Here is a 144179-nt window from a genome sequence, read left to right on the forward strand (position 1 = left end):
GTTTACTCCTGTAGAAATTCTTTACACCAAATCACAGGTCCAGTCTCCTTATCACTTAGTTATAACCATTATTATCTCTCCTAAGAAAAATTAAGTGTGTCTGACTGTCAAATTAAAGGAGTCAAGCATGGGAGTCATTGTATTGGCGATCAAGATGGGCTCTTAGCATTTATTCAACCAAGTGCCCTTGAAGAGTTTGGCCTTTGTTTCCTTGATTAAATTAGGTGTCTTTGATGACCTCCTTGCCTCAAGGGAAAGCCTAGTTTACATGGGTTTGAGTGACATGTTTGTGACATCAGAGGCTTTTAGACCACATGGGTTTAAGTCGCATTTTTGTGACGATTTTAGGTCACGTAGGTGAGTCACATGTGTGACCCACCTTTGACCCTGAACAAGATATATAAACCCAGGAGCTGGCTTTCTTTTTTCGGAGCTCTGAGCCACAGCAGGGGTGGTGCGTGACTCTAGGCCAGCCGTTGTTATTAGCTCCCTGGCTTTGATGTTGATGCTTCTCTGCTAACTGTATATTGAGATTTGAATCAGACAAGGTCTGTCTGTTGATGTTTGTAATTTGTTTGTATTTGCTCTGAAGTTCAGGGTGCTGGCTTTTTCCCCTGAACTAAGTGGATGATATTTGTATGCTGGATTAAAGTAAGATTGTTAACCCCTTAACATTGCTTTCCTTAGTAAAGCAGATCAAAAGAACCTGGGCTTGCAGCATTCTGTGTGCTGGTTATTGTTGGTTTTATATAGCCACAGTAGCTGCTAGCTGAATTGTTTGATGCTTCAATTCTTACCCATTTTATAGGCTTTCTGAGAGGGAACAGCTATTTAGAGGAAGAAACCCTCCAGTATAGAGGATCCTTCCATTGTGAGTGTTCCCTCTCAGAAAGCCTATAAAATGGGTAAGAATTGAAAGTGGAACCAGAAGGTCCTCACAGTGAAATGTCCACATGAATTCAACCAATGATATTTTGACAAAGAAGCATCAAACAAATTTAAGTCATGACAATTTATTGACAGAAACAGAAAGACTTATGATGGCTACTTAGGCTAGCTCATCACCACCAGAAATTTCAGATGTGTATCCATAAAGATCCCAGGCTTTCTAATCAGTGCATATTGTGCAAGGAAACAGTTGTAGTTACAACAGCCCTGAAGAATGTAATAATGTAGCCCCTGCTAAACCTAGTAACATAGTACCTGGTTGCTATAATTATACATCAGAAACTCAGTTTTTAAAATAAAATAACAGAAGACAAATCTCTGTAATGCAAATATAAACTTCAAATTATCCTTGAGGATTCATCAGATAAACTGTACTTGAACTGGACCATAATCATTACATTAATCCACAAGAATGTAAGGGGGGAAGAGCACAAAGATTTATTAAGTACCTGCTATGTTTCAGACGCTGTGCTTAAAGGTTTAGTGACTTGCCCATGGTCATACAATTAGTTTGTAACTGAAGTCACATTTGAACTTAGGTCTTCCTGAATTCAGGCCCAGCCCTCTATTTATTGTGTTACCTAGCTGCCTTTGAACAATAATTTTAATAGATGCCACCATACCAAATATTCACAAATCTCCAAGAGATATGGAACAAAAAACTTTTCAAATAAATATACAGAAGAAGAAATCAAAATGATGTGGAAACAGCACAAAGTACACGTGTTGTCCCTCCTATCTGCTATCAGAATTGACTCAAAGATACTTCCAGTGAGCCTACAGAAGATGAGCTTATATCCCAATACTTTTGTTTAATTATAAAAATCATCTTTTTATCTATTTCCTCAATAGTCCACAGAACATTAAATATAAAAGGATAAGAGCAGGATAATGACTTGTCCCACAATCATTTGTATCTGAACTCCATTAAAAAAAGATGAGAAGAATGAGACGAACAACAATAATAAATTCAACAGCAGAAACATTGCCAGACAGAGCTGGAACAGAAATGAAGGGCCAAGCAAATCAGAGTGAAGCAAATTAAAATTTAGAGTCTGGATTGGCTCTTCATACACTTAACACATTAAAGATTAAGAAGATATATTTCTAAAAGTTTGTTCTCTAACCAGGGACTTTAAGTCTCAACAATAGAAGACTTTATTAGCTTTTGTATTGTCACAATTAACTAAGAACTAAAAATAAAACAGGATCATAGGGATAGAAAGGGATCTTAGATGTTATCTAGTCCAACTCCCTAATTTTACATATGAGGAAACTGAGGCCCAGAGGGAGCAGTAATTTGCCCAAAGTCACATAGAAACTAAACAATAGAGCTAGGGATTCAAACCCACATCCTCTGTCTCCCAATGGAGTACTATTTCCATTTCACTGCTGCTGCATTACCATCATCATTTCCTACTAAATTATAAGCTCCTAGAGGGCACAGATTATGTCTTCTTTTTTTCTTTATTTTGATAGCCCCGGGATGCAGCTCAATACTTTGCACATGATGAAAGGTTAATAAATATTTGCTGAATTGAATTAAATCATGCAGTTAGCTCTCAACTGCTCTGTGGATTATTTATAGACAATTCATGATGTAAGGCAGTGTTCCCTCACTGTTGGGAATGATTTTACACTGTCAAAATAACAAATCCATACAAAATTAAAATAATTTTCATGTCAGCCTATACTAAATATAAATAATTAAAGTAAAGCTATAGAAAAAGATGTGCCCATAATGCACTGGAACAGAACTTTTAATTACCAAAAGCACTTTCACAGCAGTCCACAGAATACTAAATATAACAGAATACTAGCAGCATAGTAACTTGTGCCTGAACCATTTTTATCTGAATTCCATCAAACAAAATAAGAAGAATTATCTTTTCAGATCATATATCTTGTTCCTTAACTCAAATATGTACATAATTAGTATTCATACTAATTATTATTACAAATAGTATTTTTCACATTCAAAATATTTCTTCCAGAGATCTTATTGGCATGGTTACCTCTCCTACCAATATAGATCAAAAGCCACCCTTGCTTTCTTAACCTGTGTGATTCTTTTCCATGTTCTCAAATAATTCCTTCATGGAGGATCTACCCATCACCCTGGAAGCTTTATTTTATTCACCTTATTATTATATGGATGCTAGTGCAATCTATGGGTCATTTATCCATTTTATTTCACTCTTGCTACATGACTAGGTCATCTCCTTTTATGGTAATTTGTATGTTTGATCTATCAGTCAGTCAGTTAGTTAATAAACATGTGTTAAGTACTGGACATACAAAGAAATGTAAAAGATAGTCAAGGAGCTCACAGTTTAATGGGGGAGAAAATAATGTACAATATAAAAAAATGTACAAACAAGCCATATACAGGATAAATAGGAAATAATTAATGCAGAGGAGGCCCTAGAATTAAGAGGGATTTAGGAAGGTTTCTGTAGAAAGTGGGATTTTAGTTGGAACTTAAAAGAAGTTAGGGAAGCCAGGGGGTGGAGATGAGAAGAGAGAGAGAGAGAGAGAGAGAGAGAGAGAGAGAGAGAGAGTGAGAGTGATAGCCAGAGAAAATGCCTAAAGTGAAGGGATGGAGCATGGAACAGCAGGAGGCCAGTGTCACTGGATTAAAGAGTGCATGTTGGGTAGTAAGGTGAAAGAAAACTGGAAAGATAGAAGAGGAATAAATTATGAAGGGCTTTGAGTGACAGAGAATTTTGCATTTAATTATGGAGGTAACAGGGTGCCACTGAATTTTATTGGGTAAGGGAATGACTTTGTTATACCTTCATTTTAGGAAAATCACTTTGGTATCTGATTGGAGTATGGCCTGGAGTAGGGAGGCAGATCCACCAGCGGGATCATACACTTAGAACTGGACAGGGCCCCGGAGACCAGTTGGTCCAACACCCTCATTTCATGGATGAGGAAAGTGAAGCCCAGAAAGATTCATTGATTTGCCTAGGGTCATAGAAGTGGAAAATTGCAGAGCTAGGATTTGAACCCAGGACCTCTGAGTCCAAACCCAGGGTTATTTCTACTGTGACATGTTACTTCTATTCTACCACTTCTGGCACAAAAATAATTATTGCTGAACTGGTCTAGTTATGCCTTACACGTCTTTCCATTGCCATTTAGATCACCTAAAATCTTGATTCTTTGGAGGCTGGGATATCACAAGAGAGATTTGGATCTGTAGCAGTAGAGGGATCAGTCCCACAGATGAAGTCATAGATTCATGAACTATTGAGATGAAAATCCTACAGGTAATAAAGGGTATTCCTAAAATGCTTGACTTGGTACTCAGATACTCCAGTAAGTCTGCAGTCTCACTGAGGTGGGTGTCCCCTTCAGTCATGCAGAATCCATCCTATTCATCTACTTATACTTTATACCCATAGCAGGATACCCAACGTACTAGGGCCTTCCTCAGTTTTTCCAGACCTTATGAGGATAGAGAACATGAGCTATCTACCAATTAGCCTTTGCCCTCACTACATGACCAGCTCATCTTGTTTTTCAATTATACGTTTCCCTGATGGCATCCTTGACTCTGGTTCTTCTCCCAAGTTCCTGATTTGTTATATGACACAGCTTGTTCACACCAACCAGTCCACCTCTCTGACATATTCTGAATGATACTAATTCTTAATTCCTTTGAGGCTTTAGTATTCTAGGACTTGCAGCCACAAAATAATATCACTAGAATAGTGTTATTACGAACATAGACCTTTATTTCTGGAAGACATTTGGGGTCATTAAAAGAGTGTTGCAATTTCCTGAAGGAAATCTAGCCAATTCCCTTTCTGTTTATTCTGGATCCAAATTATTATCCATTTATATTCTCTGTCCAAGATGAATACAAACTGGTGAATGAGCTACATAAATTGTTCTTAAACTAGTGTCAGTGACAGCTTGCCTGTTCACTACTAATACCCTCATTGAGGGTGCCCTTGATATACATACTGCGTGATAGGACTACTATCTACCAAAAGTTTCCCCTCTCCTCACCACATGGGTCAGGCTAGTTTTTTCTTAAAATGCAGCAAAGCTATCCCTTGGATTTGATTGGTGAAGGATGCTAAGACTCAAGCTGTAGTCTCTTAACACAGCTTCTTGGTGGCCTCAGTCATTATGGATATGGTTTTCTGGTTAACTAAAGGCATAAAGAGACCCACCTACACAAGTTGGGGCCCTTCAAATTTGATGGATGTTCCAGGACCGCATTAGTCACAAAACCCTATTTTGTTGACAAGATGTTTCATATGGAGTTGAAAGGGGTGATATCTACTCAAACTAAATGCTATAGTAACCTTGTGAAATACCCTTTCAGGCTAAGTAAAACTGTTGTTATCACTGTTGAATGACCTATAAATGTCTCATTTTGTTCCAACACCAAACCTAAATTAATAGGGTACTGGCCTGAGTGAGGTGCCCTCATTACATATGTAGGTAAGTCTCATAGAGATTTTATGTGGATGGGAAAGTAGGAATATAGGTTGGCCGTTGTTGGAGGCTCAGCTGTCTTTTTTCGGTGTTAATGAGGCCCAAGATTTTTTTCAATACCTTTCACATATTGCCATCCTTCAGATAATCTGTGAATCAATATTTCAAAATTTGCGCAACTTTGTCACCTCCATCATGGATCTCCTCCATGTATATCTATCTGGCCTAATCCAGCTGTTTTTCCTATCTTTATTCTCTTTAGTGCCATTTTTACTTGCTCTATGACAATATCCCATAAAGTGCCATTAGGATCCATGTGTGGTGGTACCTCTGGCCTATAACAAACAGTTTATTATAAAAATCTTTGCAGATATTTTCTATTTTTCTTCTCATAGCTAACCTCTTTCCATTTTCAGTCTTTAATGCCCTTGGGATGAGGTTGCTTACTTGAGACCCTTCCTGAGCTTTCTTTGAACTGGTTTTGTCCTCTGTTGCTTGTCTGTTTTGAGGCAGTATTGCTCATAATCTTCCATCATCTACCTCCATAAGATTTTACAAATGAGTTTATACTCTAAACTGATGTTGCCTTTGGTTGCCATATTCTTCTTGGCAAGGAAGTTGAGTGTTTTCTGGCTAAGATACTTTTAAGTCTTTTTTAGTTTCCTACTTGTGCCAGTTGATTTACATTGGTTAAACTTCCATATGCCATTACTATAATTTTCATCTATATGCTTTCTTCCATCAGTATCTCATTTTTCATCATCGGTAACTTGTTTAGATAGGTCAGGATGGAGGCATTTTAATTGCATGCTGTACACTTCTGAGTTTTATTTTTATTCTTTAACCTTGTACTAATTTTGATCTTTACTCTAACAAGTTGCTGGTCTGACTATACACAGACAGCTGTTCCAGGAATGATTCCCACATCAATAATGAATCATCATCTGTTTGTTAAAAATAAAAACAACTTCATTATTTTGGTAATGTTTTTGAGTGCTTGCCACGTCCAGTTCCTGTTCCCCACTAATCTCTTAGGATACTGTTGCAGAGGATGAAGAGGTAGAAAAATTCTGCAAAGAACCTGGCAAGAACCTCCAGTTAAATCAGAGTATACTTTGATACTTGGTGACTTTCTTGCAAAGGTAGGAATAGATAAAGATTGTAGAAAATATGTTGGAAAATGTGGATCAGGAATAAGGAATGAGAGAGGCCAAAGACTTGCCAGAAGTGTTAAACATGCCACCACATTGCACCCAGCAACACTCCAGAGTGTGGCAAGTGTCGCAAATTAAAATGTAACTGGGAAATATTTAACAAAATAAGTAAAAATAGAGTAGAACTTAGATATCATTAATATGTAGTTTTCTTACTCAATATGTAACCCACAGGGATCCTTACATATGTTTTAGTGGTTTCATTTCTAATTTTTTTTTGCTTTAAATAGTATACTTTTTACAAATCAAGAAAATTTTTAGCATCGAAATTTTACAAGATTTTCCAAATTAGTGGCTTCATTACATCATTCTTGTAGACTACACAGTAGCCTATGTCTATACATCATGAATGCTTTTGATGGGAAAAATACACATGTGGTATGTACATATATATGTATGTATAGGTATATACATGTATGTATGCATATGTATACACACAAATATATACATACACATACACATTTATGCATATACACACACATACATATTTCCAGCAGAATACTCAAAGCTCCCTAGTTGTCCTCATTCCTGCTGAGTCTCTCTATGACCTCGGTTCAAACAGGCTCTCACCTATCAGCATGTAGTAACTTGTTGGCAATCTTCAAAAGAAAGTGCCCTGCTCACCTCAGGAACTCACTCCAGACTCAGGTGACTCCAAGGCTTACCCCTTCCTTCTAACAAGAGACAAAAGCCCAATGGGATGGCTTCACTTAGTCACCAGTGCAAGGAGGTATGTAAAAGCACAAAATGTTACTCCATAGGTTTCTGAAAGTCTAGTCACCAACCTCTGGATCAGAGCATTATTACCAGCATTTTCTCTTGGTTGAACAGTGTAATCGGAGTTCTACTGAACATAGAAGGCCTAGTCCCTGCCCAGGAAATTTAGCATTCCAAGTGGATTAGGACTTGGCAATTCCTGCTATCTCAGGCTATACTCCAGTCAGCTGCTGGTGCTTAGTATGCTGTGACATAGTCACCCTCAAAGGGAAAGGCTAACAGCAAAACTTTGCTGTCAGCAATGCATGGTTGATTTCTGCTCTAATAGTCTGTTGTCCCAGTGTGCCCTTACGTCAGTGGGAGTTCTAGGCACTCAAGAAGAATAGGATGTTTGAATCAAGCTCCATATTGCAATTTGGAAGGGAGAATTTTGCCTGAAGCCGTTCAATTTCTTACCTGTTTTTCAGCTTTGGAGTATAATTCTGGGGGAAATTTGCGCCTTTATATGTCCTCGTCCTCATGTAATCGAATCTTCATCTGCTATTTCATTTTTATTCCCTCCTTTTGTATTATTCATGAATTATGAATTAAAGATGTGAACATGGGGGAGAGAGACCAGTCATTACTGTTTTGCCAAACTTTCTTTCAAATTTTAATTCCACCGTTAAGGCAGAATGCCAAAGTTTGTGATTTTGGAGCCACATTGGAATCATTGAATTTAATGTGTCCTCTGCTTATTTTCTTTTTTAATTGTAACTGACTGAATTTTATAGTTGGAAGGAACTTCAGGAGTTATCTAGTCCAACATCTTCCTGATGCCTGAAACACTCATATGATATCCTGAACAAAGGGTTATTCAGTCTTGTTACAAACACATACATTTACAAAGAAGCCACTATCTAATGGGATAACTTATTCCAATCTGGGATGGCTCTAGTTGTTGGCAAGTTCTTCTTTATACTGAAATGAAATATACCTCCTTTTAATTTTCATCCATTGGTCCTAATTTTCCCCTGTAGAGCCATACAAGATAAATCTAAATATTGGCTTTGAAGTCTTTTGAGTAGAGTTAAGGTCCTGGATCTGACACACGGTGACTTTAGAAGTCTCTTCACCTTAGAGAGGCTTAGTCTTATCACTTAGAAAACCAGAATGATAATCTTTGTATCATCTATCAGCAAGGATTGCTTTGAGAAAATCACTTTGTACACTAGTAAAAATACAAATTTGGTGTTGTTGTTCAAGTGTATGTCTTCATATATTTGAAGACAGTCACTGGGTCCTCCCTGAGTTTTCTCTTCTTCAGGTTAAACATCTTTTTTCTCTTCAAATGATTTTCACTTGGCATGGTTTCATTTCCCCTCTTCATTCTCATTGCTGCCCTCTAGACATATCCTAATTGTCGACATCACTCTTAAATTGTGCTGGCCAAGAAATGAGCACAATATTCTAAATATAGTCTATTGAAGGGAGGGCACAGTAGATCTGGTCACGTCACTGCTCTTCAGAACCTGTCCTTGGCCATTCCCTACCAATTTGTGTTTGAACTCTAACTTGGCATCAATGACCTATGATCTAGTGCCAATCTAGCTTTCGAATCTTATCTCACATTATTCTTTTCTCTATAGCTTCTTCTTATACTCTGTCAGAGACTCCTGCCTTGGAAATTTCGCTTGTATTAAAAGTTCTGTGGATCTCTGGTTTCATGGAAGTCTGTCTGCTGGTTAGTGACATCCTTCTTTTTTCCCCTTTCAGTTTGGATGAGGATGACTCCTTAGTTCTAGGTCCCCTGTCCCTAAACACCAGGTGATGTCCCTCCTGCCTGTGTCAATACCTCCCAGAGGTCTAGTGGTTCAGCAGAGCCTTCTGATTCAATTTGGCTCAATTCAATTGAACAATTAGTCAATCATTTATTAAACACCCCAAATGTACCAGGTACTGTGCTAGTGGCTAGGAGTACAATGAGCAAAAGAAAATAGTTCCTTCCCTCAAGAACCTTACATTTTACCCCACCCCACCCCCAGATGTCCCTTCAGGACCTGTGAGTACTTTGGGGGCCAAACGAGCACAGTTATTTAAATTGATTAAGGTTGATTCCCAAGTTAAAGGGGTAGGTTGGATGGGTGGGTGGGGATAAGGTGATGTCATACTGGTGTTATACTGTAAGGTCTATCTTGAATCTACCCCAAAATCTAAAACTGTGCTCTTCAGCAGGACTTTAATAAATGTTTGTGGAATGAATTGAAGTGGATTGGATTGCATTTGAGAGTGTTGAAGATTTAGATCTTTATCATATGAGCTTAGTTAAGTATGAAATGCTCATGGCACATCTAAGTGGAAATGACTTGTATGCACCTAGGAATTCAGAACAGGAGAAAAGGTGAGAGGCCAGCTCTGGAGACAGACTTGAGAGCTCTCTGCATACAGTTGGTAATTGAAATCATCTGAGTGGAACTTAGGCTAATGAAGTAATCTCCATACAGAAGGAGTTCTGAATTAGTTCTAGGGACACAGAGGCAAAAGACCCAGGTCTCATAATTGTTCATGGGGAGGATATAGCATAGTGAAGGGGTTTGCTTTCCTCCCTATTCACTGCCAAAAAACAGTGTAAATGGACAATTTGGCATTCTAAATCATCTGTCCAGCCAGAAGGCAGAAGGAACAGGGTTTCTCCATAGCAACCCAGTGATGGGTGGGCTTCAGACAAGATCCAGAGCAACCACTCACTTAGGAAAAGCCCTTCCAAAAAAGCTCAGTCAAGGTTTCACAGTTCTTTGTTGGGATTGGAAATTGAGAGCTAGAAGAGACCTTATTTCATAGACAGAAAAACTGAGGCCCAGAAAAGTGAAGTGATTTGTCTGTGGTGACCCAGGTAGCAAAGGCATAACTTGAACCCATGTCCTTAGACTCCAATTACTATACTCATCTTGCTGTGCCAGCAGACACTTCCTGTACTGGGAATGAAGCACCTATTTGTTGGCAATGGGAATAAGGCCATCAAGTTATTATTTCAGAGCAACTGCCAAATCACAAAAATTTTCACTCATGTCATTATTAACCTCCAACTGCCTATTAGACATCTTGGATTGGATGTCTTATAGACATCAGAAACTCAACACGTCCAAAACTGAACTCATTATCTTTCTTCCTGAAGACTCTGCCTCTTCTAAATGCCTCTATTACTGTTAAGGGTACCACTGTCCTCCTAATCTCCCAGGTTCACTACTGAGGTGTCACCCTTGACTCCTCACTATCTCTCACCCCTTATATCCAATTAATTGCCAAGGCCTGTTGATTTTACCGTGGCAACATCCCTTGAATAGACTCACTTTTCTCCTCTGATACTGCCACCACTCGCCTCATCTCCTCATATCTGGATTATTGCAATAGCCTGATGGTTGGTCTGCTTGCCACAAGTCTCTCCCCACTTGGTCTATCCTCCACTCAGCTGCCAAAGTGATTTACCTAAAGCTTAGATCCAGCCGTATCATCTGACCTACTCAGTAAACTCCAGTGGCTCCCACCAACCTCCAGGATAAAATCCTGTGTCTCTCAAAGCTTTTCATAACTTAACTTCCCCTCCTCTCCTAATCTTTTCAGTTTTCTTTTCAGTCACCTTATGTGTCTTCTCCTCCCTCCAATGTGCTCTGTGTTCCAGTGACACTGGTCTCCTTGCTGTTTCACAAAAAACACACTCCATCTTTGGACTCCAGATATTCTCATGGGCTATCTCTCATATATAGAATAATTTTTCTTTGTCCTCTCCCATCCTGGCTTCCTTCAGGTCCCAGCTAAAATCCTACCTTCTACAGGAAGCCTCTTCTAGTACCCTTTAATTTGAGTGACTTCCCTCCGTTGATTAGTTCTAATTTAACCTATATCTATATCTACATAGCTTGTTTATGTTTATACATAGTTGTTTACATATTGTCTCCCCCATTAGACTGTGAGCTCCTTGAAAGCAGGGACCGTCTTTTACCTCTCTTTGTAAGCCTGGCACTTAGCACAGTGCCTGGCACATGGTAGTTGCTTAATAAATGTTTGTTGACAGACTACTGTTACCACTACCACCACCACTACTACCACTACTCAATCCAATTCCAACATTAAATAGAATGTAAACTGAGGGAGGGAGCTATTTTGTTTTTGTCTTTATATACTCAGTGACTAGTATAGTAGGAGCTTAATAAATGAATATTTAATGGTTTACAGAACATTTATTAGCAGTGCAGCCATAGAGAAGTGACTTCAGTCTCTTCATTTGTAAAACGAGAATTATTGTACTTTCATTGGCTGCCTCTCAGGGTTACTGTAAACCTCCTAAGAGCACTATGTAAACGTGAATTATTATTATTACGTAAGGTTAAAAGGGGAAACTACTCTCATTTTAGCTGGCTTTTTGAGCTGTCTTTTATGTTATCTGTGAAAGGGACATTAATGGTTACTGAACATAAAAGTAAAAGTCAGTGTAAAACTTGAAATTACTGTGTTTTAGGGAGAGATAGGTGTTGTTTTTCACATTTTTTTATGTAGCGTGAGTGGCATGATATGGAGTAATGTGGAAAAAAAAATTGTAAATAAGCCTGAAGAGTGCTTATTTTAAGACACGGCATGAAGCCAGCTTATGCGCTATCTTTACAATATTTGCAAAAATGTGTGACATTTGTCACTGTTTAAAGAAGAGACATTTTCTCACAATATTTATCTGTCAAAATGAGATAGTGCAACAGAGCCATAGTTGTGTTTCTTAAGACCTAGTGTATGATCCTTTGCTTTCTAAATGAGATTGACTCTGCTCACCGTGGATGAGGAGGGAGGGGGAGGGAAGGGGACTGGCCCCAGGACAAAATGTTGACACTATCTGCCTTTCCCTTTCCTACTATTTCCTTATAAATAGCTTGTTTGCCCTTCTACTCTGTTACTTAGCGCCTGTGTCATTAAAACTTCTTTTTTCTTTTCAGCCTATTCTTAGCTCCCTATGGGGGCAGCTAGGTGGCACAGTGGATAGTGCAGAAAGCCTTGAGTCAGGAAGACTCATTTTCCAGAGTTCAAATCTAGCCTCAGACACTTACTAGCTGTGTGACCCTGGTCAAGTCATTTTACCCTGTTTGCCTCAGTTTCTTCATCTATAAAATGAGCTGGAGAAGAAAATGGCAAACCACTCTGGTATCTCCGCCAAGAAAACTCCAAATGGGGTCATAAAGAGTTGGACAAGACTGAAAATGACTCAAGAACAACAAAGCTTCCTGAGGGTCTCTCCACCTAATTTAATAAATGTATCCATTCAAATGGGAAATCAAGAGGAGAAGATTGGTCCTCCTATCCTATCTTCTTGTACTCCCAGGTAACATATGGGTATTTTACCAGTGGTAGAAGGAGATTATGTTTTAGGTCACAGGATTACAGGATTTAGAGCTGAGGGGTTTAGTCATCTAGACCAACATGAGGAAACTGAGACCCAGCGAGAAGAGTTTGCTCAAGGTGACACAGCTATAAAGTGGGAGAGTCGAGATTTGAATAAAGATCTGACTTCGTGTCTGGCGCTCTTGAGTTTCTAGGCTGATGCGCTTGCTCTATAGATGAGAGAACTAGAGAAGAGGCGGCTTGTCCAAAGTTTCACAGTTAAGTTGCAGGGTCTGTATTCAAATCCTGGTTCTCTGACTTCAAATCTAGCACTTGTTCCCTTGCATAGAACCCCCTTCATTAGACTGTCAACTTCCCATGAGCCAGGGCTGTGTTGGGTCTCTGTATTTCCAGTGTTGCCTCAAGGCCCAGGCTGCATCTTAATGCTTACATAATGTCCCTCTAAGGGAAGAATGTTTGATTAAGGGGAACCTTTCACTTCCACATCCCACCCATTTCATTGGGCCTCATTACACCCCAATATACCTACAAAATTTTAGCTTGAGCAATGAGTGGACACAGCACAAAATTATCCCAATTCATTCTTACAACAATCTTACGAGGTGGGAGCTGAGGCCTAGAATGATTAAAGTACTTGTTCAAAGTCACATGTCTAATAGGTGACATGCTCAGGATTAAAATTCCAAGTTCAGTGCTTTTTCCTCTAAAATATACCTACATGAAAACTTAAACAATAATGAGGCAACATATGACATAAGCACAATACCTCACACGCGTTGTTGCTTAGTCATTTTTCAGTCGTGTCTGCCTCTCCATCACTCCATCTGGGGTTTTCTTGGCAAAGATACTAGAGTGGTTTCCCATTTCCTTCTCCAGCTCATTTTACAGATGAGGAAACTGAGGCAGACAGGGTTAAGTGACTTGCCCAGGATCACACAGCTAGTAAGTGTCTGAGGCTGGATTTGAACTCAAGAAGAGGTCCAGTGCTTTATCCACTGCATCACCTAGCTGCTTACCTTGCACATAGTAGGTATTTAATAAACATTTGTTGGCCAATCCTTCTACTTTTGTTAATCTGGAGGCAACTGCAGGAAAAGCATTGACTGAGAATTAGGAAACCAAAGTTCTAATCCTGAGTCTGGCCTTTACCTTGGCTAAAGGATTAGAATAGAATTTAAACACTCAAGGGCAGGCCTAGTTTTGTTTTTGTTCCTGTATCTCCTGTGCTTAGTGCAAAACTTTGTGCAGAGTAGGAGATAGAAAAACGTTTGCTGATTTGGGTTGAATTAGATAAGTCACTTCATCTTTCTGGGCCAGAGTTCTGTCATCTGTAAAATGTGGGAGTTTAGAAAAGCCAAAATCCCTTCCTGCTATATAGTTCTATGATGGGAATTTTAGATGAAGTAGCATGGCAAGTTGGCAGGGGAATGGTTTAAGGCAGGGGTGGGGATTTGTTCTGTAAAATTTGGATTCAGTCAAAAGGCTGCACTTAAGGACCTAGAAGTCCACCTGTGCCCTTAAGGCCTCAGATTCCCCACCCCTGGTTTAGGGACAAGTGAGATTTCTTGGTTTCATCGTACTGAGGAGGCAGCTGCTCTCCACCTAATAGGGAATTACATATTTGTATAGGTAAGACAGAGCCAGTCAAAGTTTTTGCAGAGAAGGGAAGTCCAAACCTCTCCTGTCTCCCCAGCCCCTAAAGATGCGTGTAAGCAATAAACACTCCTACACTTGATGGTGGTTATTCTAACCTTTGTCTTGGGGATACTAAATTGCCTGGAAACTCTGATGAGATAACTCTTCTGCCCTTGGCTTAAGAGAAAGAGAGGTGTAGGAGCAGAGAAAAGCCAGGTGATTAGCAGAAAGTGAGGATTCTATGATATCTGCCCTGTAACTTAGTGATCCTCTTCATCTTGCCAGTAAGCAGTCAATGGTGTTGTGTAGGTGATTTGTGTTGTAGATCATTTCCTGAAAGCTCCCCAGAGTCATCAGGCAACAGCAACTGTCAATCACCGAAGCAGCGGTGGAATGTGTGGATTCTGGAAGTGGGAAGCTCTACCACCTCTGATCAATCATTGGCACTCCCCGTTCTTCACTTAGAATGAAATTTAGTAGACATATTAAAATGCAGCCAAGCACAATAAAGTGCAGTTTGAAGTCTAAAATACAGCTTGTCAGCGGAGTATTTAGTAGTGTGCTTTAATATGCATAAGTGCAAACAAAAATTTAGTGTGTAGGCTAAAATACACATTAGCAATTTCATAAGTGATCTGAAATTGAAGAATACAAGAGGAACTTTTTGGAAGGTTTAAACAAGAGGGGTCCAAAAAATGCTGTAAATCTTCAGGACATCCTTCCTTCTATTCCCAAATAGAAAACATTAGGTTTTCAGGCTACCAGTGGTGTTGTCTTTATTTTATTTCATACACCTGGATGGATCTCTTGACACCTGCATGCTCTGCTGGGGCACAGGAGATGCCTGCTGCTCTGGAAGAATTCTAATGCTGCAGTGCGGGAGATGGAAGGCCAGGTTGTTCAAAGTCATTGGGCAAACAGGAGGAAAGTTACCAGATGGAAACTCAGCTTTGCAGCAGACTTTAGAAGGGATTTGGTTCGGCATCATCACGCAAAGTAGAGAAGGATGCTTGCCTTGGTGATTGAGCTCTACTGAGTTACTTTGGATATACTGAGAGTCAAAGATAGCAGACAAAATAGAGGTCTTACTACACATACAGCTAAAACATTGCATATGAGGGCAGAGCACACTGCAAGGAGCATATGTAGACCTGAACTAAGCTCCCTCTGGTCATTTCAAGGATGCATTTGCTCAACACTGAGGTTCTCTGGGGTGATGCAGCAATCTCTTGATCCCGATGATGGTATTAAGGGTTTTGGTCTCTTGCTAAAGAACATGCTCAACTCCATTTGGCTCCTCCTGTCCCATGATAGGGCACTTCATAAAACAGGATTGACCACTGACCTGGGAGGAGTGGCTCACTGTAACAATGATGCTGCTAGCAGCTGCTGTGGAGGTGTAAGACCAGTAACACCAGCACACAGGAGGGCTGCTAGCACAGGTTCTCTGATCTGCTTTTCTAAGGAAAACAACTTTAAGGGTTTACAATCTCACTTTAATTAAAAACACATACATCATTCACTTAGTTCAGGGGGAAAAGTCAGCACCCTGAACTTCAGAGAAAACACAAATTAGAAGCAGAAATTATATAAACAGAGCAAATAACACAAATCAGCAGACAGGGTTTCTAACTGTCTGTCCATAGCAATACATACATAATCACCAGAGAGAGAAGCACCAACATCTGGGTTTTCAAAGCCAGGGGGCTCCTTAATGGCTACCCAGAGGCTTGTCTGGTCAAATCACACTAACACTCTTCCAGTGAGTGAGCCCCAGACAAAATGCTAACCTCAGACCATATGTACACTTCTTCAGGGTCAGAGGGCATCACAACCATGCAACTCAAACCCAGTCCATTCTCAAAGAGGACCCAAATGACATCATTATGTTGGAGTCAAGGTACAGTATGTCCAACTGTGACTGATCAGATCAATATGAACTTGGAAGGCTCTACCACAGATTGGGCACAAATAGTCCATATGAACATATGGAATGGAGATGTCTCTAAATTTGTTCATTTCGTGTTTCTTTTGGGCTACTGCAATTCTCCTTTGCTTATAGAGCACAGTGCCTTCTTTGATGGGGCATGCCATGCTGGGTAGTCCTTTTTCAGTGTCTCCCACATCACATAATCACTTCCAGAGTTCTTCAGAAAGACCTTGAGAGTGTCCTTGTAGTGCTTCTTCTGACTACCATGTGAGTGCTTGCCTTGCGTGTGTTCTCCATCAAATAGTCTTTGGGGCATTTTGGGCACTTGAACAACACAGCCTGAGTTGTGCTCTGAAGTAGAATCTAAATGCTTGGCAATTCAGCTAGAAAAAGAATCTTGGTACCCTATCTTGCCAGGTGATCTTCAGAAACCTCCTAGGACAATTCAAATGGAAGTGATTCAGATTCTTGGCACGGCACCAGTACACTGTCCAGGTTTCCCAGGCATAAAACAATGAGGTCAGCTCAGTGGCTCTGTAGACCTTCAGTTTGGTGGGCAGCCTAAAACCTCTTCTCTCCCACACTTTTCTTCAGAGCCCCCTGAACATTGAGCTAGGTCTGGCAATGAGTGCATCCACCTCATCATCTATGTAGACATCCCTCGAAAGTATACTGCCAAGGAACCACACCATTCAAAATTCCTCCATTTGCTGTGACTGATGGTTCCACGTACGGATGGTGTGGTGCTGGCTGGTGAAGTGCCTGTGTTTCTTGGTGTCGTTAGGCCAAAATGAGCACAAGCAGCAGAGAATCGATATATGCTTTGTTGCATCACAGCTTCAGAGGTTGCGTTAAGTGCGCAATCATCTGCAAACAAAAAGTCACTCACCAATTCTCTCTCCACTCTAGTCTTGGCTTGTAGCCTTTTCAAGTTAAATAATTTACCATCAGTAACGTAGCTGACCTTGATGCCGTTTTCATCCTTGTTGAACAGTGGGCAGCCTAAGTGAAGGTGAAATGACTGTTCCGCTGTCCCACTAAAGGTTTCAAGTTTTAACCTTTTTTGTATCAACTTCCTGTGGGGGGGGGTGATAATATAATAGGAATTATGGGTTATTGTTTCATCTTTTTATTCTTTGTCAGTGCCTACTTATTAGTCTTTTGTTTGTTTCAATATTTTTTAAATGGAGGAAATAAATAGCTTAAACCTGATCTATATTGTTTATTGAGTAACTTTCTCATTAATTTTGGGGGAGATTTGAGGCTTGAGTTAGGGACGTCCTCTGAGGCCCTGGGAAGGGGTCATAAAAACCTAGAGTATAAGCAAAATAACTTCACCCCTATCTCTAGCGGTCAAGAACCCCCCAGTGCTGAACACAATAATTTCATGAGTCCTGAACTGGCCTCGCTTAGTGGAAGAGGGAATCCTTAGTCATCCTGGACCCAGGGCCTTATTACAGCATTATAACATTTCCTACCCTACCCCCACCTCCTCAGATTTGCGATTTAATTGTTGTAGCAAACTGACATTGAAGAAGCTGTATTGCCTCTCATAATAAGAGCTTAGTTTAATAGTTGGTCAGAATCTGTGCTTTATTCTTACATCGATGATGTTTGGCTGTGAATCATGAGAAGAATTAAAGCAGAGAGTGACCAGAATGGTAACTGAGAGGCATGTGATGGGTATGAATAGACTACACAATATCACCAACCAAGGACTGAGCAACAGAAACAGTACGAAGGAAGCTGTCAGGAAGATTTATGATGGGGAAAGATAGTCATGTGGTTGAGAGCAAGGGATAATTGATGGACAGCTTGAATGCCCCACTGGCACGTTCATAGAGCATCAAGAGAACTAGAGGAAGCCCTTCAGTGTGTTAGGTGCACCCTTGTGGAGGACATGGACAAGAGTGACTCTGGACGAGAGAGCTTGAGTGACTCTGAAGGGATTATTGACATCTATGAGTTCACTGATCCATTGAAATATGGATGTATCTGTCAGACCTGAGGATTCACTGAAGTTTCTGCACTCAGCTAAACTATGGTTCTGAAAGTCATAGACTTAATGTAATATCACTGAAAATCTCCATTAACCCCCACCCAACATAGAATATTTCAAAATTCATTAAAAAAAATCAAAGTTATGCCTGGAGCAGCTGGGTAGCGCAGGGGATAGAGAGTACTGGGCCTGGAATCAGAAAGGTCTGAGTTCTAATCCAGCCTCAGACATTTGCTAGCTGTGTGACCCCGGGCAAGTCATTTAACCTCTGTTTGCCTTAACCCACTGGAGAAGGAAATGGCAAACCACTCCAGTATCTTTGCTGAGAAAACACAGACAATATTGGCGTGCGATGGTCTACAGAGTCACGAAAGAATTGGACACAACTGAGTGACTGAACAAAAGCAACAACAAACTAAATCTGCCTTGACCATTAACCATATTCCTTCGATTAACTGTGGGTATTCCCCAAACCTCCATCTGATGTCCTCTTCCCTTCCTTGTCTACACTCCACCAATTCTCCTAAGTTTATCTTGATGCCGATGATTATCACATCTATACGGGAACCCTAGTTTCTTTTCTGAGTTCTGTTCCCAAATCACCAGTGGCCTTGTCAACATTTCCAATCACATGCCTAGTAGACAATTCAAACTCAATTGTAAAAATGGGATCCATTAACTTTGTACCCCAAATTCTTACCTCCCATCTTTTCTACTTCTGTTTCAGGCACCTCTATCCTTACAGTTATTTATCTTCTCCCTTTTCACCCCCTCTTTAACCCAACTCTCTTCCAAACTTCCTTATTTCTGTAAAGGGTCCATTGTTCAGTAATTTTTCAGTTATGTCTAAATTTGGGATTTTCTTGGCAAAGATACTTGAGTGGTTTGCCTTTTCCTCTGGCTCATTTTTACAGATGAAGAAACCAAGGCAAACAAGATTAAGTGACTTGCCCAGGGTCACACAGCTAGTAAGTGTCTAAGGCCAGATTTGAACTTAGGAAGATGAGTCTTTCTGACTCCAGGCCCAGCACTCTATTCATTGTGCCACCTAGCTGCCCCTTTCTCCCTCTACCCCCAATTGTCTTGGATCGTTGTATTGATCACACTAGCCAAGTCTTTCACAGTTGATCATCATTTCAACATTGCTGTTACTGTTTGCAATGATCTCCCAGTTCTTCTCACCTCGCTTTGCATCAGTTCACATAGATCTTGCCATGTTTTTCTGAAACCATTATCTATGATACCTTTTATGCTAACGTAGTTTCCTTGATTCGCTCTTTTAATCAGGTCTATTTTTGCTTTTGCTTTGTCTAAGATCATGATTGCTACCTACCCCCCTCCCCCCACCTTTTTTACTTCAGCTGAAGCATATTAGATTCTGCTCCCGCCCTTTATTTTAACTGTGTGTGTCTTGGTTTCATGTGTGTCTCTTGTGGCCTGTCTTGTAACTGTGGAGCTCCTGAAGCTGTGGTGCTGCTTCCAAATGTGTGGGTTCCGGACAGGTCTCCGTCCTAGTGTCAGCGATTTCTCCTGCTGACCTCTTAACTTTCCTTAAGCCAGAAAAAATGTCTCACCCTGACTTTTTGTTGGCTCTGCTGCTCTAAAATTTTATTTGAGATGTTATTTCAGAGTTGTTTGGAGGGGAATGTTGGGAGAGATCAACCGGGTGGTTGCCCCTAATTCACCATCTTGGCTCTGCCAGCCTTTGGCCTTTTAAAATGTATTATGATCTAGTCTCCTAGTACCAGCTGGATGCTAGCAACGTTGTGATGAAATTTAATTAAACACATCTCAGTTCAGCTCAACTCAATTCAATAAGACTTTGGGCCGTCTCTATGGAAAAATAGGGGCTGGGGTCAAAAGGGATTCTTTTTTCTTACTTTCTTGTTTGTACTAGCAATTTTATACTAAGAGGGACAAAAAAATCATATCCCTTTTACCTGGGAAAGAAAAGGGATTCTCTTTTTTGCTTTCCTTTTCCTCTAGCAATTTTATATGAAGAGGGACAAAAAGTCAGAAGTGCTGTTGCTGTTGTACTGTAACTGTTGGTAAGTAGATCTTAGAATTATCTAACTAATTTAGATTTGGGAACTTCAGATTTTTAATTTTATAGATGAGGCAACTGAGGACGTGTGATTTGTCCAAGGTCCATCTGGGCTAGGTATTGTATATGCCATTGAATGCATACAAAAACTCTAAAAATACATTTTAATAATGATGAAGTCCAGGCAGAGGCAAGGACAGTCAGCAACCGATGGTGTCTAGTCAGAGACAAAGACAAGTTGAGAAGAAATACCTTTTGATTATAAAAATGTATTCAACCAAATGAGGCAGTTGGTACATGAGCCACTGATTAGGTACCCCAGGGTTATCGGTAGGAGAGGTAAGGTAATTAGAAGATCTACACTTCCAGATTGAAATCCTAAAATGTAGGAGACTATTTACATTCTGAGGAATCAAAGTACATTCATTCTCCCTGTTCTAATACAGAGGAACGTCCTGCCTTTAATAGGGGCCCTGGGGAATTATGATTTTAGTGTGGTCTTGCTTTTCAGTAGAAAAACAAAATGTTGAAAGAAGTTAGACTGGATCAAAGAAAGGAGAGTTTGTGAAGCTCGTATTTCTCCTGAAATAGAAACTTAACATTGCCTATGTTAAAAAAAATGTTAAAAAATTAAATTGGAAAGAAAACATTGGTATTCTTGACAAGGATTAGTGTTTGAGTTGGTGGGAAAGATCATCCTTCAATGAGAGCCTAAATTTTGGAAAACTGGAAGCAGTGAGCATGAGAAGTCTGTTGATCTTCTGATTAATACTCTAGAGTCTTTTCTTAAATTAAGGCAGTGATATTGTCTGTCACATCCAGGTTTGCATATATTTATGTCATTGCTGTTGTCAACAGACTAATTATTATATGTCTCACATCCCATGTTTAGCTTTATACATACATACATACATACATACATACATATATGTGTTTATGTGTATATTACCACCACTGAGGAAAGAAAGCATTTTTAAAATTACAATGCTTTATATTTATGCAGCACATTTTCCCAAGAAATTTAAATCATAGTGGAATAGGCAGGCAAATTTCTAGTGGATATAAAGATGTACAAGACAATGTTATACTGCTTCTCAAACCCAATGAGCCAGATTCTCCTCTCTAAGCTCAGAGGGTGAGCAAAATATTCTCAGTCCCAAGCCCAGACCCTCTGCTATTTTTTCCACATTTCTAACTTATCACTAAATCGGGAAGGATTTGTTTCCTAGGACCAGGGGCACTCTACAACCATTAATTAATCCAGTCCCTTTTATGACCAACAGGCAGAGAATTGACTAGGTTTAGTGTGTAGTGGGTGGGAAGCTAACTGGTCCACACAGAGAGTGGATGAATAACCTTGATCTCATCAGCATCATTCCCTGAAAAACTGAGATACTGAGGTAGACAGGATAAGCAAAAGAGGAAAAGAAAGGCTTTGCATACATGAGGAAAAATCCAGTGTGAACAAAAGAATACAATATTTTATATATTTTTTTAAATGTGTGCATTGCTATTAGTTCTCAGTTTATTGATCCAGTGCTTAGCACAGTGTCTGGCACATAGTAAGCACTTAATAAATGTTTATTTATTGATTAGCTGATGTGCTTTTATTTTTTAAACATCATTATCACCACCCATGACACCTTTTCTTCCTAACAGAAACCTCTTTTGTAACAAATATGTGCAGACAGGCAAAACAAATCAACACATTGGCCATGTTGAATGGCTCATTTACACTTGATATCTCTTTATCCATAGACAGGAATCATACTTTACCAGTACTGAGATTCTGAAATCTCAATTGGTCATTGCATGTTCTTTTATTTTGTTAAATGATATTTTATTTTTCCCAATTACATGTACAGACAATTTTTAACATTCATTAAATTTTTTTTGAAGTTCCAAATTTTCTTCCTTCCTCTCTTACCTCCCCCCTCGCTGAAATGGTAAGCAATTTGATACAGATTATACATGTGTAATCACACAAAACATATTCAATATTAGTTATGTTGTGAAAGAAGACACAGACCCAAAGGCAAAAAAACCAGACAAAAAATAAAATGAAAAATAATATGCTTTGACCCGCATTCAGACTCCATCAGTACTTTCTCTGGAGGTGGATAGCATTTTTTCATCATGAGTTCTTTAGAACTGTCTTGGATCATTGTATCGCTGAGAATAGCTGTCATTCACAGTTGATCATTGTACAATATTGCTGTTACTGTGCACGATGTTCTCTTGGTTCTGTTCACTTCACTTTGCATCAGTTCGTATAGGCCTTTCCAGGTTTTTCTGAAATCAGTCTACTTGTCATTTCTTATAGCACAATACTATCCCACTAGAATTATATACCACAACTTTTTCGGCCATTATCCAATGGATAGGCATCCCCTCAATTTCGAATTCTTTGCCAGTACAAAAAGAGGTGCTATAAATATTTTTGTACATGTAGGTCCTTTCCCCCCTTTTAAAAAAAATTGATCAGAGTTTTAAAGTATTTCAATGTCAGCATTCCTTTCTCTCACCTTTGACCTCCTTGGAGTATATGATTAATAGTGGTATGACTTGGTCAAAGGCTGTGTACCTTTGCTTAGTGCCTTTTAAAAATTTAACTTCAAACTGTTTTCCAGAATGGTTAGACCAAATCACAGTTCCACCAATAGGATATCAGAATGCCTGCCTTCCCACAGCCCCTCCAACATTTGTCATTTTTGTCTTTTGTCATTTTTATCAATCTGAGAGGTCTAAGTTGAAACCTCAGAGCTCATTTAATTTATTTGTTGTTGTTCAGTTGTTTCAATCATGTCCGACTGTGACCTTATTTGGGGTTTTCTTGGCAAAGATATTGGAGTGATTTGTCATTGCCTTCTCTAGCTCATTTTACACATGAGTAAACTGAGGCAAATAGGGTTAAGTGACATGCCTAGGATCACACAGCTAGTAAGTGTCTAAGGCTGGATTTGGACTCAGGTGTTCCTGATTCCAGGCCTGGTGCTCTATCCACTGCACCACCGACTTGCCCTGTTTAATTTACACTTCTCCAATTTTCATTGATTTGGACGATTCTTTCATATGGTTTTGATAGTTTGCATTTCTTCTTTTGACAACTACTTGTTCCTATCTTTTGACCACTGATATATGAGAAATGGCTCTTGTTTTTATGTTTGTAACAATTCCCTAGATACATGGAATTCAATATATTCAACAATTTCACCAGGCAACTTACATCAGTGAATGTGGTGCCAAACTCCAAAATGAATGAACAAATGATTTGGCAGACACATTTAAATACCCAGTATTTCAAATCAGATGTCCTGTAGGCATCTCAAACTCAACATATTCAGAACATGGCTCCATTATCTTTCTTTTCTAACCTTTTCCCTCTCTCCAGTATTCTTATTGTTGTCAGTGGGCACCGCAGTCACCGAGACTTACAACCTAGCATTTGCCTTCAGAGGCCACAAGGTGCTGCCATAGATAGGTCAGTTACTGCTAAGCTCAAATCTGACCTCAAACACAAACTAAGTTGTGTGACTCTGGGCAAGTCGCTTAACCTCTCTTTGCCTTAGTTTTGTCATCTGTAAAATGGGAATGCTAGTAGCACCTACCCGTTAAGGGTGTTGTGAGAATCAAATAAGATGATATTTGTAAAGTGCTCTGCAAACCTTAAAGTAATGGCAATCTATCAATCAATTAACAAACATTAATTAAGTATATGCTTTCTGCACAGGATTATGCTAGGTATTGGGGATACAAGCGTAAAACAAACTTCTGTTATGGAGGAAGAAGAGATAGAGACAATATATGAAGAATGTGATAAGATTCTCTAAACCAAATCAACATATATAGATGCTTGGTGGCTATCAATGTAGAGGTGGTCACATGGGGCATGGTAAATAATTTCTTGGCAAATATAGTTCCTCATTAAGAAATGAAATAAGCCAAGAGTCGTAGATTAGATTGATAAAGCATTTGTAAGCTCTTTTTATGCACCAGACATATTATGCACCAGGCACCTCTGCTGGTATACAAATCCAAGCAAGCAAAGACAGTATCCATCCTCAAAGAGCCTGAATCCTAATAGAGGAAGACAACACACAAAACTCAGAAACCTTCTACATGTATCTAATGTATATGAAACTATACATACTTTTTTTTTTAAAGGTGGCTCTGGAAATGATAGTCACTAAACAGCAGCAAACACACATCCAAATGAAAATGACTATATTTTGATAGACAGGAAACACCTATTTCTTACAGTCTTCCTTTCCATCCCAAACAATGCCCATATACTAGAAGACTTTGAGAAATATGTCAATATCCTCTCAAAGACCCTAGCCTCCCACTTCATCAGTTTGCTCAACTTCCATAACTCTCACCCCACCTTTACTTCAGCTGCATTCAGGGATGGTCACACCCTTGATCTTTCCCATACCCGCTTCCATGATCAAATTCCTCTAATCGATCATAACTCATAGGATCTAGATTGAGAGCTGGAAGAGACGTTAGAGTCCCTTCTAGCTTTCCATTTCTTCCTGTGACTTACTTTTCTTATGTCTTTGTCCTTACCATATCTTCCAGTCCCTTCATTCCTCAGAGGTCTCCAAGACTATCACCCCTGACTTGGCTTCACTCTTCTACCTTTCCAAACATTATTCTATTGCTAACCAGGATAACTTTGCACTGTCAAATTCCTTATCCCCTTGTCCTATCATTCATTGCTCATGCCTTGTCAAACTCCTTCTTTGCATTACCTCTGCCATCTACCTCCTGTGCTCTAATTTACATGCTACTGAATAGAGATACAGGAACTCCTGCAAATATGCTGACTGAATCCACCACAAATTTATGTTATCTAATATTTACTGGGCCCTTACTGCCTCAAGGTAGTCCTCATTATTCTTCCTTAATTGGCTTCTACCACATTCTCCACTGAAGTTAATTCAAATCTCTCTTCTCTTGAAGCCTCACCCATCCTATTTACTCCCTCATCCTTAGTAGAGGTTATTGACTCATATTTTGGGAAAAAAAAAGGAAGTCATTTTGGATAGTGCTATCTTCTCTTTCCTACTCGATAATCCTTGACACTATCCTCCAATCTCTCCTTTACTCTGGTCTCTGAAGAAGGGGTTGCCAATTCCTTTGTTTACACCCTTGATTCCAATCCTTTCCTGTCTCCTCTGGAAGACTGCTCCCCAAATCTTTCTCCCCCTTTCTATAATTTTCAACTTTCCCCTATTTACTGGCTCCTTTTCTACTGTCTACAAACATACTTGGGTTTTCTCCATCATTAAAAAAACAAAAACAAAAAAATAAACCTTCACTTCACCAGATTATTTCCTCAAACTCTTGTTTTCTATCTTTCTTTCCTTTCACAGCCAAACTCCCAGGGGAAAAAAAGTTGTCTATATTCCTTACCTCCATTTCCTCTTCTCCTTCTCATTTTTCAACCTTTGTAATCTGGATTTTGACTCTTAAGACCCTAGTGAAACTGCTTTCTCTAAAAGTTATCAGCAATCTCTGAATTGTCAAGCTCAATGGCATTTTTCCAATCTTCATCCTTCTTGACGCTTCTGAGACATCTGACACTATACTTACCATCTTCTTTTCTTAAATATTCTTTCCTCTCTATTTTCATGAACTCTCTTGTTTTCTTCCAGTCTACACCTGTTTGCCTGCTCCTTCCCAGTCTCTTTCACTGGATCATCATCTATGTCCCACCTCCTAACTAGGAATGTCACCCTATTCTCACTCCTAGGCTCCTTCCTAGGCTGCCTTTCTGCGTGCTCTTTCACTAATATCATCAGCTCCCTTGGGTTCACTTATCTCCAGCCAGATGATTTCCAAATCAATAGATCTGGTCCTAATGTCTGATCCAGACTCTAATCCGACATCGCCAACTGTCAATTGGACATTTCCAACTCTCCCGTAGGTGTCTCAAACCCAAAATACCCTTAGCAGAACCTGTCTTTCCCCCTAAACCCACTCCTCTTATTTTTCCTATTTCTGTTAAGGCTGCCATCATCCTCCCAATAACCCAGATTTGTAACCTCGGAGTCAGCCTTCCTTGACTTTTCCTCTCTTGTTGTCACTTCCCCACCCCCATCCAATCTGTTGCCAATTCTTGTCACCGCCAAAGTACTCTATCCCCCAAACCTCTGCCCTCTCTAATCTATCCTTCTCACAGCTTCCAAAGTGATATTCATTAAGCATTCCGGGGCTCAAAAAGCTCCAGAGGCTTCCTGTTGCTCCCGGATCAAATACAAAATCCTGTGGCCTTTAAAATTCTTCACACTTTGGTTCCCTCCTACCTTCCCAGGCTTATTATACATACTACTATTTACACTCTCTTTGGGGACTTAGCACAGTGCCTCTTACTTACACAGGAGGCACTTAATAAATGCTAGTGGACTAAGTGACCCTTCTCAACACCACTCCCTGACTTCCCTAACTTCCTTCAAATCCCGTTGAACTTCTACCACGAGCAGCTAGGTGGCGCAGTAAATAGAGAGCTGGGCCTGGAAGTCAGGAAGACCGGAGTTCAAATCCTGTCTCAGATACTTGGTCATTTAAACCTGTATGCCTCAGTTTCCTCATAGGAAAATGAGCTGGAGAAGAAAATAGCAAATTATTCCAGTATCTTTGCCAAGCAAACCCTAAATGGGGTCAGGAAGAGTTGACTGAACAACAAAAAGAGTGCTTCCTTCTGAAAGAAGTCTTTCCCAGTTCTCTTTAATCTTAGTGCCTTTCTTCTGAGACTAATTTATTCTCTCTCTCTCTATATATATCTTGTTTATACATAATTGTTTGCATGCTGTCTTCCTCATTAGACTGTGAGCTCCTTGAGGGCAGGAATTGTTTTTTGCTTTCTTTGTATCGCCTTAGCACAGTGTCTGGCACATAGTAGCCCTCTAAAATGCTAGTTGACTGACTTCTTGTGATCGCTCTTACATAATCCACCTCCTGCCTCAGGCTTCTGCATGAGCCATCCCTCGTGCCTGGAATTCACTCCTTTCTCACCCCAGCCTTGGGAATCCCTGGCCTCCTTCAAAGCTCAGCTCAAGAGCCTGCTTTTACAGGGAGCCTATGCCCATCCCCACCCCCATTACTTTCTTAGTTTGTATACATTTTAAGATTAATGTTCTACAAATATGTTATTTCCCCTATGAATGGAATGTTAAGTCCCTCGTCTCGTTTTTGTCTCTACCGCCTGCGTCACACGTAGTAGGTGCTCATTAAATCAATGAATGAACGGCCCTTGGTACTGATGGTTTTCTAATCTGGATTTCTAGCATGACATTTGATTTTTTTAAGAGATTGCTGGATGTCGCTGCTGGGGGGAGGGGGACAGACGGACGGACGGAAAAGAAGAAGGTGGACCCTGTTGTAAGGGTGCGGGAGGAATGAGCCGGGGAGGAGGACGCGGAGCAGGGAGGAGGGGCAGGGAGGAGGGCGCGGGAGGAGCGCCGGGAGCCCAGCGGCTGGGAGCCGGGTTAGGGTTAGGGGGCGGAGGATCCCGCTTCCCGGCGGCAGAGGGCGCCTCTCGTTCCCGTGTCCAGCCTGCTGGGGCTGGGGAGAGGAGAGGGAGCGAAAGCACCGGCGGCTCCTGCCACGTATTCCTCCCGGCCGCGGCGGTGAGGCAGGAAGCCGAGGTGAGAGTGGGGCCGGCGGCCGCGCCGGGGGAACCGACCGGAGCCGCGGGCTGGCCAGGGGACTGGCCCGGGACCTCCGCCTCCCCGTCCCCGCTCCGCTCCCCGAGCCCGGGCTTGCTACCCCCGGGCAGTTCCCAACCCGCCCGCGGGACTGCCTAGCGGGCTCAACTCCGAGCCCCGGGAAGGGAGGAAGGAAGGGGCCGAGAGAGGACGCGTCCCCGCCCGTCCCAGCTCAGGAAGTGCGGCCGGGGCCGCCCCGAGAGCGAGCGGGAAGCGGGCAGGGCAGCCGGAGCCGGCGCGTGGCGTGGGGAGGGCGGGGGAAAGTTGGGGCGGAGTGGGAGCTCGGAGCGGCCCGGGGCTGCGGGGAAGGAGGCTCGGCTTGGGCAGGGACGAGGTGGAACAGGAGGCGGGGTGCTGGGTCGGGGGTCAGGGCTGCGCACCGCCGGAGTTTGGGGAGGGGGTCACCGTTGGGCCGGGGAGGGGCGCTAGTGGAGGTCAGGAGCCCGGAGCCTCTGGGAGCGTTCTCTGGCTCCGGGCAGCGAAGGAGGCGAGTCGCGCTGCGAGTTTGGGTCACGGGGACGTGTGGGAGGGTCGGCTCCTCGTGGCCCACGCCGGGTCTTGCCGACTCCAGGAAGTGACCTGTGGTCGGATTGGGGGCCGAGGGGCGGCCGGGGACCACGGAGTTTAGCCTCCGCTTTGTCCCTCCCACGAAGCCTGTCTGCCCCTGCCATGTGGAAGTTCTGCCCCCGTCTCTGAGTGGAGGTCAGTGCTGGGGTCCAGGATGTCTGCTGATCCCTGAAACCTTGACCAGCAGGGTCAGCATGCTTGTAAAGGGAGGAAGCCGCGCTAGTGGAGGACAGCCGCCTCTAACTAAGAATGGGTAACAGTCGGCGGCCGCCTCGGTTAGCCCTCGCTGCCAAGCCTCCCGCGGTGCCTAATCCTTCTGGCCTCGCTGCTTGATCCTGGGGGAAGTTTGAACCAGTTTGAATGGGTAAGACTTTCAGTAAGGCTCGGAGTTTAATAGGATTAGATCGCCTAGAAATCCACTCCTCTCTCACTTTTTCCACCTCCTCCCTTCACCCTCCTGTCTTTTCCACGCTGCGGGTAACCTGCACATCCAGGGTTAAAATACCATTTTAATGCCTCACACATCAGCAGCTTCGAGAGCCCCAGAGTTCCACTCTAGCTGGAGGGTCTCCTTTGGAGTCAGTCGCAGCTCTGTTCTTTTATCTGATTATCTTTTATCGGGTTATTTCAGCAACAAGTGGTTCTGAGGATTTGGATTCTATAAACCCACTGCTCCATGCCTGAGGGCGGTAGAGGTGAAGGGTGCTGTCTTTTCCCGAGTGCCAGGGAGAGTAATGGAGACCTAGATTCACAGTGGGTTCTGCCACTCTCTGCACTGAGTGGTCTCCCCGTTAGATCATGAGCTCCGTGAGTGAAAGGACCTTTTTTGCCGCTTTTTGTATCCCCGGCACTTAGCACGGTGCCTGGTATGCTAGAGCCGAATGGCGCTTCATAAATGATTATTAACTTATTATTTAGTTTCCTCGTCTGTAAAATGATAGAAAGCGTCTAGGGTCTCTTCCATCCTTGAAATCATGCCGTCCTGCCCGGGGCTGGAATGGGCTTCTAAGAGAGGCTGTGCAATCGCCTTCCTTGGAGGACTTTTAAAAATGAGACCAGATCCATCGTGCAAATTAAAATCCCGGCCCCACTACGGCAAAGAAATGTGGATAGGCTTAAAAGGAAAGTCTGGAGGCGAGAAAGGCTAGAGAGAGCAGGAGTGGAGAAGTCAGCCCAGAGGAGCTCCAGCCCACGGGGTTTCAAGAGCTTAAGCGACTGGCCCGCTGTTAGCGAGTTGGTGGTAGGGCCACAACTGGAGCTTAGGGCTTGCATTCTCAAGTATGGTGGTCCCTGGGACCTCATACTGTGTGTTTTCTTACCTAGCTCATTTGATTTTACGACAGTAGCATGGGGCGTGGGAAGAAGACGCGTTGGGGCCCAGGAGGCTAGATTCGAGGCCTGCAGGGGCTATTTATAAATACTGACAGTGGCACATCCATCAAATGTTATCGCCTTAGTAGGCCTCAGTTTCCCCCTTTGTAAAATGTGACCCGGTTCGATTTGATGACCCCTCGGGTCCTTTTCCGCGGTATGATTTTTTAAGTCCTATGACACAGGCGGAGCAAATATTCTTATTTCCATGTTGCCAATGCCTTTTAAGCGTCCTAGAAGTTGTGACTTGCCCAGAGTTACACAACCAGTGGCTCTGGGATTTGAGCCTAGATCTTCTAACTCCTACTCTAGTTTCTCTTTATACTTTTAGCATTTACTTCCCAGGGCTGTTACAGCCATAAAATGAGAAAATATATGTAAAGTGCTCTGTAAACCTCAAAGATATGCGTGTGTGTATAGCTATACATATGTATGCATGTGTGTGTATGTGTATACACACACAGAGATATATCCTTATTTGTGTGCATATATACATAACGGTATGTGTGTGTGTATATATATGTGTGTATATACTTATGTATCTATATATGTGTGTATATTGTATGTACATATTATATATATGTGTATTATGTGTGTATGTGTGTGTATATATATCTTCATTGGATTATAAGCTCCTTGAAGGCAGGAATTTCTTTTGCATCGTTTTTCATCCCCACTGCTTAACACAGTGCCTGGCACATAATACGTGCTTAATAAATGCTTATTGCTTGATTTGTTGGCATATTTGTGTATTTATAAAGGTTAGCTATTGTCAGAGTGGCTAAACATTTATTAAGAATGGAAAGGACAGCCTAACCCGTAGATACACACAGTTGGAACATGTATATGGTATGTGTTCTGGCAGCCTAAAAACTGGGTGGGAAGGAGGAAACATTCAAGGCTGGACTAAATGACCAGTTAGGTTGACCTTGGTATTGTCATCTTCCCTGAAGTAGGGTTCTTTTTGAGTTGAGTAATTCTGTGATCCCAGTGAGAGATAGGCACCATGTACATTTTTTCACCCTCATACCCATTTTTCACCCTCACTTGGACGGTTATTGGTGGGCTCCTGGTCCATCTGACGGCTTTCAACTTCAAATCATCCTTTTCTGGTAGGTATACACTGGTGGAAAACCAGTGTAGTGAAAAGCAAGTAAACATCATAAAAAAGAGCATGAGGCAGCAGCATTCTCCCTTCTGAGTGGAAGGAAGAGCTGAGGTTCAGGTTAGTTTCCCCTAACCAAGTGTTTTTTTGGTGGTGGTTGTTAAGTTGCTTTTAAAATAAATACTCTGTTTAACCAAATCCGTTTCAGCAATCTGTTTTTGCTGGCTCTTGAAAATTGCAATTAGTCATGCTTTAGTCTGTGTTTTCAAAGGTAGTGGTAGAATTATAGCCTCTACCCACTTGTTTTAGTAAATATTTGACTTATTAGCCTAAGTTTTAAAATGTTTAATTTATAAAATTTACTTTGATTCTTAGGGCTAGAAAATTGATCAATCAAATAGAAGTGAATGAACGTACGTGTGTGTGTGTGTGTGTGTCCAGTTCAAATTTAAGGGGTAGCTAAGATGTAGAAGTTGGGGTTGAACTTGATAGGGACCAGTAAGACTTGAGTTCAAATACGACTTCTGACCTCCCCATGTGACCATCAAAAATCCTTTCTCTGGTCTTGATTCCTTATCTCTAAAATGCAGAGATTGGGTTAGGTGACCTCAAGGTCTTTCTTTTTGGGCTCTAAGATTCGCAGAATAGCGGTGTGTTATAATAGTCATTAGGGCGGTATTATTTTACTGTTTCCAGAAGGGGCTGTAATGGGACTTTGGGACGTATGGTAGCAAATTCTGTTGCCCTGGTAAATGAACCCAATTATTGCCTTAAGCACAGAAACGTAAATTTTCGACTTTGTCAATATCTATTTATTCAGCTTTTTAAATCGCATCTTTTACAGGAGTGCTCCAGGGCACAAGTACAGAAAGCTGATACATTAATTATAATAAGTAAAACATTACAGAACAACAACTAACCATTTCATCTAATAACATAGAAAAGAATTGGTAGTCTTGGTACTACTGTTTGTGGGAAGACCACACAGAATAAATAGGAGCTCTTAGGTAGAAGCAATACGTTTTACTCTGTGAACCCCATGTGTCCCCCTTCTACACCCCCAGCCCTGACAAACCTCTACCCCTCCTTATGGGAATGAGCAAAGATTGTGGTTCAATCCTTCTGCCTTTGGGCTTAGTTTTTACAGTTTGAGGTCCAATCAGTCGACTGTCGTTTTTAATAGCTCCTACTCTGTGTGAGGCACCCTGCTGGATGCTAAGAATACAAAGTCAAAGGTAGTATTAATTCCCATGCTGTGCCCCTCACCCCAGTTCCCTTACGGTAGTGCCTCACTGATGAGTGCTTTTGGAAGTACTTCCAGAGAGGTAATTTCAGTTTTCCTTCTGACTCATCACTGCAACCCATGTCCCTGGAACATCTGCTGGGGGTAGGGAGAGGAGGGTGGAGGGTGGAGAGGAAGGGTTAAATTTGACCCAGCAAATTCAGGGGGCATCAAGCTGATGCTGAGTAGACACATAGTTGAAGAGAGGCCTCCATCTTCAGGATACATATAAATATAAATATTCGGACACAGTGTGCAAGGCGTAGAAAAAACACTTTGTCAGGGTCTTGGTAGGGGGATTGGGAAAAGAAGGTGAAATGGATTTCTGCCATGCATAAACTGTTCTGTATCTCTTCCTCTCATTGAAAAATTGAATATTTCCTAAACTTCCTTTTTGGTCTCTTCATTTTCTGGCTTTTCTATTCTGAAACTCTCCCTGTTCTCCTGGGATGAAGAGGTTAGGGAGAAGCTTCGAAGGGGAGGGGGAAACGTTCCAATCAATCCACAAGCATTTATTAAATGCCTACTGTGTGTTTCTCCTGTGCTGGGCACTGGGGATACAAAAACAAAAGGTAATAGTCCCCAAGGAGCTTAAATTCTTTTGGGGGTAGGGGAGAGAAGAAGAATATAAGTATATGAGAAAAAGTACATTTATAAGGACAGTTTTTGCTTTCTTTGTATCCCTGGTTCTTAGCACAGCACATGGAACATTGTAAGTGTATAATAAATGCTTGCTGACGATCCACATACAGATGTACATATTTATGTCAGAACATATAAAAATTAATTTTTATCTATACATGTGTATATATACATATACACCTGTGTATATGTGTATATATGTATATATAGCAAGTTAAATTTTTTTTTTTTTTAGTAGAAGGAAGCCCTAACAATGGGGGAGGAGGGTGGATGTTGGATCAAGAAAGACCTTCTTTGTTGGTAGTGGCTCTTGAGCCCTGCTTGAAAGGAAGGCAAAGATTCTACAAAATGGAGGTGGAAAAGGTGTACGTTCCATATGTAGGGAACAGCCTGTACAAATACACCGATCTGGGCACATAAAGTGAGAAGGGTGTGTTGACTGGAGTGTGTGAAGGGGAGTAATATTGGGAGGGGAAGGGAATAAGCATTTGTTAAACTCCTGCCGTGTGCCAGGCACTGTGCTGAACACTTTACAAACGTTGTCTCGTCTGATATATAATAAGGATGGGAAGTTAGGTTGGCACAAAGTTGCAGAGGGTTTTAAATCCCAAACAAGGCTATCTGTTTGTATTTACTGCTCTCAGACCTTACTGTGAAGCCTCATTATGTCATGGGGATGACCTCTGGGGTTCTTATTATGTATGCCAATAGAGCATAAACTCTGGCGAGTCTGTATTGCAAAGGCTTCATGACAAACCGTGTTTGTTATCCAAGGACTAACAGTCTATGAAGTTATACAGGGGTTAAGGAGCTATATAGGTGGAGGCAGAGCCCCTATTAACAAAAGCACATCCTGGAAGTATGGAAGAACTGGGAAAAACTTTATAATAGTGCTTTGTCTTGTTGGCATGGTGGATAGGGTCCTAGCCTTGAAACCAGAAAGACTTGGCTTCAGATCCCATCTTAGATTCTTAAAAGCTGCGTGATGCTAGGCATCTTAATGCCAGTCACTTAATCTTTCTGTGTTGGTTTCCTTACCTGTAAAATGAGTGACTAGGTGACCCCTAGGGTCCTGTCCAGCTCCATATCTGTGATAATATGATCCTAAGCTATATAGTCCGACACACATCTGAACAACTATCTGTGGTTTTCAAAGTGCTGAAGCAGACACATTTTATTTGAGGCTTATAACATTCCCATTAGGGGAAGAAGACAGGGCAGCTGTTTTCTCTATGCTAGAGGAGAGGGAAGGCAGTTGGACAGGTAGGAAAAGTAGGGTGGGATATTAGCACTGTCTTCTAATAACTTTACAATGCCTTCCACTTTTAAATCTTTGGTAGCTAGGGTAAGAAACATTTAATAAGATTCATTAGTCCCCTGGTGGAGAAATTGGGACCTTTAGAAAGCTGTGCGGTAGTATTTCCTCATTTGTAAAATGAGGGGGATGGTCTATTCCGGGGTTCTTAACCTTTTTTTTTAATCATTGATCCCTTTGGCAGGTAGGTGGCACAGTGGATAGAGTGCTGGGCCTGGAGTCAGGAACACTTGAGTTCAAATCTGGCTTTAGATGCTCACTTGGTGTGTGACCCTGGGCAAGTCACTTAGCCCTGTTTGCCTCAGCTTCCTCATCTGTAAAACAAGCTGGAGAAGGAAATGGCCAACCGCTGTGATATCTTTGCCAAGAAAACCCCACATGGGGTCACAAAGTCTAACACAACTGGACAACAACCACCACCCTTTGGCAGTCTGGTAAAGCCTGCAGACCTCTTCTCAGAATCATATTTTTAAATAATTGAAGGAAATGCTAAATTTCAGTTAGAGATTAGTGAAAATAAAGATACTTTTTCCCCCATCCAAGTTCAGGATATTGGTTAAGAACCCTTCAACTAAAGAGTCTCTGACATCACTTCTGGCTTGAAGTCCTGTGATCCAGGGCCCAGGATAGGAGGTTACAGGGTCAAGAGGAGTGGGGAGGAGGGAAGGAGGAAGAGTTGAATGGGCAGTCAGCGCAAGATGGAAGAATATTCCATGGCTGGCATGCATATTAAAGGATTTTGTTAAATATTGGTATAATTTCCATTCGGCACTGTAGGGTTTCTCACCGGGCTTTGAAGTTCTCATATTAGAGGCAGATTTTGACTACTCGTGGTAGCATCATAAATGAGTTTCCACAATAAGTACGTATGCTGAGAAGGAAATTAAATTCCACTAGAGTGTTTGTTGTGACTGATGCCAGAATTTTGCTGAGAATTTTATTAGGATTCACTTAGTCTGTGAAAAGTACTTAGTTCTTTGGATACTAATTAGGAAATAGTTAAAAATAAGAAATGTCTCTGTTTTGAAATGCAGGTTTCTTAATTTAATCTTCTTGAACATTCACAACTGGATGTAATTCAGATATGATTTACATTTATGCAGTTAGTTTATAGAATCAGACAAATAATTTAGCCCAATCCCTTCATTTTACCAGGGAAGAAACTGAGGTTTCCTCCTAAAGAGATTAAACAACTTGACTAATGAATTGGGTCTCTCCGGTTCATCTTCTACATCGATGGTTGCCAACAGGATTTTCCTTAGAAGCCAATCTGACTTTATCACTCCTACTCAGTAAACTTCTGTGGCTGCCTTTTGCTGCTAAAATCACGGGCTAATTGTTCGGTTTAGCTCTGAAAGGCCTTTGTTTGCTGGCCCCAGACTCTCTTTCCAGGTTCCTCATGACGGATTACTCCCTCTCTCACACAGTCCAGCCCAACTGGCTTTTTCTCTGTTGCTCACGCACTACAACTGACCTGGTGTATCTTTGCCTTATCCGAGTGGCGTGCCCACAGTGCCCCTCATCCTCACTTCTGTCTCACAGACTCCCTCCCTTTCTAACTTCAGGAGAGTTTAGGCACCGTCTTCTGCAGGAATCCTTTCCAAGGCCTCTCAGCTACCAGTGTCCTCCTTTCCAAAGGATTCAGGCCTAACTACTTTGTATTTATACTCTTTATATTCTATATTTATTTGTTATCTCCTCCATCTCTCCTTGAGAGGAGGGTTTGTTTCTTTCTTTTTATTTGTACCTTAAGTGTCAAGCCCAGGGCCTGGAACATGTTGTTCAGTCACGTCTTTATGACCACATGGACCAAATTGTCTGTGGGGTTTTCCTGGCAAAGATACTGAAGTGGCTTGCCATTTCCTTCTCTAGTGAATTAAGGCAAACAGAGGTTAAGTGACTTGCCCAGGGTCACACAGCTAGTGCTTGAGGTCCGAATTGAACTCAAGTTTTCCTGACTCCAGGCCCAGTGCATTATCCACTGAGCCATCTAGCTGCCTTGCCTGGCACATAGTAGGTGCTTAATTTAAAAAAAAAAAAAGCTTCCTTGCCTGTTACCTAGTAGGTAATTAATAAAAAAAGCTTGTTGATTGTTTGACTGCCCAGGATAACACAGTGGGTAAGTGGCAGAGCCCTAGGATGTGAACCCTGGTCATCTGACTCCACTTTTCCTTAAATTTTTCCTTCTTCCCTCTCCCCCACCATTTTTAATGACTTTATTTTAAATTCTCTCCAATTTTATTTTTCTGTTTGCATATCTCTTTCTTTGATTTAATCTCCTTTCCTTGAAACTGGATCACCTTTTACTTGTCGTTTCTGCCTTGACCTGGTCCTTGGTGGGACCCTTTGCATAGATTTCTTGGGAGACAAGGGGTGATCTTGAATTTGAACATCCCCCAACTCAGTTCTCCGTTTGTATCCCAGGCTTTAATTTTTGGTTTCCTTTTGAGCAGGTGGAGAACACTTTATCATTGCCTTACTTGAGCTTTTCAGAGATTTGTGAAGTGAAAGCTGGGGAATGTTTGTGTTTTTTTTTTTCTCTGTGTAATAAAAGTTGAGCAGTTTATGTCTTTAATAGATACAGTCCCTGACTTCCAAGGGATCAGGGAGAATCTTTTTGCCCATAGATGATAGCCGAGTTTCCTTCTTCTTCATAGATTTGTTCCTAGATGAAGGCCAGTTGGTTACTTTTATGCTTTTCATTGTGTATATATTTTCTTATCACTAGGGCAGAGTATAGAGGTTTATCACGTTTTAAAAACTTGTTTATTACCAAGCCACTATTTGTTCTTGTCTATAAATATATACATGTAAACCTAGAGGAGCACTTATCTATTTTTTTTCAAGAGATCATAGGTCTACAGGTGAAAGTGAGAGTTACTTCTCTTGAATCAGGACCAAAGTTTTTCCCCTTTTCTATTTCCTCATGCAGAAATCAACCAGTATGGGAAATTTTTCTCCAAGACAGCCCAGCCAGCATGGCTAAGATGTAATCAAAGACAGTGAAAGAAATCCTGAGTCTAGGCAAATGGGTGGATCCTTGCTCTTTGTGTTTACTCTGACAGGTCTGGGAAAATGTGGATTCTCTCTCTTGATAGACAGGTGATATGGAAATTGATAAGTCTTTGTGACCAAGATTTGGGTGCTGCTCAGTGTCATGAACTTTGAGACCCTCATTGTAATATAGCCTCCCTCTCATAATATTCATTCTCTCATTAATTATTAACCAATAAGAGTCAATTGCCACCCTCAGGAACACCCATCCTTCCAAGGGCATATAAGCATTTCATGGGTTCTATGAGGGGTCTTTGGCGTTCAAGAGTGCCACTGACTTCTTTTATTAATAACATGCTATCATTATTAATAAAATGATTTGATTACCTAGAAACTATGTCTCTCAAATTTTTGAAATGTCCCAGAAGGGACTTCAGAGGGGCCATCTTACTCGCTGTCCCTCCTCCCCTCACCCATTTTACAGTTAGAGGGGATTGAAACCCATGGGGTTTAAGTAAGACCTTCCCCAGGTTACACAGGTAGTAAGCATCCAATACAAAATATAAACCCAGGACTGTTGATTCCTCTTATTCTATCACATTGCTTCCTTTCTCCATCGGTACTCCTTAGGTAGAAAATCTATTTCAAGATCTTGGTTAAATTTGGATTCACTTTTCTGCGTGTGAAAAGATTCTGGGCTGCTGGCCCAGGTTGAGGTTCTTTGAGAAGTTAGCTTCAGGGCTGTCAGGCTTCCCTTGAACCTGCTCAGGTTCCTTCCCCTGCCTCCTCCCCCCACTTTATTATCATGTGGAAGAGGTCTTTTGAAAAATTTAAAATTTTTCTGACCTTTTCCTCTCTTTGTGGGGGTGGGAGCTAACCAATCCAATCAAAGGTAAAAATTGCCTGGACAATAGAAATTTACTTTCCATTGTTTACATGTAAACAGGATCAATACCTTTCCTGTCCCCCATACCCACCTCGCCTCCCCTTGGGGTTACCACTCTCTTTCTTCAAGTAATATTTAAATTTATTTTGTATTTGCTTACTCTATTAAGATTGAATCTCTTCCCTTCATCCTGGGAGATGCCCGCCCCACTCCCCTCATGATCTCCTTTAGGGCAGCTGGTCTTTGTTTCCCTAGCACCTACCCAAGTGCCTAGTAAGTAGCAGATGTTTAGAGAATATTTGTTGAATTTAATAATCATAAGAACAACCACAATAATAACTAGCATTTACATAGTGCCCACTGTGTGGCAGGCACTGTGTTAAGCGCATTAAACAATGTTATTTCATTTGATCTTCACAGCAACCCTGGAGGGTAGGTGCTGTTATTATCTGAATTTTACAGATAAGGAAACCGAGGCAAACCAGTTAGGTGACTTGCTCAGTCATACAGCTAGTAAGTGTCCAGGCTTCTGATTCCAGGGCTTAGTGCTCTATCCACTGCACCACCTAGATGAAGAAACAAAGGTCAACAGATGTCCCATCAAGCATTTGTTAAGCACCCCCTCACTATGTGACAGGCACTGTGCTAAATTCTGGCAGATAAAAAGAAAGGCCAAAAAGATCCCTGCCCTCAAGGGGATTACCATCTAATGAGGGAAGACAGCAGTCAAACAGCCATGTTCAGGGAAGGTGCATGCACAATAGATTGAAGACCATCTCAGAGGGGAAGGCTTTAGAAGCTTCTTGTTGACTTGAGCCTGTAGAGAAGTTGATCAGATTGCTCAGGGTCACACAATTACTAAGTGTTTGAGTTTGTACTAGATGGCCTCTCTGGTATTTGAATCTATAATTCTATGAAGTGACTCATGAATCGAGTCTTGAAGGAAGCCAGGGGATTCCAGGAAGTGGAGGCAATATGGTCTAATTATGTAGGACAGCTTTTGCTAAGGCAAGGAGTAAGTTATGAATATCAAGGTCTTCCTGACTCCAGGCCCAGTGCTGTTGGTGGGAGGCTTTGAACAAGTGGAGATAATGGACAAAGCAAAAGCTTAAGCTTAGAGGGGTCAGAATAAGAAAGACGGTGGCGAGTAGTTTAGTTCACCTGGACCTAGTTGTCATTACCCCTGGTTTTTCCCTTTAAGGTGAAACAGAACAGATCTAATCCCTCCTTTGTTGGAGAGAGGAGAGACTTTAAGCCAAGATCCCAATTGGAGGAGTGTATTGCCATAGACCAGGTTCAAGATGGTGATGGTGGAGGTGTGACTACCTATTCCACAAAGGTGGTGGCTATATAATGGAGAGAAGGGGGCAAGATACATTCAGGAATATGGAGGCTAGGAGGCAAGATAGAGTCAGGAATATGGAGGCTAGGAGGGAAGAAGGCCTAGCTGGTGAGTACAAGAAGGGGAGGATTTAGGATCTTTGGCATCTCTTGTTGAGTCCCTTGGCTTCTTCTAGGGCATCGATTCTGAAACTTTTTGGTCTCAGGACTCCTTTATGTGCCTAAAAAATTATCTTGGACTCCAAAGAGCTTTTGTTTATGTAGATTTTACTTGTTAATGTCTACTGTGTTAAAAATTAAAATGTTAGTTTTGTCATGAAAATAGTTTTACCCTTTCCAAGATCCTAAAAGGGTCTTGGGAATCTATAGGGGTCCCCAGCCCACACTTTGAGAACCAGTTCTTTAGTTCATTCCTAGCTGAATAGTTCATAAATCTGATTTGTCTTTGAAGGGGGAAGAGGGGAGGAATAGGCTCTTGGAAAATGTTCTTCCCCAGAGTTGTGCTTATGAAGGAAATTCAGCCATGAAAAGCATGAAGAAACCTGCCCAGAGGGATATATATCAATTTTATGTCAGAATTGAAAATAGAAGGAACCTAGCACTATGAACTTTTAGATCTGGAAAGAGGCCTTAGAAATCATTCTAGATCAATCCCCTCTCCTTTCCCCCCCATTTCAAAGGTGAGGGAGCTGAGTCTTATAGAGATTGTGACTTGTCTGAAGTCAAATAGGATCAAGGTGCCCTGAATCCTAGGAGATAAGAGCATTATTTTGGGGGTAACTGGCTTGCTATAGTGTTTATGAAAACTTGGAACTGAAGTCACCCAAGTGGCACATTCAGACCAATCTGTCTTTCTATTGATGCTAATGTGTGTATTTTAGTCTATGGGATGTAAACTGTGAAAACGTTTTCATACACGTGTTTATAATACATAATATGTTATTCACAGACACTTCTCACTAAGTGAGCTTCTCTTAATGTGCTGAAAATATTTCTCAGCCATGTGATAGTTATTTTCCCTTCTGGCCAGGTTTGGTTGCATATTAGGCCATTTCCCTTTAAGGGGATGGTGACTTCCACAATGCCTTTTTCCTAATAGGCACTTAATTAAATAGTAATAATAGCTAGCATTTATATGCCTCTTTATGTTATATGTTATATATGATCCTCACCACCATTTTGAAAGGTAGGTGCTATTAATGTGCCCTGTTTCCGGATAAGGAAAGGAGGCTAGGAGAGGTCACACAGCTAGCTAGTTAGTGTCTGAGACAAGATTTAAACTCAAGTCTTCCAGGCTCCAAATCAAGTCATCTGTCTGCCACCACTGTACCTCCGACCTTCCTAATTAATTGAATGTACGCATCACTTTGAGGGTCCGTGTTGTAGTTTTCACAGTTTAGTTTGTGGTTAGGAGAATCAAGGATCCTACCACGTGAGTTCCAAGTAAGAGAACCAGGAGCTGCTTTAGAAAGTTCTGTCAAGTTTTGATACATTTCCCAGCAGCTATGGTGTTGAAGTTCACAGTGAAGTCATGAGAAAGTGTGATGTGGTAGCTTCAAAGTGAGGCTCCCCCTTCTAGGCCTTACATGCCTGGGAAAAGCCCCCTTCCCAACAACGCTGCACCAGATGACCATCAGGGAGAGCCTTTTATTTTCTGGAAACTGAGTCCACTCACCTAAGTATGTCTTGTGACATAATAATAGTGGTGGTAATAAAAACAAGATGACAACAGGAATAAATGAGCCTTTCTAAACTGAATGGTAACAAAGCCCCACACCACACATATAAGGCCCCTAACAGATCTTTGTGAATTCAGCACATAAGCTGAACTAGACCCTGAGAACTGTTAGAGAAAAAACACAACTCCCCAGACAGGACATTGATCTGTTAAAAAAAAAAAACCCAAAAACATAAAAGTAAAAACAACTTTTAGTAGATTTTGCAGTTGCCAGGTATTCACAACCTCCCGAGCTTCCACATACAGACCCTAGGAAGAACTTTAAACCATGTGGGACTGGATGAGGCTCCCAAACCTTGCCAGAGGTTGCTCCATACACGTCATCTCCAAGGTCCTTTCTGCTTTAGAATTGTCCTGACGATGCCTTCAGGGAGCTTACTGAATATGAGCTCACACATGACAATACGCTCATTCATTATGGAAAGAAGACGCTTTATCCCGTGTGCAATAGTCCATCATTAAATAGACAGTGATGATAGATGTAAGTAGTGCCTTGCCCTTGATGATAACAGTACTAGTAACAGTGATTAAGGTTGTTGAATGATCATTTCAGTCCTCCAAGGAACTGTGATTTCATCAAAGGTGCTTTTTCCCACCTTTTAAAGAAATTAATTCAGGCTTTTCACTGGAAGGTCAAATCCTGAAACTGAAGCTTAAATAGATTGGCCGTATAAGGAGAAAGCGAGGCTCACTGGAAAAGACCCTGATTGAAGGCAAAAGGAAAGGGGACAGCAGAGGACCAGCGGAGGACGAGATGGATAGAGAGTGTCATGGAAACAGCGAACGTGAACTTGGACAGATTTCGAGAGATAGTGAAGGATAGGAGGGCCTGGTGCCATGGCCCACGGAGTCACAAAGAGTGGACCAGGACAGAAAGACTGAACAGCAACAAGTGTTCCAGCTATGCAGGCTGTATTCCATATACATTCTATTAAGTGACTATCTTTATGGCTTACTGTAGCTGAAAAGATTCATCTCCAAGATGGCCAGCCCTCTGGTAATAAACCAACCTGAGCTTATCAGCGCTGGTCCTTGGATGACAAACATACAGTCCATCACTGGGATCATATTGGAAGCTCACCAGCTTTCTTAGCCACCTTTGAGGCTGGGAATTTGAACAGAGGCGTGGATAATTTATGCTGTCTACCTTCAGGCACTTTTTTTTTTTAAGTTAAAATGTTGCTATACAGAAACTTAACTGTTCCTTGAATTATTTTTTGCCTTCTCACCCACCCACTGTTATTGAAACATAACTATACCACAAGTCTATAGCAGAGAGAAAGTAAACAGGACCAGGCTCTAGGGGAATGGGGAAAGCCATGAGAAAACTCTCAAGCTGCTGATCATTTGCTGTGGCTCCAACTCGGAGTCATTGTACAAAGTTGGTACTCTCAGTTTCTCTGATCCTCCCCCTCCAGAAAGTTGTGGTGCCATGAAAAGTTGAGGTTAGCTTCCTTGGATGGTAGGCAATATTTGTTCTAAAATATGCGGGGCAGGAAGTCATGTGCAACTGTGTCCTTTGAAAGGGTGAGATATAGAATAGTGCAGCCTGATAAGGTTAAAAATTGACACATAGATAGATAGATAGATAGATAGCTCTCCTAACTGATTGGCAAAATTCAGCTAAATGCCTCTGACATTTATTAGTCTCCACTGTATGCATAGAGAGCACTGTGCTAAGTGCCAAGTGTAGCTGACAGTCCTTGCCCTTCTAGAGCTAATATTCTACTAGGTCCGTCAGACACATGTACCTGTAATTACCTATGGTACTTTGTAGTAAATGATAATCGCATTGGAGAGATACTGTGCAAATTGGTAGGATAGAAGACTTTTTATGTTTCCCCCATTCTTAATAATGTTAACAACAAATATGATTTAAAATTTACGAAGCATGTCATGTCCATTATACCCTTTGAGCCTCACAATTCTGAGATGGTAGGTACTATGGGTGTTATCCCATTTTACAGATGAAACTAAGGCTCACTGAGGTTGACTCTAGGCTGTGGTTACCTAGCTAGGATTTATAGCCCACTCTTCCTGGCAGTGCTGCCTCATTTGTATTTGGGACAGAGATGACAACCAATAATGTAAGCAACCAGAAGTTTAAAAATAGAGTCTGAAAGTCTTCTGCCCTCGGAATGTCCAGCCAATTTTCTTTGAGGCCTTTGTTGTAAGTAATGGCTGCAGAAACGTTAATTTTGCATTTTTTCTGTGCTTCCCAAGGAAAAATCTCTTTCTCAAGCTGACATTTAATTTCTTCTTCAGGGCTTAAAGGGAAGAAGTTGAATTTGTATATTTAGCATGAACTGCCTGTTGATGGGTCAGATTTCAGGCTATCTCTAAATCTCCCTTTAAAAATAAAGCAGGGCCAGAATTCAGGTCCATTTAACAAGTGTTTATTAAGCATCTACTTTGTGCTATGTATTTTTCTGGGAGGGGAGGAAGGTGGGAGAGGGGCAGGTGGGGGTGGGATTAGTATAAAGTTTGGGTAAGACATTGGTGCAGTTTGGGGTTGCTGGGAACCCTGAAATGTCAGGGTACAGGGCGGCTTCTGCCTGGAATGGATTCGTGCACTCAAACCTTTTTCCAGGCAAGGAGCAGTTTATTATAACGCCAATAGGAGCTGGCAAGATTCCTAGTGCGTCTGCAGCTTGATGAGGATGGGACTGATACTTATATAACAAAAAAAAAAAAAAAAAAGGAAAAACGTTCAGTGAAAAGATCTTGATGGGATTAAGGAGTACCAAGTAAGCTAATGAAGTAATCAGGGTGGGCTTGGGTGGGCCAGATGCGGTGGTTGGAGGGCCAGCAATGTGGGCTACTGAATTGTATGGGAAAATTTAGGGACTGGGTTGCTTTCAAAGACATGGTCTTTTCCTTTTAGGGGTCCAGGTCCCATCACCCCATCAGTATAAGTAAGTAAAGTTCTAAGTGAGGTTAAAGGGTGTGTGTGTGCGCGTGTTCGTGTGTGCCCACATGAGTTCATTAACTACTGGAGGAATCTGACTTTCTGGAAGAGATTGTTTTTAAACTGGGATGGATGTAAAAGGTAGGTGGGAATTAAATGGGAGGGAAGGAGAAGAGGAAAGGATATTTTAGGCCTGGAGAGTAATAGCATGAGCAAAGGCCCAAAAGTATGTGCAGGCTGTCCAGAGTATAGTCTGGCTGGGAGGTGGAGTGTGTGAGAGGCGTTTGAAAAGGTAGTTTGGCCGCAGTTATGGGAGGGTTTGAATGCCAGGCAAAGAAGTTTCAGTTTACCCGGTAATTAATGGGGAGCAGGCATGATCTAGCTAGATTCAATTCAGTTCAGTTAGCATTTACTCATTCTGCTATGTGTAAGGCACTGTGCCAGGCACTGGACATACAAAGACAAAAACTCAAGGAACTTAGGTTTTACTGAAACCCATGTATAAAGCTTGTCCCACAGCTTGTTGAAGGATTGGTTTAGAGGAGTGATAAAGAGCATAGGTAGGAAGATCTATCATGAGGCTATAGCAGTAGGCCTGGTAGATGGTGATAAGGGGGCCCTGACCTTGTTTCATGGCAGTGGAAATAGAAAAGAGGACGGTTGTGAGAGATGGCGGAGGTAGACTGGATAAGACTTTTCATTCATTTATTCAATAAACATTTATGAAGCCCCTGTACTAAGTGCTAGGGATACAAAAAGAGGCAGAAAGCTGTCCCTGACCTCAAGAAGTTTACAATCTAATGGGAGAGACACCGTGCAAACAAATATGTACAAAGTGAGCTATTGACAGGATAAATAGGAAATAATTAGCAGAAGGAATTAAGAGGGGTTAATGAAGGCTTCCTGTAGACATGGGATTTTAGTTGGGACTTAAAGGAAGCCAGAGAGGTCAGTAGTCCGAGCAGAGGAAAGAAAGTATTCCAGGCATGAGGGACTTCTTAACTGATAGGATTTGAGGCATGAGGGGAGAGGATGGAGTTAAAAATAATTGAATATGGGAGACTAGTAGAATGGTGGTACAGACAAAAAAAATAGTCCTTAGAAAGGGGAGCAGGTTTGGGAAGAAAGATAATAAGCTTGGTTTTAAATATATGGATTTGAGGTTGTCAGTGGGATGCCTAGGAGATGTCTTTACAGATGCAAGTCTGGAGCTCCAGGGAGAGGTTGACTGAAGATAGAGATGTGAGAGGGCCTTCAGAGAACAGGGTGTACGTGGTTATTTGAGGAGGAAGAATAACAGTCAACTAGGGGGATCAGGAACGGCTTGGCTTCCTCAAGGAAGCTCAACCTTCAAAGAAGCTAAGAATTCTAAGAGGTGGAAGTAAGGAAGAAGTTACTGTCTGGGTCTGGAGACGAAACGATCTGTCTCCAAGGTCCCTTTGCTGATATAAAGCTATGTGCTTATAATGATGTACTTTTTAAAGAATAGAATGGAAAGAGGGACCAGATACCAGTTATGTGGCAGTAGAAAGGAGAAATATAATGATTGTGTGGTAAATTACAGTGCTTGGTGAATAGAAATTTCAAGAGGCTCGATGGCTCCTGTAGAAGGTGGGATTTTAGTTGAGACTTAAAGGAAGCCAGAGAGGTTAGTAGTCCGAGCAGAGGAAGGAGAGTATTCCAGGCATGGGCTTTAGTGGTCAGTGAAAGTTTAGAAAGGAGTGAAAAGTAGAAATCTCCCCAAAACTGGCTCAAAGAGAAGCCAGTGGCCTCAGAAAGCCCGAGTTTGGATCCTGCCTCAGACACTTAATAGCTGTATGATCCTGAACAAATCGTTGAAATTGTCTCATTTTCTTCATCCTGGAAGATGGAGGTAATAATGCCAGGCTCCTAAAGTTGTGGTGAGAATCAGATGAGGAGTTATATGTGAAGTACTTGGCAGTGCCAAGACCCTGAGGTGGCAGAGAGACAGATGAGTGAGGGGGACAGTTTGTAGGGACTGCGCTTAGAGAGCTTTGTGAAGTGGGGCTGGAAAGGCAGGAAAGAGCCATAGTTTAAGGGGCTGGGGATCAGCTAAGAATTACAGATGTATTTTCTTTAAAATGGCAAAGAGCTGGTGGTACTGGAAAATTTTGAATAGGGAAATTGAGGGGGAACCTCTTTCATGATCCTCATTCTTCCCAATAGAGTAGGAGACACAGTCATAATTGGATGAATAAAGAGAATAAAAGGTTTGTAATAATCACTGCGTTGAGGTGGCTCAGTGGATAGTGTCCGGCCTGGAGTCAGGAAGACTCATTTTCCTGAGTTCAGATCTGGCCTCAGACGCTTACTAGCTGTGTGACCCCAGATGAGTCATTTAACCCTGTTTACCTCAGTTTCTCCTCAATAAAATGAGCTGGAGAAGGAAATGGCAAACTGGTCCAGTATCTTTGCCAAGAAAATCCTAAATGGAGTCATGGAGCTTCGGACATAACTGAAATGAAACAGCAGTAATCCCTGCGGGATATGAGATAGGGAGTAAGAGTTTGTGGTCGAAGGATCATACACCAGCAGTGTAGGCTCATCTGAGGTTGCAAGGTTATGCCACTGTTAGTACAGTCTTTTTTGGGGGGTTGGGGTGGGGAATCAGTTGCATCTTTGAGGGCCAGTGACTGCATTTCATAGACTCGCGGAAGTATCCTATCAGTCCTGACGCTGTGGGATTTTGTATGCTCCATATAGTGACTTCTCTAGGGAGCACAGATTTAGAAGAGAGTTATGAATAAGTGAATATGAAAATAGAAAGTCCCTTTGTTGGAAGCTGCCATTTTTTCTTTTGCTGTTCTGTGGAATTGAAACGGTTCTGCTCCTAGGGGCCTACTCACTTACATCTTCCTCCCTTAGGACAGCACACCTGGGGAGTTGTGGGGAATATTCTTGGATGAAAAATGAGTGTGCGTTACAAATATGTTTTGCTAGATACCTAATCCATTTTCTGAGTTATTTATGGCGAGCTTTCTGTCTCCATATAGTGGTTTAAGGAGAGCTGCCTTTTAAATAATAGAATGGCAATTCATAGCTTCAGAGGAGTTCAAAAGCTTTGCTGACGTGATCTGATCCCTGGCACATCCCCCAGCGTTGGTGGGGGCTAGCCTCTTCTTCAGTTTATAGACGACAGAGCAGGTATGGAGCTGCAGCTGGTGCAGAGGACCTGGGTTCACATGGATCCTCAGATCTGCCACCTTTGTGAACTCAGGTATAACACCTAACCTCTCTGGGCCTCAGCTTCATTATCTATAAAGTAAGGGGGACCTCTGAGGGGGCCTTTCAGTTGGAGATCTCTGATAATGTGACCTAAATTTCCTAAACCTACAGGAACCCACATTGCTGGCATTGGATTCTCCTATCGCTAAGAGATGGGTCTTGTCCTTGTGTGGACCCGTTCTATTCCACCCCTCTTCCTTACCTGGCACACCTCCTACTGCTCAATTTTCCTCACAGGGTTAACATTTTTCTTAGTAAACACTAGTGACCTGAGAAGGAAGGTCCTTGTGGTGATAATTTGCATGTCAAGGTTTTAAAATCTTCTTTCCGGGTCTGGCTAGTGGCAGGTGTCCAGTCGGTGAAGATCACATAGGTCTTTCCTCCTTACGTTGCATATAACCTTTCATGCTTGCTTTGAACCAAGTCTCTGTTTCTTGAGGTTTTGAGAAAGGGTGACTTTTTAAGCCTTGTGTGGTATTTTTGTGTTACAGGTTAGTCAGTCAGAGAAGAACTCTGGTCTGCCTGGAATCTCCTGGGTCTTCTGGCTGGTGAGTATTGGGTCTATATCTCTTCAGCTCCTCCTGTACAGTACACTGGATTGTTGTCAGACGAATAGCCAGCTAGGATAGGGTTTTGAGAAAGTTTAAAGTCATCCCATTTTAAATTTGTATAAAGAGATTGCTAGACAGTCCTGAGGGACTAGAGCAGGAGTTCTTACTCTTTTTCATGTGGGATGGGCCCCCTCTGAATGAATGAATGTATGTATTAAGCATGTATTAAGTGCTTCCTGTATGCTATGATTTTGTATAAAGTGTGAGGAAATAAATTAGAAAAGTAAAATAGTTTCTGCCTTTAAGGTGCTTACCTTCTAGTGGAGGGAGACAACATACATTGAAGGATTCAGCTTTCAAGTCCAGTGGAGGAGTTTTGTGATCCTCAGACTGCAGCAACTAATCACATGTTAATGCCTCTTTTTTAATGTCATTTCCACTGATAAAATGACACTATTTCCTGACATTGAACCATTGGACAATGCCAAGGGCTCTGGTGGCACGAACTTCCTTTTCTGGGTTGTCAGTAGTAGACCTTTTTTCAGAGGTTAATGTTTTTAAATGCATACAGTGAAATACAGTTTTCAATTATCTTGAAATACAGTTTTCAAAATATTTAAAAAGTTCATGGACCCCAGGTTGAGAATCCCTTGTTTAGAGTTTTTCCTCTGGGCTCAGGTAAGTCCCCCTTGTTAGTGGGTTGTAGTGTTTCTCCATTAATATTTTTGTGGAATATTTTAGAGGAAGACAGATACATCTTTCGGTTTTCTGATTTGGATTTTCAAATGTGTTACTGAGAATGAGAAAAATAATAGCTGACATTATATAGCGCTTTGTGTTCTGCAGAGCACTTACATGTAATACCTCATTTGGGTCTCACAACAGTCTTAGGAGATTTGTGCTGTCATCCATTTTCTAGGATGAAGAAAGTGAGACAGAGAAGTTCATTGACTTACCTAGGGTCAGACAGCTATTAAGTGTCTAAGGCAAGATTCAAACTCAGGCCATCCTGTCCCCGACACCACCTGTCTCAGCTGTTCTATGTCCTTCAGCAACTGGCTTACCTACAAGGGCTGGGCCATAAATGAGGAAATAAAGGATTAAGAAAAAATGCATCCTAGTTTAATAATTGGTTATTAGTATGATAGAAAATAATCTCCTATCTTCCTATTTAATCCCCTTCAAATTGTCCAAATCTTTTTTTTCTCCTCAATGAAAAAAAAACCAAGAAAGTAGAAACTAGTTACAATGCTCTTATCTCCCCTCCTACGAAACATACTACCATTATGAAAGTACACAAAGATGAGCCCTATCTATCATGTCTACCTTGGAATCTTTTGTGTTGACACAGGAGAGACTTTGGACTTTTGGGAAAGAGTAGAATAGACATGAAGTAGGCTTGTTTTGTCAAACATTGTGTGGCATGTATTGCAATGTCTACATACTAATGGTGGAACTATTTTTTTAAAATCTTATTTATTTTACTTTATGAAATGAAACAAGCATTTCCATAACAGTAGAAAAAAAGATGATTGTTCATGAAACTACAAATCTATTATGTTTAACTTGCTATTCCTTTTAAATATGATTATCTAAATTTCTTATTTCCTTTTTTTCTCTTCCCCCTGATGACTATCATCACACACACACACACACACACACACACGTATGTGTGTAGAATCATTCTGTACATACTTCTGTTTATCGGTTCTTTCTCTGGCTGCAGATAGCATCTTCCCTCATATATCCTTTGTAGTTAATTTGAATATTTGTAATAGTCAAAATGGCTTAGTTACTCAAAGTTGTTCTTAAAACAAGATTGCTGTTACTGTGTACTAACAAGTTCCCTACCATTCTCCCTCAGCCCCAGTGGCAGCACCCAAGGGTTGGGGCGGGGTGGTGGTGGGGTCTTCCCCAGCCTGCCTCATCTAATACTACCTTTTGAAGCATTCCTCTCCTGGTTTCCTGGGGTCTTCCTTCTGCTGCAACTGATTTTGTGTCAGTTAGTAGTATTATTTTCACGTCATGAAGTAGAGATTTGGTTTGAGGACTGTTCCTGATCTTTCCAATGTGACCAGCATTGCTAGTTATGTTTGGTATTTGTCAGTAGGATGTCATGGGTTGAGCCTTGGTTGGCACATTCCATCTAGCCTGGAGTTCCTGAACAGATTCCCCATTTCTTTTATTCACCAGGATCCATGTCACTGGTAAAACAGATTGTACATGCTGTGAGCACAAACTAGCTATGTGGGATGTTTAAAGTACCTCCTTTGCTTTTCCTGTACTCATTAGCTAGAACCTCTGGCAAGCTAGCCCTTGGTTTGACTCTGATTTGGTTGTTGGAATAGGAGGCTGGGGATAGTTAAGTAGGTAATGAACCGCTTTTCACAGATGAACTGGACCCTGCCATTTTTAGTTCCTCATCAGTAGAGGTTGCATGACCTATTCTCTAGGATGCTAGAGGATGGATTTCCACTGAGGTAGACGAACAGACTAGGTGACCTCTGAAGGCCCTTCCAACTCTGATGTTCTTTGGCTGTGACTCATAACTAGTGACTAAGTAATAAACACATCTTTTGGTGGGTTGGCACAGTTTGGTGGTACATGGTAGGTGCCTCCTTGATAATTTTTTTCCCGTTAGTGCCTTTTGAATTACCATTTCAAGTTATCTGTATGCCTGTTTATTTTCAAGAATGGTTTATGCTGAGGGATTACTGTTGGTCCTTATCTGGAAAATGAACATTTGGGTATTGTTTCCTTTTGATATGCAGTGCCACACATGGGTTTTATGTTTGAGAGTGGGACCATTGGCTAGGTAGGTGAGCTTGTCTTTCTGTCTTGGCATTTCTTGGAAATGAAGGAACTGTGCTCACAGACTAACTAGGTCATTGATAATCTATTTTGAAGGGAATATGGCCACAGCTACATGAATCTTTAATTTCCAGATCAAATCCTGTTGGACTGGTTTACTAGGGAAGCAGGCAGCAAGCACTCCCAGGTTGGTCGTATGAGTATTTATAAAGTGTTAAGAGTCTGAGGGTAATGAAGCACTTGAGTTCTCTTTTCTAGGTAGCAGTGTAGAGGTTTTTAAAAACCCTCAGGACAAGGACTGCATCTTTTTTTCCTTCTAACCTGTTCTGTGGCGTATTCTGAAAATCATTGGCCCTTAATGACTGCTCCAATTTTAAATTTTGGGTGAATCTGCTTTTTTTCTTTCTTTTACACCGTCATCTCATATTTTAGCTATGCAAATGAAGATCTTTCTAAAGAATTGATGAGCCCTACAAATCGAAGTCACTCTAGAGCTCTGAGGCCCAGATGTACCGCAGTGTTCAAGTATTAAGACATCAGTATATAGTGGAACTTGTATTAAACTGCTTCAGGAACTTCTGAGCATGTGCAGGATCGCATTGGATTCGTGCTTGGCATAATCTGACAGGACCCAGGATTTGCACTAGTTCAGTGGGTTTGCTCCAGTTTCCTGACTGCTCACTTCTCTGGCTTCCTTTAAATCCCAACTAAAATCCGACCTCCTACAGGAAGCTTTCTCCAACTCCTCTTAATTCCAAGGCCTTCCCCTCTGTTAATCCTATATATAGCTTTGTATATGTTTATTTTCATGTTCTTCCCTCTGCACCTGTTAGACTGGGAGCTCCTTGAGGGCAGGGCCTGTCTTTTGCCCCTAATAGTAGGTGTTTAATAAATGTTTACTGGATTGAATTAGACTTTTGAAACTTTTTTGCTATTTTTTCACTCAAGTGCATCTCTGGTCGAGTACTTAAGAAACTCTTTCCCCACATAAAGATATTAAAACTAAGTCTGAAAAATTTGCACTTGACAAGTTGCCATATTTACATGAAGAATCTACCCTTTTCCCTCCCCCCCCCACCCAAGGAGAAACAGGGTACTTTTTTCTTTTTATAACCTGCCCCCGCCCCCTAGCTCTTCCAGGGTCCCCTTCCTGTTGCTATGGCCCTCAGCTACAGCAATCCTGAACCTCTGAAGGCTTGGGAAGAGCAACCAAAGAGGTGTTTAATTAAAATCTGTTTTCTGAAAGTAAAAGGAAGACTGTGAAACCACTCTTCACTGTTTTTCAACTGCTCTTATTAAACTTTCAATCATTGTGTTCCAAAAGGGAATCCAGCCAGAGCAGCAAGAGGGGAGGAATTACCTTTTTTCCTGGCTATAGTCATCACAAAAAACCAGCTCACTGCCTGAGTGTAACTCATATTCCCTCCTCCTGTCCTCCCCACATCCTCCAGTTAATCGTTAACACGTTTTCTTCAAAGTTTAGGGAAATTATGAAAGTAAGTAGGCATGTTTTATATCATAAAGGACACATAAAGCTTTGGACTCGGCACAATTATTTATGTCCATTTAGTGTTTCTAGGGTAAGATAGTGCTGAACTCAGAGACCTCTAGAGTCTGGGACTCGATATTTTTGCATTTTTGATCACTGAATTGAAAATACCCTCATGACTTTCTTTGTGCTTTGTATAGCTGAATAAACTGCCAGTTGGAAGAGACCTAAAAAAGCCATCTAGGCCAACCTTCTCATTTGACAGATGAGAAATTGGGCCCAGAGAGACTAGATGACTTGTCCAAAGTCACGCAGTTACTAAATGTGAAAGGTGGGATTTGAACCAAGGTCCTCTGACTCCAAAAGCCAGTGAGCTTTCCGCTGTATCATGCTGTGTTTTTGGAGACAACTACAGATGAAAGGTGATATTTTGGGACTTTATGAGTTCTGATTTTGTGAAAATCACTACTTTCTGAACTTCTCAGAGTTAGTGAAGCCTCTAGTTGATGGAGTCAGAAGAAAACAGGAACTGGTGGGCTAATGTCAGTGAGGAAAAGTGATAGGAAGACAGTCAGATATTGGAAAAAGAACAGTTGATGTGCAGTGGGGGCAGGGAACTGAGTCTTCTGCTTCTTCCACTTAATAGCTGTGTGGACTGTTCTATGCCCCCCTAAAGATATGGTACATTTTCCCACCTCTGTACCTTTGCTCAGGCTGTGCTCCATGTATGACCTGTCCTTCCCGGTCTCTTACCATTGTAGTTCTGACCCATCTCTTAAAGACCAGTTCAGATTCTGCCTTCTCCATGAAGCCATCTCTGATTTCTTCTCTCTGCTTCGTAATTATCCCAGCTAGCATTTATATAGCCCTCGGAGGTTTGCAAAACCTTTTTACATATATAGGGTGTCCCAAAACTTTTGGTGCAGTTTTAAGCTCATTTAGACGAGAGGTTCAGGCTTAGATTTTTCTAACTCCAAGTCCGTTGCTGTATCTGCAACACCACCTAGTTGCCCTTCTCCCCTACTTGGTCATGATCCTTTCTGTGTTTGACCTCTACAGTACTTTTTAGAGTGTCCTCTTAATTCATGTAATACTGTGCATTATAGTTACCTAGGTTTTTACTGCTTTGTCCTGCTAGGCTGTTGGCTCCACAGGGCAGGTACTGTGTCTTGGCCAGAGTTTGAATTACCCTTAGAACCTAGCACAGTGCTCTTTACCCTCCAAATAAATATTTGTCAACTGAGAACAGAGGGTGGGATAGTAGATAAGAGTATTGGCTTCAGAGCCAGGAAGACCCGGATCCAATTCAAGTCTTGTCCTGACAGTTATGGGCTATGTGACTAGTCAACTCCCTAACACTAAGAAATTACAGAAAAGGTACCGACCTGCAACAGTAAAGGGAATTCTTTATCTAAGAATTTCCTACATCAGTGAAATCACCAGTCCAGGCTTTATCCTTGCCTGGAGCAGATGTGAGTGGGTAGGATGGTGCGTAAGGCCCTGCTTCATTCACGGGGAATGAGAAAAGGGTGGAGATTGTTTCTGGTGTTTCTATTCTGGATTGGGGTGGGAAACATAGCTTTCATTGGGAAGGATCTAATTAATTAGGTTCTTGGAAACAGTGCTATTAGTAATGGGATCTGCAAGAAAAAAATGGTGTCTCGGAAGAAAACAAAGGACTTTCTAGAATCAAAAGGTGATATTTCCCTCCTGAAACTGAAATAGCAGCATCAACTATTGAAACAGAGGCTATGCCATCTAGTCTCATTATGGGATTTTGGAGGGAGCCTAATGAAAAGACAACCCTGCCATCAGTAGATCTGATAAATACGGCACACTGAAGTTATTGACTGTTAAAGTCCCCTGTTTGACCTACGCTCAGAGCTGACTACGTGGAAATAAACATTTGAAATGTGAATGGCCCAAGAGAATGGATAGTGTTCCCGAGGTGCCTGGTTTTACTCAGCCTTTGGTTCTTCAAGTGCGTGTCTTTTGTCTGCCTAGGCTGGAGTGGTGTTTCGCTTTGACAAGTTCAGGTCCTCTGTTCTGTGAATCCTGAGATGTTTTTTTCTGTTCAGTAAGACTCTTGGGAGAAAAGGACCATGCGATCATATCCTCAGAGCGGGGAGGGGCCGTCTAGTCCGACTCCCTCATTTTACAGATGAAGAAACCAAGGCAAGTTGTATGTAATAGATTTGCAGTTTCATGTGCAGTCATCCTTTTTATTATACTATGTTATAGAAATGCTTGTTTTATACCATAAATTAAAAAAAAATGCAAGTCCAGTGCTCTTGCTACTCCTCCTCCTCCCCGCCCCCCCCCCCCAAAAAAAAAACAACAAAAGACACCAAGGCCCAGAGAAAGATGAGTTGTTCAGGGATACCCAGATCATAAGTAGTTAAGGTAGGATTCGGACCAGTCCTTGGACTCATACCGTACCTAAAGGGGCAGGTACGTGAAAAGGAATATCTTTCTAAGATGGCTGATTATTTTTCATAGATTTCATTCTTTTATCCCACTTCCAACCCTCATGTAGTCAGGCCAGCGTAGAGAGTAAAAACTTGGAGCTAGCAGGTCTGGGGTTTTGTTCTTGCTCTGCCTCCGGCTACTTAGATGACTTTGGACAAGTCAGCTTTTCTAGACCTCAGTTTTTATATTTGTAAAACGAGTTTAGATTTGATCTGTAAGGCAGCTAGGCGGTATGGCGGCTGGAGCACTAGGCCTGGAGTCAGGAAGATTCGCATTCAGATGCCACTTCTGACACCTACTGGCTCTGTGACCTTGGGCGAGACCTTTGTCTTCCTCAGCTTCCTCAGTAATAGTGCCCACCTCCTAAGGCTGTTGTGAGGACTGAATGAGATGATTCTTGTAAAGCCCTTAACATGGGACCTGTCACACAGGCCCTGTATAATTGCCAGCTGTCACCATCATCATTATCCTAACTGAGGACCCTTCCAGTTTTGTCCTGTTGTGACGTTCTCCTAGCTCAGGGATTCTTAACTTGGGGACCCTGAATTTGTTTTTAAAGAATGTTTTGATAAATGTATTTCAGTATACTTGGTCTCCTTTGTAATTCTGTGTCTTTAATTTTAATGAATTTAAAAGCATTATTCTGAGAAGGGATCCATAGGCTTCACCAGATTGCCAAAGGGGTTCCCTGACACAAAAAGTGGCTAAGAACCCCCTGTCTGGGGATAATCTGGTTGTAGGATATCTTATATCTTTTCTGGGGGCCTGAACAACAGCTTTTAGGCAGTTCAGATCATATCGCATTTTCTGGAAAGGGACATCTGTGATATCATTGGCCAGCTGTTTTTCTTTCTTTCTTTTTTTTTTTCCTTTTTCCTATTGTTCCTAAATTGTCCTCTGCCTTTGTGTGTCAGGGATCTGTGATTTTGTTAATGTGAAGACTCCCTCCTCTGATCTGAAACCCATTCATATAGTCTCTTAGAGAGTTATTTCAAGCTCAGAGAAATTGTGTTATCACAGGGTCATACAGTTAATAAATGTCATAGGAGGGAATTGAACCCAGGTAGATATTTTAAGCACTATACCACACTTTCTCTCGTGCCCACCAAATCTCATTAAAATACTGCACAGAATAGTATGTCATGGCAGGGAGGCAGCTAGGTGGCACAGTGGATAGAGTGCTGGTCCTGGAGTCAGGAAGACTGATTTTTCAGAGTTCAAATCTCAGACGCCTACTAGTTGTGTGACCCTGGGCAAGTCACTTAACCCCATTTGCCTCAGTTTCCTCATCCATGAGCTGAAGAAGGAAATGGCAAACCACTCCAGCATCTTTGGTAAGAAAACTCCAAATGGGGTCACAAAGAGTCATGTGACTGAGCAACCAAAACAACAACCAAGCTGGTGGGCTGGCATGGAGTTGAAGTCAAGGTCTGGTTGAACACAGTGCTCTAACATCGAATGCTATCATAGCCAACCAGGGATCAAGGCCACTGTGTTTTTGGTGGGCTGGAGAGGACCAACCAGTGAGACTTTTGGATAAAAATTAGTTCTTGATAAGTAACAAGCTTCCTTCACACTCTGACCTTTCTGCTTTGGTATAGACTTGGCAGCTCTTATTTTGTGTGGGCCTCCAGGAAGAGTTGCTCAGTGGGAGGAAGGGTATGGAGTGGCCCACGTCACCTTTGAGACTGTAGATTCCCTTTGTTTGTGTCCTCGCTATGCTTTGCATCTGTCTTCAGTCAACCTTATCTTGGCTTTTGGTTTCTTCCAGAGAATGGAATTAATTGAGTTGTCTGCAGCCCACTTTCCACCTAATTAAACACTGGCCTGACAAACCCTGCCAACCCACCTGGTTTTTGTATTTTTTTTATTACCCGATGTGAAGGTTGGCTTTGTCATTGTGTCATGTTTGTGTCTTACTTTTAACCGGATAGTTGAATTTGTTGTTTGTCTTGGATTTGTGTTGTTGAGCCAGTCACTTAAAAAATATCACAGTATTGCTGTCTCTCACTTTTAACCTTTGAATTTCCTTTTCACTTCTTCAGTGGAAAAGTTTTAGAAACTTTATCGGTGATTGATTGATTGGTCCCCTTAAAAAAATTGCATCATTTCAAGTCATGTAACATTTACTCAGTGCCTCATGTGCCCAGGACACTGTGCTAAGCTCCAGGGGAGAGGGATCCTTGGGTAAAAATAGGCTGCCTGCATGGAGCTTAAGTTTAATGGGGAACAAATGACGTATACTTGTAATTATAATACAAATAATACCTCATAAATACACTATAGAAGGGTAAACAGTGCTCTAGGGATTCTGAGGGGGAAAGGTCATCCTGACTTTGGGAAGTTTCATGGAAGAGGTGGTATTTGAGTTCACAGGATATTAGCTATAGAACCTTTTACAGTCCAGAAAGATTGGGCTTTAAAGCATAGATAGTGTTGAGTGTTCAGGGGAGTGTTGCTGTGGCACAGAATATAAATACAATTAAGTGAGAAATAAGAGTATCCTTGAATTTGGCCCAAATATGAAGTGAATTTCTAGTGAATTTCATGAGTTCTTTATATTTGTTTTAATATTTTTTTCCAATTACATGTAAAGACAGATTTTAACATTCATTTAAAATCCCTCAATCCCTCAATTTCTCTCCTCCCTAAGATGGTACACAATTTGATGTAGGTTATATATGTCCCATCATGTAAAACATATTTCCGTGTTATTCATGTTGTACAAGAAGAAACAGACCAAAAGGGAAAAAAAAACCATGAAAAAAAACAAAGTGAAATGAGTATGCTGTGATCTGCATTGAGACTCCATAGTTCTTTCTCTGGGTATGGATAGCATTTTCCATCATGAGTCTTTCGGAATTGTTTTAGATCATTACCTTGTTGAGAGGAGCTAAGTCTATCAAAGCTGGTCATTGCAATGTTGCTGTTAATGTGTTCTACAGTGTTCTCCTGGTTCTCTTTCATTCAGCATCAGTTCATGTAAATCTTTCCAGGTTTTTCTGAAGTCTGCCTGCTCATCATTTCTTATGGAACAATAGTATTCCATTATATTCATATACCACAGCTTGGGCAGCCATTCCCCAATTGACGGGCAGCCCCTCAATTTCCAGTTCTTTGCCACCACAAAAAGAGCTGCTGTATTTTTGTACAGGTAGATACTTTTCCCTTTTCATGAACTCTTTAGAAGTTAAGATTAGGGCAAGCTAAATTTCTACTCCCCATTGCCTGTGTCTCTTATTTTCTAGTTGCATGCAAAAAACTTTTTTGAAGTGGGGTGACAGAAGGGAGGGCTGACTGGGGAACAGGGCAACCAGAATACATGCCATCTTGGAGTGGGTGGGGGGAGGGTAGAAATGGGGAGAAAATTTGTAATTCAAACTCTTGTGAAAACCAATGCTGAAAACTAAATATGTTAAATAAATAAATTAAATTAAAAAAAAGAAGAAGTTAAGATTAGGCAAATTGATTCCTTCAGAAGAGCGAGAGATCACTGGTAGGAAACTCATTCTATGTCTTTGCTATCCCTGGACCTTTTATCTATTACCTGCCATGTGAGTGAACTGAAGGCCTGGATGTGAATAGAACATAGCCCCTTTTGTTAGACAGTTTATAACCTTTTTTGGTCCAGACCTGTGATTTCATTGGTTAACTCTCAGTGTGGTTGAGCAGCTATTCTACAATTTAGAGTCTTAGAAGGTTGGCCTGGTCACTGGGAGGAAAAGTTTGGTGACTTGTCTATGGTTATACAGCCAGCAAGTGTCAGAGACTGGACTCCCTCCTAGGTCTTCTGGAAGCTAAAGCTAGCTATAGCAGTTACATAAGGTAAGATATGTCTGAAAAACCAGAGTTTACCTGTTCAGACTAAGCATTAAAAATACTGCACAAAATCTGGTGGGTCTTCCTGAGCCCTGCCACAAAGGTGTTTTAATATTGACAGCAGTGCTAGCCCCGTAGATTAGGAGAATGCTATAGTTATATTTACCCAGGTTTCAGATAAAGCCTTTCATGCCCATCTCCTTCCTCAACACAAGACCCTCCGACTCCAGATGGTGGGCATTTTCCCTGGCTGTCCCCTTGGCTGGAATTTTCTCCATCCTCATCTCTACCTCTTGGCTTCCCTGGCTTGATTCAATTTAACAAACATTTATTAATGCACTAGGCTAAGTGTCGGGGAAATAAATGATGGAAATGGTGAAGTCTGTTCTCAGTGTGTTTACGATGAAGTTAATAAGGTTCAGACAATTTCATCAAGTACAGACCAATAAAGAGGTGTGGTCTTATTTAGGAACTAGCCTGCCCAGTTGTGGCCCAATAGACGTATTTTTTAATCCAAACATTATTTGGATACAAAAAATATACTTTTAGCCTTCTTTTGTGCTTTATGTTGCCCCATTAGGTTGTAAGCTCCTTAAAGGCAGGGTCTTTTTTTTCATTTGTATCCCTAGCACTTAGCACAGTGTCTGACACATAGTAGGTATTTAATAAATGCTTATTGAGTGACTGACTTTAATGTCTTCCTTTTATAGCTTCCCTAGCACCAGTGTCTAGTGCATCATAAGTGCTTAATTCTTGTTGACTAGAACTCATTATCTATACTAAACAGCTCATCACTTTACTCCTTCACTAAGTAATGCCAGTTGTTTCTTAGTCCTTGGCCTCCTTGACCTGTCTGCAGCCTACTCTCCTGTATCCCAGGCCCAGGAATAAGATGTCTGAGACAAAAGGAACAATCAAAGACTCAGCTTCACCAAGGACTTGGGAGATCCTATAAGCAAGACTGACCCTAAAGTATCCATAATAGATAGGTTTATCCATCTTGAAGGTCTCCGGAAATGGAAATTCTGAGATCTCCCTAAGAGTCTTGGAAGTATTGGTTTATACACCATGCTGGTCGGGGAGTCCATTCATTTATACAACGAGAATTCATCGAGCACCTACTATGTGCTGGAGACATAAAGAAAAAGACAAAATAGTCTCTGCCCTAAAGAGTTTGTATTCTGTTGGAGAGGAGGGGGCGGAGGGAAGAATATATACTCAGAAGAACGAGAAAAGTAAGTCCATCTTCAGCTCTAACCCAGATTTCTCTTACTGAAATAAGTGGCTTTTTATTCTTTTTCTCATTCCTCTCTAAAGATAGATGAATGAATAAATGAATAGCCTTTATTACGCACTTACTATGCGCTCCATTCTTGGGGCTCCTAGTATGAAACCAAGATAGTCTTATCCTCAGTGAGCTTACGTTCTAGTAAAACGATACATATAAAGGGACAGTGACCAGTAAAGGGTGATCTATTTAGTAAACCAACATCTTTTTTAGATGGGGGCAGCTAGGTGGTACAATGGATAGAGCACAGGCATTGGAGTCAGGAAGACTCATCTTCATGAGTTCAAATCCTGCCACAGACACTCACTAGCTGTGTGACCCTGGACAAGTCACTTCACCCTGATTTCCTCAGTTCCCTCATCTGTAAAATGAGCTGGAGAAGGAAATGGCAAACCACTCCTGTATCTTTGCCAAGAAAACCCCAAAAGTGAGGTCACAAAGAGTTGGACACGACTGAACGACAATTCTCTACCCCTTTAACTGGCTTCACTGCTAATGCTTTCTCCTCCTCTTCTATTTTTTAGCTCATTGTCAAAGTAATCTTCCTAACGTACAGACCTGGATATATCACTCCTCTACTCAAAAGCTATAGTCTCTTCCTGTTACCTAGAGGACAAAACACAAATGACTTCCTTTGGCATTCAAGGCCATCCGGCTTTAATTCATACTGAACCAGAAAGAATGGTTCCAGGTGAATTTGGCATCCTCTTTTTTTATTCTGACCTCTCAAAGCTTCATACTTTGCTTTGTTCATGTCTCCTTGTTCAAGGCCACACCTTCAAGGCTTAACTCAGATTCTATCTCATCCATAATTCTAGTTGGTATTGTACTTATTTCTATGCCTGAAGTATCTCTAAATTGAAGAGAGAGGCTTGTCATTTTTCATCATTGTCTCTGCAGTGCCTAACAGTGCTTTGCACATGGTAGGTACTTCATAAATGTTTAAATTGGATTGGAGTGCTTTGATTGTTTCACATTATTTCGAAGTGAACCTGTAAGCTGGGGTGGGGTGGGGGGGGTGGTTGGTGGGGATGGATTGTATTTCCTTTCTGCTTTTTGTATAACCTGTAGTGCCAATGAGTAGGTGGCCCCCAGTGCTGCACTTGTGACGTCAGTAGAAAGTGAGTCAGATAGTGTGAGAAAAGGTACCAGTGTAGGACTGTCTAGGCAGGGATATACTCAAGGGGAGTTATTAAAGGCTTTTGAGTCTTTTTGAGTCAGTGAAGTGCCACCACGATATTTATTATGTAGGGGAGTTTTTAAACTGACAGAGAGCTATCATCAAAGCAGTGGGTGATCAGATTGTTGGGGATTGTTATACGGATTAAAGTTTGGTAAGACCGGTGGCAGGAAATCCACCTTTTAGGAGGCTTTTGCGGTAGTTCGGACTCTCTTTGTGATCCTTTTTAGGGTTTTCTTGGCAAAGATATTGGTGTGGTTTGCCATTTCCTTCTCCATCTCATTTTATAGATGAAGAAATTGAGGAAAACCAAATTAAGTGACTTTGCCCAGGGTTACCCAGCTCATAAGTGTCTGAGGCCAAATATGAACTCAGGTCCTCTTGACTCCATTTTATCCACTTCCCCACCTAGCTCACATATAAGGTGATAATAATCTGAACTCTAGGGTAGTGGTAGTGGTAGTGGTAATGGATAGATACAGGAGAGAGGTAGGGAGAAGACTCATCAGGACTTGTGACTGTAAGAGAAATCAAGGTTGCCTGAGGCTTTGAACCTGCATGATGTGACAATGAATGTATGAGTGACAAAGATAGTCAAGTGAGGAGCAGGAGCTATTTCAGGAGGAGGGTTTGGGGTGATGGTAGAATGTTCCTAGTGGAGATGTCCAGTAGGCAGTTGGAAATGTGAGAAAAGAGTTTACAAGGGAAAAACAAGAGATGTAAATTTGGAAGTCATCAACAAAAAATAGATGTGATTTCCATAAAGTATATATAGAAAGGCAGTGAGTTGAGCATTGAAGTGGAGATAACCTCCACATTTAGGCTAGTCTGCAAAGGAGGCAGATTGATTATGTAACTGGAAGGACTTTATCAGGTTAGGATTGGGTCCAGGCCATGTCTGAAAAGAATCCCGCCCCCCCCTTTTAAGGATCCCTGACAAGTAGTCCTTTACAGTGTGCTGGAAGATCTCCAGCGATGGAGAACTCATTACCTAAAATGGAGGACCAGGCCATCTGTAAAACAGGGCACACGAAAGGGAGTTCTTTATCTACTTGGTCACTCCAGCCTCTCAACCCAGCAACTGAAAGATCAAACCAAGGGGTTTGACATTGACCTGTCAGGGAGTCCTAGCTGATGAGTTGGAGCCTGTCAATCAGCAAGCATTTGTGAAGTGTATGCTATGTGCCAGGCATTGTGTTGAGTGCTGGGGATCTAACCAAAAAAGTGAGACAGTCCCTGCCCCCAAGGTACTTAGATTCTACAGATAGGTTCTTTAAACCTCCTACACAGCTGGTTTATGCTCACAGAATAGGCAGTCTGTTTTCTTGTGACATGAATTCCAGGAAGAATGGGTCAAAGGAGTTTAGCCATGAAATTTGGGCTGGCCAACCCTACCCCCTCCTCTTTCCTGTACCCATTTCTTTGTGACAGAACCCTGGTTTGCTTTCCTGACCACTTTGCTGAGGTGAATAACCAGAAAACAAAACCAACCAGATAAAAAATGTTTGCCCATCACATATGCTGTAGGTTAGATTTTTGCTTACAGACTAATTATTTTCAGTTTATTTTCACTGAATTCTTGCCGTCTGTTCACCTAGTCACTTAAGAGACCAGAATCATCTTGGAAAACTCTTGCCCTTTCCCCTTTTGTTTTTTATTCTGCCTTTGTATTGTTGCCTGCATTTGGAAATTGCATTTTCGGTATTATCATCCTGCTAATTATAATTAGTGTGTCAACTGCCTATCTACTTCTTGGAGTAGTTGCTGTAGATAGGGGCAGCTGGTTGGTGCAGTGGATAGCCCACTGGACTTGGCATCTGGAAGACTCATCTTTACAAGTTCAAATCCAGCTTCAGACATTTACCGGCTGTGAGACCCTGGGCAGGTGTCTTAACCTCATCTGTAAAGTGATCTGGAGGAGGAAATGGCAAACCATTCCAGTATCTTTGCCAAGAAAACCCCCAAAATGGGCTCATGAAGAGTCGGACATGAGTGAAGAACAAAAATCTCTGTAGATGAAGCTGACTGTTTTTTTGCTTGCTTTAATCCCATTGACATCCTTCTGTTGTTCACATTCTGAGGTGATTCTATAAGCCCCGCCATTCAGTGGGAATTGGAGACAACAGAGACACAAAGATACTGGTATCGAGGGGGACTGGGAGGATCTTCTTGTAGAAGGTGTGACTTTAGCTCGAATTTGAAGGAAGCCATTGAGGTACTAGAAGAAGGAACTCTCAAGTGCTTATTCTAGTTTTCTGTTCTAAACAATGGAGGGAACATAGCCACAGACTAAAAGCCGGTGAACTGACATGGTCTAATCATCTATTATTTTTTTTTCTTTCTCAGGTTTTGATTTTTGAGTTCTTTCCAGACTTTGCTAACTTTAGCAAATCAAGCCCTAACTCTCGTTCTCACTGTTCCCGCCTAAAATCCAGCCCTCATTTTTATTTATTTTTTTTTGCAGGCAATTAGAGTTAAGTAACTTGCCCACGGTCACACAGCTAGTAAGTGTCTGAGGCTGGATTTGAACTCAGGTCCTCCTGACTCCAGGGCCAATGTTCTGTCCACTGTGCCACCTAGCTGCCCTTGCCAGCCCTTATTTTAAACACCATTCCTCCTTGACTCACAACCTCATTTAATAGTTTTCCAGCTTCTTGTTTGTTTCCTACAGAATCAAAGACTCAAAGAACTAGCTCTGCAGGAGACCTCAGAGGCCATCTAGATCAACCTTGTCATTTAAAATGGGCAGATCAGAGACGTTAGAGGACAAGGTCACACCCCCACAGAGCGGGATTTGAACCTATATCCTCTTGACTCCAAAGCCACTTTGCTAAAGTTCCTTGAGCCAGGAATTTGATCTTTTCTCTATAGTCTAGAGCTTATTGTCGGTTATGTTTAATTAACCTATAAAACAGGAAGGCGGATTGAGGGTGAGAGTCCGGAAAACCTGGTTTCATGTCTTGCATCTGACACATCTTAGCTGTATGGCAGAGCACCAGGCACTTAACTTCTCAGTACCCTGGGCAGCTGTGGCCGTAGACAGATGACTTTGCGTGGGATGGAATCACAGGGATTCCCATCTTCCCAACTCCCAACCCCACCCTGAAACAACCTGCTCTAAAAGTGTCATCTGAAAGGTTCAGGATCACAAGGAGCATAGGTTAATAATAAATGTTGAGAACAACAACAAAGAGTGGTGTTTAGAACTGTGAGTTGCCAGAGGAAGATCAAGAAAGGGATAGGACTGCTTAGAATAGAAGATGAATGAGGTTAGAGAGAAGCCTATTTATTCTCGCATTGCCACATGTGTATTAGGGACATCAGCCGTACATTCTCTTAAGCCTATTGTGTTGTCTTGCACTTGGAATTTTTTCCATTGCTTCTCTCCTTTCAGGCTCACACTCTATCCCTATGCATGGTCCGTATTGAGTAAATGTTAGTTTTTTAGCAAACGTCAGGGAGGTATTACAGTGAGAATTGGACCCGGAGTCAGGAAGACCCCAGTTCAAATGTGGCTTCCAAACACTTATTAATCATCGGATGCCGGGTAAGTCATTTAACTTCTGTTTGCCTTAATTTCCTTTAAATACAGTAATAGCACCTGCCTTCCAGGGTTACTGTGAGGATCCAGTGAGATAATATGTAAAATGCCTACCACATTGTCTGGACCATGTTGTTAGTAAGTGGTTACCCTTCATGACCCCATTTGGTTTTTTTTGAGGAACTGAGGCGAACAGGATTAAGTGACTTGCCCAGGGTCACACAGCTAGTAAGAGGCTGGATTTGAACTCAGGAAAATGAGTCTTCTTAACTCCAGGCCTGGCACTTTATCCAGTTTGTCCCAGAAGTAGGCGCTATATAAATGTTTCCTTCCTTATTATTTTTTTCCTTAAATCATTTCTTTGTAGTACTTTCTGATTTTTAAGAATTATTTGTATTTCATTCTTCTGCTTTACTACATTGGTTTGTCTTTTTCTTGATAGCTTATTTTGTCTTTCTCTGAAAGACTAGGGAATGAATTTTGGTTTTTAGCCTCTTTGGTTGTTTAAAACCTTTTACTTCATCACCATTTATTTTTCTTAGATTCTAGCTGGCCAGAACTCTTTTGAAATCTCCTTTTTATCTAAAGCCCTACTATTTTTCTCTTCTAAGTTCTACAGAGATCCATCAATATTTTAGAACCTCTGCTGTGGTGATGGAATCCTTGGTGCCCTATAACTTGACTTTTCATCAGACCGATTCAGTTGTCAGGGACTTTTTTGTTCCTGGCTTGGTTGGTTTCAGAGACTTCTCCCAAATACTTGGTGTCTCTTCTCCCTTCCCCGCCCCCCCCACTCTCCCCATCCCCAGCTCCCCCCCCCCCCACTATTCCCTTGTGTTTTAGGTGATCAGACATATAGTAGGTAAAGGTGATGGATATTTTTGTTCACCTCCAAAGTTTGAGAATTTAGATCCTGGGAGGAATGTTTTAATGCACACCTAAGCTTTAAGAAAGTAGATACTCTTCACTGAATCCAGAGTCAGAATAGGTTCAGGATCTCAACATACTGAAATTTGAAAAGCAAAGTTGGCTTAGAAGAGGATGGGAAAATAAAATTCTGATGTTGTGATCGCATGTGATTCAGTATGAAGGTGGGGAAAAGTGCAGGGGGGAGGGTCAGTAAAGTCTAAAGAAATGAATGTGGCTACATAAGGAACTCGTTGATGAGCTTCAGTTTTTACAAAGATAATGTACAATAGAGGAGCTCAGTATGGGTTACTGAGGACAGGTAACCAAAGAGCCATCTAATCCTTGAAGAATAGCACCTGGCTGAAGACCAAAAGGAGTTTAAGCTTGAAATAGACGCTAAGAACAAGAACAAAGGGCTTTTGAAAAGCCTGTTAGTGGCCGGAGGAAGATAAAGGAAGGGATTGAACTGTTCAGGGCAGATGGAAAAATGGTAATACTTATTGGAAATAGAGCAGAACCATTCCATTTAACTCCTCTTTTGCCTCCCCCCCCCCCCCATAAGGAGAATGAATTCCATGCAGGAGGGAGTGTAACAAGAAAAAATAAAGGGAAATGCAGATTGGAAAGTACGGACCCAGTAAAAAAACAAAACAAAACACCTGGCTTCCCTCATTGTTTCACATTGCCTGGCCCCAATGAACTACATAAAGAACTTGGCGATGTGATTGTTCAAAGTCTCTGTCAAGCTCAAGATTCAATGAATTTTAAGGAATGGAAGGATTGGAAATAGGCAGATGTTGTGATTTTCATGAGGAGGGAAGAGGACTTTTGTCTTGTCCTATAGGCTGGTGAGCTTGATGTTGTCAATTCTTGGAAAAGATCCAGAACAGATTATTTTGAAGGGATGTTTTGTTGAGTCCTTAGAAAAGGAGGTAATAATTGTAATAATGGGTTCCTTAAAAACAAGTCATGTACTAACTTTTTCTAAGCCATTTCTCCTTCTCCCTGAACCCTCCACACTGACCCTACTGAACTAACTCCTCTGGTCCCTGAAGAATTCGAGCTCGCGTGTGTGTTTGTGTGTGTGTGTGTGTGTGTGTGTGTGTGTGTGTGTGTGTGTGTGTTGTTATTCAGTGTTCACCATGCCCAGAACCTCTAGACTTTCTTCTTGAAGAAGTTACTCATGATATACCAACTTTTGACCTAGATTGCCTATCAGTGCCCCTTCCAAGTATGAGATTCTGTGAATTTACGAGATGGCTGACTGGCAGTTGGGGGTCCCAAAATGAACTAGCCCACGTGGGCATTTATCCCATAATTGGCTCTAATGTCCTCTAACCAACTGAGGTATTTTAGCCATAGACTACAGTCACTTAATCTGCTTTTTCACATTTATCTATTGCAAGTTCTTTCCTCCTTCCTCCACCCCATTTTGGGAGGAAATTGATATTTTGATGCAGTGTTTTTAGCAGCAGCTATTTGTGGTGGTTAGCTTGCTCTCTCAAACCAAAAAAACCTCCTAACCCAGTTACTAATTTGACTTAGAATTGCTTACATGTTAGTGGAAATGCTAATGCAGTATTTATGTGTATTTAATATTTAATCAAAAGCCTTGATGTTGATACAGTAAAATTGGGTTGCCTTCAGAAGAAATGGCATATTTGAGGAGGGAGCATATATATGTCTATACATGTGTGCCTGTGCTGGTTGAATGCAGTGGGTAAATGAAACTAGAAAGGTTTGCAGCCAGATGGCTGGGGAGTCAAGACATTAGCAGAAAGATTAGCCTGGTGTTTAATTTGATGTTTCATTTTGTGAAATCACCTACAGAGAAATAAAACATTTACATGTTTATTAATCAGCATTTGCTGGTTTCTGGCATAGAGCCACACGTCTCTGGGCCAAACAAGCATACTGAATGAGTAATAATCTCCCATTGTCTGTCCTAATTTATGGATGGATAGACAGAAAAATGTTTGCCATTTCAAGTTGTCCTATTACCTCAAAGCCTCAAAATTCTTCAGTGCTTTTGTCCCTGCCAGGATCTGAGACCTAATAGATTTTAGAGAAAAATGATTGAATGGGGGAAAAGATGCCTTTTGTGGATTGCTGATTTTGCAGGTATTATGATGAGATTGAATTAAGAAAAATCCTTATAGGGAGACTTGATTTCTTTGATTTTGAATTCATGTTGTTTTTCTGCCAGTTTTAGGAGAATATTCTTAGTAGAATGGAAGCTCCTTGAAGGTAGTGCCCTTTTTTTTGGCCTTTTATCCCTAGTAGCAAGAGAGGCAGAATGGTTTGGTGTGTTGGATAGAGCTGACCTCATAGCCAGGGTTCAAATCCTGCCTTGAGACCCGAGGCAGGTCACTTAACCATCTCATGGCTTTAGGAAACTAAGAGAAGGTACTGACCTATATTGGTAGAGGGAGTTTCTTTATTGGGGATTTTCCTGTACTATGAAGTCCCCATCCTGGCATGGTGCCTGGCACACACACAGTAGTAATTTAGTGAATGCTTATGGAATTGAATTGAAAAGTTGAAATAGGCCATGAAAAATGTCATCACCTTTGGCCTTAAACTTCCAGTCTTGAAACATTAGAGCTAGAAAAGGACCGTAAAGGTTGCTCAGTCTGACTCCCCCATTTTACAGACAAGGAGACAAAGGATGGGAGGTGAAGTGAGTTGGCTGTGGTCATACAGTCAGTCAGTGGCAGAGCACTTGCGACTTCCCACCATACTTCCCTACCTCCATCACTAAGTGCCTTGAGAGGTTCTGACACCTTGGTGGAGCCAGAAAACTTGTTTTGGAAAGGTAATCATCATGTTGTCAGGTCTTGAGAACTCTTTTTGCTGCTCTGGATGAAAAAAAGCTGGCTTAACTGCTAGGGGCTTTTTTTGGATTGGTGGTATTAAAGAATTGGAGGAGTCACTATTTTGGTATAGCAGAAACACAGCGCTGACCTCACAGGGTTTTCACAGAAGGATTATTTAGACTTTCTTTTAAACTTGAATGAAAAACAGCTGAGGCAGAGAATGAGCTGACAACAGCTACAGAATTGAGGAGACCACAAATTAAAAGATAATTCAGTCAAATTAAAGCCAAAATCTTCTTGTGTGGGGTGGAGAAAAGAGGGGTGGGAGGTTGGGGGTGTGTTGTAGCTCAGTCATTGCTAAGAGTTCTGTGGAGCCTGGCCCCAGGAAAGGGATTGAGGTTAGTATCTGGCAACCCCTTTCTTGCTGCCACCCTCTCTCCCCCCATTCCCAATCTTTCCCCTGCCCCCGGGGCCTGTAAGCTGAGCCCTACCTTTTGTGCTGGAAGCAGTGGGAGCTGGAAGGGTTGGTGCCCTCTGAGCTGATAAGCTTGGTTGGGGGCTCGTGGCAGGGATTTCAAACAGCAGAAATCCTCCAGCAGTTCACCCATCATGAAGCTGGAGCCTGCTCTGAGACTGTGTGGGAGGTAGGGCATAGTCTTAAACTCAGGTTTGTTGGCTGAGATGAGGCAGGTTATACATTGGACAAATCACATGTCTTGGGGCCTTGGTTTCCATCTTTTTATAAGGGGAGGCTAGGATAAGCACAGTGGATAGATTACTGGGCCTGGAGTCAGGAAGACTCATCTTCCTGAGTTCAAATCTGGCCTTAGACATTTACTAGCTGTGTAACCCTGTGCAAGTTACTTAATTCTATTTGCCTCAGTTCCTTATCTATAAAAAATAAGCCGGAGAAAGAAATGGCAAACCACTAGAGTGCCTCTGTCAAGAAAACCCCAGATGGGGTCATGAAGAGTTGTACAGCCTGTAAAACAATTCAGAAACAAAATCCTATCTTTTGTAAAATGACACGGTTGTATTTGATGATCCAGTACTCAATTGTATACTCCCAAGTAACGATTTGTTTCTTTGTTTTGGTTTTTGTTTGGACCTGTGATGTCCTCATAGTAATGAATTCCTTGATGTAGAAACTCCTTTCACCAAGCAGACAGAGCAGTTATAACATAACTCACCTAGCCTTAGAGAGTGCTTTGAGCATGAGTACACAGCTGCTAGGGGGCAAAGCCAAGGCCTTCTGGATTCCAAGGCTAGTCTTCTAAGCACCTCGCCATAGTGCCTCCCAAATAACAAGAAGCAAATTGAAGTTCCATGGATCTGACTCTAAACTTTTCCCCTTCGCTAGGGCCTGGTGAGCCCTGCATAACTCCAATCTTAGAGCCAGTCTAAAATGTCTAGTAACCAGTAGAAACCCAACAGCAGTCCTGAAACCAGACATCTGTGCCAGAAACTACTGAAAAAATATCATACGATAGTTAACCTTTAAAAGTGGAGGGCCTTGTATTGATTGCTCTTAACTTGCTTCCTGACTGAATACTTAATTTTTGGCATGTGTTTCACATTTCCTCTGCTATGGGATTTCAGCCTTCCTTGTTTTCTGTATGGTAGTGTTACTAAAGGAGTTATCTGTTTATAGCTACATGTTTCAAGTTATCTTTAGTTTTTGAATTATACCCTACCTTACCCACATGGCTTCCTTTGATTCTGTTGGACCCTTTGTGGCCGATGGCACCAGCCTCTAGATGAAGGCCGCCCAAGAATTCATTTCACCAAACGCTTGTTAAACTATATTATGTGCAGCTAGGCGGCTCGGTGGATAGAGCGCTGGGCCTGGAGCCAGGAGGACCTGAGTTCAGATCTGGCCTCAGATACTTACTAATAGTGTGGCCCTGGGCAAGTCACTTAACCTTTATTTGCTTTAATCCACTGGAGAAGGAAATGGCAAACCACTCCAGTATCCTTACCAAGAAAACCCGATAATGGGTCATGAAGAGTAGGACATGCCTGAATGACTGGACAATAATATGTTATGTGCAAGGCATCAGATAGGTGCTAATAATAATACTAATAATAGCTGCCATTTATATAGCACTTCAAGGTTTTCAAAGAGCTTTACAAATATCTTATTTTCTCACGACAACTCTGGGAGGTAGGAGCTTTTATTATCATCTCCAATTTACAGATGAGAAAGCTGAGGTGGATAGAGATGAAGTGTTATGCAGCTAGTAATTGTCTGAAGTTGGATTTGAACTCAGTTCTTCCTGACTCCAGGTCCAGCACTGTATCTACTGTGCCACCTAGCTGCCTCCAGAGGTTTCTTTGTGTTAGAGTTACAAAGACAAAAATGAAACCACCTTGCCTTCGAGGTGCTACACTGATTTGAAAGAAATATAGTCAAGGAATCAAACATTTAGTAAACACCTACTATGTGCCAGGGACTACGCTAGACACTGAGGTTACAAAGGGTAAAAATATCCCTTGCCCTCAAGGAGCTTTCATTCTATTGGGGGGAGGGGGTGGTCATACATATATGGTATATACAAACTAAATACAAAGTTATTTTATGGGAGAGGACACTATTAACTGCTGGTGGGGAGGGGTGTGTCAGGAAAGGATATATATGTTGGAGGTGGCTCAGGGGCTGAGATTGAAGGCAACTAGAAATTTTAAGAGACAGAACTGAGAAGGAGAGCCTTCCCAGATTAGGAAATGGTGCAAAAATACAGAGACAGAAAAGGGAATATTGTGTGTAAAGAAGGCTGGTTTGACTGGATTGTAGAATGTAGGAAGGGGAGTAATGTTTAATAAGGCTGGAAACAAGTACACAACTAAAAGCAGTTTCAAGAGGGTGAGAATGCTAATACATGGGAAGAGTAGGGAAAGTCTGATGTAGGATGAAGCACCTGAGCTATCCTTTGGAAGGAAGCTGGGGAGTGAGTGAGGTTGAGATAAGGAGAAAGTAAATTCTAGATATGGAACACAGTTGAATGTCAGATGGATATTGTGTTGGAGGTGGGGAGGTTAACAGGTTAATTTGACTAGAAAGGAGTGTGTGAAGAGAAGATCCAGAAATAAGACTGGAAAGGTACATGAAAACCAGATTATGGAAGGCTTTAAATACCAGGCTAAGGATTTTATATTTTATTCTAAAGGCAGCAGAAAACCTTTGAGGATATTTGAGTTGGGGGAAGGGAAGAAGAGTATGACATGGTCACATCTGTTTTAGGGAGTATCAGTTTTAACAGCTGTGTGGAGGATGGATTGAAGAAAAGAATAAATTGGAGGCAGAGACCAGTTAGAAAGCCATTCCAATAGCCTAAGGGTTCTTAGTCTTTTTTGGTCATAGAATGGATCCCATTTGGCCGTCTGGTAAAGTCTTTTGACCCCTTAGTATAATATTTTTAAGTGTGTAAAATAAAAAACAACATAGCATTTCAGAGGAAACCAAATGTATTGAAATGGTTAACAGTTTTGTTTTTTACTAAAGTTCATGGACCCTAAGATAAAAACTCCTGCAGTAGTCCCATGTAGGAAGTGATATAGGCTCAAAGGAGGATAGAAGTTGTGTGAGTGGAGGAAAGGGAGTGGATGAAGGTGAGGTTGTGGAGTGGTAAGATCAAGTGAACTTGTCAGATGATTGTATTTAGGGCTTAAGGGAGAGAGAAGAGTGGAGGATGATTTCACAGTTGCAAACCTGGGCGATTGGAAGGACAGTGGTGCCATCCATAGAAATGGAAAAGCTTGCAGAAAATCAGAGAGTTCCATTTTAGACATGTGTGGGAGATGTCTAAATGTCATGCAGGTAAAGATATGCAGTAGATAGTGGCCTTTCTTTATCCTTCCCCCAATTGTTAGCACTCCCCCCCACATTACTTTGTATAAATTTTGTATTTATTTATCTGTGTATATATTGTTTCCCCCCAGCAGAACCTAAACCTGAGGGTAGAGACTGTCTTAATTTTTGGCTTTGCATTCCCAGTGCTTCTCAGAGTTCTGGGAAAAAGTGAGCTGTTGTTCAATCATTCAGTCCTGTATGACTCTTTGTGACCATGGACCATGGCACGCCAGGCCCTTCTGCCTTCTGTTATCTCTCCAAGTCTGTTCAAGTTCATGTTCATTGTTCAGTATCTGTCTCATCCTCTGTCATCCCCTTTTCCTTTTGCCTTTAATCTTTCCCAATATCAGGGTCTTTTCCAGTGAGTCCTGTCTTCTCATTATGTAGGCAAAGTATTTAAGCTTCACTTTTAGTATTTGACCTTTATGTGGTATATACTAACTAGATCATTGATTAATTAAGTCAAATCGAATTGAATTAATATAGGACTGAAAGTCAGGGGAGAGATTAGGTCTATATAAATAGATGGTTTTTTTAATGAAGGATTTTTTTTATACTAAATTTAAAAGTGTCCCCTAAAACAAACATTTTCATATATACAATAGAACAGAAACATGATTATACATAAAACTGGGAATCTTCATTATATATTACTTGATTTTCCTTTTAAATATATAATAAATTCAAAATGTATCTTTCAAAGCTGTCCTGTTTGTGATTCCTTCTGGTCTTCCTTTAATTCTCTTCTGTATATTTCAAAAGTGGTTCAGTTTCCCTCCTTTCTTTTTTAAATTTTTTTGTTTGTTCTTTTGGCAAGGCAGTTGGGGTTAAGTGACTTGCCCAAGGTCACACAGCTAGTACTACATGTGTCAAGTGTCTGAGGCCGGATTTGAACTCAGGTCCTCCTGACTCCAGGGCTGGTGCTCTACTTGCTGGACCACCTAGCTGCCCCCCCCCCCCCTGCTTTCTTTTTGACAACTGATCCATCTTCCCACCTTTCCCTCCTGCAAGAGTCAAGCAAAAAAAAAATTCCCACACTGGCTGTTGTCTCGAGAATCTCACTCTGGACTTTGAGTCCATTACCTCTTTTCAGTAGATTAATAATATGCTTCCTCATCAGTGTTCTAGAATCACAATTGGTCATTGCATCAGAGATCTTAAGTCTTTGTTTGTGTTTATAGTGTTGTTATTGTATAAATCATTCTCCTGGTTCTGATCACTTCACTCTGCATCCATTCCTGCAAATCTTTCTGAGTTTCTTTGAAACCATCCCCTTCATCATTTTTTTACATCACATAGTATTTCATTCCATTAATATGTTATACCATAATTTGTTGAGCCATTCCCTGGTTGGATACCTCCTCAATTTCCAGTTCTTTGTCACCATGAAAAGAGCCTCCATAAGTAGTTTTGTGCTAATGCATCCTTCTGCTCTTTCTCTGATCTCTGGGAGTATGCACCTAGTAGTGGTATCTGTCTGCATAGATTTGAGAGTCCTTTGCATAGAGAGCTCTTCTGACTGAGAGATGCTCTAATTCTGTGAGATGGTCTTTGAATCCATGGGAGCTGTGAGGGTCTTTTAGGGATTCACATCTAGTGTCCCATTCTTGGCTTCTGGGGAATAGATAACAAGGAGGAATCTCTCAGGGAATTTTGTGCTCATTTCGCCTTAGATTCCCAAACCACTATCTGAGAGTATACAGACTCAGAGAAGGAGCTGTTCTTGAATGGCAGTCCCCTTTTACGACATCCTCAGTAGCCTTTGCTTGAAGATCTCTCTTCAGTGAGAGGGGAGTCCCCTACTTTCCAAGCCACCCCATTCCATTTGTGGATAGCTGTTAGGAGATGTTTTCTTAGAAATCTGAAATCTGCCTTGCTACAACTCCATCCATTGGTTTCTTGTTCTGCTCTTTGCAGTCACATAGGACAGCAACTGCCATGTTTTGTTTTTAGTTTCTTTTCTTTTTTTTTGTTTTTGGCAGAGCAATTGGGGTTAAGTGACTTGCCCAAGGTCACACAGCTAGTACGTGTGTCAAGTGTCTGAGGCCACATTTGAACTCAGGTACGCCTGACTCCAGGGCAGGTACTCCACCCACTGCGCCACCTAGCAGCCCCTTGTTTTTGGTTTCTAATTGGAGGTAGCTCATTATGATGGTATCATGCATCTAGCTGGAGTCAAGTCAACAGGCACTACTACTGTGTTCTAGTAGACCCTGTTGTATGAGCTGGTAGTACAAAGAATGGCAGATAACGACTCCTGCTCGTAAGGATCTCACAGTCTAATAAGAGAGACACCATTTCCATTGGATAATAAGTGGGTTACAGTAACAGTTTTACCATGGGACTTTTGTCCTTGCCTTACCAATTGCATGCCTTGCCCTTCCCCCTAAGGTCAGCATGATTTCAACTTTTGTTATAAATCTGGTCTCGTTCCATCTGGATTCTTTTATATTTCCTTCCAACCTGTACAATTAAAAATTCATCCGGTCCTTACCCATTACTTGGCCCACCTTCTCCAGTAGACCCCCTCCACAGGGATGTGGAGCTCACAATTCGATGATGAATAGGTGCTGTGCCCCTGCTTCAGAATTTTCAGTTCTGAGTGCCTCCCAGTGGTCACCGTTCTTCTGTGATCATTTTTTTGCTGCAGGTATTCTGGGTGTGTTCTGTATTTAGAGCAAAAGTAGGTGCAAAAAATGAAGTATTGTGCATCCAGCTGTGTTTTCTTTTATATAATTCATGCCCCGATGCATAGGAAGGTAGGGAATCTGAATATTGGGGTGGTTTTCTTCCTCTCCCTTCTCCTAGAGCAGGGGTTCCTAAACTTTTTTTGTCATGGCTCCCTTTGAATGGTGGTGTGGTAAAGCCTATGACCCCTTCTCAGAATAGTATTGTGGGTTTTTTTTTTAAAAATAATTGTAGGGAATGCTAAATATCAGAGGATAATGAAAAATAAAGGAATTATTTTTTCCCCTATCCAAATTTTCAGACCCCTGAAATCTATCCATAGATCCCCTCAGGAGTTTGTGGACCTCAGGTGGAGGATTTACTGTCCTAGAAGATCAGAGGTACTTTGGGATTGGGGGGTGGGGGTAGTGTATAAAGGAGAAGCATTCTCTTAGACATGGACAACTTCCTCTTTTTCCTAATGGTAATGCTTCTCCTTATTTTACTCAAACTCCGAGTCGAGTCTTTTCAAAGCAGGAGACCCGCTTCTTTGCCTGGAAGCCTTGTTTTAAATGACAGTTACTGTCTTTCTGGGTTTTGTTTGTTTGTTTGTTTATACTTTTTAAAGACTAGGTCTCTATCTTGCCTTGGATGGAAATACAGGGGCTGCTCACAGGCCCAGTCTCACTATTCATCAGCATAAAAGCTTTGACCTGCTTAGTTTATAATCTGTGTTGGTTCTCTTTTCCTTAGCCAGCCTAGTGGCTTCCCACTTATGGGGGCTCATCATGTTGAGGCTAGACTTAGCCTACATACCTAATTAGCTTAGCCCCCTGCTGCTATGAACTCCAGAGCTCAAGAGATCCTCCACCCTCAGCCTTCTTGGTAGCCAAGATTATGGGTATGTCTCCCTTGTCTTTTTGCCCTGTTGTCTTATTGTTCTAAGCTGTTTTCCCTGCACCAGCTCATTTGCACACGCAAGTGTCCTGCCTGTCTTACTACCATTATTTATTTCCCACCTACTCCGAAGAGAGACTCACAAGTCAGGGGCACAGCCCCTCCATTACTGGCTGAGACATTTGTCTTAAGACACTGCAGTTTTCATAAAAGGGACAGTTAGGTGGAAAGAGTGCCAGGAAGACTCATCTTTCTGAGTTCAAATCTGGCCTTGTACACTTACTAGCTGTGTGACCCTGGGCAAGTCACTTAACCCAGTTTGCCTCAGTTCCTCATCTGTAAAATGAGCTTGAGAAGGAAATGGCAAACCACTCCAGTATTTTTGCCAAGAAAACCCCAAATGGGATCATGAAGAGTCAGACATGACTGAAAAACAACTGAACAAGCATTACTAAAAGCACCCTTTCCCTATAGCTATGTCCAATAGTCTTTTTTTTTTTCCTTTAAATTGTCCTGCCCACTTCTAGGTCACTTTTTCTTCTCAAAGTCAGCTAGCATCTGTGCAGGAAATGAAAATTCATTTTAGTGTCAGCTCAAGGAAAACATAGATGATAAATGTGATCATGGTCCATTCCAAAGTTAACATAGGGACTCATTTAGTGTAATGGAAAAAGTACTAGCCTGGGAGTGCGAGGCCAGATTTTAGGTGGTGGAAAAGAGTGCTAGATCTGGAGTTACAGGAGCTGGGTTAAAATCCTTCCAGTATTTATAAGCAAGTCACTTAACCTTCCTAAAGCTCAACTGCCTCATCTCTCAAATGAGTGGTTTCAGTTAACGACCTGAATTCGTTCTAACTCTAAATCTATGATCCTAAGCCTGTTTATAACTTGGTCATTTGACCATGTTGGACGTCAGTATTCATTTGTTAAATAATGAGACACTTCAGATTCTCTCTTGTGTCCCTTCAAGATCTAATTTTCCTATGATTATATGACTTTTAAATTATTTGTATGTGGGATCATAGATTTAGAGCTGGAAAGGACCTCAGAGGTCATTGAGGTCAATGGGTTCAATCCCCTCATTTTACAGATAATGTAACAAGAGGCAGGTAGAGGCAAAATGACTTCCCAAAGGTCACATAGCTAGTTAGTAAGTAATTGAAGGTGGAATTTGGACCCATGTCTTCCAAACTCCGAGTTTAGTATCCTACTGCGCTATATATAGCTCTCCATAGGTACTTGTTTATGCTTTCTGTATTTTCTCCTCCAAAACACTTTTCTTTTTTTTTAGGGAATCCAACTTTTCCCTGAGTTTCCAACTGCTTTTGTCCTCCCTTCCTACCAAAAGGATCGAAACATAGTCATTTCCAGATTTTTTTTCCTGATTTGTCTAGGTGAGATAACTAGTGTAGGCAAAAGGAGAAATTCTGGGAATTGACCTGCCTTCATCCTAAAGTCGTGAGGCCAGGAACCTTGTTTTTATCTATACCTTGTATCTCTCCCCAGTGCCTAGCACAGGAATCTTCAGAGCTAGTAAACACTTTTAATGAGTGTTTTTTTAATCGAATTGAATTTTTAGGAGGACAGATTTCTTTCTTTGCCACTATGGGGTCTGCTACTAGGAACATTATTCATTCCACAAGAATGCTCAGACTTTGGGCTCTGTATAATTACAGAGGTGTCCCATATCCACCTTGTCCCTCAGGATGATTTGTCATCCCTCTCAGAAAGCACAGGTGTGACTTAAGGGTTTGTGGGCTGACCCTGCCCTCAATTTGCTTTCCTGAAAAAGCAAGTATCTTCTTCACTCCAGCTTTTCTCCTAATCTTTATCTTTGTTAGGGCTAAATTTAAATGCAAGGCAGTTTAATTAGTTTACATTTATGTCATGCTGCCTTATTTTACTATAAACTAAAAGACACCAACAGGAATTTGATCAGCCTAATCTAGCTCTGTCTAAAATTCCCCGCACCGCCCCCCCCCAATAATTGCAAATGGGTTGTATCAATCAAGGCAGGAGATACTAGTGCTTTATTGCTATTCAGAATTCTTTAGTAAAATTTAGTAATAAAAAGAGGCACAGCTTTTAATTAGAAAACAGATGTTGAATCACATTTTGATTTGTCCACTGCTGGGAAATAAGAAAATGCTAAGGAGCCATAATTCCCCTTAAGTCTTTGGGGGAGGGGCACTGACTTAGGGCATGAGGACACAATTTCAAAATAAAAGCAGCTCTCCCCCCTCCGCCCCTGGCAATTTCTACTCTTCCTGATTCTGTCCTAGAGCAGCAGGGTGTAATATGATATTCCTCATACTTTTTTTTTTTTTTGCTCCCAGAACAGTATTATTCTTAGCCATAAGGAATCTTGGGACAGGATGAAAGACTTGGTGCACTCTGCCCATGCCATTCCATATATAGGTTCCATATCAGCCTATGACATACCTATTTGAAACTTGTCATGGCTCATCCTTGGAGAACCAGTGGTAGAGAGGAATGGGTATAGGATTGGGGGTCAGAAGACCTAGGCTTCACCCTAGGCAAATTTCTGAGCCTCAGTTTCCTTATCTGCCAAATGAGGGGGTTGGATCAAATGAATTCTAACAGTCTACACAACTCTTTAAGACTCTCTCCATCCTCTTGGCCTCCAAGCAGTGTAACCTGCCAGAAATAGAAAGGGTTAGGCTGCAGAGGTCCAAAAAAATAAAGAATTTCCGCTGGGAATCTTAGAAAATGTCAGCATTCAGAAGGTAATAAGCCTGCAGATGGTACTTTTGATTTGAGTAGATCCCTTTGCACACTTTATTTCTGCCGTCTTGATATAGTGCAAACACCAGTTCATTGGCAAAGTTATTGTTTTTTTTTTTAACCCAAAGCCAGTATCTGCACTACTGAAGATTACCATAGAAACAGTCCTTAACGTTGTATTGCACCTGCTGGGTGTCAGGCATTCCCTTAGAAGGGGTTCATCATTCCAGCACTTAGGATGCCTGTCCTTCAGTGTCATCTGGGAAAGTATTGCCAGGGAGGGTTGTGATGGCCTTCCTTCTGGCTCCTATCAACATCCTGGGACCATGGTGAAACAGTGGGTGCCTGAACTTAGATTATTACTAAGGTGGTTTCAAAAAACCACATAGACCTAGGGCCAAGAGAGAAGTAAGGTGGTTCAAGGCCCTTAAGAGGATTCCTAGTCTTTGATGGAGGGTTCAGAGAAGCTCAGTTTTCCTCTTTGCTACTTCTTCCTGCTCCACCCTTCTTTCCTTATGCCTCTCTCTCTCCCACCCTCACCCCCTGGCATCGACATTTCAGAGCTTGGGGTGAGGTGGGGCGGGGGAGCTCAGATTACCATATCTTCCTGAGGGTACTTAGGGCCTTTATGGACCAGCCCTAGGTCAAAGTGTAGTGTTTCCAAGGGAAATGATAGTCAGGAAGCAGCCCAAGGAAGGGAAAAGGGCACCCTGGGCTTGGGAATTGGGACTGGGTTCAAACCCCAGCTGTGTCTCTTATTACAGCTGTGTAATCTTGGGCAAATCAGTTCACCTCTCATTTATCTGTAAGATGAGAATGTCTGCCACTTTTATGGGGTTGTCAGGAGGATCAGAGGAGACCGTATATATGTGGGAAAATACTTTGTAGTGATTAATACAGGGAGGGAATTACTATGTGCACTCACTCTGTCTTTAATGTCATTTAGTGCATGTTCAATAGACAGTTTCATTTTTGGACATTAATTACAGTTTGTGGCTGGACCAAGGCATTGGATGATTCAGTATGTGATCTTAAAACATCTCCTGTCAGGCTCTGTGTTGCTTAAGTAATCTTGTTTTCAGTGGCTAAGTAAACTTTCTTTTGTGTCCCCCCACTCCCACACTCCAACTCTGCGTTCTCTAGGCTCTACTTTGATCTGAGCCTTTTATCTTGTTTTTCTCTGTTTGGGCCTTTCTGGTGCACTTTTGATTTGTATATTGTTTCATTTCTCCCCATTAATTTATAAACTCCTTAAGGGCAGGAACTATGCACATTATATTTGTTTAATTGAATCTGGAAGCCATGAATCTCCTGTGTCTGCCTTGTGACATCCTTAGGGATTCCTAAAGCAGACCCAGGCTCCTGAGGTATAGGCGTATAGGCTGGGATGCCCGTTGTCTTAATACCTAACAGATCTGGAACTAACCAAGCTTGACCATACTACCCTTAAGTTCTGCCACCTAGGTTGTATATGCCCTTCCCTGCCCTTTCCTGTCTTGTCCTCTCTCTTTCTTCATCTTCTTCCCTCCCTCCCTCATCCCCACCCTGTTCCAGATCTGACTATTCAATCTGCAGATGTTTTCATAGATCTTGTAATGTAAGTCCCGCTCATAATTTAGGGGTCAGTGGGTCAAATTCCACCTCCTCTGAATTATTCTTTTCCTGGCTGCTGTGATCTTCACCTTTACTGAACTTCTGTAGTGCCTTTTGTCTTCTCCATTCATTTGCTATTTACTGCCTACAGTGCAGTTTTGCAGAGTTCCCCAGCTAGATGGTAGGTTAACCTTTGAGGGCAGTGCCTGTGCCTAATATAACCCTTCACTTCTCCATCCATGCCTCTCCTTCTTGCTCTTTGCGATGTATTCCCTCCTTTCTATGTCTGTCCTCCTTCCTCCTGTATACATTTCTCCTGTATACAATTCAAACTCACCTTGAATTTCAGCTGCCTCCTCATTATTAAAAGGGGATCACTAAGCTCTGTCCCAGTCTTTAAAGGTCATCCCCAAGTTGTGCTTCTGGCCTGACCTTCCCCTCGGTAGAGGGCTTGGAAAGGGTAAGGGAGGGGTCTAGTACAAGTTTTATGACTGGGGATAGGATGAGAAATCAGGAGAGACTCTGGCGGTGCCCTTGTTCTCCTTCCCCTTTGCAGAACTCGCTACATGTTGATTAAGCACATGCCAGGTTTATGTGTTGTACTAAGTGCTGGGTATGTAAAAACAGAAATGAAAAGTGGTCCCAGCCTTCAAGGAGCTTCCTGGGAGCCAGCTTCCTGGAGATAGCACTGACACAGATAAGTAAAAATAAGGGAATTGGAGGAGGGAGAGAACACTGACAGCTGGGGCATGAGGTGGAAGGGAGGGGAAGGAGTACTTGAGCTGAGCCTTGAAGAAAGCAGAGGATTCTAGGAGGCTTAAGTGAGGAGGGAATGTGTTCCAGGCATGGATTTTCTGAAGGCACAGAAATGGGAGATGGACTGTCAGGTTCAAGGAACAAGAAGTGGGCTGGTTTGGCTGGAACATAAAATATGAGGTGATTTCATAAGTCTGGAAACAAAGTTGAAGCAAGATTATGGCAAGCTTTCAACACCAGGCTATGTAAGTATTATTAGGGTGGTATTGTGAAGGGCCCTGGATTTGGAGTTGGAAGGTCTGCATCTTATTACCTATGGGCAGTCACTTTACCTCTAGGTTTAATTGTCTCTGTGTATAAATAAGGGACTTGGATTGCATGGTCTTTAAGGTCCCTTCCAACTCCCAAACCCTTTCCTTGCTTTTCATTAGATACATCTTCACATATTTATTTACATTATTTCTTTTGTCACGCTTATGGCACAGTAAGGACTGTGTGCTATAGTGGATAGAGGGCCTGGTAAAAGAGTATGAGAGGAGGCTGAAAATCTAGGTGAAGACCTGCCCCTGGTCCTGGGCAAGACATTTAATCTTTCCATGGCCCAGGCAGCTGTATGTAATAAGTTGGAACTAAGTTGCTGATCATCAGAGGAAGTATCTACAATGCTGAAATCACAGGTTTAGACACCACCACCCACCCACCCACCCCACCCCACTACCCCCAAAGAAAGAAAGAAAAAAGTTACAGTAAATGTTATGGCTTCCACTGAAGGCCTGCTTCAGTCTTTCATTGTGGTATAGTGGTGAATGTGGGTTCTTGAAGGTCATGCCCTTGGGACACAAGCTTTGGCAGGTACATCCAGGTTTGGGCAAGCTTGAAAGAAAGCCTTTCAATTTGCGACTTTTGTTGTTTGAGGACCACTCTAGCTAAGTTGGGAAAGGCTTTTACCACATTAGCTGCAGTGATGACTTTTTGGGGGCACAGCAGTTCTTCTAAGACCCTTTACTAAGTTCATAGGGTCAAAGAAGTAGAAGTGACCTTAGAGGTCATTGAGTCCAACCCCCCTCATTTTACAGATGGGGAAATTGGGCTTAGAGTGTACCAAGGAGGTTAAGTGACTTGCTCAGTCACATACCTAGTGGCTAAGAGAGGATTAGAACTCAAGCCTTCAAAACTCTTAAGTGTTCTTCTGTCTATTAATTTACCCTGCCAACTTCAGAAGGGTTGTTGTCTGTATTTGCTAGGAGACGTCTTATACTTACAAAGTTAAAAATCCTTAGAGTCATATTCCATCCCACATAGTTCAAAGATCTGTAATCCTCCTCGACTCCTCTGTGTCTTAGACTGCCTTCAAGAGACGCTGTCTTCAGAGGTGATGTCGCCAAAAATGTCCATCACCCTTTGGCATGTCTGGTGATGAATCTCTCCAAAATTAGCAAAGCTAGTCCTTTAACAGTAGACATGTGTTCCTTAACTGGGCCCCCCAACAAAGGCTTTCTACCTTGGTAAGATTGCCCCACTCCCATAGCCTTTGGGAGTCCACAAAGTGGGACCTCTGCAGTGGAGGCACATCAATAGACCAGCATCAATATGCCACAATTTATTCAACTATTCCCCAGTTATTAAACACAGAGGTTTTCCCCTCCCTGCCCTTTTTTTCCACCATCACAAATGTAGCAGCTATGCCTATTTTTGTGCAGAGAGGGCAGAGGGAAGCTAATTTTGAAAGCATGAGGCATCATTGTGGTTCTGTTCTGGCCTCTTTCGTTTACATGTGAATTCTGACAGGTTTGACTCCTTACCAGTGTCTTGGGGGTGGGAGTGGGGGACCGTTGAGTGGGAGGAAGAGAGGAAGAGGTGATGCTATGGAGCCATCACTCCTTTGTGCTACAAGGTAGTTGTGTAGAACTGCTCGTGTACATCCAGTTTCTATCAACAAGACAAATCTTTTCAGGGCCAGCTTGTCAGCGGCAGTTTAAGTGAAGGGCAGTTTAAGACAGAACAGCTGAGCACACAGAATCATAGGGGAAACACTTTCATCTCTTCCTGAATATGCCTCCGCTTTATTTCCTTCCTTCCTCTTCCCTTGCCCCCTTTCTTTCAGCCTGCCTATTTCAGAGGTGTTTTCAGACTACCTGATTTGGTGCTTCCATCATCTCATCCATGTGGATCACATGGAATTACCTACCTGTCCATCGGCATAGATTGTAATTCATCCGTGTAATCCTTTGTGATTCTTATCCATTCTTTTGCGTAGATCATCCACAGAGGTCACACACATTCCGTGGTTACCAACGTAATTCTCCAGTTGAACCTCTGTTCTACTAAATGACTGGTAAACCTCCTTTGCTGAGCACACATTTATTCATTAATAGTCTTTATTCCACATCTTGAGTACAGGACCATCACTGGAAATGATGAAACATTACGCTTCTGCCCACCTTGCTTTTCTTTGTTGCTGTTTGAAGGACCTACAGCTTTGATTTTCTGGAGATTGAAGCATCCAAGGTTTGCATTATGGTTAAGATGATGAAATGACGGGTAAAGTTTAGTTATTTTGGTTGAACACTAAGGGCCATGAGTTATTTTTCCTTTCTTTAAGTGGATCCCAATTTCATTAATAGAATTGTAATTTTTTCAAAGTTATTGATATTTTGCTTTTGTTACCACTTTAACTTCCTGATATATCCATTCCTACTTGCCCTCTCAGAGAGGCATCTTTTATAACACAAAAGAGAAAAGAGAAAACAGTTCAGAACTAACACACTGGCCACGTCTGACATTACACGCTCTGTTCCACACCCATAGTCCTCTAAATCTATAAAGAAGGTGATTCTTGATCTCTTCTTTGGGACCTTACCTGATCATTATATTCTCAGGGTACTCAGTGTCAATTATTTTGTTGTTTTCACAGACATTTATTATGCAATATAGGATATTCTGCTAAGGACAATGGGAGATGCGACTAGGACTTATCAGTCAGCAAGCATTTCATTAAATATGCTAGCCATTTTGCAAGGTTCTTGTGATGCAAATATAAGGAATGGAATAATAACTCCCATCAAGGAGCTTATGTTTTCATGAGGAGACAATAACTGCGTATATTAATATATACAGAATAAATGTAAAGAGAATAAATACAAATATAAATAAATAAAAGATAGGGGAGGAGAACATTTAGCAGTTGAGGGGATCAGGAAGGACTTCATGTAGAAGATGGGGGTCCTTAAGCCATGTCTTAAGGGAAGAGAACGATATCTTAAGAGATCGAGGTGAGAAAAGGAGTTCATTCTAGGCTTGGAGGATGGCCAGCACAAAGTATAGAGATGAGAAGTGGAGTACCACGTATGAGAAACAGAAAAGGCTGGTTTGGCTGGGTTACTCAGAGTAATGTACAATATGGTTAATAGGTAAGTTGAGGCCAGGTTGTAAAAGTCTTTAAAATCTAAACAGAGACATTTATGTAAGGAGCCGTGGAGTTTATTGAGTGGGAGAATGGCATGGTCAGATCTGCACCTAAGAAAAATCACTAGTAGCTGTATAGATAGGATTTTTATCTTTGTCACCAAGAACATGGTTTATAGAGGAACTAAGGTATAAAAATAGCTACAATACGAGAGTAACAAATAAGTGCCAAATTAGTTTTATTTATAGTTGTACATTTATGTTTAATTTAATACTATATGTTTACATTTGATATCAGTTAACATTATATATACATTTAACATCATTTAGTATTATATATAAATAAAGCCCAGAATTGGTAGGTGCAACTTATAAATAAGATATGGAAACACTGGGTACTCACTTCTCAAGTTTTTCTCATCCTCTATCTCAGGCATCCTTCTGGAAATCCTTCTGATTCCCCTTCTGTGGTGTGGGGGTGATCTTGTCTGACAGATTGATTATACCATGATAGGATCAGCGTAGTTGAATTCAAAGGCTCATCACCAGCAGCTAAGTAAGGAATATTGTGGCCAGATGAAAATGCAAAGTGAGCCTCCGTCTTGTGCAGCTTCCATAGTATTGGTGACACATGGATGAAAAAGGTAGTCAAGAGTGCCAAGAAAATCACATAGTTCTTAGAAACTGCAAACATTAATCGTTGGCCTTCTTCATGTGCTGTCTTTGTCTTGCAACATGGCACACTAATGGAGGAATGAAACCATATCCCTAGTAATGTATTTGGCACTAATGAAAGCAGAAGGCATAAGAAGTCATAGCCAAAAGGAAAGAGAGCTCACAGGTTCCCCTTGAAGAGGGAAACACACATACTGGGGGTAGTTTTAGCATGCTTCCAGGGGCAAGAAAAAAATGGAAGGCAGGCTGGGTTAGTTCTGCTTCTTGTACAGATGGCTAGTGTAAGCCAGTACACCAGCAGGGAAATAACTGAAACTTTGTCATTACATCGACTGCAGAGGATAAGGAAATAGAAAAGGGCAGCTAGGTGGCACAGTGGTTAGAGCACTGGACTTGGCCTCAGGAAGACTCCTCTTCATAAGTGCAAATCCAGCCTCAGACACTAACTATGTGACCTTGGGCAAGTCACTTAACCCTATTTCCTCAGTTCCTTGTCTGTAAAATGAGCTGAAGAAGAAAATGGCGAACCATTCCAATCCATCTTTGCCAGGAAAATCCCAAATGAAGAGTTGGACATGACTGAACAACAATAAAAAAAAGAGAAATAGAAAATTGCTTATGAGGAATTTGATGATAAGATCCTCCAAAGTCCGTGTACATTGTTACCTGGGGAATCGAATGAGAAGGTGAGTGCATGGGAAGATGGTGAAACTGATGTTGAAAAATGCAGTTCAGTACCAAGAAAGGAAAAGAGGCTAAAATCTTGCAGAGTTCTCAGAAGACCCAAGCCTTGTATATCATAGATACTTTCTTGCAGAAGAGAGTCAGGAAGAGTGCTGGATTTAGAGTCATAAGACTTGACTTAGAACCCTTGTCATGTAGCCTTGGACAGATCATTTAAGGTCACTGGGCCTCGGTTTCCTCATCTGCAGAATGAGAGAGTTAGACTATATGAATCTTTGGTCTGTGCTCCAGTGATCCTTATTCTAGGATCCTCTGGGTCAGTTTACAGAAAGATGGGCACAAGAATTATGAAGAATGAAAAGACCTGGAGGAATTATGGCTACAGCAGTTGTGAATGAAAGCAGCGCTGGATAGATGAGATCATGAGTGTCAGCAGTCGTGGAAGTCCGTTTATCACGAAATACTATCCGGGTTCTGGAGGTTCTCCAGGAAAGGGTAGGCAGTAACAGTTTTGAAACATTTGTCTTCCTTACTCCCACTCCCTGGTGTCCTAGCAGACACTGTTCTCAGTTTGTACTCTAAGATAGGGAGCCTCTGGAGGAAATTTAAACTAAAATTTTCTTACCGGAGTGTCTGTACACAAAAGTATTTGTACATAGTAGATCTCCCAGGGTATCATTAGGCTACAGTGGTTCCTTAATCTATTGTCTCCCCCCAGGGGAGTCCCTGGAATGTTTTAGGGGCTCATCCCAAGAAGCATCCTCTAGCTGTGCTGACTTTAGAATGAATATTTATTGAGCGCTTACAGTGTGCGGGTTACTGGGCTAAGTACTGGGGATGCAAAGAAAGAAAAAAAGTTTGTCCTCTAGCAGCTCCCATTCTGGGGGCAGGGGCAGAGATAAGATGCAAACAGCTATGTATATATAAGATAGAGAGAGTAAATGGGAGGTAATCTCCAAGGGGAGGTACAAGTTGAGTCAACAAACATAACCATGGGCAGTATGATACAGGTTCTTCACCCTCAGGTCACACAGAGCCTAGTCAGAGGGAGCACACCTGAGGAAGGCTGTTTGAGGTACACTGTGTTGATCCTGATACGTGCCTTATATCAAAGATGAGATCTCTTTGAGAGGAAGCCCTCCCACAAGTTTATCCTGAACAATAATTACACAAAATTACTATATATCAAAAGATGTTTACTGTGAAAGGGCTTTTTTAAAATTTTACATTTCTTTCAAAGATGCTTTAGTCATTTTTATCATCCCTGTTCCCCTCGTATTTGTCACAAAGAGAGTAATTATAATAAAAAATGAGTAAAACTAGGAGCACGGTAAGAGGCAATACTGAGATTTTATAAAAGGCAGAAAAGGGGGGTGGGGTAGTATAACCTATATTTGGACCAAGTGTGTCTCACAAAGTGCCACTTGGCATAGTACTAATTATGTAAGTACCAGGAAGGTGAAGAATAGCAGTCATATGAATCAGGCAAAGCTTCTTGAAATAATACAGAGGCACAGTATCTATACCACATTAGTACCCCCTGTCCCCACCGCAAGCCCCCATTAAATTAGAGTTCCTTGAGTCATACTTCCCTTGTATTCCCAAGCTTGTACACAGCGTGAGCTTGTTGGATTGAACTGGACTGAGCTGATTGCTGATGAAGAAACTAGATTCCAGACTGCCTGAAGATAAGGAATATGTCTTAACCAAGAACTGAACTATAATGCTTTCCAAGGGCTCTGTGCACAGTAGGTGCTAAATAAATGTTTGTTGAATTTGCCTGTGAAGAAAAAGAGCTTTTAGATGAGGGTCAGCAGAGGAATTATGCTTGAAAAAATCACAGAAGCAGAAAATGAAGGGTAGAGTTCAGGTGTAGGTGGTATGGTGTATTCTCCCTGCACTGTTGTGTCCAAATAGGAAAATAGTTCCTCCTTTTCACTTTTGCTCATGAAGCTATCCAGTAAATCTGCCTCACATAGTTGTTTAAAATCACCTTAGGTGGAGGGTTTTCTTCTCTCTTTTTAGAGGATTTACATTTTCTAAATGTGGACTATCAGAGGTCACATAGCTATAAAACATGGGGGAGAAGGTTGGGGTGGTTGGGGGAGGGGGAGGAGAGAGACAAACAGAGATAACTATCATTTTTGCTTTGGGCACATGATTTTGGGGAAAAGCAAAAAGTCAGTATACTGTGATTTCATGTGCTACCCTGATAAATTGATGAACACCATGTACTCAGCTAAAAGCTTTTACACAGGGTAGGGTTTATGGGACCCAATGATAATGTTTTAATAAAGGCATTTGTCAAGAGAATTTGAGTTAAATTGAGTTGCTGATTCACTGAATGCTAACACACAGTCAGGATACAGTCAGGACACAGAAAAATGGACAGGCTAGAACATTGGGCCAAATCTAATAAGATGAAATTTAATAGAAATAAATGTAAAGTCTTGTGCTTGAGTTTAGAGAGATCGGCTTTGCAAGTACAGAATCAGGGAGGCATGGTTAGGCAGCAGCTTGTCTAACTAAAACAGACCTTGGGTTTTAGTAGGCTGTATCCTCCATATGAGTCAGCAGTGTGATTAGATAGCCAGTGAAGCTATATTGTCCTGGGCTCAATTTGGAGAGGGCTGACTTCTGGAAGTAAGTAGCTGCACAGTCCTCCACCCTGGTCAGAGCACATCTGGATTGTTTTGTTCTCTTCTGAGTGCCATATTTTGGAAAGAGCATTGGTAAAGTGAATATTGTCCAAAAGAGGGCATATATAAGAGTGATGTAGAAAATTAAATTCATACAATGTGAAGAAGGGTTAAAGGGCTAGGGAGAAGTTAAGACTGAAATAGAGACTACCTGGGGTGGGGGGATATACTAGCCATCTTCTAAGTGGTTGAGGGAGGTGTTGTGTAAGAGGACTTGCACTTATTCTCTTTGGTCCCAGAGGATAGAACTAGAAACAGTGGTTCAAAGTTGCCAAGAGATAGTTTAGGTTTGATGTCAGGGAAGGACTTTCCAATAATTAGCCCTGTTCAAAAGTAGAATGGACTGCCTGGGGTGAGGGTGGATCCTCTTGAATTGGAGTTCTTAAAGCAGGATCAAGGTGGAGATTCTTTTGGGTGCTATGGGTTTGTGATGTTTAAAAAGTTCAAGAGACATAGTTTCTGGGTAATTTAATAATTTTATTAATTAGGCTAGCATGTTATTCATAAAAAAGGTCAGTGGCACTCCCAAATGCCAAAGACACCTCATTGTGGTGGGCTCACAGTTTATATGCCCTGGGAAGAGCAGATTATTCCTGAGGGTTGCAGTCAGTTCTGATTGGTTAATAATTAATGAGAAAATGAATATTACAATGAAAGGTGAACTATATAACAATGAGGGTCTTGAGGGTACCTTAGATCCCCCAAGTCTTGGTCAGATATCACCTTTCTGACAAAAGGGAGAATCCACATTTTGCCAGACCTGTCTGAGTAAACACAATGAGTAGGAATCTACCCATTAGTTTAAAACTAGAATTTCTTTCACTGTCTTTGATCAGATCTTTAGCTTGGATAAGTCTTTAAGAAAGATTTCCCACACTTGTTGATTTCTGGATGAATAAGTAGAAAAGGGGGAAAACCTTAGTCCTGATTCAAAAATGAGTAATACAAGAGAGAAATAATCATGTTTCTCTGGTTGGAGGAGATGAATTGCTGACGAGGTTCCTGATCCAGTTCTTAAATGTTATGATTCTATGAAATGGCTGTATGTAGGACACAGGGGTAGAGACAAAGTTTAGCTCTTTCCGGGAAATTAGATCCTAGTAGAGGGAATGGAAAATATATATAAATAACCATAATAAAGTAGTACAAAAATTTTATGTATTAAGTGCATGAAAGGGCCATGGGAGGACCTTGAGGAAAAGATCATAATCAACCAAGGAAGATGAGAGAAGATTTCATGTTGTAGCATTTGAGCTGAACTTTAAAAGCTGGGTAGGATTTCATAGGCATAAAAAGGAGTCGGAGAAAATTTTTCAGGGATAGAGAGTGGGGTAATGAAAGGTACAGAATTGAAAAAGTAAATGTGTGGGTATGCAAATGTAAGCAGAACCAAGAGAATAATGCACCCAATGCCCACAAAAATGGAAATGAAAGAAATGATAAAATGAAATTGAACTCTTAGAAATTTGAATGACCAACCTTGGTCCTAGACCACATATGAAATTCATTTCTCTCCTTATGGCAGAAAATTGGGACACTCTTGGGGCAGAGTGCTGTATACTCTGCCAGAAATTTGTATTTGCTGAGTTCTTTTTCTGTATCACAAGGGCAATTTCATTAGGGGGTGGAGGAGATAACTAGATCTGGAAATGACTCATACATAGAAAAGGCATAAATAAAATTTTAAAATGTACAAATAAGTTTGTCACTGTAGTTTTCCAGGGGCAAGGGTACTCAGATTAGAGATGTCCAGCATAGATTCTTTACATAGAAATATCCTTAAAGTAGAAAAGAACATTGCATCCATATACCCTAATTTAATAGAAATATCTCTGAAGGATATCTAAGGTCCCTTTAGCTCCAATTATATGATCCTGTGATAACCAACTCTTCTCCCTGCAGGGCCCCCACTCCCCACCCCGGTTCTGTAGAATTACCTTTGATTACATAATTTACTCCTTTTAGTGGATTTCCCTACCAATTCCAGTTCTAAGTCTGTCCTGTCTTTATAAATTAATAAAAAGAAAATCTCTGTATAGACCAAAATATTGATAGGTGGACTTTTTTGTAGTAGTAAAGAACCGGAAATAAAGTAGATGCCCATTGTTTGAGGATTAGACTAACAGACTGTGGTACATAAATGTAATGGAATATTATTGTTCTGTAAGAAACCATGAATATGATGAATACAGAGAAGACATGAACTGATGCGAAAGTGAGGACAGCAGAGACAGGAAAACCATATATATGTATAATATATAATATTTATGTATACATATCTATTTGTTTATATACATATGTGTATATGAATACATGTATGTGTGTATGTATATATATACATGTGAATGAATATAATAACATTGTTAATGGACAGAATGACTGAACAAAGACCATTAGAAATGACAGTGACCATGTTTGGCCCCCAAAGAAGAGACATGAGAATGCACCTCCCTGTGCTCCTTTGCAAAGATGAGGGCTTATGGCATGTGTAACATTATAAAACTGTATATAATCCCAGATTTTTTTGTAATGCACTGGCTGATTTTGTTGAACTTTTTCTCTCTTCTTTTTGTCCTTTATTATAAAGGATGGCTCTGAGGGAGAGGATTTTATTGGGAAATAAATGTAATGTAATAAATAATAAAATTATTTATTTATTTAATTTATTAATAATAGAATAATTAAAGGCAATGTAAAAACAGAAAATATTAACCAAAAAAAGTTTTTAAAAGAAAATAACTCCAGAGAAGATCTTTCAGACTTGTTGCCTTCCTACCTCTGGAAAGCAACTAGTTTGGAGTTTGGTGGGCATCTTAACCAGTGTAATTGACAAGCCAATGAAGTAGAACTGATTAGATTAATTTATTTCAGTATGTGCCTTCATGTGGGAGAGGGTTCTAGTTAGATTCCTTCATACCTTGGGTTCCCTAGATCACGACTCAGAAATCCATGAGATTGACCTCAATCAGATTTCTGTAATTCACTGACAGCAGCACAACTAAAAAAAAATTGGTGAATTCCAGAATCTCTTCAGCCTTAACCCTTTCTGTTCCTAGGCATGGCTTTCTGACATTTGATACTTTTCTCCCTGGGTGTTTCTTATGGGGAGGCATATTCTTTCTTCACTCCTCCTCAATACCTTTTCTTCTAAGGTGGGAGGTGTGCTGAGACTATCTCCTCAGGCTTATTCCCCTTTGGAATCCTGTTATAATTCCAGAACACCCACTAGCTGATCCCTGTCCTGCTTGAATAACTATTACAGCTTGACCCATAGCATTAAACAGGTTTTTGGAAGGGACGACTCATCAGTTGGGCATTTCATGCAGTGTCAAATGGCAGGGGTAACCTTTATCTGAAAATGGTGCTAGTTGTCCTTTGTTCTCAAAGAGGACTATGACATCAGGGAGGTGACGCCATGACATGTGAGTATCATCCGAAAACGAGGGAGGGAGGAAGGGGAAGGTAAAGAACTGTGGGAGCTGGGCTGTATTACAAACAGAACAGGAATAGAACGAGGTGGACAAGAAAGCTCTGAGTCCATGATTCGCTGGCTTCCCCATTGTTGTGTCACTCAGCTTTGGCGTGATTTCCCCAAAGACATCCCACAGGTGCCATGAAGTTTGGGAAACACTGCACTTGGTGTCTGAGGCTCACTAGGGTGCTGAGATCTGCCTTCAAATTCTCTAGAATCTCCGGGCAACTCATTTAACTCTGCACAGCCTCAGTCTCTTTCTCTGTAAAATGAGGATCATTCTTGTACTATCGATCTCAGAAACTTGTTAGATAAATGAGTATTAGTAATTATTACTATTATCGTGTTCGTGTCCAAACTAGTATCTGTACTTATCTAGATCAGGTCTGCCTCATTTGGCAGTTGAACCCACGGGAATCTTAATGAGCTCTGTGTTACTAGATCCCCCTCCACCTTGATGATCCTGGGAAGTCATAGGGGAAATTGTGTTATCTTTGGTACTCCTGATTCTCTTTGTGGTGTTGCTATGAATCCAGTACCCTCATGTTCTCATCATCTGTTTTTTCTTTTTTTAAATAATCTCACCCTCTTTTAAAAGATGTATTCAGGGAAGATCCTAGAACTCATTCACACTAGAGGGTAATTAACTCCTGACAGCTTAAAGTGTTAACCTTTTCTTAAGTTTATTTGTATTTTACAGAGATCAAAATCTTAGCCTAAATAACAAAGCCCTAGTGATGGAATTTTAGTTATTTCATGCCAGAAAGTGTAGTGTCATTTTGGGGGAGGGACATTGTGGAGAGGATGAGATTGGGGACCTTCTCAGCACTACTGAAATCATGCGTTGTAGACAGACAGTTCTACCTTGGCATAAGGCTGAGCCCATAGAGTTGTTTCCAGGTCCCTTGTTTGAGGAAACCCCTCAGAGAAAACCTGGGTGGGTGGATGAGTAAAGGCAGTAGTTGACTTTCTCTGAAAACCAGATGCCATAAACCTTCAGGACTCATTTCCATGTCATCCCCAGGTTCTGCCAGTTTAGGGAAGGGCTTCCTCTGCTTCTCACTTGACAGCTCATAAAAGCATTCTCTCCCTCAATATTTCTGCCATCAACCAGAATATGTAATTAACTTACTGCAATTTAGCTTTGAGATGGATTTTCCTTTTTAGGGATGCCATAAACAACGATGCCTGCGATCCCTGGGTCGTTAATGAAGTTTGTGTTGTAGAAAAAAAATTTTGTTATAGAAGAAACTTCTCATCTCTATAAGGCAGGCCAGCATAGTGAACAGTGTGGAAGGGAATCAGGGAGACTTGGGGGGCAAGTCCTACCCTAGCTTCATGGGCCAAGATATTTAACTTCTCCAACCCTCAGTTTCCTTATCTGTAAAGTGGGTTTAATAATATCAGTAATACCTAGCTCACAGGCCTGTTATGAGGTTCAAATGAGATGGTATATGGAAAGTGCTGTATAAATGTCAGGTTTTGTTTTTGGTTTTTGGTTTTTTTTGTTCTTGCTGTTTGGTATTTGAGGAAGAGACTAGCTTCACTGTAGTTCCTGTATCCAGAGGCCAGGGACAATTTTTTTTTTATGCTGGTTGGTTTTCTTCTTTCCCTTAAAAGAACAATTTTGCTGACAAGCATATTTGAGAGAACTCTTTTTTTTTTTTTTTTGCCCACTGGCCTTGGCTTTGCCTTCAGCTGTCAATAACAGAGTGATAAATATGCAACACTTGATTTTGTCAGACTCCTTTGCAACAGTTCAACCATTTGCGCCTTTTTTTTTTTTTTAACAAAATGAAATAGCAGATCTAGATGAGGAAAACATGCGCAGGATTGGACAGAGGAGAAGTGTCTCTGAGTAGTAATAATGCATAGTTTTTATAGATCTTTTAACTTTACTAAATCCTGCCCACATTGCTCTGACCTCATCTGATAACTCAATCCAGGTCTGTGAGGTAGGTGGAACTGAGAAGATTAACTCCAGCAGTTAGAAAACTCAGTCATTAAAACATTTTCCTAAGGTCTCACATTTAATGAGTGACAGATCCAGGCCTAGGGTATAAGGTTTCCTGCCTCCACAGCCTCTTAAGTATGATATTCACCCATAGAAAGGGAGTATGAAAAGCTGTGTGTGCTATCTCTAGGAATTCTTAGCTGATTGGAAGAGTTGCTTGAGTCTGTGATAAACTCTGTCTATAGACATACCTCCGAGGTACTGTAGGTTCAGTTCCAGACCACCCCAGTAAAGGGAGTATCACAATAAAACCAGTCACATGATTTTTTTGGTTTCCCAGTGCATATAAAATTTGTTGTTGTTGGTCCTTTGTTTTCAAAGAGGACCAATGACATCATGAGGGTGATGTCTATAAAAATTTTATGTTTACCCTCTGTTGTAGCCTCTTAACTGTGTATTATGTCCCCAAAAAAATAATGTACATACCTTAATTAAAAAATACTTTATTCCTAGCCTTCAGTGAGTTGTAATCTTTTTGCTGGTGGAATGTCTTACCTCCATGTTGATGGCTGCTGACTTACCAGGGTGGTGATTGCTGAAGGTTGGGATGGCCATGGCAATTTTTAAAAATAAGACAGCCGTGAAGTTTGCCACATCAATTGACTCTTCCTATTACTTCAACATTTAGAGGCCATTATAGGGTTATTAATTGGCCTGATTTCAATATCGTTGTGTTTCAGGGAATAGCGAGGCCTGAGGAGAGGGAGGGAGTCAGGGGAATGGTAAAGGAAGCTGCCAGGCCACGTTGCCACAAGGGGATGGACTATGGCTTTGTGGGTAAGGCTGGAAGGAAAGGTGGTGCTGGGAGGGCTGGGGGTGGGGGAAGGAGTAGGGGAGGGAGTTCTGCTGTAAAACCAGGGTTTTGGGGCTTATCTGCATATCAGTTGGCGGCAGTTGGTCTTCATTTGGTGGTGGTAGAGATGGCAGTCAGCTGGAAGCCAATGTTGGTCTTCATTTGGTGGTGACAGAGATGGCAGTTAACTGGAAGCCAGTAAAAGCTGAGTCAAAGGATTGTCTAAGACCTAAAGCCCTTTTACAGGAAATTATAGATTTTTTTCTTACTTCTTCCCTTTCTTTGGCTTATCACCTACTCTTATTCCCCCTGTCTTTGGGGTCAATGAGATAGATTGTTATTATCATTGCTAAAATACTTCAGATCAGCTGATTTTCTCTTAAGCTGCCATAGAATAAAGAAATGTTGGTTTGATGCTGTTAAATGCAAAGCAGTTTGACCTTTACCTCCAGGTAAAGAAGGACATAGGAGGCAGCTGAGTGGCTCAGTGGATAGAGTGCTGGACCTGGAGTTAGGAAGACCTAAGTTCAAATCCAGCCTCAGATGCTTACTAGCTGTGTGACTGTGGACAAGTCACTTAACCCATGTTTGTCTTAATCTGCTGGAGAAGGAAATGGCAAAGCACTCCAGTATCTTTGACAAGAAAGCCCTATGGACAGTATGGTCCATGGAGTCACAAAGAGATATGACTGAAGGACTCACATAGACCTGGACTGTGTACAGTTAATTAAGTCCTCTATAGACCTTGTTCCTCATTCCTTGCTTCTCCACACTCAGAAGGCAGTAACAGTGGTAGGCTCTTAGAGGCCGTTTATCTCTAAATCCTGTGATCCTTTTAGGGTATTGTACGCAAAGGGCATTCCTGGATTGGGAGGGAGGTTAGAGTAGCTCTAAAGCCTTTCCAGCTCTGAGATTCTAGGAGACATCTAGCCCTGTCAGAGCTTCACTGACCTCAGCATGTGTGTAGGCACTGGCAGGCTGTGGGGGAGGGACTGTACCTGTGGCTCCTGTCTTTGTTTATTTGTGTGTTCCTGTCCTATGGCAGAAGGCGCTTACGTCATCAGCAGGTGTTTAACAGTGTTAGGAGTCACATCTTTCCGAATTTCCCTGGCAGGGCATCCCTTTCCCCCACCATCCTCCCCTCCTCTTTTGGCAAGCTGGAATAAAATAATTGCAGAACCATTATTGCTAAATACCATGGACATAAAATGAAGCAACCGCATGTGATGAACCAAAGAGCAGAGCGTTTACAGCTCCGCAGTGCTGAATTTATGTCTCCTCTTACCTAGGACAGCTTTCTTATCCACATATTATCAAGTGCAGGGAGCTATTCCAGCCACTCTCCTGTTTAATGTTATGATAATGACACTAGCAAGAGAGGAGATGGCAACGTTTTATTTGTTTGGGGGGTTTGGGGCTTTCTTTTTTTGCCTTTTAATTGTCACATGTTTCTCAGTACTCCTGACTTTTAAAAGATAGAGGTTTTTCAGGCATCTTCTTAGCCAACCTCTTAAAAAAATTATCTGAAAGACTTTGTTGAATGGTGTTTTCCTTTAGATCTTGTTTGGGGTTTTTTCTTTTTTTCCAGTAGAGGTAGGTATGGTATATTGGAGAAGAGTAGGTATGGAGTTAGAGACCAGAATTTCTTCACTTCTGTTCCAAGGGAAGGGCTCCTTGAAGAAGCCATTCGTGCTTGTTTTGTTGTTGTCCGTTTGCTTTTTAACGTTTATTGTATATTAGAGATATAATCATTGCTATCCCCAACACAAGATTAAAACTGGATTCCTTCTTTATCGGATGGTCAGTACTAAAACCGCACTGTGGATATTACTCCAGGGGATAGTGACCTTGTAGGTGGTCCTGTGTACATAATTCGTTAGGACTCAGGATGAAATTGTTAGGACTTTTTACTTTTAGTGGAGTCTACGTTAGTTAACAGTCCCATATTGAAATTTTCTTATGGACATAGTTAACATCTCATGTTGGGAGAGAGGGTCAATGCGCGTACTCCTTCAAAGGCATATTACAGCAGTCTTTGCTGCATACATGTTCTGAGTGGAGGATCCTATCCTACCATCTCTGACGAGGACCATGCCTCAGGCAACCTTCCTTGTGGAGAAAATTCTTAGAATGGGTAATTGCTTGATCAAGGAAAGAACTTGACTTTTGCCTTGACTTTCCTGTTACTTTGGAGGGAAAGATTTGTTCATGATGATGGTGATATGCTAAACTCAGATTTCTTGTATGGGTAATTGACTGGTTGGTCCTTGGGCCTAATAAGTCTGCTAAATGACCTTGCCTAAGTCATGCCACAGTGTCCAGCAAGGCCTTATGGATTGAGAGCAGACCTCTGAAGTAGGAAGACTCCTGTGGCATATACTGGTCAAATCACTAAGCTTTTTTATTGCCACCAGGCAACCCTTTAAAAAGACTATGAGTTAGAATGCACTTGCCAGTTTGTATTGGGAGAGGGAGTTTCCTCAGTAGGACTTCTCTTTAACCAATGGAATCAGAAGCCTAGAGTCTCTAGACCAAAAAAAAAAAATGTCACACTAACAGGTGACTTTCATTAGATACTCTATGTAACTAGAAACTTTGAGCCTTAGTATGTCAAAGATTCAGTTATATTTGGAGTCAGGTCTGTTTTCCATTGAATGGAAGGCTCTCTTTTACCACCAAGGGACATTTAAAAAACTTAGGGTACTGTCCTGTTGACTAATAGTATATGCTCTGTCTATGATGGTGGGGAATGTGAATAAGTACATCATTCCAGCATCTGGCAAAGAGATAGCAGAAGAAAGGGAAGCCGGTAGCCAAGACAGTTTATAGATGTAGTCATCATGTCCAAATGACCACAGCGAGGCCATATGTTTGTGGCTTTCCTGTATCCACTCAGGATGCAAAGCATCTGGTATCTTCTCGGTCCTACACACACCCATACCTGACTTCTTATGAGAAATCTACCACCAAATTGATGGGACATTTAACACGTACCATGTCTTTGCTTTTGTTTCATCTAACATGTGTTTAACAAATACGTTTTCCAACTTTATTAAGTATCTGCTGTATAGACTACTGTGTTAGGGAAGTGGTAGATGTGAAGTTCAGAAATAAGGTGCAGCCCCTGCCTTTATGGAAGTTACAAGAGTTGCAAAATGAAGTATGATATGTGATGTCCAAGTGAGAGAAGCATGGACCTAGCTAGGAAGGCTTTGCAGTCTTTGAGCTGGGCTCCAAAGGATGGGCAGGAAATCTCCAAGCAAAGAGAGAGAAGGCTTGCCTAGCACTGGGAACAGCCTGAGCCCAGGCTAGGCAGGCATGAGACCAGCCTCTGTATTCAGGGTACAAGGAATTTTCTGTTTGGGGAGGAATGTAAAGCACATGGAGGGGAATAGTTTGAGATTAGGCTGGAAAAGCAGGTTAGCATGGTTGTGGAGGGCCCTGAATGCCAGGCAGTGAAGTTTGAGCTTTCCTTAACAGGCAATAGCAGAGGTATGAGATGACCTGATCTCTGCATTAGAAAGATTATTCTGATAGTGACACAAAGGGCAGATTGGTGGAAGGAGAGAGAGGAGGCAGAAATTTCAGACAGGTTATAATGAGGGCTTGTACTCACATAGCGGCGATGAGAATAGAGGTGGTGACAGATGTGAGAGGAATTGGCAGGACTTGGTAACTAATCAGATATGAGAGGTAAAAGGAGAGAGAAGAGTCATAGATAGCTTCAAATTTATGAACAAGGGAGGTTGAGTGAATGATGGCATCAGGCAAGAAAAGTGAGATCAGGAGGAGGCGTGGGTTTTGAGACAAGATAATGAGCTCAGTCTTTGACATTTTGGGCTTGAGATTGCAGTGGAGTATCTGGGTAGAGATGGGCTGTAGCCCATTAGAGATGTGTCTGTAGCCCAGAAGGAAGGTCAGTACTCCTTTACACATGATACAGTCAACAAGCATTTATTAACTGCCAGATGCTGTGCTAAGCTCTGGGTATACAAATATAAGTGAATAAGACAACCCCTACCCTCAAGGAACTTCTGTTCTGATGGGAGAAGAAAACACATAAAGGGGAAGGGATTGGTAGGGGGGTACCTGAGAAGGTGTGGGGTTTCTCTGGAGGAGTGGAGAGGAAGGAGGAAGTTGAATCAGAAGTGAAGTTAACCATGACCAGAACCCCTGATGAAATAGTGGACTAAGGCTCGGTACTGGCCAATAAGGAGACCTTTAGTTACTCAATCAATAAACATTTATTAAGTGCCTAGGTGGCACAGTAGATAGAGCTCAGGTCCTGGAGTCAGGGAGACTCATCTTCATGAGTTCAAATTTGACTTCAGATACTTACTAGCTGTGTGATCCTGGGCAAGTCACTTAACCCTGTTTGCCTTAGTTTCCTCATCTCTGAAATAAGCTGGAGAAGGAAATGTCAAGCCGCACCAGTATCTTTGCCAAGAAAACCCCAAATGGGGTCATGATGACTCAGACACAACTGAAAAATGACTCAATGGTAGTTGTACCAGGCTCTGTGCCAAAGGATGGGGATACAAAAAGAAGCAAAAGACAGGCCCTGTCTTCAGGGAGCTTAAAAGGGAAGGCTGCTGATGAGGAGGTAAAGTCCAGAGAGAGATAAATGGGAAGTAAAGCCAGCAGAAGGTGATGTTATTGTCAGACAGGATTGTCAGAGAATGGGGGAGAGCATGGGCTGTGAAGCCTCTCTGTTTATTTTTATTCTAAGCTTAGTAACTATCATAAAAACAAATGTTCAGATAAATAAACAGGAATATAAATAACGGAATTCATACATAAATCCATAAACTCAGAGGAATTAGTCAGCATTGTTTTTGTTTTGGAGACTGGCTCCCCTCCATCTTGGCCAGGCTGGAATGCAGGGACCACTTAGATGGCCCCCTTCCCTGCAGTGATGAGCCCATCCTTAGGCAGCCTGGTGGTAGATGTCTCCTCCTGCCCCCTCTTGCTGGAGACCTGATTACTACTCAGTCCTCTCTTGCCCATTTCAGCTCAGATTCCCACACTCAAACACTTCTCTAGACTAGGCCTCCTCCATTAGCAGGGATGACAGGTCTGCTTCACTACCCTGCTCATTCAGCACGGGGCCATCTCTCACTAGTTGTCTTTGATTCCTCCCCACCCCCACCCCCAGCTGAGAGTCTCCTCCCAGAATGCCTTGTCTAGAGCTCTTCAGTGCCCTTGTCACATTGTTCCTTTGTATTATTTGGTTGTTTTGTTTGTTGTAAGAGTGTGACCATCGTTTAGCAAGCACAGTCCTTGCACACTTCTCATTAATTTTTGTTGATTATGTACATTCATGATAATTTGGGTGGTCCGTCAGTAAGCCCCCAAGCATTTATTAAGTATTTCTTGTGAGCCAGTTCCAGTGCTAAGCACTGGGGGTACAGAGCATCAGAAGAAAGGCTTCTGGGAGAGGTGGTGATATGATGATGAGAATGCCGACAACAGTAATGATAACAACGTCTGTAGAACATTTCCAGGTTTGCCAGGTAATTTACAAATATTTTATCTATACAACAACCCAGAGAGGTAGGGGCTATTATCACCCCATTTTACATATGGGGAAACTGAGGCAGAAACCAATTAAATGACTTGCCCAGAGTCACACAGCTAGCAAGTTTCTGAGGCTGGATCTCAACTTGGGTCTTCCTGACTCAATCTAGGTTCAGCACTCTATCCCCTGTATCACCTAGCTGCACCTGAGCTGGGTCATAAAAGAAGTTAGGGATTCTAAAAGATGGAAGCTAGGAAGGGAGTGCAGTCCAGGCATGAGGAGTACTTTGTGTAAAGGCATGGAGGTGGGAGGTGGAGTACTAAATATAGGGAACAGCAGCCAGTTGGGCTGTGACATAGAGTGCATGAAAGGGAAAATATACAGTAAACTTGGAAAGATAGACTGGAGCCAGATTGTTGTGGTTTGTCCTTCGCTCTCAAGGAAGACCATGACATCGGGAAGGTGATGCTGTGACTTGCAAGTGAATTGGATTCAAGTGAGGGAGGGCTGTGCAAGGTCACCAGCCTCACTTTCTCCTCTGGAGCCATCTGGGTCCAGTGGCCAGATACAGATCAGGACAGCTAGAGATGGTCACTTAGAGCCAGATTATGAAAGGCAGGAAATACCAGCCTGAGGAGTTTGTATTTTATCCTAGAGCCTCAGTATCCATGACTGCCCCCTTGAGGGATAAGGGTGGAAATGCTGAAAGGGCTCGTAGGATCATAAACTTAGAGTTGAAAAGGGTTAGTCTAACATCCTCCTTTTATTACAGATAAGGAAACTGAGCCAGAAAGGGGCAGGGATTTGCCTGAGCACACATCCTCTGACCCTGGAGCCAGCGTCCTTTGTGTTGCTGGGCCACTTGGCTTGAGAGGATTTTCCTTGATGTGGAGGGTGGCAAACGGGGTGGGATCCTTCCCTCATCCGAAGAGCATTCTCCCTGAATGGGAGAACGCACAAAGGGAGGCTCTGTGCTCTGTGGTGCTCAGAAGAAACCAGCTGATACATGTTCTGCCACTTAGACTCCAAGCATATTTGTTTGTCCTTGAAATCCTGACCAGCCCTAGGTGGGCTGGAGCAGCTGGTTACTTTTATTTTTGAAAGCTCCAGTCCCTTTTAAATTTACTGTACAAATGTCCAAGAGCTAATCATCACCATGGCTAGTGCCTTTGAACATCCCATAGAGGTGCATGAGAAAGTTCCAGCAGCTTCTAAGGAAGTGAAAAGATAGCCACCTATATCCAGACTGTTTATCATATTTTAGAGCCCCCTCTCAGATGAATAATCTTGTTTCTCCCCTCTCCCCCACACCGGCAGGCAGCGTCTGTGTGGAAGTATCTGCAAAGTAGCTTATGCATTGTATAAGAGAATGTACCCAAGAGCTGTTTCCCAGAGGATGATGAGCCTTTAACCACTGTGAGAAAACCAGCTGCAAATGGCTTGTTTGTTGAAAACACACACACACACATTCCCCACAGCTCATTCTTGTTCCCATATTCTTAGGTGGGAGTTTGGGACCCCTGAGTTGTGTCCTTGGGAATGAAACTGCTGGTTTTTGCTGAACTGACATCATTTGAAGTCAGTGAATACTGGCAGTGTATAACCAGGAGTCCTCTTTGCCACCTATTACGTGTGAGTCCTTGAGCAGTAACAGAAGTAATAACAGCTAATGTCGATATAGTCCTTTAAGGCTAGCAGACCTCTTTACATATACAGGCTTTAATAACTTCAAACTGCCCTAAGACTTTTGGTACACCCTCTGTTATCTCATTTGATTCTCTCAGGCTAACTCTCTGTGTCTCCATTTCCAGTCTGGCATGGTGGGGGGGAAACCAAAGCTCTGGGCTTGGAGTCAGGACAGAGCTCCAGCACTTATTAGCTTAGGAAAGTCACTAACCCTCTCAGAGTCTCAATCTCTTTGTCACTTAAAGCATGTGGATAATAATATTTGCACATCCCTACTTCACAGGGTTGTTGTGAGGAAAGTGCTTTGTAAAGCTAAAAGCCGTAAAAAATGTCATTAATAGATTAGGGATTGTATAAGGATTTATTTTACGTAGCTCCATTGGCAGATTTAGGAGTAGTGGGTAGATGTGGCAGATTTGGGATCTCTGGGAAGAAGGAAGAAAGGGAGGAAGGAAGGGAAGGTGGAAGGAAGGGAGGGAGGAAAGAAGAAAGGGAAAGAGGAAGACAAGGAAGAAGGAAGGGAAGGAGAAAAGAGGAAGGAAAGGAAGAATGGAGGGAGGAAGGGAGGAAAGAAAGGATGGAAGGGAAGGAGGGAGGAAAGGAAAAGAAGGAAGAAAGGGAGAGAGGATAGGAAAAGAAGGAAGGGCGGAGGGAAGGAACACCTACTCTGTGCCAGGCACCATGCTAAATTCTTTACAAATATCGTTTCATTTGGTCCTCCCCACAACCCTGCAATGTAATCTCTGTTATCCTATTTTACAGCTAAGGAAACCAAAGCAAACATAGGTTAAGGTACTTGACTTACATAGCATCGTAGCTACTGAGTGTCTGAGAGTAGATGGGAACTTGGGTCTTGGTAACTCTAGGCCCAGTGCTCTAGCATTGCACCTTGCTGCCCCTAGGGAAAACGTTTGAACAATTAGAGCTATCCAAAAGTCAGATGGGATGCTGCAAGAATTAGCGGCTTTCTTATTACTGGAGGTCTTCAAGCAAAGACTGAATGAAGCCCACTTACTGGGGGCCTTTCGTTCAGTTATAGGTTGTACTAGATGGCCTCTGAGGTCCCTTCCAGCTCCAAGACTCTGAAATACTCTGATTCTGGAGTACCTGTACTTCCTACCTAAGGGCTGTCTGGACAGAAATACTTATAAACTCTCAAGTGCTATATAAATAAATAGCACTTATTATCCTTATATAGTATTACTTACTACTACTAATTATAAGCAATATTAGTAGGTATATGTTCATTATTAATATTGTTTAATGTCTCTTTACAAAGAACTTAAACCACAATCACAGAGTCCAGGACCAAGTAATTGCCACAAGATTTTTTCAGTGTGACATTCAAGCATGAACTTTCCATTCCCTTTCAGGGTAATGGTCTCCATTGCCCAGGGACAGAATTGGTGAAGAAGGGGGAAAAGGGATCCTGGCCACCATTTTGCTGATATAATATCTTGCATAACACTCTGTTTTGCTGAAGGGATATTCTCTTGGAATGAATTTTTTTTCCTCTTCTGAGGAGTGGCCAACTCAGTAAGAGGTCCCTGAAGAAATTCTCTACTGTGGAGTTGTTAGCAGTGAGTTTTCATTTAGCTCACAGCTTCAGACAGTAAGATGGCTACTTGCTATGTGTCCCAAGGAGTTCACAGAGTTCATCACAGTAGGATCAAGAGTTAGAATTCCAGAAGCTAAGTGCAAATATGGGCAGTGGGCAGGACCAGATAGAGTGATGGTATTGATCTCTGTTTCCTTATCAGAGTTTCCTTGGACAATCACTAGAAAAGAGCTCCAGCAGGTAGTTAAGTCAGGAGATAGTTTTGTTCTAGAATGAGGGGATATAAATATAACTGGTGTGGGAGATAGAGCCAGTAACTTCATCTATGTCTGGGATTGGGTAGTAGTAGGAGGGGTTGCATCGCCTCCCACCCCCTCTACCAGCTACCAGAGCATTTGCACGTATAGTGAACCCAGATCCTCTGCAACACTCCTATGGTTCCTCCTGTTTCTCTCTCTATCCCTGTAAGAAGCAATCACTAGCCTTTTAGGAGATACCTGTTCCAGCCCCTTCCCATTTCTCATCCCAGTCCTCCTCAGCACTAACCCAAACTATGTCCCATCCCACCTGCCCACCCCTTTCACCATGCCCTTTGGAATTCCTGTTCTATAGACAATAAATTCCCTTTCATCTTGGATCTCTTTCTCTTTTCGTTCCTCCCATCTACTAACTCTTACTGAGACCTGGCTCCTTCTTGACCATCCCCACTGAAGAAATCATCCACACTACATCCCCAGTTGTCCTTCCTGGAACTTGCTGTACTTTCTGACATTCCCCCAACACCCTGGACCTGGAGAGGGAGTTGGAGTATGCCTTGTTCCTCACTTTCCCTTCTCTACCTCTATCACTCCACAGCTTTCCCTCCTTTTGATGTCCACTGATTCAGAATTTTCTGCCCAGTCCATATCATGGAGGCTGTCGTATGTTGATCTCCAGGTCACTGTCCTTCCTTTCTCAAGGAGTTCAGTTGCCAACGAGTGTTTATTCATTTATTAATCCCATACTATATGCCTTGCATTGTGCTAAGCACTGGCTCACCCTCTTCTCTGTTCAACAACTTCTACCTTTAATTCTAAGGGACTTGAATATTTACATAGATTTTCCCTAAAATTTCCTACCCTATCAATTCCTCCGTTTCCTTAAGTCTCATGACTTTCTTTACTCCACTGGATCTTACCATTATTCACAAGTCTTTACTTCCCTAGTTAGAAACTCTGATATTCCCCCATCTGGCCATAACCTCCTGTCATTCTGCCTCTCCCTATGCCTTACCTGTCCTAAACTTATTCTTTTCACTTATAAAGGCCTTCAGTCCTTCCATGAAATCCCCAGTAACTCACTTGTTAGCCATTTCAACTCCACACTGTCCTTTGTTCTGGAGTCCCTCTCCCTCATGTCTTATTGTCATTTATTTCTTGCAAACTTCAACACTGGATTTTTCCTGTCATCTTCCCCCTCTGCTGTAATTCACTATTTGTTGAATGGAACTGGAAGAAGTCACAGTCATGCATGCTGACTTGAGTACATTATAAATTCATGTTATTCGACCTCAACCGGCCCTCACTACAGCAAGAAGTCCTTTTATTCCTCCCAGATTGATTCCCTATCTCAGTCCCCACAAAATTAATTCCAAACCTTCTCTTCCCTCCTCAAGTCTCCTATACCACCCTCCTTTGACCCCTACCCTTGCCATTCAGCTTAATCTTCATCTTCCTCCAATCTCTTCAACTCAAACCCCCATTGACATGATCTCCCATTCTCTCCTTTCCCCCAGTCATTGACAAAGAGATGGCCTTTGTTTTTACCGAGCCTGACCCCAGTACTTATGGACTGAATCCCATCTACTCCTGTCTTGTCCAGCAGATTGCATCCTTAGTCAGTCTCTCTCTCTCTCTCTCTCTCTCTCTCTCTCTCTCTCTCTTTCTCTCTTTCTCTCTCAATCTCTCTCTCTCATTCTCATTTTCAGCTTCTCATCAATACTGGTTCCTCCCCCACAGCTTTCAAACATGTCTGAGGCTGTTTCTTCCATCCTTAAAAAGCGTTCACTAGAACTACCATCTTTCAATCTGTTGTCCTATCTCTCTCCTCCTTTTTCCAGCCAAATTCTATGAAGAATTTTTTCTGTACTTGCTGCTTCTACTTCCTTTACTCAAACTCAACTGGAACAGTTCTCTCCAAAGTTACCATTGATCTCTTAATTACTAGATCAAACGGTCTTTTTAAACTTAGTCCTCATTCTTCTCAGTCTCTCTGTACATTTGACACTGCTGACCACCCTCTCCCCTGGGACACTCTGTCTGTCTCTTCTCTGTGTTTTGTGACTCTCCTGGTTCTACCTTTTTGACTTCTCCTACTCAATTATCTTTCTTTATTTATCATCCATATCCTACCCGCAACTGGAGGTGTTCCCTAGAGTTCTGTTCTAGTCCTTTTTCACTTTTCTCTCCACATTATCAGATTCCATTGATTTAACTATCATCTTTAGTATGGATGTCTCCTGGATCTATATATCCATCCCTAGTCTCTCCTCTGACCTTTAGTCCCCCATTAGTATTTGATTATTGGATGTCCCAGAGACATATCAAACTCAAAATGTCCAAAATTGAACTCATTATCTTTTTTTAATAGTATTTTATTTTTTTCCCAGTTACATGTCAAGACAACTTTTAGCATTCATCTTTACAAGATTTTGAGTTGCAAATTTTTCTCTCTCCCTCCCCTCCTCCATTCCTCCAAAATAGTAGGCAATTTGATATAAGTTACATATATGCTATCATGTAAAACATATTTCCATATTAGTCACCGCTGTGAAAGAAGAAACAGATCAAAAGGAAAAATACCATGAAAAAGAATAAAGTAAATGAAAAAAATATCCTTCAGTCTGCATTCACAGTCCTTCAGTTCTTTAACTGGATGTGGATAGTATTTTCCTTCATGAGTCCTTTGTATTTGTCTTAGATCATCGTGTTGCAGAGAAGAGCTGGGTCATTCAAAGTCGATCATCACACAGTGTTGCTGATACTGTATACAATGTTTTCCTGGTTCCGCTCATTTCTTTTTGTATCAGTTTGTACAAGTCTTTACAGATTTTTCTGAAATCTGCCTGTTCATCATTTCTTATTGCACAATAGTATTCCATTATATTCATATACCACAATTCAGCCACTCCCCAATTAATGGGCATCCTCTCAATTTCCAATATTTTGCTACTACGAAAAAGGCTGCTATAAATATTTTTGCACATGTAGGCCCTTTCCCCCTTTTTATGGTCTCTTTGAGATACAGACCTAGTAGTGGTATTCCTGGATCAAAGGATTTGCAGTTTGATTGTCCTTTGGGGTAACCATGTAAACTCATTATCTTTTCCCTCAAATCTTCCCCTCATCCAAACTTAAATTTTTTTTTTGTCTAGGACACCACCATCCTTCCAGTCTCCCAGTTTCATAATCTTGGCATTAGCCTCAATTCCACACTCTTCTTCATCCCATATATCCAATCAGTTGCCACATCTTGCCATTTTTACCTCTGCAACAAACATCTCTTACATCCAACCCTTTTTCTCCCCTCACATAGATACCACTTCATTTCAGGCCATCACCATTCATGTAGTTTGTTGTCATGGCTTCTTAACTGGTCTTTCACCACTCTGATCAATCCTCCACTGTAATTTTTCCTAAGCGCACATCTGACTATATGATTCCCCTCCTCGGTCAACTCCAGTAGCTTCCTATTGCCTTTTGGATCAAACAGATTCCTGGTTAGCTTTTAAAACCCCTTACCACTTAGCCCCAATCTGTATTACCAACTTTGTTGGACATTTTTCTTCCCTGTATATTGTGTTCTAACCAAACTACTCTTCTCCACATGGTATAGTAGGAACCCTAGATTTTATGTTAGAAAAGGTGGGCTCAGATCTAGCCTCTGACACTTTGGACAAGTTATTCCTCCTCTCCAAATGTTTCCTTAACTATAAATGAAAGGTTTGGACGGGGTGATGTCTGTGGTCCCTTGTAGTTCTTTATCGTGTGCTATACTTAAACATAACCATTGCATTAGTCTTCCTTTTAACACTGCCGACGTTTCCTGCTGACTTCCTTTCTTATAACACGGAACTACAGTTGAGTGAAACAGATTGCCCCATTGGCCATGTCTGACAACGTGGGCCTCCTTCCACCCTTTTGTTTTATCACCTCCTCTCTCCAGAGAGGAGGGAGGCATACTTCATTGCAAGCCCTCTGAAATCATGATTGGGTCATCATTAATCTCGATGTCTTTCAGGATATATTCTTCTATCTTAAATAGAAGGAGTCTGGGTCAGGAGGCAGGGAGAGTCTGATGATAGAAAATGTCCTCTAAGAAGAGTTTCTGCCAAAGTGAACGATACAGTTTAATTAAATACAGTATACTACATTGCCATCAGGTGCAGTTCACGTGGGATAAGCTATAGATATCCTTCTGGGATGCAAGATGCTTCCCCAGCAACTTCACTTAAAAGACTTGTCTTTTTTTCTTGCTTGTAGGTCTTCACTTAGAAAGCAGCAAGTCCGAAAAAGGAGGAACAAGACACCATTCTTAACACCCAGTTCTGGGAAAGCTTTCCCAGGGTCCTCCTGGTAAGGATGAGGCAGCTCAAAGGGAAACCCAAGAAGGAGACTTCAAAAGATAAGAAGGAGCGGAAGCAAGCCATGCAGGAGGCCCGGCAGCAGATCACCACCGTCGTGCTGCCTACGCTGGCTGTGGTGGTGGTCCTGATCGTGGTGTTTGTCTATGTTGCCACGCGCCCCGCCACTACTGAGTGAGCCATGCCTCACCCCATCTCAGGACTGGAGGGGACTAGATCAGGAGAGAAGAAAGGAGGCAGGAAAGAAAAGCCAAAAAGGAAAAAAAAATTTGCTTCTAATTTCAGAGACTTTAATGCTACTGAGCCTGAAGCTCCCTATCTCCTCTGGCCTTGGGCTTGATTAAAATTTCTCAGTTCTCTTGGAATGTAATAGGAAATGTATTATCAGTGAATGTGCCATACAACTTATGGTCCACTTCATGTGCCTTTCAGACTTAAAAAAAGGGTGTTTCTTTCTAAAACCGATGTATATGTAGCTCCACTTGGAGAAGGGAGAAATCTGCCGTGCCATAAATCTGTATGAATCAGCTTTCCACTCATTCCTGTCATCTAGAGCATAGTTCCTATGGCTCTTTCATACATGTGCTTCACCACTTCCAAAGGGACTGTACGTCTCTGTGCTTCATGTGATTTGAAATATATCAACTCAAAGGTTAAATATTTATTTTTGGAATAAAGGAGATTATAGCCTTAAATGGGATGTTTATCTTGTTTTTCTGCAAGTTCCTAACCATTGTCTTGGTCTTCCTTGAAGTGCAAAGTTGTGACAAGTGCTGAACTTGGAGTCAGGAAACCTGAGTTCAACTTCTGGCTTGACCACCTACTAGCTTTGGGACCCTTCCCCTCTTTGGGCTTCACTTGCCTCTTTTGTAAAGTGAGGGGGTTGGCCTAGATGATCTAAGATTCCTTCTAGTTCTAGCATTTCTATAATTCTGTGACTTTTTTTCCACATGCTAGTTATTCTTTGTTCTATTTGCCTCAGCCTATACTTCTTTCTTCCTTTTTGTACCTCTCCTTTTCTTCCCTGCTGCATACTCCATTAAAATGATACTCCTGCATCGCTATTATGGAATCTGCCGGCTAAATGTATAGTCCTGTTGTACACTGCCCCAGTCAGACCGCATCTTAGTTATGGTATTCATTTCCAAGTGCCATGTTCCAGGAAGGCTGCATAGAAGAAGTGGTGTCCCTTCCATTCCTGATTGTTTCCCAAGTGAATCATTTTCAGATCAGATTGAGAATATTTTAATCAATGCAGAAAAAATGCCTTTGCTGGATCGTTGGAGCAAAATTGAGTTATGATTGGCATGCATGAGGCAAGAATGCTGATTTACATCCATTAGGCTTACCTATTGAAACATTTACAAACTGCCACACGAAGGTGGTCCCCAAAGTGGCAGGCAGGCATTTTCTGTTCCTCAGTGAAAACATGAAATACAATTAAGCTTGGGTTCCAGATGGGTGTGAAATATAAATTGCCCATTTGGGTCAGTTCCTTAAAAGAAACAAATAAAAAACAATGAAATGGCATTTTAGGCCCTGGCTTTGTAGAGGAGCTTGTCAACTTTAGCAGGCCTTTAAAACTTTCTTTTCTGCCTTTTAAAAACAAAGTCCTACTAATACATCTTGCTTCTATGTCTATTTTCTTGTCATTGCTGATTACAGAGATATTTGTGTACACGGAAGCACTTCTAATTTCCCTTCCTGTCTGATTCATTCATGGCTCTATCCACAACTGAGGTTATGGAGCATCTTAGAGTCCATCCTGTGGAAGGAAAGAAACATTGTCCATTGTAAGCATTAGAGGTCAAAAGTGATGGTTTACAGGTGCAAGAGGGAGTCCCAGAGCCCATCTGTGTATAGATGATGAAACTGATGCCAGCCCAAGGAGGTTGTTGTGACTTGCCCAAGGTCACATTGTGGATAAGCTGGCAGAGGCAGAATCCAACATCCTCATTGTGTACATGAGGTCCTGACACCCAGAGAGGTTCTGACTAGCCTCAAGATCACACACGTATCACTGACCTCCTGTGTACCACTCATCTCTGAAAGTTCACGTTCATTGGACTGTTACCAAGGAAGGGTGAACATAGGCTTCCTGGAGTACACCAACGTGGCACTGGCTTGATGAAGGGGTTTTTAACATTGAAGTATCTGTTGCCAAGTGGAAGTTATTTGTTGGGTTTCTAGTTTTTCTTTCTCAGCAGTTTTTAAAACCTTGCTACCCTTCTGTTAACCAGTTGTGTTTCTAAGGAAGGAATTGGAAAAAGAAACTGACATTTACATGGTTGAGTTTAATATTCCTCTGCCTGGTTCAGAGTTTATGCCTTTTCAGGTAATTCACTAAGACTCAATAGGCAAGGCAGCTTGGATGGATGGATGGATGGATGGATGGATGGATGGATGGACGGATAGATAGATAAGTGTATATAGTGGGCATATGAGTAGATAGATACAGTTGGGTAGATAGGTAGGTAGATGGATAGAACATTTGTTAAGCTCTTTCTACATACCAAGAATTGTGCAGAACACCAAAGACATAAATAAAAGCAGGCAAAGCTGTCCCTGCCCTCAAGAAGTTCACTTTATCATGAGAGAAGATAACACGTATAGGGATGCAGGAAAGTGGGATGGGAAGTGGTAATAGGAAAGTGGATCATTCCTTGTCCTTGAGAGGAAAATCAGAGCCAAGGGACCGAGAGTCCATGTTTATGTGGGCATTGCATTCTACATCTTAATGCACCTATCTGTGGCTAAAATATTTCACCACCCTATAGCCCACTGTCTGGTGATTAGCCTCTCTGAATCTGGTTAAGCTATAACATGGATGATTATCCCGCATTCTGTCACTGGCCCCATACTGAAGATATTTTCAGTTCCGTAGAACCCTTCTCAGGGTAATTTTAAAAAATTCGCAATTGAAGGAAATACCAAATTTCAGTTAGAAGTGAATGAAAATAAAGATGAAAATTTTTTTTCTCCCATTCAAGTTCACAGATCTCCTAACACTTATCCACAAGATCTCTTGGGGTTTTGTAGACCTCCATTTAAAAAAAATGGGCCAGCTAGGTGGCACAGTAGATAGAGTGCTGGAGTCAGGAAGACTCTTTTTCCAGAGTTCAAATCTAGCCTCAGACACTTAATATCTGTGTGACTCTGAGCAAGTCACTTAACCCTTTTTGTCTCAGTTTCCTTATCTGTAAAATGAGCTGGAGAGGGAAATGGCAAACCGCCCCAGTATCTTTGCCAGAAAACCCCAAATGGGGTTATGAAGAGTCAGATATGACAGGAAAGACTGAACAATGAAAGTTAAGAAATGGAGCACAAGTTTATTCACCTTCCTTGGATAGAAATCTGCCAAATAAAAGTGCTGCATATTAAGTCAAACTAGAAGAACCAGCAAGCCAATTGACAAGGAAATATATTTTATAATAAAATATTTTATTTCTTCTCTCTATGCCAATGCACTTTAAATACAAATAATTACAAAGAGATATAAATGAGTTGTTCTTCTGGCATGCACCACTGGGGATGCAGGCATGTGAGGCTACTTGACAGTCTGGGAATTATCTCATAGATCCCACTAAATCAGAGATTTACAGAAAGGAAGACTGGGAAGGGAACTTGGAGGTTATTTGCATCTAAACAGGAATCTCTTCCACCATATTCCCAACAAATGGCCATCCAGACTGGACTTGGAGACTTCTTCATGTTGGAAATCCATTCTTTACTTCTCTGGGTAGTCCATTCCATTTTAGATCAGCTCTAATTGGTGGGAAGTTGTTTTTCACCTGACATCGAGGGGAAATTTCTCATTCAGCAATGATTATGTGTGAAGAAATGCCAGGCTTTCTCCTGATGTTTCTTACCAAGTTGCTTAATCTTTTGTGAATCTTGTTTTGTTAACAGAGAGATGAGTAACACAGGGTGAACCAAAGAGAATACATTTGTTAAACTGATTAAAAAGCAGATTTATAGATTCGCTGTTTAATTCTCACCATCTATGGCATCACTGAATGTGAGAGCTGGAAGGCATTTAGGAGACAATCCCTTCATTTTAAAATGAAACTGAGATCTGAAAGAAAAGGCAAATGGCTTGCCCACAGACACAAAGAACTCAGTATTTGACTTGATTTCCTAGTTTTAGTTCTCTAAATCTTTTCCCATTATTTCCTATTTTTCCTCCCACCAGCACTTTTACTTGGTTTCAACTCCATCATCATGATGCCTTCTCCCCACCACGCTCCATCCCACACTCCAGGAAAAGCCCACCCCCAGGGAACTTATGATGCAGATTTCATTCACTTAGGTACTCAGCCCTCGTCAGGTCCCTCAGTTGCTTCTGCTCCTTTGATTAAGGGCTAGAGAGAGGGGCAAAAAACTTCCTAAGTCTCTATTTAAAGACGGCTCAAGCCCAGCCAACTCTTCGTTTCCCACCAGCTGTACTGCTTAGTTGTGACTCCATCCACAGTCATGCCCCTGTGCCTGGGGCACATGCCCTGCTAAGGCCAACTTTTTAGCTCCTTTTTTGTGTATTGTCTTCTCATCAGATTGCAAGCTCCTTGAGGACAAGGACTGTCTTCCTTGTTCTTATCTGTATCCCCAGGATAGGGCACATAGTAGGTGCTTAATAAAGAGAAGGTAATAAACTTTAAAATTGTGATTTTCCTCAGTTGGGGTAGTTCCCACACAGATGAAATCTTGTATTCCCATAATTTATAATATATTCTTAGTGCTTAAGTATTTTCAACGTGTTGGGAATAATTTGGACCATACTTACATATATACATACCTTCTAAGAATCTGTCTATTCTCCATTTATTCTGTTACTACCTTTGTTCAGGTCTGTATCACTCCTCACCTAGATTTTTCTAATGTCCTCTGAACTCCATTCCCTGACACCATTTTGCCTTCTCCAATCATTCCTTAATACAACAGTCAAAATAATCTTCCTGATGCCCAAGCATGACCATGAGACTGATCTGCTTAAAAATCTCCAGTGGCTCCTTGTTGGCTATACTGCAGGGCTTCTTAAACTTTTTCCACTTGTGATGCCCTTTTCACAGTTTGGCAGCGTTTGCTGGCATTGTATGGCCTGAGGGCATGTGCAGGGCAAAATGCACATGCTTTGTGTTCAGAACCAAGGCTGTAGTGAAGTTGCACGATGCAACATGGGCAAGTGCTGCCGGGAAACACCTTGGATTCATTACACATTTGATTTTGAATTAATTTTTGGTTGTTGTGCATTCAGAAACCTTTTACTGTTGCCAAATTTTTCCCCCATATGGGGTTGCAACCCACAGTTTAAGAAGTGCAGGGCTATAGGATCAAATTTAAATGACAGTCTGGCAAAAACACAGAATGTAAGAGTTGAAAGCCATCCATTCCAACCAATATAATTCTCACTCTGCAATAACATCCAGCCTCTTGAAGAACTTGAGGGATAAGGAAGCTACTAATTCCCCAGGTAGCCTGTTTTATGGTTAGACTGCTTTTATTGTTTAGAAAGTATGCCTTAAATCTAGCCTCAACGTGTCTCAAAGCAGCCTCTACCCATTGTTCCTAGCTTTACCCTGTGAGACCAAGCAGAAAAAGTCTAATTGCTGTTGATTCTGCCAGTTTCCCCGCTCTTCTCCACACTCTTTGTTCCCACTTCCTTCGACCAATCATATTCTCCACTCCTCACCATCATGGTTATCCTTTTCTGAATTCACTCCAACTTATCTAAGTGCTTTCTACAATATGGTGGCCGAAACGAAATACAGTATTCTGTATGTGGTCTGACCAATAGAATGTGTGTTCTTTGAGGGTATAAATTATTACTACTACTATTATGTCTTTGTATCCCAGTCTAGAACATTTTTTTTTCCTTTTTCAGAATGAACATACGATTTTATCGGTGTAGGGACCTCTTCATAAGGAAATTCCTTTTACCAACACAGATAGGTTGTTCTGTGACTCGATACTAGACCATTGATGGGGGCACTGAGAAGTGATTTGACCAAGGTCACATAGGCAGTATTTATCTGAGGTGGCACCTCAACCCAGGTGTTCTTGACTTCAGGGACAACTCTTTGTTGTACCACGATACCTGTCTTTGCAAGTAGTAAGGTGTTCAATAGATACTAGTTGATTGCATGGCCAGGGCAGCCTGTAATGTGACAGTCATCACCCTCATTCCGGACGCTATAATCCTCTAGCATAGAATTGGGTCTGTTTGTTTCCTTATGATGTTGTTGGTATAGGTTGTTTTTTGATCCACTAAAACTTCCAATTTTTTTTCACTTTAGTCAATAAGCATTTATTAAGTACCTATAATGATTAAATCAAATAAGGTAATAATTGTAAAGAGCTTCGCACAGCGCCCAGCATGTAGTAAATGCTATATATATGTTAGCTGTTATATTGCTGTTACTGTTATTACAATGTACTCGGCACTGTGCTAAGCCTTAAGCTGTTCTCTGGCCATGCTTTCCCACTATGTACTTTTGAAGTTGACTTTAAAGCCCTTGAGTAGCATTTTATATTTACTAGCTTTGGCCCAATGTTTTAGGCTGTCAAGATTGTCTTGGATCCTTAACGTCATACGGCAGGTTAGCCGGGCGTTCTTTTGGCATCTTCATCTAAGCCCTTCAGGCCTTGGAAATTGCTTGGGAACATTGAGAGGTTGCATGACTTGACTAAGGTTACACAGCCTAGTCCTTGATAAAAATTCTGAGTCCAGGACAGGTCCCTGGGGCACTCCGTTACAGACACGACTTCAGATCCCCTCTCTGATGAATTACCACCTATCTGAGCTTGGACAAGTCACAACCTTATGGCCCTCAGTTTCAGTGCCTGTTAAATGAAGGGGTTCGGCTAGATGGTCTCTGAGGCCTCTTCTATCCCCAGATCTGTGATCTTCTTTTCCGAAATTGCCTCCTAGCAACCATTGGCTGTCTTTTTCTGCTACGCTTCCTATGCCGTGCCTGTTGCCCTTACTGACACTAATTAGGATTGGTAGAGAGATTCTTCCTTCTCACTTCTTTTCAACATAAAACCCTCTTCATCAGAAGGCTTTGAAGGCCCTCCACAATCTGCCATTTACCTATACAACCTTATTTCACACTATTCTACTTTTTATACTGTGCTCCAGCTAAACTGGACTAGTCACTGTTCTTTTCATCCTTCTAATTTTATCCTCATTCCCTTCTTCTGAGTATTCTTCATGGCTAGAATGCACTTCCTCTTTGGAGATTTCTCTCTTTGAATGTTAGCTTAGGAGCCATCCATATCCAATGAAACCTTCCATATTCCCCCTGGTATCTCTACTCAAAATTTCTTTATAGCACTTTATATCTCTCCTTTGCCATTATCACAGAATCCCTTGCATTATATTAATTAATGTGCTTATGTGTCATATTCTCTCGTGTTTAAAAAAAAATCAAACAGTAAAAATCACGGGCCAAGAGATTTTACTTGTTTAAATAAGGGGACACAGTCAAATCTCTCTGAACACTGTTCCAATTTTACATGGTGCAGCTTTAGAGTTTAATAGTTTTAAAGGGGGTATGGGTTAAGCAACAGTAGAAAAAATGTCAAGGCTGTTATAACATTTTGCCGTTTCTAAGTTTATTTTCTCAAACTTTGATATCTGTTTTCTATTCAAAATCATTCTGCCTCTCATGACGATCCTTGTGACTTCCTAGGTGTCGTATCGGTTGTAATCGTCAAGGTTGCTCCAAGATGGGGTCAATCTTGTGTATTTTCACCTATTAGATTGAAAACTTCCTGGGGATGAGAGCTGTGTTATTTTTCATTTTCCATGTCCTCAGTACCTATTACATAATACCTTGCTCATAGCAGGCATTTAGTAAAAATTTGTCGCCGAACTACCTCAATGTATGCAGATGAGTTAAACAACTTGTCCGTAGTCACATAGCTGGCATGTGTTACAGGGAGGAACTGAATCCTGGCCTTTGTGACTCTAAGGTTGCTCCTTGGTCTGTTACACCATGCTGTTTCTTGAGTTTTTTCAATGCCTTTTTCAGATTACAGATATTTTTTAATATCATTTTAATATCCTATCCACCCCTACACACACCATCCTTCATAACTAAGACACATAGTTAAGCAAAATCAACTCTCACAGTGACCTCATCTCACCATGTATGCAACATTCTGTACCTGTTGGCCTCCACTCCTCTTCCCAGTGAAGGAAGATGTGTTTCCTCATCTGCCCTCTGATGTTTTATTTATGTCATTGTAGTCATTGCATATATTGTTGTGCATTTTTTCTCCCTGAATCAATTAGTAGGAGTTTTTGCATGTTTGCCCGAATTCCTCATATTCCTCATTTCTTATAATATAGCAGTTATCATGTCACATTCATATACCACAGTTCATGCATCCATTCTCCAATCCATAATGACTCACTCTGTTCCCAGTACTTTGCTATTTTTGTAGTTAGTTGGAGCTTCCGTGTGTGTTTCCTCTTCCTATTTATTTTCCAGCCTTACAAACTTGGTCAATTCTGGCTGTAGACTTTAGGAAGGGCAGTTACAAGACAGATTTGGGGAAGGTGAATTGGATGTTTATCAGAAAAATCAGTGTGACTTTGATATGAGCATCACCTGGCAGATGCTCAGTTGTGAATTGATTGTGAACTTGCTGGGTGAAATGATAACAATTCTCAGGGTAAATATTGCTCCCATGTTAGTATTCTGGGAAATGATTTGAGACATCAACTCCCAAATTGTACCCAATCATGCACTGGCTTCAAGGCAAAATTGAATGATTTATTAGAAGCATTTCCCCAGAAAGTCATGCTGGGGTTTCTTCAGTAATGCCTGGGACTTTGGGTTCTGAAAAATGCTCATTACCTAGGATTGTCATTGCAGCCAGCACTGTCACACTGATCCATCAAGCTATCAAAATCAATTACAGAGCAAATTTCAAAGGAAAGATCATGTCAGAATTCACTAATGTAAAAAAAAAACCCCAAAACTTTGTCTTTATAAATGATGACAATTGATCTTTTTCAGAGAATAATGTTTAAAAGTGTCTATGTTTTATAGCAATGAGAATTTTGATAGGCGTCACTACAGTTGCAAAGCCCTGTTGTATACGAGGTAGTCAAAATGCCATCTTTTGAACATTAAAGCATCTCACCTTTAGCTGGGCATCTTGAACATTTTGACCCAGATGAAAAGATGAAAACCTTCTCATGTGCGCACTGTCAATCAGGCAAAGCTGAACATCAGGCCTCTGAGCTTTCCTCCTGGGCACCCAGAGTTCTACTGTGTATCCCAGCAAACCAGAAAACTTTTGCTAGCATTTCAGCTTGTTGACTGCAAGCTCGATGTGAGTTAATCATGAGATGAGATGGGGTTGTCCCCAAAGCTCAAATGTTCTTAGACCAGCTGCATTAATAGAAGCAGAGTAGCTCGATCAAGGAAAGTGAATGACCTCCACCTTGGACAGTATCGTATTCCATCCTGGGTGCTGTGTTTTAATAGAGATGTTGACTAATTGGGGTTTATTTAGAGGAAGGCCATCAAGATGGTAAAGGGTCTGGAAAGGGCAATCGATTACTAGAAAGCTTAAGAGGAGAGACGATCTTATCTAGGAGCCATGTAGCACATAAGCTTGTTCTAGGGATCAATGGACGTGGTACCTCATCAGAAAGTAATGCATTATGAGGAGTGGTACTGGCCCCTTAGGCTCCCATAGTTCCAGTCTCATTGGAAAGCCTGCATATCCACTTCTATGCCAAGTGAGTTCATGGTAACTTAAGGCAACCTCAGTTCATTTTCCGCAGCGTAGACCCACTGTTAATATGGAAAACACAAGTCTGTAAACAATTTCAGAAATGTGATAGAGAAATAAATCAGGCTAGCTGAAGGGCTTGAATCTAGACCATCTGGTCCAACCATTTCATTTTACAGATAAGGAAACTGAGGTCCAACAGTGCTAAGTGGCTTGCCCAGCGTCGCACACCTAGGTCCTCTGATTCACGAGCCAACACTCTTCCACTATATGATGCTATACATATCGCTATCTCCAAACAGTCCTCAGAATAGGCCGTGCCAGCCTCCTTACTTTTAATAGGAAGTATCTTTAGCTTAATTGTTGGGAATGCAAGGGAGAGAAAGAAAGGATAGGGTGTCAGAATTGGAAAGGACTTTGAAAAATCATTTAATCCCGGCTCTACTGCAGGCTGGTGAATTACTTAAATTGCAAATATCTCAGGTTGGTCTGCCCTATGTAACCTTAGTTAAATAGCTTTCGGTAGTTCTATGGTAAGAACCAGAAACAGGAGTGGAAGAGAAAAGCAGAACAGAGTGGAAAAGAGAAGGAAAAGGAAGGATAATTTATTTTTATTTGTTTTTAGGATTTATGAAGTAAGAAACCTTAGTATTAAAAGTTTTTCAGACCAGTAAGAAATTGCTGGACACAGTTGGAAAAAAAATAATAATAAGTGACGTTGATATAGCACCTTGAGGTCTGCTTTGTATACATTATCTCATTTAATTCTCACAACGATTCTGCAAGGTAAGTACTGCAGTCCTCCACTAATTGTTTGATTTATAATTTTTTGTCATTTATACATTCAAAAACTCTAAGAAGTTTTACATGTAAATAAGCTGATGGACCGCAGTGCCTCGCTGCTATCATTACCTCAGTCAACGTTCTGCCTTCAAACAGGTCACCTCAGTACATTCATCTGTGGCATCATTATATGATCCTCAGCGCAGTCTGTGTCTCTCATTACCATTTTATCTGAAACTTTTTTTCACAAGTAGATTGTATCAGTTTTCCTACCACAAATGTCCTTTTAATACCTCTTTCAGCAAGCAAATGATTCACTTGAGAAAGGGGCAGCACCTTATCCTTATATATCCCGTAATCTCAGCTCACATTGGGCTCTACTGGGTCCTGCCAGTTCTAGCCCCACCTTATACTTGCTGCTGCTCGGACCTCAGTGTGATACTGGGCCCCTCCCACAGGTGAGTCCAGGTGAGTGAGAGTTTATTGAAAGACTGCTAAAGAATATCTCAAATTTGATTTCATATTTGGGAGCTGGGGTATAGGGTGAGATCTGAAATTTTTAGGTCTTGACTAATTTTGCTTTTGCTCAGTAATTATAATGACTAATGATGGTCTTGACAAACAGATAATGAAGCTTATCTTGCTCTTGTAGGCAAAGCAGCAGGGACCTGCAGAGGCAGACTATTGCTTACAGTGTCAGAGGCCATCACCAATTTTTTTTATTGATTACGCTTAGCTATTTTTATTTGTTACAATCCAGAATCAGATCTGGTTTGGGAGGATGGTGGGAACAGGGAAAGAGATTTATATCTAGAAATGACTGTGATAGAAGAACAAAAGAAATGAACACATTTTATCTTAAATACTAATGAAAGGTTAGCATGTGTTAAGGCCATGAGCAATGGGAGGGAGGCAGCATTCCTGAATTTGGACACCTTTGCTTCCAGTTTCAGTTTCATTGGCCAAATCCTGTTTGGGGTAATGCTGATCCATACTTTCCCATAATTTCTCCCCCTTGGTATGCTATAATTGAGGGAATGAGAGAGTTCTTGGTACTATAGCTGCGTGGCTCCAAACAGCATCTTCAGCTTCCTCATAATGGTTAAAAGCCAAAGATCTTTAGAGACTTAATACAGAGGGAGGCAGCTTGGGGGCAACAGAAAAACGGCTGAACTTGCAGTTACAGGACCTGAGGTTGAATCCAGGCTATTTGTGTGACCTTGGACAAGTCGTTGAACCTTTTTGAGCCTTGATATCCTTAGATGAAATATCCCCTTCCTTCCCCAGAGTGAGTTAGACTAGACAACTTTAATTTCTTTTCCATACAGCTCTAAATCTATCATCCTATGAAGTGGAATACTCTTTTCTATGACAAAAAGCATTTCAGTCAGTCAGTAAATAAACATTACACCTACTATGTGCCAGGTAATTTCCTAAGTACTGGGGATACAAAAAAGAGGAAAAAGACAGCACCTGCCCTCCAGGAGCTTATACTCTACTGGGGGAGACAAGCAAACAAATATGTACAAGGGAGCTATATATAGGAGAAGTAGGGAATAACTAAGAGAGAGAAGGCACTAGAATTAAGAAGGGTTAAGAAATGCTTTCTGTGGAAGGTGGGACTTTAGGGGGGACCTAAAGGAAGCCAGGAGGCAGAGATAAAGAGGGAGAGCGCTAAAAGAACGGGAGACAGCCAATGAAAACCACTCAGGAAAACCACACAGGAGATGGAGCGTGATGTGTGAAGAATAAGAAGCCAGTGTATTTGAATTGTGGAGTGTGTGGAGGGAAATAAAAATATAAAGAAGAGTGGAAAGCTAGGAAAGTGCCAGGTTATGAAGGACTTTAAAAGCCAAACAAAGCATGTTATGTTTGATCTTGGTGGTAATAGGAAGTTATTGGTGTTTAAGAGGGGGAGTGACATGGTCAAAACGGAACTTTAGGAAGATCTCTTTGGCTGCTGAGTGGAGGATGGACTGAAGTGAGGGGAGGCTTGGGCAGAGGGACCAACCAGAAGTGTTCCGTAATGGCCAATCTGTGAGGTGTGGGGGTTTGCACAAGGGGCGTGGCTGTGTGCATGGAGAGAAGGGGACATGTATGAGAGATGTTGTGAAGGTAGAAACAAGGCTTGGTAACAAATTGAATTATGTGCGGTGAGTGTGAGTGAGAACTTGAAGATGCCTCTTAAGGTTGTGAGCTGGGTGACTCAGAGAAGGATGGTGCCTTTGACAGTGATAGGGAAGATTGGAAGAGGGGAGTGTTTTGGGGGAAAGGTGATGGATTCTATTTTGGACTTGCTGAGTTTGAGACGTCTGTCTGCAGGACCTACAGTTTGAGATGCCCAAGAATCAGTTGGTGATATGACTAGAGGTCAGGAGAGAGATTGGGGCTAGATTAATAAATTTGAAAATCATTTGCATTAAGATAATTAAACACATGGGAGCTGATGAGGTCATCATGTGAAATAATACAGAGGGATGTGACAGAAGTCACATCAACTTGCATTTCGCCACAACATGGGTTAGGCCCACACCTCTCCCCTCCCTCCCCTGAAACAGGTGCTATTTCCCCCTAAAAGGAGACAAAGCAGCACCTGCTTCCCTTGGGGCAGCTTACTAGTCACTTAAAGACGTAAACAGTTCCACCACGTGGAGTCTAGGCTTCTCAGACTTGGTGGCTTCCCAAGACCATGAGAGTCACCGAACCTACCCTGCTGACCAGATGAAGACTGGTGAGTGCCTTTTGTCTTAACACTGAACCTGAACTAAATGGGTTCTGTTGTTACGTACCAAACAAGGGAAGAGAGAGGAGGGCCGAGGTCAGAGTGTTGGGGGACCCTCACGGTTAGTGGGTATGACCTGTAGGAAGATCGAGCCAAGGAGACTGAGGAGCGGTCAAACAGATAGTCAACAGAAGAACGTGGGTTACAATCCTACATCTGCCACTTACTACTTGTGTGACTCTGAAAAAGTTACTCTCTGGGCCTCAGTTTTTTCATTTGTAAAATGAGGTTATTGAACTAGCAGGCTTTGGAGATCCCTTCCGTCTCTAAATTGATGTCACCGTGACTAGATGTCTAAAGTCGTTTCTAGCTCTAAGTCACAGGATAATAGATCTAGCTAGCGATATGCACCACGCCTGGCAAATAGCCAGCCCTTATTAAATGCTTATTGAGTTGTATGACTTGAAACAGATCACCACTGAAGTTTACGATTTGTTGGGCTTACCCTTGTCCATAATAAAGGGGGTCTGCTACAGATAGTTAAGAAATGATATATGATTTAGATTATGTTTCTTCATCTGTAAAATTTGTCTGCTTCCTAAATGGGGTGGGGGACTTATTCATAGATCTGAAGGAGATTCATCAAGCGGTGGTCCAAGAAATCTGAATGCAAGTTAACCCAGTCCTATGCTTTGTTTCTTCCCTCTCCGTCTCCCCCACCCTCACCACCCCATCCCATCATTTCAAAGATGAGGATGCTGTAATTCTGCTAAGACAGCATGCACAAAAGATTTGCCTAACCCACTCCATCAGAAGGATCTTAACTTTTCTTTATAGGATGTTGTGCAATTCAGCAGGCAGTCTATCCCATCCATTCTAAGTATTTTCTCATTACTTAAGGCAATTGTCTACAACTTTCGCTTCTCTCAAATGGGTCATCAGTATTATCTCTTTGCCCATCACTTATTTGGAAAGGATCCAGTCTTTCCCCAAAGGCTATTAATACCCTCTGCTGCTGTTGGGTGTAACTTAGAGAACATTGATCAAAAGGTAACGTTTGCCTGGTTCCATCAGCTCTTTGTTAGAGGTTACTCTCCCCTTGTCTGGCGATTAAGCTCCCTTTATTTAATGAAGGTTGTTTGCTTTCACCCTAGCATAAGAAGGTAACTCACTGCTTTTTCCTCTGCCACTTAATATTCCGGTTATAATTGAAACAAAGGGAAGCTTGCCACATTCCCACCTCCTGTACTACCGCAGAATGTTAAGGCTTTTAAGAATCATACCTAACCTTCCAGGCATCGACTCCATCCTACAGCTCATTTACACGGAAATCGCACCAGAAACCTTACGAATCTTTAAGGGGCGTCTTTTGTAAGCCCAACCCTCTCCAAAGCCGAGTGATAGGAAATGTGGTGCATTGCACATAGTAGGTACTCAAGAAGTATTTGTTATTTGGTTGCTTGGATGTAGAAAGTGTTTAGGGTAAATTTGTTTTTAAAAAATATATACGGGGTCCTATTTGTTCCACAAACAGTACCTGTGTCGCATTGGATATAGAGAGCTCTTGAAGACTAGGCTAGGAGCTGTTTTATTTCTGTCTTTATATCTTCAGCGCTGTTCATTGTTATTCAGTTGTTTCAGTCGTGTCTGGCTCTTTGTGACCCCGTTTGAGGTTTTCTTGGCAAAGATACTGGAGGGACTTGCTATTTCCTTCTCCAGCTCGTTTGTACAGATGATGAAGTTGAGGCAGAGTTAAATGACTTGCCCAGGGTCACACACCTAGTCAGTGTCTGAGACTGGATTTGAACCCAGGTCTCCCTGGCTCCAGGCCTGGTGCTCTGTCCGCTGTACCACCTAGCTGCCCTAACTGTGCTCATGGGATTAATAAATATTGTGCCCGGTATGTACAACATGGTGGCATTGAATTAGCTCACGTTCAGATGCCTGAGATAGTATTTGAAGCTCAATATAATCTGGTTCCTCTCTGCCATTGTGACCTAACCTCTTCCTATTCTGCGCCACACACTCTGTGCCAGAGTTAAACACTGCCCCCCCGGACATGCCCTCTTCTTTCCCACCTCTACACCATTGTTCCTGCTGTTCCCTGTGCCTGGAAGGTCTTCCTTTCCCTTCTTTTTGTGCTGAATTCTTTCCATCTTTCCAAGATGCCATTCATCTATTCCACTAGAGAAGGTGGTGGGCTTGGGGCCGTGTTTCGCACTATTCTACTGTACTTTTAAATTAATATTGTGTAATTAGTGCTTTTTGTCTCATCCTCCATTGGAACATAGGTTTCATGAAAGGAGGGTTGTTATCTCCTCTAAATTCCTTTATTTACATGGAGGTCTTCATATTCCATATTCAGTTAAAAAATGCATTTACTAAACACTATTGGGTAGGTGTTAGGAGAGATACAGAATTTAGACATGACGGAGTTTCTGCTGGTTTTGGAACATATCATTACAAGGAAGATCTCAGTCACATAGATAACTATGATATAGACTGATGCATATTAAGTCCAAAGGAGAGAGAGGACAAAAGATTTATAAAATGTCTGGCAAAACCAAGGAAAGCTTCACTGGGGACATAGAACTTGAACTGAGCTTTTATTAGATGAAAGGGAAGAGAGTTCTGGGCACTGGGGATCATGTCAGCAAAGGCAATGAGGCGAAAAAGTGAATGAAAAAAATTAGGTGTTGTTCAGTCATGTCTGACTCTTTGTGACCTCATGGATCATAGCACTAATACTGTCCCTGGGGTTTTCCTAAAGATACTGGAGTGCCTTGCCATTTCCTTCTCCAAAATATAAGGTACCAGCTGCAGATACATGCAATGATAAAGCTGGAAAGGCAGATTAGCTCCAGATTCTAGACAGCTTTGAATGCCAAACTCAAGAGGATGAACTTCAGGCTGTGAATAGTACAAAATCTTTGTATGGTTTTGAGCCAATGAGTGGCATAATCAGATAGATACATAAAGAATATTAATCTGTCATATACCAACTTTAATCTTTCCAGGTTGGGGATGAAGTTGGGCATATTCAGTGATTTCAGTTGTTCGTTTGTTTCAGTCACATCCAACTCTTTGTGGCCCCATTTGGGGTTTTCTTGGCAAAAATACTGGAATGGTTTGCCGAAGTCTCCAGGTGTAGAAGGACTTAGCAGCTAGAAGGGATTAAACCAGGGTTTCTCAGAACTCCACAAAACTTGTTAGTGCAGCCTCCTTCCTTAAGCCATGTCACTACACTATTCTCTCCCCACCTTGGTGCTTCCTACTTCTTATTACATCCTTTGCCTAACTACCTATTTATTATCACCGTTCTTAACTGGTCTTCTGCTCTACTCCCCCTGTCACTAACATTTTTCCACCTTTTCGTTTCACTTTTTACTTACTAGTAGGGTGGCATCATGATTCAGTAGAGAGAGCACTAAATGTGGAGTGTCAGGACTCCAAGTCCTCTGTTTGATTTTGAATCTCTGGCTTTACCACTTACTACCCATGTGACTTCAGAAAAGACAGAAACTCTCTGGGCCCCAGCTACAACATCTGCAAAATGACAGTTTGAACCAGATAACCTTCATGGTCCATAGTGTGGTCCTATGCATCAGTCCCTCTTGTATCCCCTTTCCTGAGTTCTTCTCTTTCCCTTAGTTTCTTCATCTGTGAAATGAATGGGTTATACTAGGTGCCCTCTGAGACCCCTTCTAGCTCTCAAGCTCTAAAACGGTGACATTCTCAAGTTCCTCACACAGGATTGATGTACACAGTAGGCACATAATAAATATTTTTTTAAAATTTGAATTTGAAGAAGGATTTGAATAGCCCATGAAGTCTGACCCAGGATAATCCTCAAAAAAAAAATGGTTTTTACAGAATCTACCCAGCTGCTGGACATTTATAACCTATCATTAAATCCAAGCAGAATGGTCTAGGAACCTTGTGTGAGCGTCATTAGGAAGTTGCCAGATATCCACAGCTACCATATTACTTGTGTGATGATCACCTACCATGGAGTTCCAGTCCAAGCTCCCCGTTCCTTCCAGTACAGCTGGCCGTCGCTTACCTGTTAGTCACACCCTCTATGTGAGCTGACTTTTGTGTCCACCAGTCAGATCATTCTGCTCTGGCCCCCACCTTCTTAGGCCCTCCCTTTCCCCTCCTCTTTTCCATGTGCCTCACTGGATCATCTTTGCCAAGATTATTAGTCTAGAAAGCATCTAACCCAAGTAGCGAGAAAAAGCCTAAGCATAATGATATTAAAAGATGCATTGACATTCCAGATGACCACATCAACCCTTGCTCTAACCTCCTAAGGAATGATGAAGCAAAGACCTGGGTGCTTGTTGTTGTTTGTCCTTTGTTCTCGAGGAAGACCATGACATCAGGGAGCTGAGGCCATGACTTGCAAGTGAATTGGATCTAAGTGAGGGAGGGCTGTGCAAAGTCACCAGCCTCACTTTCTCTCTGGAGGCACCTGGGTCCAGCAGCAAGATACAGATCAGTATGACTAGAGCTGTCCCAGCTAAGGGAGTTAAATAAGAAAAATATAGATGATGGAGGCAGACAGCTTGTTATGAGGTTTTAAGAGAGGGTGAGAAAGGAAGGTAAAAGGAAGAATATACTAGTGTAGAAAGGAAGAAGAATAGAAACATGAAGGAAAAGGTAAAGGGGAGTGGGCATCAGATGAACAAAGTCACCAGCCTCATTTTCTTCTCCGGAGCCATCTGGATCCGGTGACAAAGATAACTGGAGATGGCCCTGGATGCAATGGGAGACCTTGGCCTTTTAAAGCTAAGGTCTTTCCCAGGTCTCAGTTTCCCAGGTCCCCATTAGTGATTAAGGCTAGGTAAGAAATGAGGCAGAGAATGGCTTCTTTTACATAGTCCAAAAAAAATCAGTCTGGGAGGGGAAGACCCTGAGAGTTTATGGCCAAAACAGAAACAATTGCTATTTACATTCACTCTGAGCCAATCAGGGTCCAAACCATGTCCAAGAGGGGCTAGGCCTGGGACCTATTGTTGGCAAGTCAATGAGAGCCAGAGTGATTTGGGTTTAATGCATGGTCCTTAAAGAAATCTAGCCCATAAACCTCAAGATATCTTTCTAGGTTTCAGTGATCAAAATTTACATTCCTTTGGGCAGAGCACCTGTTCTCAAGTGGTTCCCACCTTGAAGCTAAACAAAGTCAATTCACATATGAATGGGTGCAGTCTGAACTGAGGTATGTAGGAACTGCAGGACTCTTTTAGTTGGTGTTGGTCTCACCTTACTTCTCAGCTCCCTTTGGGCCTCCTTGGCTTGAGAGTAACTGTACACAGCCACCTATCTCTTTATTGCTGGGACAAGTTCTATTTTTTTTTTCAAACAGAAGTAGTATTGTCTGGTTATCTGAATCCTTCCAAAGGAGAATGGTAAAAGGGAGATAAATGGTCTGGCCTGGGCCAAATTGGCATCACTGGTCTGCACCCTTCCCCCCCTGCCCCCAATGTCTCAGTCTTTCATATTTCCTAGGACTCTGTTGTTACTCATGTGTATGCTCTGAGCCTTAAGATGCTGGATAGGTGATTAGATGCCCTCTATTATAAGTATCTATATTGTGGATTATATTTGTGATCTGAGGGCTTCTTCCCTAATCCTCTATTCATGTGGTCTCTAGTTGAGACTTCCCTGTAGTCATGTCTAATGAGCCAGCATCAACCAGGTAGAGGTAAATTCTTGTGTGCTCCTCAGGGAAGAGGATTTAGAGATGATAGACCTGCTAGTTCCTAGGTACTGTGGGACACTGTATGGGGAGCCAGGCTTCAGTGGCAGAACCAGGAAAGGAGATAGCAACCACCAGGCTGAAGTCCAGACTAGGGAGACGGGGAATGGAGATAGCAAAGAGATGGCCAAGAGCCAGGCTAACAGGGAGCTGGTAGTGGGAGTTACCTTGTCGCTGGGGAAAACTAAAGCAAAGGCAAGAAGTCCAGGGCCTGTCCAGATGAACTGGACAGATAGCAGAAGGTTCAGGGGCTGCATGAAGTGAGCAAGTGTTAGGATGAGTTGGAATAGTCAGGTGTCAGGAAAATCAGGTGAGAGCTCTTTGAGGCTTTCCTATGTTTTAGGTGAAGCTAGGCTGTTGCTGCCTGCATCCCTCCATGCCCCCACCCCTGGGCTGTTTCTTAAAAGAACAGAAGTGTCAGAAGTCAGACTGGGGTACCTTTCTTATATCTCCTCAGCAGCTTTAACACAGTCTGCCTTGCCTCTGGTGCGTCAGCCTTATATAGCTGGCCACTAACACAGGCTGGGGGTGGGGAGGCCCCAGGCTCCTCTGATGATCTTTCAAAGCAACCTTTCATTCATTCAACAATTCTTGAGTACAATTGTGGCTGTTGTTGGTGGTGGTAGTCAGCCAAGCAAATTGTTTGCCTTCCCAACAGTCTCTTGGTTGTCTCACTGCAAGAAAAAAACGACAAAGGGTCAAGTACAGGTCAGATATCAAAGGGCATAAAGTGTCTGAATTCAGTAGGTCCCCCTATCAGCACTGCCTAGGGACAGCTCCCTGCCTTGTCTCTTTCCACATTTGATTCTGGAGCTCAGGTGCCAATGCAGCCACAGCAGCAGCAAGAAAAGCTTCAGGTGACTCATTCACTTAAAAAAAATCTGTGCCCACAGAGGATGAAAAGGCTATTTGTGATTTTTATCAAGAGAATTTTGCATTTGAGAAAGCCTCCCATCCTTCTTGAGCTGTCTTCCCTTTTAGAGTCTTTGGCTGTGGGGGCGTAAGGAAAATGTCAGGTTCTCTTCCCCAGAGACAAATACCTTTAAGAGATGAGATAAGTGAAGACTGGCAAAGGTGATGAGAAACGGAGATGTCATGCTACTGTGCCCGTAACTGCAATGGTCCCTGCTTTGTCGGATAAGATGGAAATTATTTGAGATAAAGGTGAAATGAATAGGATTAGTCACAATTGAAAGAAAGGGAACATGCCATTTCAAATCAGGAGAGAAGGAGAAGAGAGAGACAGAGACATAGAGAGACATCAGAGGACAGAGACAGAGAGATGCAGAGAAAGAGTCAGAGAGACTCAGAGGAGAAAAAGACAGAGGTAGAGGAAAAAACAAAAGAAAGGAGAGGAGAGGGAGATGAGAAACAAGAGACAAGAGAGAGAAAGACAGACAGAAAGAGAGAAGACAGAGAGACAAAGACAGAGAGAGAGAGAGAGAGAGAGAGAGAGACAGAGAGAGAGAACAGAGAGAGAGAACAGAGAGAGGAGAGAGACACAGAGAGAGAGAGAGACACAGAGAGAGAAAGAGACAGAGACACACAGAGAGACAGAGACATAGAGAAACAACAGAGGACAGAGACAGAGAGATGCAGAGAAAGAGACAGAGAGACACTGGAGAAAAAGACAGGTAGATAGAGGAAAAAACAATAGAAAGGAGAGGAGAGGGAGATGAGAAACAAGAGAAAAGAGAAAGACAAAGACAGAAAGAGAGAAGACAGAGAGACAAAGTCAGAGACAGAGAGGCAGAGAGAGAAAACAGGGGGGAGAGAGAAACAGACAGAGAGAGACAACAGAGAATAGAGACAGAGAGACACAGTGGAGACAAAGACACAGGCAGATAGAGGAAAAAAACAATAGAAAGGAGAGGAGAGGGAGATGAGAGATAAGACACAAGAGAGAGAAAGACAAAGACAGAGAAAGAGAGAGAGAAAACAGAGGAGAGAGACAGAGACAGACACAGAGAAAGAGAGAGACAGAGAAAAAGAGAAGACAGAGAAAGAGAGAAGACAGAGACAAAGACAGACAGAGAGAGAGAGAAAGAGAGAGAGAGAGAGAGAGAGAGTGAGAGAGAGAGAGAGAGAGAGAGGAGGCTCTTTTAGTTTTGAAAAGATTAAGAACTCTCTTTTTCTGAAGGCAAGCATGAACTTTTAAAAATGTCATTCCTACTTATGAGCTGGAAAAGCATGCTGGTCATGTATGCAGTGGTTAAATGCTGTAGCGGTTAAGCTCCTGCAAATTCTGACTGGCTCAGTCAGAGTGAAGAAGACCACTTTGTGAAGTTTTGTTTATAGCAAAATTCATCTGTAGCTAGAATGTAAGGTGGGAGACATGCATCAGTGAGCTGAAGAACATGAGAAAAATAGTGATCAGAGCTCAGAATACCATTATCTAGAGACACAGGTTTCCCAAGGAATTGGGAACTTGACCCTTTCAGACCAGATCAGCACCTTCCAGTAAAATTAGGCCATCCTGCGCTCGATAAACCCAGTGGCCAATGTTTCTATTCATGTCTTTTTTGTGGAAAGAATCGATTTTCCAGCAGGATGAAATAATGAAAATACTGCAAGGAATAAATTAAATATTTTTTAAATTGCTAAAGCACAGATCCATGATTACAAATAAATGCTATTCCATATTTAGAAATATTTCTCAAATAAACAACCCTTTCCTCCAAACCAGAAACTTATCTCAAGGTTACTAGTATTAAAACATCATATTTTAGAAGACTTGACCACAATCTGCATCTTTTGATGTATCATGTTCAGTCTGACTGTAGATAAAAAGTTTTTGTGTCCTTAGACCCTAGAATAATGCCTTGCACTTAGTAGGTCCTCATCAAATCAACCAACAAGCATTTATTAAGCATCTACAAGGAGCCAGGCAATGTGTTAGATCTTGGGGATACAAAGAGAAAATGGAAACATTCCTCTAATGGGGCAGATAACATACATGTGTATTTATGAAGATATACATACACACACACACATACATAGGCCTATGTAAAATATGCAGAATGGATCAAGATTACCTTTGGGGTGTGGAAGTAGGGAAATGGATAAATCTTTCTTGAATTGAACTGAATTAAATTGATGGGAGGTCATAAATTACGGAGAGCCTTCTCTCTAATAAATAAGTAAGGAAGATAGTGGCCACTGACACTGCATTTCTATCTAAGTTACTTTTTAAGCCTTCTGCTATTCTCCATCATTGGTTTATGTGTCTGAAGATAGCACTTTGTATGGGTAGGAGTGCGTTCCAGGGATGGATGAGGACACAGCACGGGCATTAGGATTTGGAAAATACAAAATTTCTCTTACTGTGATTGCCTTGAGGGCTTCTTATTTTTCCTTTTGCTTTTGGACTCCCACTGCTTTGTACATAGTAGGCATTTATGAACATTTATTGAACTGAATTGAAACAAATTATGCTAGGCATATGGGCCAACAGTGGAAGGAATACCACACACAGGAAATCATGGAGATTTTAAGTTTGGGTTTGAGGAAGTGCAGTTTTTTTTTTTGATCCTTATTTGTTTGGAATAAAGACTTGTCATTCATTCATTCATTCAGCAAGTACTTTTTAACGTCTACCACTGTGGGGGATACAAAGACTATTAAGATGTGGCCTTGGCCTCAAGAATTCAGCTCAGTAAAAGGAAAAACTTCCAAACAATTAGAGCTGTTCAAAATTAGGATATGTATCTACGAAAATAGTGAGCTCCTCCTCAACAGTGGAGTTTGCTGAGGTTTACGAAGCACTTCCCTCACAACAGCTCTGCAAAGTGGGTGGTTCAAGTGGCATTGGCCCGTTTTACAAGTGAAGAAACAGAAAAACTGTGTATTGGAGCCAGAATTCAAAATCAAGTCTTTTAATTCCAAGTGTAGTACTCTTTCCTTTTTTAAATACATTTAAAAAGAATGATTGCTAATAGTCACTTCTCAACAAACACCCAAACAACTTCCTCTTTGATGTACATTCTCCAAGACAGTGATTGTTACCAGAGGTGTTCTCTTAACTTTGACAGTTTGGTACTGACATTGAGTGTTGTATTTGGCCCATTTTCTTGCCTTAGTTTGCCTTTATTGATATTGTTGGATTTTCCATGTATGTTTTCTCTTTTGTCTTGAAAAGAGCTCTTTGAGCTGTTATTCTAATCCACACCTGGATTCAGGCAATGCTTAGATGACAGTGTGACTTTTAGGGTCGCTTAGAATCTGCTTGTCACGTTTTCAGTTCTATTGCTACACTAGGAGAGAAAGAAGATAGATCAGAACTTCATAGAAGGGATACAAGTTTTGTTCCAAATGAATGAATAAAAAAGCATTCATTAAGTGCTTACTGTTTGACCCACATGGATGACATGGACATGTAATATTTAAGCAAGGTGAACCCAGACAAGAAAAACTGCATTGGGGGAATTAATGAGTTTTTTGTCTTATTTTCAAAGAATTAGTCTGTGAATTGCTTACTTTGTGATCACAGGAGAATTATGGGGTTAGTCTCTAAGATCAAAGGATAAATATCAGTATTGTGGATTGTTCCCCATGGCTTAACATGCTGGCCAGTTCCAGCCCTGGAGAAACACTGGGGAACTTATTGGCACTTGCTTCAACTCCGCTTGCTTCTTGTCCTCTTGTATTTCCCTATCCCTATTGTGCTAGCACAATAACCATAGTGTAAAGCAGAATGTGGTTAAGTACCATAGGAAAGCTACTGCTAAAACTCTATAGGGGTTCTGAAGAGGGAAAGATAAAATTTAGATGAGGGAAAGCAGAGAAAGCTTCATGAAGGAGATAAAACTTGAGTGGAACCTTGGAGGATATGTAGGATTTTAAGAGGTATAGATGGGGGCAGGGCATAGAGCAGAAAGAGCAGTGTTAGCAAAGGCACAGATGGAGAAGAATGTTTGGGGAGACCAGCAAATGCTTCAGCTTGGCTGGGGTCTATAGTAGTTTGAACATGGGCAGCTAGGTGGTGCAGTGGATAGAGCACCAGGCTTGGATTCAGGAAGATCTGAGTTCGAATGTGGCCTGAGACACTTGCTAGTTGTGTCACTTAATCCCTTTTTGCCCCAGTTCCTTGTCTGTAAAATGAGGACACACTGGAGAAGGAAATGGCAAACCATTCTAGTATCTTTGCTAAGAAAACCCCATGGACAAGTAAATGGGGTCACATAGAGGTGGACATGACTGAACAACAAAAAGTTATAACATCTCTTGGCCTACAGTATGCAGCATAATAGATTAAAAATATGTGTTACCTAAATATTAAAGATCATGACATGAAGACAAAAGAGAAGCAAATGCTCTGCCTTTCACAGCTACAGGTAGGGGATAAAGGCAATTACAAAGAATAAAACAGATAATTTTTATTACATGAAATTTATTTAAAAGCATTTGCATGAATAAAATGTATGCAAATAGAATAAGAAGGAAAATGGTCAACTGGTTAAAAAAACCTCTTATATAAAATATTTCTGATAGGGGTCTGATACCAACATATATAGGCAACTAATGGAAATATATCAGATCGAAAACCATTCTCCAAAAGAGAAGTGAGCAAAGGATATGAACAAATGTTTCTCAAAATAGTAATTGAAAATTAATAATAACAATATGAAAGAATAATCTAAATAATACTAATAAGTACAAATAAAAATAACAGATTTCTTTCATCTCACACCTAGCAAAATTGGCAAATATGACAAAAGATGGAAATTGCCAATGCTGGAGTATTATACACTAATGCATTATTGGTGGAGCTGTGAATTGGTCCAACTTTCAGGAAAGCTATTTGGAATTATGACAAGAGAGTGATTAAAAGATTAATATCCTTTGACCCAGAGATCCTACTTCTAGGTAGATGCTCAAAGGAGGTCAATGAAAAAAAAGATAGGCCACATATACACTAGACTATGTATACTAACACCTTTTGGAGTAGCAAAGAAGTGGAAATAAAGTAGATGTGCATCAGTTGGGAAATGTCTAGACAAATTGTGGTTCATGAATGTAATTACATTGATGCTGTAAGAAATAATTGAATGTGGCACATACAGAGAAGCATGAGAAGACATATTAACTGATGCCAAATGAAGTAAGCAGAACAGGAAAGCAATATTCACAATGACTACAGCAATGAAATGGAAAGAACAAAAACCAAAAGCAACAAGATCATCAAAATTGTAGACTGTGAAATTAAAATGACCAAGGCTGTCCTCAAAGAAGAGCTGTTAGAATAAATGTCCTTATCTTCTTTGTGGAGAATCATCTTTTTCTTTTTCTTTTCTTTTTTTTTTTTGCAGCCAGAAATATTTATTCCACTTTTAAAATAATTCAAGTTAAGAAGTAACACAAATTATCATAGCCGGCAGTAATATTGGCGGCCCCTCCATTTCAGGTTGTTTTTTTTTTTACTTAATTCAGTACACCTTCTTGGGCCCTGGCTAATGACTAAAGAAGAACAACAGAGGACTGGAGAGGGAGGGGCATAAGAGGAAAGGAAGATAGAATTGAGCATAACAAAGACAGTATTGTGTGGAGAAAGAAAAGACTGATGGAATATCCCAGAAGAGAAAGGGCAGCCTGAAAATGAGGTATGGGGCCCTCAGGCAGCCCAGTGAGGCTAAAGGACAGCGAAGTTTGTAATTTATACGAAGGATATAGGTGGATCCCCAGCACCCTGGCCTCTCCAACCAAGTCAGAAGGTCATGTGAACTGGGTCCCTAACATGTTTTTAAAAGATTAGAAAGTAGGGGCGGCTGTGCTTTTTTCAGAACACAGCAAAAAGGGCGGGCACATCCACATTGTCCACACAGGAGTCAAACTTCGGATCATCTGGACGAAAGGATGGGGATTTTAAAAATACTTATTTGTTTATTGGGTGTGCAGCACTGCATAAAATGTCTGTGCTTTGGTTATATTAATTTTAAAGACCCTTCCGCCCCTCTCTTTTTCATTCTTTTAAAAAAAATTATATAGGGATAGTTCTCTGGGAAGGATTGAGAGGAGGGATAGAATGGATGATTAAAATAAAATATATCAATTAAAAAAGATTATTTAAAAATTAAAAAATGGTCCAAACCCATGTTTTTATTTCTATATAGTATTTCTTATGAGTGTAACCCCCTGTCCCATTAGATAAGTAAACTCCCTCTACTAATGCAGGTAACATCTGCTCTGTAGTTTAGACAACTTCCATTCCAATCATCACCCCTCACCTCCCACCCCACTCCCCTTAGATTTTGTCTGGGAACCCCCCTGGGCTCTGATTGGTGAGATTTTGCCTTAACTTGCTTAGAACCGCTTTGCTTCCCAGCCACCAGCTCCAAATCATGCTGCGTTGCCTTTCTCTACCTTCTGCCCCTTTCCAACTCTGCTTTATATTGTCTTCTCCTGACTAGAATCTAAGCTCCCTGAGGTCAGACTGTCTTGATCACTTGGCTTAGCACAGTGCCTGGCACAGAGTAACCATTTAATAATTGCTTTACCTGTCTACCACCATCTGTCTGACTGTCAGTGTTACCTTGGGCGCCATAGGGGTCAGGGAATTTGGAAAGCCAGGGTGAATAAAGGGTTTCTTTCTGGTTTTCCTGTTTAAATCCTAGGCGTGGAAGTTATTTTTAAAAACCTGCTCAAACCAGATAGTGGCTGACCATGGCTTGAACTCAACTGGACAGACGAAATCCTTCATCTGTAACTACCCAGAGCACTATGTTACATGTAAAATGTCCTACTCTAAAGAGTCAATTCGAAGCCTCTTTCCACATCCAGCCAGTGATGCTGGAGGCCATTTTACAGGGTCTGATGGTGCTTCCTCCTGCTGCTGGAAACTGAGTGTATCAGAATTCAATAAAAGTTTCTTTTCCCTTCTGCCTTGTAGTTCTCCTTTTCCTGGTATTCCCAAAATTTGAACTTTGGTCCTCCATGGGCAATAGGCACTAAGTAGTTAAGTGACTTGCCCTGAGTCATATAGTCATTAGGCAGTCCTAATTCTAAAGCCAGCTGTCTCTTAGTAGTTTTTGATAAATCTATAATACTCTAAACATTTACAAAAACTCTGTCACCACTGGACTTGGTCTTCCCCATTGTTGCCAAAGGTCCAGTGGTTATTTGCAAGTCTGCATGTATGTGGACTGTTCTCCACTGCTGGCTTCTTGTTGGCTCTGAATTTTGTTTTCTCTAGCAAATATCTGTATCCTGGAAGAAGAGATTACTGTCAGCTCAGCTTTGCTGTTTTGGACACGGGATCCAAATGCCAGACTCCCAAACCATGTGCTGTTTTTCTAGCAGAGTCAAGGAAGATACTTGAAGTGTTCAGAAATCTTAAAGATAAACTTTTTAAAACTGGAAAACAAGACTGGAAAGAGAAGCAGAAAAGGCACTGGTACACGTGATCCAGGGTTGGGGGTTGACAAGATTTGAGTAACGATAGGACAAAAGGCTGAGGTATTCAAGAATGGGGGAACAGTGATTTGGATAACTATAGGGTCATGACTTGAAAGCAAGGAAAACAAAGTTACTATAGGAGTCAGTGGTAGTCTGGGAGAATATTGAGGGGTGGAGGAACAGGGGTTCATAATGAGGATGGGGAATAAATTTTGGAAACATGATTAATATGTTATATGTTTTTCATGATTGAACATGTATAGCCTATATCAAATTGCTTACCACCTCAGAGGGGGAGGAGGTAAGGGAGAGAGAAAATATGGAACTCGAAAAATTTTTTAAATGAATGTTAAATTGTCTTTACATGCAACTGAGGAAAAATAAAATGTTATTCAATTTTTTTAAGAACAAGTTGTGGAAGGAGAAATGAAATGATAGAAGGTTATGGAATAATAAAGGAATTTCAGAAATCTCGATTATCGTTTGGAACACTTGTGGGTGATGGTAAAATCAAATGTGAAACTAATTATTCCTATGTAGGGAGCAGCCTAGGCTGCTGAGTGGTTGAATGACTTTCTCACAGGTCACACCACTAATATATGTCAGATATAGAACTTGAACCTGGATCTTCCTGACTCCAAAGCCAGTCTTCTACTTGACCACAATGCCTGCATCTCTGACATACAGACTACAAGTGTTAGTCTTAGATTAAGCAACTGAGGCTTGGGAGAGTTTAATGAGTCACCTTTGATCACCTACTTAAATGAGCCAGAGGCAGAATTCAAACCCAGCTGTCACTAGATGTTAAGGTCAGTGCTCTTTCTATGTCATCCTACTGGCTGTAACTGGAAAGCTGAGCACTTAAGGATAGAAGGGATCTTAGACATTATCCGGTCCAATTTCATTTTACAGATGAGGAAACTGAGGCCCAACAGAGATAAAGTGACTTACCCAAGGTTGCCCAAGTATTAAATAAGACAGGGATTCAAACCAAGGTCCTTTGACTCCACATCTGGAGCTTTCCACCTTACACTGTGCTTTTTCCCTTGCTATTCCTCCTTCCTGAAGGAAGGCACCAAACCATGTGTGTTTGTTTTCTAGGCTCCAGAGACTCCTCTTGACTCTCTCGATTTATTGAAGATTATTTTCTGAGGTTTCAATATTTATTTCAGTTATTCTTTCAAGGCTCTTGGGTGCAACTCCTCCTAACCTACAAATTTATTACAGTGTTCTCCATTGCAAACATTATATTTGAAGCTCAACAACTGTTCTTAGCCTGTTTGGCTGCTTGTTACTTTCTCAACAGAAGTCCTTTGGGGATGAACCTTCTGATGATTTATCTCAGCTTCTAGGGTTACTCAGATTGTTGGAAAGTATGAGCGTGAGCAGCTCCAACTTTTGGAAAGTTGTTTTTGTTTTTTTGTTTTTTTTTTCCCAGAGAGAGAGAGACAGGGCAGGGGTGAAGGGGTGGGGAGAGAGACAGAGAGACAGATGGGAGGGGGAGGGAGGAAAAGAGGGAGGGAGAAGGAGGAAGGAAGAAAGAGAGACAGAGACAGAAACCGAGAGACAGACAGACAAACAGAGAGACAAAGAGACAGAGACAGAGAGACATATGGGAGGGGGAGGGAGGAAGGGAGGGAGGGAGAAGGAGGGAGGAAAAGAGAGAGAGAGACACAGAGAGACAGAGACAGAGAGAGAGAGAAACAGGGAGACAGAAATAGAGACACAGAAAGAGACAAAAAGACAAAGAAAGAGAGGTAGAGAAAGAGACAGAGAGAAAAAGAGAGAGAGAGACAAAAAGAAAGAAAGAGGGAGGGAGAGACAGAGACAGAGACAGAGATAGACAGAGGAAACTCCAGAGCAATTTGCATCTTTGCTCTCCAGAAGGAAAGCTCACAAAGAGGAATAAAGAGCTGTATACTTTTCTGTCTTTTCATTTTAATGCCTCTTGTCCTGTGAGGGAGTGAGGTACATGGTGTCCAGATGAAGAACAACATAATTCTGTGTTTGGTATGGCCATGTGTGCTTCACTGCAGAGACTTCCAAGCAAGTCAAGTAGACAAGCATTTGTTAAGTGCCTACCCTGTGCCAGGTATTGTGCTAGGCGCAGAGGATGAGCACGGGACAGATTAGAAGACCTGGGTCTGGATCCTGACTCCTGCACTTCTCAGCTGGGTGTCTGTGGGTAGATCCCTGAGTCTCCTTTTCCTTATCTCTAAAATGGGGATAATATTTGCTCTTTCTTGTTGGCATTCAAAGCTCTTCATAACTTAGCCTCCTCCACTTTTCAGTCCTCTTATATCTTATCCCCAAGGTGTACTTTTTAAATCTAATGATACTGGCTTCCTTTTCCATGAACAAAGACATTCCATCTTTCAGCTCTGGGCATTTTCTCTAGAGCTGTTCCCCGTGCCTGGGACTCTCCACCTACTAACCTCCCTGGGCTTTCTTTAAGTCCCAGCTAAAATCCTGTCTTTTACTGGAGGCCCTCCCTAATTCCTTAATTCTAGTGTCTTTCCCCTATGTTAATTATGTCCTATTAATCCTGCATGTAACTTGCTTTGTTTGCATCTTATCTTCCCCTTTAGATTGCAAGATCCTTCAGGGCAGGGACTGGCTGTCTTTTGCTTCTTTTTGTATCCCCAGCACTTAGCACAGTGCCTGGCACATAGTAGGTGCTTAAATGAATGATTATTGATTGATTGCTTCACCAGGCAGCTGTGAGAAAAGCACTTGGGAAGCCATAAAGTCCTTTATGTTATATTTGGTGGAAGAAGTTTAGCCTAGATAGGCTAATAATTTCCCCCCGCCCTTTACTTTCTGATATTTTCTTTTCTTATTCTGCCATAGTATTGGAATCAATTTTATCTATGGTGGGTTACTCTTAATAACATTTCCAGGATCCTACCTCTGATGTTTATTAACCATGTGACTATTGACAAGCCACAGTCTACAATCCTCTCTGAGCTGACTCAACTTTCTTATCTGGAAAATGGGGATAATCATACCTGCAGTGTGTACTTCATGGCATTGTTGGGAGTCCCATATAGCATAACATGTATAATGTGCTTTGCAAACTTTAAAGCATCATATAAATGTCAGTCCTTCCTATTTCATTCCCATTAGAGTAAACAACATTCAGGCAGGATGTGTGTTCAATAGACTATATTCCCATAGCTATCTGTCCTCTTGTGGACCAAGGCCTATCCCTTTCTATCTAAATTATCTAAGGTGGGGTAACTGGGGCTTTGTCTTAAGGGACATTAACAACTAGCTCCTGTACTTTAGCAGGTAGAAAAACAACTATAACAAACCAACCTCCCCCCACCCAAGGCTTTTTACCTAGGTAGTAAGAAGAATTTATTAAAATAGGAAACTACCAGATGACTGCTTTCTTCCCTCCTGTCTCCATCACTTTGGCCACACCTGAGATCAATCTCACTGCCCCTTCCTTACCTTGCTCCTATCCCAATTAGAGCCTTTCGGGCGTCTTGGGGTCTCTTCTTGCCACAGTGCCCTGAGGTCAGGTATGTCCCCAGCCCTTTCACTGATGTGGGGTGCCAGGAATCCAGAGCTGATGGACACACATCCAAGACTCTCTCAAGCTCCCAATGCATATGTGTGTTTTTTTGAAAATCAGGAATTATCGGAATATATCAGAAGACTAATTTGCTTGGATCTTATAGTGTGCAAAGAGGAGATTTGTATAATGAGGCTGGAAAAGTTGACTCAGGCTACATTGTGAAGGGCTTTCAATGCCAAACAGAAGAATTTTTATTCACTGCTTCAAGTAACAGGGAGCTAGTGGAATTTATTGAGTAGGGGGAAGGGGGTGAGAAGGAGAGAACTGAACTTTAGGAAAATGGTCTTGATAGCTGTGCACAAGATGGTTAACCTAGTGTGGGCAGAGACTTCAGGTGGAGAGTCCAATTAGGAGGCTATTACAATAATCCTGGTGAAAGATGAAGGTGTGAACTAGGGTGTTTGCCGTGCACATAGGAAGAAGTAGATTTATCTGAGAGATACTCTGGATAAAGAAAGTAAAAGATTTGGAAACTTTTGATTTAGAGGCTGAACAAGGAGTCTCGGGTCACATCAAGTTTGTGAACATGAGTTACTGAAAGGATGATGGTACCCTAGATGGTAATAGGAAAGGTCAGAAAAGAGAGGTAGGTTTGAGGGAGGGGGGAGATAATCTAATATACTCATATAGAATTCCACCAGTCCCTGGGTCCCTTGGTTGTTGTAGCATCTGCCCATAGCTACTCCTGCTTCCTCCCGCCATTTTCATACCCTCTCTCCTCTTTGGGCAGCTAGGGGGACACACTGGATCGAGTACCATCCCTGGAGTTGGGAAGACTCATCTTCTTGAGTTGAAATCCACCCTCAGACACTTAGTAGCTGTGTGACCCCAAGCAAGTCACTTAACCCAGTTTGCCTCAGTTCCTCATCTGAAAAATGAGCTGGAGAAGGAAATGGCAAACCACTCCAGTATCTTTGCAAAGAAAACCCCATATGGGGTCACGAAGAGTCAGACACAACAAATTGACAAAACAACAACTCCTCCCTTTGTTTCCCAGCAGCTCTGGTGTGGGATGAAGGAAAACGTGTATATAGCAACTCAATCTTTGAGTAGTAAGGTCTCCCCTTGATGACCTTCTCACAGATTCCATAGTGTTGTCTTAGCTGTGACAGTGGTGCCTCTGCTTGGTCAAGTCCATTTTCTATCCAGGAATGCCTGTGAACAGGAGGCCCCTGCTCCTCCTATCTGGGGACTTAAACAGGCAGTAGCCAGGTCAGAGAAAAATCTGCAAGACATTTGCTTTTCCTTTTGAATCTCTTGGCCACTTTGTTTTCCTTGGCTCAGCCTATAGTACATGGCCCTAGGGCTCTGATTGGTATGGGCAAGGAAGGCAAAATTTTTTTTTTTTAATTTTAGAAAGGCAGTTCTGATTACCAGTCCTTAAACACCACTAACAGGCAGCCTTTCGTGGCAGAGTATGAGGCTAGGAGAACATGGTCCAGCTGGAAAGATGCTTTTTTTTAGCCAAGAAGGTAAGGCTAAAAAAGGTTGTTCTCTATTTGAGGGGAAGGAGAAGGGGAGAGGTTTATGAAAAGAAACACTTTGTGATGTTCATGTTTTTAAGTAAAGTTTAGTTAATTAAAAGTAAGTTTAGTTAGGTTTTGATTTCTTAATTTTGTTTGATAAAAAAGTAATTCTTTTTGATTGAGTATTCAATAAATGTTGTCCTTAAAAAAAAAACTCCTAAGGTGTATACCCTAATGAAATGAGTTGCCAGTGGGGATGGAAGCCTTGGTCCAGGATTCTTCTATATTTTTCTCCATCCCACTGTTCCAGTTTTGAGGTTATCAGGTGTTTGTCAGAAGAAAAGCAGAAATTTTCTTGTGTATTTCTTGTGTATTTGTTCATATATAATGAAAAATATGATTAACCCCTCAGGCCAAGGTTGAGTATTAGATTATTGCAAGTTAGGTTCCTATATTTGCAGTGGGCCTTTGTGAGTAGTATGGGCTTGACCAGATCCTTTTTTTCTGTTATTATTGGGAAGTTTTGGAATAAAATCCTTGAGGTAAGCAGAGGGCCAGGTCTGCACTATGATACCAATTTCTCTCTCACCATCTGGTTAACAAAAGGACTATCATTCTTGACTATTCTGAAAAATCAGACAGTATTTGTACCTACTGTACCCCATGCTCCACAGATCAGCAGAGCTTTGCAACCGCCTGGGGAGGCCAGTTCATCCAGGAAAGGTTCTGCTACCCTCATCATTTTTAAAAAACAGGTGGTCTCAGAGCCAAGGTGATGCTGAATAAAGCTTCCCTAATCCTAAACAAATCATTCTTTAACCCTTCTGGACTCTTAAGCTACCATCTTATCTCTCTGTTCTTTCATTATCCAAATTTTGAACTAGCAGTCTACGCTTGCTTCCACTTCATCTCTCGCTCATTCTTGTAATTCCTGTCTGGTTTTACATCCTCACCACTATATTTAGATTTCTAAGATCTCAATCACTAAATCAATGACCGTTTTTCAGTTCTCATCTTTCTTGACCTTTTTGTAGCATTTGGTGTTTCTCTCTTCCTTTGGTTTCCATGATACTAAGCTCTGCTGGCTCTCCTCCAACTTTTCCAGCTTCTGTAACCAGTCCTCTGCCATTTGCTTTGCTGATCCCTCTTCTTTCCCCTAGCCACTTAATGTACGTATTCTCTAAGACTCTGCCCTCCATCCTTCCTATATGCCCTCCTTTGGTGATCTCATTCACTTTCACGGTGTCAACTAGTACTTATGTGGATGACTCCCAAACGCACACACTTAGTCCTGATCTTTCCCCTAAAGTCCATACTAGTGTCTCCAACATTTCCATCTGGATGTTTCATTTAAATCCCAAGCTTAGCAGATCTAAGACGGAACTCTTAATTTTTCTAAGAATCTTGTTCTTCTCTGCTTGATATTCCTATTTTGGTCAATGGCACAATTATCGTAGTAACTGATGTTAGCAAACCCTGGGGTTATCTCCCTCTCCCTCATTCTACACAGCTAATTAGTTGCCAAGTCCTGTTTCCTGAATTCTCTCATACATGACCAACCTCTTATTACCATTTCCACTGCCAGAATGATAGTTCAGGCCTATATTGCCTCTTACTTGGATTGTTGCAGTGGTGTCCTAACAAGACAGTGCCCTACTTTATCTCAATTCTCCTACCAATCCTTCACAGTGATTCCAGAATAATCTCCCTGGTACCCCTGCATGATGGTATCACTCTACTCCTTGGAAATCTTCAAAGGCTTCCTATTGCTCACTGAATAAAGAACAAAAGTCATTAGGCCTCCACAGTGTGGCTCCACATACCTTCAAAGCCTTATCTTATAATACTCCTTCTCACGAACAGTACTTTTCACTAAAATAAGAATACTCACAGTTCCCCAAAGGTGTCCTATTATAACAAAAGCAAAAACAATCACTGGAAAAATGAGAATGGGAAGAACTAGATGAATTAATCTGTGACTTTTTGAATGAAATGATGATTTGGGGAGGGAATATGTCTGAGACAGGATGCAGAGATGCAGTCTAGGAATTCCCAGTAGAATTCTTTTGTTTCTGTTTGTGCCCTTTCTGGGCAACCTCCAAAAATATACCATCATCAGTTGGAAGAGTGGACATGCATAGGGTGCATATATAGGGACCATGTGTAGCTATGGCATGATTGTGTAAGCGCACACACATAGGGACGTAGGTGTCTAGGGAACACGTGTGGAGGGTCAGCTCACACATCCAACGATTCAGGACACTGATGTTTTGTAGCGATGTCATCTCATTGGCTAGATACACTGTCTCCATCAGACGCTGCCCTATTAGGAGACACTGCTTGGCCTGATGCGTTGTTTCTACCAGATACTATAGGCATAGCACCGGTGAGAATGTGGCTATGGAGCTTCTGCCTGCTTCCATCTTTCGGTTTCAGCTGAAGGTCTTGGCTATAATGCTCTCTCTTCCTCGTGAAAAGAGCAGGCTGCACCATGCTCTTTTAGGTCAAAACCAGAGACTTTTACAGCTCTTTATTTTTTTTTAAAGCAGTCACCCTGATATATGACTGCTAATGAAAACAAAGGCATTATATGACTACCAGGATGAAGGAATAGTTGTCACACACAAACTTCACCCAAAATCTCAAAAGAAAGGAATTAAGTGTCAGATGTAGAGTAATTACACTTACATTAATCAGACAGAATCCCTACACTAGATAAAAAGTCATGAATTTTGGAGGATTTCTAATACTTAGAATGAACTGGAGAACTTTTAATACTTAGAATTTATATTTAATGTCCTCATTCCCAATTGATTCTACACACCCATTGGAGTAAGCCCACACAATCTTCTAGGTCTATTAGTCTGAATCCATGGCAGGGACTCCCCCCCTCCCCCACTGCATGGCAGGGAGCAAACATTGACCCTGCCTAACCAAGTACAGGAAAGGGACAAGGACTTCAGTAAGATAAGGAGCAGGGTGGGGTAATGACTTAGTCAAGGAGGAAAATGTGTGAAGGTTCACAGACTACATGGGAGTGAACATTGGGTTTGAGGGCAAGGAGACTGGCAAGCCAGGTGGGCCCAGTTATCTATCCCTGGAGGCTGCTTAGGGCAATGATCCTAATGAGCCGATCCCCATGCTCCTTAACGATGCCCAGCAGCCCAGCTTCATGGGCAAAATATAGCATGTGGAAGGGGGAGAGGCCAAAGAATGAGAAAGATTCCCAAAGGCAAGTGAAAAGGAATATAAGATTAAAATTGAAAGACTGAAAGATAAAACAAAAGTCTAGTCCACAAGCAGATAAAACAAAAAGAAGGGTAAGAAAAACAGAGATAACAATGAATAAAATCTAAAAAAGACACAAAAACAATTTGAACAAATATGATATGAAAGATATACAATAACAAAGAATTATAGAATGGTTCAAAAGAGAAATAAAAAATCAATTTCAGTAAGAAATTAGAGCTCTCAATGATGAATTAAATATATATATATATATATATATATATATATATATATATATATATATATATAGCAGAATAGGAAATTTGAATAGATGATGGACAGTCTTTCCAAAAAAAAGTAGAAGCTCTGTGAGAGGGAATAGATTTGGAACACAAAAATACCAAAGTGGAAGAAAATTTGGCAGAAGAGAAGCAAAAGGCAAAAATGTTAAAAAAAAATACTTTTAATAATTTTAGCACTTTGTTAATAAAGCAAAGTGACTGACCTTGATGGTGGAATATACAAAGATACCTTAAAGGTCATACATCTTCCAGAAGAACATAAGAAACAAACAAAAAAA

At 41.5% G+C, this 144179-nt stretch overlaps 1 long non-coding RNA gene across 1 annotated transcript; it reads left to right on the top strand.

Annotated features, from left to right (window-relative positions):
* Positions 1-27852: 27852 nt before the first annotated feature.
* On the top strand, positions 27853-108616 carry LOC118835282. Its single transcript, XR_005009495.1, has 3 exons — positions 27853-27958; positions 47905-47961; positions 107818-108616. It is a non-coding gene; the product is annotated as an uncharacterized LOC118835282 (long non-coding RNA).
* The last annotated feature ends 35563 nt before the right edge of the window (positions 108617-144179 follow it).

The sequence above is a fragment of the Trichosurus vulpecula genome, chromosome 2 (genome assembly GCF_011100635.1).
Source record: "Trichosurus vulpecula isolate mTriVul1 chromosome 2, mTriVul1.pri, whole genome shotgun sequence".
NCBI lineage: Eukaryota > Metazoa > Chordata > Mammalia > Diprotodontia > Phalangeridae > Trichosurus > Trichosurus vulpecula.